Below are 144,179 nucleotides of genomic sequence, written 5' to 3' on the forward strand. Positions count from 1 at the left end.
TACTCAGTTGTGTTTTAGCTCCAGGCCCAGAAAAGGAGCAAAAGCAGACAAAGCAACACCACCGCTGGCATCAGGACCAGAAGTGATAACTGATGATCCAATACCCTAGCACCAATCAGTCAATAGAGACCACGAACCTGACCCAGTATGCTCATGCTGATGACCAGAATATTAAAGGGTGCCTAGAAACCTGATGAATATTCTTCTGAGATCCTCCCTGTGACGTCCCCTAAACTTCCTGCCTTTAAAAGCAGATAAAAATCCATAAGACAAAGGATCCAGTGTGCACGTGCACATTCTCTCTAGGGCCCACCCACGCCTTCTTTCTTTAGTTGTGTATCTTTGCTTTCTTATTCCTAAACTCGAAGGGTTCCCACAAGACTTACAACCAAGGGAGCAGTGGGCAGCAGCAACTCATCCCTGGCTAACCCTCTGAACCTGTCTCCAAGGGCCCTTTTTTGACTCTGTAACTTGTTTTCTGGGTCCACACAGCCCAGCTGACTCACTTCTTCTGCCTCTGTGACTTTATTTCTAAGAGGCCAAGGCAGCTTTCTTTGCAGCCTGCTTGGCTCTTCTCTTCGAGTGTACTTTCCTTTACATGCTAAATAAGCTTCCTCTTGTGCTAGAGCTCTTGGCTGTGAATTCTTTCTGCCAAACTCAGGAACTGAAAGACATTGCCAGTGACATCAGCATTTAGTTAAATACTGGAACTTGGCTGCTTCAAGAAGAAAGCACATGGTTTAAAATGTGTTAAACACAGATAATGTGTTTTTAATCGTGAATGTATTTATTGAAGGCAACAGAAGTATTAAATGTGTTCTCATGGGTAATTGCAAATTGAGGAAGGCTTTCCCTAATCCTTATTTTCATTCTGTTTTATTTCTTCTGTTTTTCTCTTGTCTCTTTCTGATTCCTTGATCTTTCCCTGTCCAGTTCTCTTTGCCTCTTGTCCCTAAAGCAAAGCCAGCAAATGAAAACTCTTAGGTAAATTTTCTCCACTGTTCCCACCCTGTCGATTTTTTCTGGTTCTGTCATCATTATGTAAAGTGGTCTGTAATCAATGCAGTTAAGGTCTCTAAAACATGCAAGCTGCAGGACCTCAAATCCTTGGGCCTTTGTTGCTTCTCAGTAGAGGAACTGATTACCATGTTTGTGGGTTTAAAGTGAGACAGGGGAATAAGCAGAGGAAGGCATACAAGATAAATCTCTTCATGGAGTGTTGCTCTTGAGCGGTGGTCAGGCCTTCGTAGCACGGAGTTCAACTGAAGTAAACGTATCTCTCATAAACATTGTCTTATTCTCCCTGTCTCTACTTCCACAGTATCCAATCTCTTCTCCACCTTTATTCCTACCATTCTACTTTCCTGTCACTATGACAAAAAAAATCTACAAGGCCTTGAAATGTAAAGGATACTTTTTAATTTTTAAATTTTGAATACTCTGCACCACTTGAAACTATCATTCCCTCTTTCTGGAAATAATCACCTTCAAATATTATACCTGTATGTTACTTTTTTTAAAATTCAAGTAATGCCTGGCCAGGTGGCTTAGTTGGTTAGAGCGTCATCCTGTAGGTCAAAAGTTTGTGAGTTCAATCCCCAGTCAAGGTTCATACAGGAGGCAACTGATGGATGTTTCTCTCTCACATCACTGTTTCTCTCTCTCTAAAAGTAATAAATATATCACTGGGTGAGGATTAAAAAAACAAAATAATAAGATTTAGAAAATAATTACAACTGCAAAATGGTTTAAAAAATAATGTAATAGACACCTATTCTGAATGTTAAAACATTAGAATTACTGTTCTTTCTGACTTCCTTTATGTTTTCTGATTGTAATCCTATCTCTTTCAATACCCATTTTTCAAAGCCTCAACTTGGCATATATGATCTCTATTTTTTTTCAAATTTGATCACAATTGTATGTACCCTTAAATAACTTATACTATTGATTTGCATTTATTTAAAATTTAAACAAACTAAGATAAGCTGTACAAAGTCTGTCCAGAAAGTGCCCAGTCATGTACCATAAAAAAATAGAGACATTTAATGAAGAAGATACAAGAAACATTCTACATAGGACAATTATGACTCATTCCCCTTCAAAATTATAATTTTCTTGAGGAAATCAGGTTCATTGGTAGCGATCTGAATGAAGTCATTGGCAACTGCAGCACGATGCTCCTTCTGCTCTGGTAGCAGAAGCTGCAGAATGAATTTTGCCACAACTTATTTCATGCCAAGATCCTATGTCACAATATCAGACACAGTAGTTTTTGGAATCCCCGGATCAGCTTCCAGTTCTCACACTGTCAGTCACCAAAGTTTGTTGACTGTGGCCTGTGCACGTTCAACATTCTCAGGTGCTCTGCTTGTTGCAGGCCTTCCAGAATGCGAATCACATTCGACAGATTCTTGTCTATCTTTGAAGCATTTGTGCCACACTTTTATTTGTGCTGCACTCATTGCACTGTCACTGAAAGCCTTCTGAGTGATCTGACTAGTTTCCACAGAGGAATATTCAACTTAATACAAAATTTGATGCAGATTTGTTGCTCTACTCATTCAGCCATTTTGAATGTGATGGCCACACAGCACACATACTCATTCAGTGGTGTCCACTGCCCACGCTGACTAGTACAGTGAGGTCATCGTCGTTCACGCATGCGCATCCCAGTCTACTCTCCTTGGCTGCCAGGTTACATTGATGTTGCATAAACTATCCTGCTTATATTAAGAATGACTGGGCCTTTTCTAGAGAGACCGCGTATTTCTCCATTAGCTTTATTATTAATTTTTAAAAGATTTTATTTATTTATCTTTAGAGGGGAAAGGAAGGAGACAGGGAGAGAAATATCGATGTGTGGTTGCCTCTCGTGCGTCCCCTGCTGGGAACTGGCCTGCAACCCAGGCATGTGCCCTGACTGGGAATTGAACCAGCAACCTTTGGTTCACAGGCCATTGCTCAGTCCACTGAGCTACACCAGCCAGGGTTTATTATTAATTTTTAAGTCAATAATATTTTTGTGAAATGTATTTATATTGGTATATATAGCTATAGGTTTTTTAGTTTAAATGTAGTATATTCATTGCTAAGAATTGTGTATAAATGGAAATGTCTGTACTTATCCTCAGAATAGCTAATAAAATCTCAATTATGAAAGAAAAGTAAATAAAAATAAAAATAATATACTTCAGTTGACTGACAAAAAGATCACCTTAATAACTTGCTAATCAAATACAGTTTATTAATATGTTGCAGTAAAAAAAAATAGAACACTTACATACATACATGTCAGGAGGTGGAAAGAGCGAAGGATATTTATGGAATTTTAGAAACTGAGTTGGATGATTTTAAGATGGGCCTACAAGGCAGGAAACAGTTTGGGATCTGACAAGATTTAGGACATGATGTCCTTGGAGTGAGAATCTTGAAGAGAATCTTGATGATCTGATAGTCTTGAGATGACAGAAGAATTATTAATTGTTAAACTAGGCTGCTTTAGGTGGTCCACAAGCTTACTTCCAAAAGGAAGTGGGTTTTTTGCAGCAAATTAAGTTATTTTGCTTGTCTTCAACACCGTTTAACATAGGGCTGTGATTAACAGCTCCATTTTATTTAACCTTCAGGCAGGAAAGTACCGTTTAGCAGAACAGGTTATTTTGTTAAAATTCTCCCAATTTTTTAATTTCTCTGTCAGTTGACTATTTCCAATGCTACTAAGAATAGTGTTGCCATACCAGTTTTAAAGGTTAAAAACCTAAAATTGTAATACATAGTTATCAGAAATAGATAGTTTAATTTAGTACACAAAGAAGATTGGCTGTAACTTAAATTCCCACTGGATCATTATGATAATTCTTTTTTTCCACATACTTTCCAGTACTTGCAACTTTTAGACTTTTAAATTTTTCCCAGAAGTTAAATGATACGTTATTGTAGTTTGGTTTGTTTTTTAGTTACTGCTTGGTTTGCTCTCTGTTAGTTGCTATTCACCTTTTTTGCCCATTTTTGTATTGAGTCTATTTTATTCTTTATTGATTTTAGATGCACTATGATTTTATGGAAACCAATTATTTTCTGATTATGTGCATTACAAATATCTTAATTTTTGCCTTGTCTTTTCTTCCTCTGTTTTATGTATTTAAAGTCCTATAGATTTTTCAATGTTGCAAAATTCAATATTTTCATTATATTTTATAGTCTTTGTCCCATTCAAGAAAGACTTCCCTATAAGAAATTTATAAAGATATCTGCCTGTGTTATATTTTTCTCCTGGTTTTACAGGCTGGCTTTAAACAGTTTTATCTTTAATTGACCAGGAATTGATTTGTGTGCTTGTTATAAGCCAGGGACTGATTTCATTTTTTACCATTTATGGATGACCAGTTTTCTCAGTATACCAGAGAATATCTCTTCCAACTTTCTATCATATATCACCTTCCCGTATATGTGTGGGTCCACTCCAGGCTCTAACCTTTCATGCTATTTCCTACCTGATACACGCAGAAGAGAAATAGAAAGGGGGATTATCATGGTCATGTTGGGTGAGACGTGGATATAGGAACCCTACTGGCCATCTTCCATCACCCTCCATTGCTGAGACTCAGTTTGGAGGGATAATAAATGGAAAAATAGCAGGTTGCCAGACTGCTGTCTACAGTGAGAGACCCAGGAACAAGTTGAATAGAATCACAGAGTAGCTGAGCTGGCAATACAAATCTGGTTCTGTAAGCCTGGAATTAGAAAACCACAGTACCAGTCTTTCAGCTCCTCGACATATCACCCCCTGCTTAGGATGTTATCATAGTAAGACAGATCCTATGGACTACTCTCTGAGATTTTGAGAGTGGGGCTTCTGCCAAACCCAGCTGCCTGGACGAGGAACCACTGCAGGGTAACGCAGTCTAGGAGACAGCTCCTCCGCAATGGAAGGGCTTGGTGGAGAAATACTGGATGAGTTTGTTTATATATCTACAAAGAAGTCAAGAATGGGGAATCACCTCTGCCTGTTGACAAAGCAGTTTTCTGTTTGAGGACCAATCTAACCTTGGTGCAGGATGTTCCAGAACAACCTCCAGGCAGGACAATAGAGAATCTCTTAAAATTTGTTGCTGTCTATGGTTGGTAAGCTGGAACATGGCAGCAGCTCCAGCTCCATGGCTGCTGTGAGGACTGTGCTTCCAGGATCTCCTTACTAAAGAGCTCAGTGACTCAGCATGTCCCAGGGCTGACAGCTAGGACCCCAGGTTGCCCCCTGATTGGGGTGATTTAGCTCATGGCACTCAGATTCTGCCTGAGGCTGCTGGGTGCCCCAGGGCTGTTTGTACTAACCCATTGTTAACACCAGTTTGAGTTTCAATAGGCTGTGTCCTCCTACTAGTTCCCTCTATGATTCCCCTTTGGTCTGGAAGCCTCCAGCATTTTACCCAGGAGCACAGAGGCTGGTCACCCATCTGCTCTTCCAGGGACTCAATCAAACTGCAGTGCACATTTAGAGAGGCTGCCAATGAGCTAGAAGATTGCCACATTTCTTTATGATCATTATTATTACATTAATATGAGAGAGAAGACCGGTGAGTGTGAGGAAGTTTGAACAATTTGCTGAAGATTGTTAAGTAGTAAACTTGTTAAGTGCAGAGGCAGGATTTGAATCCTGATCTCCTGGGCTTCAGATGCTGTATGCCTACCATTGTGCCTTTTCACCCACCGTGGTGTACACTGAGTTCCCCATGTCAATGTTCAATCTGCAAACTGGGTCTCCTCATTGTTTCTGATGCCTCAGTGCAAAGTAGGTGACTAAATTTTGACCAATCCCTCTCAGCCAGGTTCATCCTATGCCCCGTCCTGCCCTGTCCAGGCTGGGGTGGTGTCCTTCACCTTCCCCTCCTACTCTGCCTTCATGATAAACCCTTGAGAATTACAACTGATGGGAAGTCCACAGTTTTCTCTGTCACAACATTTCTTTCTTATTTTTAGTTCCTTCTCTTTCTAGTCTATAAAAGTGACTGATTCAGGGATCTCATCATTATTGTTTGAGAGAATACTCAGCTACAGAAAAAGCATAACTAAGTTATATTTTCTGTCAACTAGTTACATCATAAATTGTTTTCCTCTAGTTTTAATTTACAAAATGTGCCTTGAAAAGTCAGACAATGTTCAAAGAGCCCAGCGGATGCGCCCTGGAGTCAACATTCAGGGAAGGTTAGGCCTCCTCTGCTAAGAAGATTTGTAAGTCATTCAAAGACTTATTTTAAAGTTCAAAAGTGAAATTATTACTGCACAGAGCTATCGACGCAGTGCTTAGACAAAGAGCAGGAGAGGAAAGCAACGACTGATACTTTATATGAACAAATACCTTTCTCTGCTCTACTAACAATTCTGTGCTCGAACTAGTAGTTATTCACATTACCTTCTAAATGAAGCATTGTTCAGAAGCACTGGACTGTGGTATTATGTGTTATATTAGCTATAGAATAAAGTGATAAAGGAATTGAACTGGTTTTGAATGATAGTGGGAGAGATACTATGGAATCAATGAGTTTGTGGCACAAGAGAGATAGGGAGTGGGTAGAGAGAGCCCCCCCTTCTGACTGCTGCATGGGGCACACAAACAGGCTGATGCTTTCATTGGGTCCACATAATATGTCACAATACCAGAAATAAGGATGGAAGGGCTATGGTTTTCCTGGTCTCTCTGGGTATGGGCAGAGACACATTAGGATTCCTGGACCAGAGGACCCAGCTGGACCAAAAGAGAGAGGGTGCTGGTGTGAACAAATGGGAACCATAAGACCCTTGGAAACTGGTCAGGGTCCCAGGAGGCACCCCCACCCACTCAAGGCAGGCAGGGATGATGCACAGCACCATCACTGAGGCAAGCACATAGTAATATGGCTAGTGTGGGCAGTAGGAGTAGTAAGAAGGCAATCTTTTGAGGCACAGCGACACTCAGCATTATCAGGAAACAGGCCAGTTTACCAGGCTTACAGCTCTGTTTATGATTTAGGTCACATCTGCTTGGTGGGGAATGGGCTTCTTACATATGTTCACTCTTATTTCAGTAGCTGGCCAGACTAAGTCATTAAGTAACAGAGCCTATTTACTTGCCACAACCTTGTGCAGATTATGAATAATAAATTCAATACCTCCGTGTCCATGATGATTCTTCCTGTCCATCTCTTATTTACCAGTTTTATCTTATCCCCTTCGGTTCTACCCACAGTATGTAACTACATCCCTGCCTATTCTGACTTCTTAGTAAATGTATAGTAATGTTCTTCTTTTTAAACCGACCTGTAAGAAGGGAAAAATATTGTTTTAGTTGCTCATAACATCTTCTTAGAGAGAATAATTATTAGGTAAGTGTATTCTTACCTGATTATTAGGTATTATTAGGTAATTATTAGGTAAGATTTAGAGGAGGAAAGTAAGACTCCTTAGTCATGGACACAGTGAAAACATAAAATAAAATGAAGACCTGCAATGCTCAAACAAGTCCTAAGCCTTGGGTGCTGAGTTAGAGCCTGAGAGAATGGAAAGGGGGTGGAGGAAAGGTGGGGGATCCAGGAAGCAAAGGGGAGGTAAAATTGGCCAATGAGATTGTCCCAGGGTTGGGGCACATCAACAACTAGATATTTCATATTGGGTCCTGAGTTGCTTAGATTATTGGGAATCTTAATCTGACTCTATCCTCAGGGTTTGTGTTTGTGATATTTTGGGCACAGTGGAATTTGAGTGGTGCCCATAGTGAGACCATGCAGGAGAGGAAACCTACTCTTGGAACACCAGAGAACTAAGAAGGAGGAAAGGGAATCTCAGGTTAGACACTCGGTTCTCACTGTTCACTCCAGTAAGGTTCCTGGAGAGCCTGCAAGGGGGCTGCACCTCCCTTTGCTGGTGAGGAGACAGAACTCGATCTGTTTCATGTAAAAATAAAGGATTTAGTCACTTTACAAGTCGGCCCCCATTCAGGCTACAAGAGCAAAAAAAAAATTACCTACACAGCTTCTTCTCCTATTTTGTAATTAAGTATGGATCTGGAGTTAAATATATGTACATACAAAGATATCCAGATCTAAAAAAACTTCTCACTACTATAAAAATATACTTATAATCCTTCACAATGATGAACTGCTTAAATCAGCATTCTACTGCAGACTTTCATGTTATAAAAGTGTATCTTTAAGACTTCAGGGGTGGGGAGCAAGAATTTCATCCCCCAAGAGTTAATGTGGACCCCCCAAGAGTTAATGTTACAGAGTTTGTAACTCTATCTGTTGTCCTTATTACTAAAGCTTATAATGGAGCTCCCCTTAGGATTGTCTTTCGATGTTGACAGAACCCTCTTTCTAAATGACCTGTTATATAACGCCAACATACCTTCAATGGCTCTCACATTATTTCATTAATTTTACTGACAGACCTGTAAGTACGTTTATTATTCCCGTATACACAGATGGGAAAAGTGACGATGACCGGTTGACTTTTATAGAGTTAAACTCGTTTGTGGTAGATCCAGCACCAACCACAAGACCTGGGAACAGGAGTTACTGGTAAGTGAGGGAGGAGTTGGCCATGAGGTTCTGTGCCCCAAATTCTTCCCCTAAAAGTTTCCATGCAATGCTGTGCTTCTTATATACACCTACCAAGGTGCATCTTGCTTCAGCCTTTAAAGAACAGTATGCAAATCAAAGCAGAGTCTCTAGTAACTATGCTGGCACCTGGCAATGTTGTAACATGAATTACACAACAAAGCAAGGTAGTTATGCCAAAATGACTAATCAGCACGGCTAAGGAACTTATAATATTATCATATATTAAAAATTCACCCTGCACATATGTATAATTCCATACTCAAAATTATACTAAATCAGACTCATTTCTTGATTCTAAAGTAGAAGCGTTTCTTCTGCATCTCTCACCTTTTCTTCCTAGGTGGCAACAAGAACAATACGGCTAATGGAAACATTATTAGACTATGCATCTTACACAGACTTTCATATAAGGATCTAACCTACTGCAATGGTGACACTGTGAAGTAGAGAGCCTAGGTATAAGTACATTATTTTAAACATGAAAAATGTTAAGCATAGAAAGTGTCCCTGGCTTGCTTAATTTCATTAGTGGCATTGTGACACTTCAATCCAGACTTTGTGACCTGCTCAAAATTGCTGCAAAGGAAGAGGGAAGTGTCCCCTTCAGCTAAAACAGGCCCCTTATGCTGCTAAACAGATGCCTGGTATTGCACATCGCTAGTCCATCAAGCCTGCAGATAGGCGGCTTTTGTTCTAGCCACTGTCATCTTTAGATGTCTCTTCCCTTCCTGTGGCTGTACAGCAGCTCCCAGGTGTCTCCTATATCCAGTTAAAGGCTCCTAAATTGCAGGTTTGGGTCTTCCAGCAAAGTGTTGGTTTGTTTACAACTTTGTGTTCTACTCAGGTGGTTCAAGTTTTATTTATTTATTTTTTTTGTGGCACTGCTTTTAAAACTCTCCTCTGTGGCAAACCACATTCTTCTCCTTTAGGTCATAACCACTTCCCAAGAAGGGCTCGAGTGTATTTTTTCTTGTTTCTTGCTTCTCCGTAACTTTCCCCAGCTGGACTGGGATGTACTCTCTGTCAGGTGCTGGCTCACAACACAAGGAGCAAGTGGCTTGGATTAAGGCCCTGGCTCCAATTCGCTCAGACTAGCCAGCTTTACCCAACAGCTTTTAAATTAAACCCCAGACCTTTTTTAGAAGTGAGAGTGGATACCACTTTACACCAGTCAGGATGGCTATCATAAACAAAGCAACAAACAACAAATGTTGGAGGGGTTGTGGGGAAACGGGGTCCTTAGTTCACTGTTGGTGGGAGTGCAGACTGGTACAACCATTATGGAAAACAGTATGGATTTTTCTCAGAAAAATAAAAATCGACCTGCCTTTTGACCCAGCAATTCCACTGCTGGGATTATATCCTAAGAATCCTAAAACATCAATATCAAAGAACCTATGCACCACAATGTTCATAGCAGCACAATTTACAATAGCCAAGAGTTGGAAGCAACCTAGGTGCCCATCAGTAAATGAATGGATCCAAAAATTGTGGTACATATACACAATGGAATTCTATGCTGCAGAGAGAAAGAAGGAGCTACTACCCTTTGCAACAACATGGATGGAACTGGAAAGCATTATGCTGAGTGAAATAGGCCAGGTGCTGAAAGACAAATACCATATGATCTCACCTTTAACAGGAAGCTAAACAACAAAACAAACAAGTAAGCAGAAAAAAAAAAAAAACCCAAAAAACAAAGACACTGAAATAGAGAACAAGGGGATAGTGACCAGAGGGGAAAAGGAAGGGAAGTTAAGGGGAAAAAAGGGGGGAGGGATTTGGAGGAACAAATAGGAAGGACACAGGGACGCAGAACTAGGGGGGGGGGAGAAAAGGGGAGGGAGGTGGGGAGCAAGGGGCAGGGGAGGCTGGGATGGGAAAAATAGACAAAAAACTGTACTTGAAAAATAACTAAATAAAATTTAAAAAAAAGAAAATAACAAACAAACAAACAAACAAACAGAGTGGGGATAGGAGAAAATTGATGAGAAGAGAGAAACCTGCTCAGTAAAGGGAAGGAAGCTGTGGAAGCCTGGGGGAGAGTAGATTCTTCAGGGGCCATGTTCGCCAAAGCTTCTTGACCTGGGATTTCTGCTGTGGCGCCCTGTAGCATCGGCCTGTGGACGTTCCTCATTTTCCCCTTTTTCTTTTCTTTCTCTGAACGTCTATGGAGGCCTAGAGCTGGCCGTCTACACTGGACGAGCCAAGGACCCCCACAGCCTTGGAAATGTTCCCCTTACTGTTTTATATGCCTTTTCATTTCCGAGATAATGTCTTCGCTAAATTAGACTGAGCTGGTCACATGGCATTTCTCCCTGCCTAAAGATCTGAGTAAATTAAAAGTTCTAGATACACAATGAACTTTCTATTTTCATTTACAGAGCACTATCCCATTTTGAACCCTAATAAAGCTGTAATGGGTGGGGGTCTTCAAGTCACATCAAAATGACAACATCACAGCTGAGAAAGCAAAAGTAACCAACAGAATGCAAGGTTTGTATTAACAGGAACTGTGGGGGAAGCTAGTAAATATTATGGATCCTGGAAAACGAATGACTTTGGTTTGCACTTTATGTTTACCTCTGTTTCTTACAATCGCACTTAAGCCAGGTGAGCCACATATAATCATTCCTATCTTGTTTACTGGGATTTCAGGAGTAGAGGTAAAACAACTTCTCTAAAGAATATGCAGTAAGCCAGAGGCACAGCCAGGACCAAAACACGAGTCTTCCCCTGATTGCCTGCTACACCGACCACATCCTACAGATCTCTAATAAATACTAGCCCGTTTGTGAAATGACCCCGCTGTCCTATTCATGAAGAAGACACACAATAACAATAAATTACGTGTTTTATCTCTATAAGAAAATCATAATCTACTGAGAACATTATGCATTTGTGCTTTATCTTAATAAGCTATAAACTTTCTCAGTGTTAATGATTAGAAGATAATATTGTAATTCCCTTTTACAATGAGATTTTTTACATTCTGTTTTACAAAGAGAATGTAAATTCTCTTATACAATTCTCTTTTAAAATGAAAAACAGAACCAATGGTGTTCTAGCACAGGAAATGTTGCGTCTCCACGTAAACACAGTCAAGTTTGCAGGTGGAATCTTCTCCCACCTGTAATTTGAGTACACGGCCACTGGTGGGAAGTATTTGTACGATAAATCTGTTTTATTAAATTTATTGACTCCCTTACTACCTGTAATACAAAATACAACTCTGTTTTTAAGTCGGAAGTGAACTTTCGGATTTGAATTACTAAGATAGAAATATTTGTCTTCTACTACTACAGTCCCAAGAGCCATTTTTTTCCCAATTAATTTATCCCCTCATTTCTTTAACATAAGATGTTTTAAAATATCACAAACTGACCTACCTTTTAATTCAAAACTTTCAACATAGGATGAAGTGATAATTAGCAAATGTGGTATTCCTTGAACCTCTTTTCTTCTGTCTTTCCTTCTTTCTTTCTCTCTTCCTTCCTTCCTAATGTCTCTGCTTCCTTCCTCCTTCCGATCTCTCTTTTTTTCTCCCAGGTCATCCCTTTAACCCCTCTAATCACTCTGGCAGCTGACTCAAATGTACGATAATTGATTCTCTGAAAGTAAAAGCAGGCCTTGTCCTCCCTAATAAGACCTTGTTCATAATAGTAGCTGTGTTTTCACATTACTCTACCTTCAACCTTTAGAAGAGAACTATTTTATGAATTTCACAAAAGAAAATAAAAGAATAATTTATGTCATTAACATTACCAGTCCTTTTAGGCAAATCTTGTAAACATGAAGCATCAAAGACTTTTTTTTTTAAATAATTGAAATGTTCTACAGGTCTCATCGAACGTGCGGGTACTTGGCCCTGGGGAAGCTCTTGGAGGATGATTAACAAACGTATTTCAGTCTTTTTTTCCCCTCATAACCTAAAATTACTCTAGCTGGGAGTGCAATTCTCAAGTTTTTCATTCAGGGGACCCCAAAGAGTTTTAAGGGTCAGATTCAATTTTAGAGTTGTGAACAATAATATAGTAATTTCCCTTTTTAAAAAATCACTTGTGTACTTGACATTTTTGTAGGAAACCTACAGCATAAGGGTCTGATACTTAATGTAATGCTCTTAAACCCTGCATCCGTGTGTTTCACGCTCGGCATAGCACTGCCTCCAGATAGCACAGTTCAACTGCCAATATAATTAAAAATGATTTCATTTCTTTGTAAACTGGAAGATTCTAAATATCAAGCTCACTGCAATTCTTCAATGCCCTATATTCTCTTGTCCTGACTAAGCCTGCTGTCTCCAAGTCCAGAGCTACTTTCCCTTTGTACCTTTCAAGATATTTGACCTTGTGCAATTGTGTGTTTTAGTTGCTTAATCAGCAGTCCAAGAAAAGTTTGTTGTTTTTGTGCCTGGTGCTGGGTCATCTGAAATCCGCAGGGTGGCACGTTAGAAAGGAAGATGGACATGACCTGGGAGAGAGCAAGGACAGAACGGAACCCGTGAGGATTGGTGCTGGAACCTGCACTAATTTCTCACTGCTTCCAGCTTTGACGGTTCAGGTGGCCTCACGAGAAGGTGGTGAATTCATCATGGAGCTGAATATGCACCCAGCCAAGGAGTATGAGAAGCTGACAGGGGCTCCAGAAGGACCGTGGGGAGGTGCTGGCACTGCCTTCCTGCAGACCAGGCGAGTGGGAGGAGCAGGGGCAGCCTGTGTGGGCTGCACCAGTGCCCGGTTGCCCCTGCAGTGGCTTCCTGAGCACAAAGAGAGAGGCTCAACACTCGGCTGCCCAACCCCATGCAAAATGTCTTCTGTGGTCCGTGATAAATCAGACAACACGGGGAAGAAAATTTGGGAAACGTAGCTTTAGCATAGCTACACTGATGCCATATAAATACAGCACAGTAGCAGGAGGCAGGGAGGACTTCATGAAAGACCCCAAAGCACAGTTGACACTTCCTTCTGCATTTAAGACACTTGCATGCTGTGAGTTTAAATGGAGTACGTTGAGTAGATGTATTTGCATTTTAAACATGGTCTGTTAGAATTGTAACAATGTAATTATTCAACTTAAATTCAATGGGTAACAATCTAAGCTCCAGTTTGGAGATGACTTTTTTGATCCACCTATTATTCAGACACATATAGCAAGGGTGGGCCTGTGCTTTTTCTCATAAGTGCTGCTTCAACTCACTTTGTGATTCAGCAAAAACAAACAAAAACCTGTCAATACATGACCATGTAAAATAACTACGTTATTAACCGTGTTATTATAGACCATGTTAGTGGGTGAGCATGTAAACCTTCTGATAAAAATCTTACATAGCCAAAACTTATCATTTAGATTGTTATATTTATAACAGTTGAGTTATTGCTCATCAGAAATCTTGATGGCTGGATAAGATTCTTTTTAAAAAATATGTATGGATTGAAGATTTTGCAAACTTGAGAAATTTTCTCAACCTCACTATGCAGAAAGCAATTAAATTAAAATCAACTGGATTACAAAGAAGACAAAAATTACAATCTTATGGTGAAAATATAAATTGGAACCATTGATTGAAATTTGTGTTCATATTACTGATATTTGTAATCTAGAAGCCTTGAACTTCAGTATTTTCCATTCACTATATGTCATTATAAAATTCCATTTGACAAAGTAGATGTTAAAATGCTTCAAAAACAGACATGTAGTAAGTATGAAGGTCTTTGATATGTTTATCGAGTGATTTTCCAGTATTCCTTGTCCTTTGACAATATTCTTAATCTCTTAAATGTTCATTAAACTGATTTTAGTGGAGCAAAGTAATAAAAATCATCTTCAATGATTTCATAAATATGGATGAAACATGATACATTATACAGTACAAGTGACTCCAGCATCTTCCTTGTGGGTACAGGATCTCACACCCCACTGTCGGATTCTACACTCTTCAATAGATGACTCTCTCCCAAAACAATATACTTCATTCAGCCATATTGGGCCTGTGCCTGCAAAAATTAGATACGTTTGCATTAGTAAGTACAGTTGAGTGTTTATGTTAGAGTGAAACAAATCCATTTATTTACTCACTCATTTAACAAAATGTGTTCGCCATTATCTATATACAAGTACTGTGCTCTCTATTAAGATTCAAAAATTAATCCCCTGCCCAAGAAAACTTTATATTTTGTCAATGTGTAAAATACTAAAATCCAAAAGATAAGAGCTATCATAAAGGTACACAGTTCCATACAATTATGGATTTAAAAATGATTGGTTTCCTCTGAGTATTAAACAAATTATTTTCATTTTGAAAAATAAGGAAAGGAAGAAACTTTAATATAGTGGATATATGCAATGCCCTGATGGTCCAGGCTCATGAGTATGAGGTGTATCTGGAATGCGTGGCATCCTGAAGTTCTTAGTTTCCAATGCGTTTCAGTTTACATGAGCCTGGTTTACCAAGTACATGATCTATTTTTAATTAAGCAAAGACTAGTACCATGAGCAAAGGGCTTAGAAAGTCTCCTGTAAGAAGACGGTGGACTATGAATTGCAAGCACACGCAGACAAGAAAATGGCAGAGCTTTTCTGAACTCTCCCTTGGAGGCATCGGAAGCAAAAAACCATGGTGTCAGCAGCAGGCTGCCTCGTGGATATTCATCTAAATAAACGTAATTGCCACTTTTGAGATAAGGACTTTATTTTATCAATGACTAAGAAAACAACTGCTATTTCAAAAAAAGGAATTCATAGCAAGAAATTTAAAAAGCGAATGTTTGGAAATGTTTTCTGATATACCCTAAAAATATTCTAAGTGTTTCATATATTAAAGTGCTCCTTTCTTTTAGGCTTGAGACATTTAGAAACAGAACCTTTGAAAACTTCTGATGAATGATTTCATTGGGTTTTGTTCAACACACAATATTGCAAACCTCCTAATGAATTTTCAAAAACATTTCATGGCATCAAGAAACTAATGATTTAGCAGCTCAATTTCAACAAAAATCTCTGCAAAACTGAGGGAGGGTAAATAAATAAATATGCTAATAATGTAAGCATAATTGACAAATCATTTTTTAATTTGGATCAATATAATATTTAAAGGTTTTCTTTCAGTCATAGGAGTTATATAAAACATATTTAGAAATACTAAATTCAACTTAGAAACAGATCTTTGTGTAGCTATAAAACAGTGTTAAATAAAAGCCTTATTTTTCAAAAAGGCAACTGTAATAGCACCTGTAAGGACACTGCTCTTACTGATTGTTCAAATATTCTGTGAGCTCAATACATAAGTTAACAACATGTATATAATTAATAATGTATACAATGCACAATGGTATGTGTATATAATATAATAACTTAGCAGATATAGAGAATATTATAATCACAATGTGGATAAAACTGGACCCAACCTTAAAAAATGGATAGAGGTGTCCAAGTATAAAAAAGAAATCATTCCATGTAGTGAGAGGAGCGTGGAAATGCTTGAGGTATTAGTTATTAGAATCGTTAATAGTCTCCCAGCAACTAAACACAAGGTATATTTATTAATGAGGGAGAAAGAAAGCTGGATAGAAAGCTGGGACCATGCTATAACATTTTTTGAATTGTATATTGAGAGTCACAAAAAGAAATGACATCATCAGAACTACAATTTTAGAACTATGAGTCTGGCAGGAATGTGGACAGGAAATTGAGGAGGAATCTGTAAAATAATAGAATGTCAGTAAAGACATTTTCTGTGATCACTTATGTGTTTATTTACTTTTCAAATTAGGAAATTTTGATTTCCACATATAAAAAAAGATGGGTAAATTACTTAATTTTGAATAATTTGTGTCTTCACTAGAAAGATCCAGGTATAAGACAAAATTATATTTTGGTTTACATTATCAAGGTAACTAGGAACATTGTGTTCTTCTTTTAATACAATACTAATTAAATCGTTAGGATTCAAATAATATTTCTATTAAAAAATCAAAGGTTATCCTGGATAGATCAATTGTAAGAGTATGAGGTGTCCAGAAAGAGTCCAGCCATTCTTAATATAACAAGAATGGTTTCCACAACATTGATATAACCTGGCAGCCAAGGAGAGTGGACTGGCATCCACATGTGTGAACAATGAAAACTTCTCTCTTCTACTCAGCGAGGATGGTAGATGGCTGTTGAGTGAGCATATGTACTGTGTGGCTGTCACATTCAAAATTCCCTAGCAAGTAGAGCAACAAATCTGCATCAAATTTTGTGTTAAACTTGAACATTCCCCCAGGGAAACTATTCAGACGATTCAGAAGGCCACAGCTCTGGGCATCTGGTGAGTGGCAGCTTCATCACAACAATGTACCTGCTCATGCATCACATCCCCAGCAGAGTTTTTTTGGTGAAGCATCGAATCACCCAGGTGCCTCAGCCCCCCTACAGCCCAGGTTTGGCATCCCGTGACTTCCGGCTTTTCCCAAAACTAAAATCACCTTTGAAAGGGAAGAGATTTCAGACCATCGATGAGATTAAGGAAAATATGATGGGGGTCTGATGGCTATTGGCAGAACTGTGTGAGGTCCCAAGGTGCCTACTTTGAAAGGGACTGAGACATTCTATGTACATTGTTCTATGTACAATGTTTCTTATATCTTTTATTTTCTTCAATAAATGTCCGTTTTGCATATTACATGACTGGATACTTTCTGGATAGAATTTCATGTCTTTGGAATGTTTATACCAGCATGAGCTTTTTCAACTTGAAATTTTAAGGCTTTCATTTTATAGTCAAATTATATACCTAGCTCTTTCTCTCTAGAATAAATGTTATTTAAAATATTTTTTCCTTGTTTTAATTGTGAATTGTACATCTATGACATTAAACATCTACATTTTAAAAACAGATTAATGGTATATGATCTCAAAATCAGAAATCTTTCCAGGAATAGTTTTTGGTTCCTAAATTGCTCTTATAGGTACATATATTGGTCCTTTTCACATTTGTGAGTGTTTGTATGTGTATGTTTATGCATGTTTTTGAAAACAATGCTATGTATTAAATCTATACCAACTTTCTGGAAGTTCCCAAGGGCTACTCAAAAATATAGCCAATAATAACGATTGCACAAACAGTAAAACTACTCTTATATTAACATGGAAGGGAGTCAAAATAGTGGAACATTTATAAATCGCATTCACTGCATCTGTGGACATTTATAAACTGTGTAAATAGGAGTAAATGTTTTCATGAAAGCTGTGACTCCATCATGTCTGGGAACATGGGAATGGCACGGATCCGGGGCTTCCGAATCCAGGTACCGGGGCACCATCCCTTAGTCCACATTTCACAGATCTAGTCGTTGGGTTTGGATCTCAGCAGTGCCAAATTTTTACAATTCGAGAAAAGAGAATTACGAGTGACACTTCCCAATGGCAGTCACACCAGCAGGGCCACCCCGACAGGATCAGCACAACACAGAATATTTTGTCAGTCAATGTGCTGACACGCGGGCACAAGTGTTTAAAAACCACAGTAGAGGAAGTCATGAATGTTGGAATTCCCTTCTGTCATAACAATAATGAATATTTAAATCCACTCTTTGAAGGACTCACAATGTGGCCTGAAACATTCAAAGTACTTTTGATGTGTTATCTCATTGAATCCTCAAATCACCTTAAAAAGTTAAGTGCTTTTATAGTGCCATTTTACTGTAGAGGAAAGCAAAAATCAGAGACAGTACCTTTGCTCAAGGTCACGTAACTAATGCATGGTGAAGCATTTCCCCCGGGGCTGCCTAGAGCTGGGGCCTATAATCAATGATTTACTGCGATCTTTACATTATTAGATTCAGCCCTTCGACAGATGTTCTGAGAGCCTACAGGAGCGAACAAAATCAAAGTCCATTCTCTCTTAGACTGACCTCCTAAGGAGGACTTCTGTTTTAGGCAGACGGAGCAGCCGAGGTCACACAGGAGGTGTTTAGTGGCAGAGCTGACGCTGCATGCAGGCCTCCTAGCTCTTATTCCGCAGCTATGAAACACAGAGGGTGCCATTCCGGGACTCTGGGCTCTCCCGTGGGGAAAAGACTCACACGAGGTGAACACGCTTTCAGATACAGTGCACATACTGTATCTGTTTTCACATATGGTTTTTAAAATTTACTCTTCTAATAAGCTTGTAAAAGCATGGCAATCGTCTCCATTGCATGGGTAAATAAACTGAGACGCAGAAAGGATGAACAGCTTTCTCAGAAAGAACAGAGCCAAGCAGCAGAACAGAATAACCTTGAAACCATGGTGGTATTTCGTGACTACACAGAAGCCCAAATGGAGTTTTAAAAATAATTTTCAGATATGTCACTTTATTTTTATATTAATATATTCAGGGCTATTGAGCCTAAGGAAAAAATTTATTTAATATGCATTTCCCATAGCCTTCCAAATTGTTTTCTGTGTTAAAGTTAATGTTAAGGTAGTATAAAATTAATAAAATTTTATCTTCATGCAAACCTCAAAGATAAATAAAACAAACTTGTTTTTGTTTCTTTAGATAATGATTGTTACTCAAGGATTTTGTTGTCACACCTATCATTGCTATTTTTTGTGTCCAAACTATCCTTTCTACTTAGTGGAAACCTATACAAAGTTGATGTATATATTTTAGAAGTTTTTATTCCTAATTCTATCTATCTATCTATCAATCTATCTGCTCAGTTATACACCTTCAATCCCCTTTGACGTTTTAGGGCTGTGGGGATTCAAACTGACGGACTTGGTGCTTCTAAAAGCAGACAATGATAAACGTATTGTCCCTGTCCTCTGAGTTTTTATGAGCTTGGCTTGTGATGCTTGGGACTGTGCTTGACAGATGATACCATTTTCCCTTCATCTCTTTTTTGTTTTTTAAATGCAGATACCATTGTTCTTTGAGGGATTTGAGTTCATTTAACCTAATCTTCAGTAACCCACCACTTTATGAAAAAAAAGGAATCAGATATTTTACATTAGCTGGACCAAAGCTATGAGATCTGTGATTAGCTGCTGAATGGATATGTGGGAAATAAAAATCACAAGTGGTTAAAAATCTCTGCATGGATTTGCATTCAATCCAGTTATGGCCACGTGACAGGAATTAGTATCACTTTTAAGACTTCTCGTAAGGAAGTACTTTGTCAACAGCTCAAGAAAAATATTGGGGTTTTTTTTGGTTGTTTTGTTTTGTTTTGCAGGGATGTGGGATCAAAGTTGAAAACAGAATGGGAATCCGAATAGAGAATGGTTAAACCGACTAGAGCTCTGGATTCTAGTCTTGTGGTTCTAAAGAAGCTATGTCCTGGCTGGTGTAGCTCAGTGGATTAAGCGCGGGCCTGCGAACCAAAAGATGGTGGTTCAATTCCCAGTCAGGGCACATGCCTGGGTTGCAGGCCAGTTCCCAGCAGGGGAAGCATGAGAGGCAACCACACACTGATGTTTCTCTTCCTTTCCTTCCCTTCCCCTCTAAAGATAAACTTAAAAATCTTAAAAAATAAAGAGAAAAAGAAGCTATGTATTTTCCCTATATTATTATATATGCAAAATAAAGGAGTATGGCTAAGATAACTCTAAAATTTCATTTACCTTTAAAAATCTATGATTTTAAGATTTTGAATAATGATGTTCTTCAGACATGAAGTTCTTAAGGATAAAGAATATTATGTCTCTTAAAGACATAGGTTAAAACAATAAATCTAGACACGCCCAACCGCCATAACACCATAATAGCTGTGTGAACATCTATTTATCACAGGTGCCGTGTGCACTAAATGAGACCATGCAATCAGCACCTGCTATACAATATTATTCCTATTTTATATTGTCTTTGTTACCATAAGAACTCTATAGACTTTATATCAGGTTCCATAACATCCAACATGTAAACATCTTTTAAAACTCTCATCATGCATGGTGCACTATGTAAGATTTTGAGTTCTGACCCATTGAGATATTTTAATTATCTTTGAGATTATTTTTACTCCCACTTACTAAAGTGCAGTTCAGAGGTACAGTTATATTTTTTGATCTCTTTCCATTTATTCTCGTATTTATTTTATTTTTTAATTTTTTTTAAATTTTATTTTTTTAAATTGATTATGCCATTATAGTCGTTCTATTCCCCTTTTATTCCCCTCCACTGTACCCCCCGTCCCCACCATTACCCCCCCTTTATTTTATGACCATGTGTCTCAAGTTCTTTAGATTCTATATTTCCCATACTATTCTTGCCCCCCCCATCTATTTTCTATCTACCATCTATGCTACTTATTTTCTGTACCTTCTCCCCCTTCTCCTCCTCCCATGGCCAAACAGAAAGGAGTGAAGAAGCAAGAATTCAAAAAAATGAGGAGAGTCTTAGAAACCTCCAGGACATCTTTAAATGCTCCAACATCCGAAATATAGGGATACCAGAAGGGGGGAAGGAACAGCCACCAGTGGAAAACTTATTCTCATATTTATTTTAAATTCCACTTAGAAAATCAGTTATGGAATGAGAGAGAGGTAATGAATAAAAGATGACATTTACATTTAGAATCTTCTTTTGTTTCTGCTCTCAAGCTTGGTGCTTCAGCACAAACTGGTGTAAAGTGAGAAGAGGAGCTAGCGGCTCCAGGCCCTGCTCACACCTCCTGCATTTGCTTATGGGCTCTGACTGGCCTGGAACAAATTCCCAGGGTAGCACCGTTGTCTGATAAAGCTCATCCAACTTTGCTGCAGGGAGACCACTGGGAGGACAGATTGGAGGGCGGAGAGAGAGAGAAGTGACTCATCCCCTCTTCCCCTCCCTGTGCAAGGATGAGCAAAATGCCTCTCAGTGCTTCCTTATTTTAACCTTTATGTCTACTCAGGAAAAAAGGGAAAAATTAGAACATTCCACTTTAGCAAAAGGTACACCCAAATGAAGGAACCTATTTAAAGGAGCGTGTTGTAAGCTTCATTTCTATCTATATTTTTCTTGCAGCTGCAAAACTAATTCTTCTTAACACTAACAAGGATTATCTTTGGTTAGCCAGGTTTGCTATTTTAAACTGAGAGAGGGAGAGGAGAGAGAGAGAGAGCAAGAGAGAGAGAGAGAGAGAGAGAAAAGAAACTGCATCCAGAAAATTATATTCTTCCTTTAATGGGGTAATTATACAAAGAAGATAAATTCAAATTTTTTTTACTTCTTGTTTCAATTTTGGTAATTATATATATATATATACACACACACACACACACATATATATACATATATATATACATATATAGTATTAGTCTGATTCTTTTTACTTCTCTGAGATATGACAAATAATTAAAATTCTAATGCATCTTTTCTCTCCCCAACCCTTCCACTCATATTTCTCTGTCTCTATGCTGCATGCAAAATTGCTTTTTCTTTTCCCCCAGAGTGACACTGTAAATTTAAGGTGGAGGGGTGGAAAAATAAGGAGGAGTTTATGTAGCTTTACATAAAAAGGTTGTTTGCTGTGTCTAATCCAAAATCAGCTTACAATGTAAGCCTGTTTCTTAAAATGAAACGTACCATGAAGCAGATCATGAAATTTATTTTTCAGAAGAAATAACCTCAGTTTTATTAATTCTCCTGGCTCATCCTGCTTTATTATTTTGAAATGCTCATATTCATTCTTCACTCGCTTGGCACTGAACTCCACACAGTGGGCAGAGACCAGAGCTGGGTCTCCTTGGGCGGAGTGGGGGGGACGATCTGAGCATCTCTGCAGCACACGCCAGCCACAACTCTCTCCGTGCAGTAGGAAATCACATGCGTTTGGGCCTTGGAACATCACCGCTGTCACTGCACAATATACTAACACAGACCTGACTCTCCCTCCTTTCAAAGGGGATGAAAAATAAGCCTAAAATTATACCATTGGTTCTGGCAAGCAATGCTAGGAAGCAGGCCTTGTACTGGGCACTTTTTAGTATGCCAGCTCTTTTTAAATCCCAAATAAATCTTGCTATTATTATTATTCTCATTTTCCTAAAAAAAAAGAAATTGAAACTCTGGGACATGGATATTAGCGCTAAAGTTTCCACTCATATCTCCTTAGTTACCAAATTCACTTCAGCAGGCACTCAAAAATGTGAAAAAAAAAACCCACCAAAATTCTGACATGCCTTGTTGTTTTATTATACTAAAACTCTAGTGTATTTTCTAGAATCACCAACTACCGTAAATACAGTCTCAATAAAAAATAGACACTCGTCTTAGAGAAGTAGTCAGTTATCTGAAGAAAACTTAATAGAATTGCCTCCACAAAAGCAAAAACCAAAATTCGCATGAGACTAAACTCGATTGTTTTGTTACTTATTTACATAGGAAATGTTTCCCTGCTACAGTATTCTACAACACTTATTTTCTTCCTTTGTACCATTGCTCTAGACGGGAAATGCCTGGAGACATAAGTAGGAATGGACAAAAGCTGTGGGGGCCGAAGAACCTGTTACTTGTGAGACCAGGCCTTAAAGTCAACGCCGTCTTCAAACAGTGGAGTCCAGCTGTGACTGTTCCGACTCCGTTTGGAACTTCAGTGGAAACACAGCTTTGGAGCCTATGACAAGGCTTGGGATTGGGAGAGGAAAGGAAGCTGGGCCGCAACTGCTTCTTTGCTTGCCTACCACAGATTGTATTTTGCTAAACCTCATTCAGAGTTTCCCCTGAATTAACACACATATGTGACTGCGCTTTATCTAAATTTGGTTCTGCTTTGTAACCGATTAAAGGTTTCCTTTGAGATGGGAGAAATTAATAAATTGAACTACCAGGCTTGTCCCTTAAAGATACAAAGTTAAATGCAGAGTTGTCAACTCTCTGGGTAATGTAAGGTGTAAGTCATCTTGATGAAAGTGATTTTAGTGTTATTAGTCTCTTTGTACTGAGCTATTCAGTTAGTCCACATTGATTCAATTATATATAGACCATTGAGAAAGTAGATTTCATTTTGTCAGCAAAGGCACATCCCCAAAATTCAGATCATCACATGCTGTTATTTCTAAAACTGAAGAACTTTGGGTCGTCATCTCTCTGCGGAGTAAGTCATCCTGCTCTTTGAACAGTCTGATTTATAGATTCTAGCGGTCAAGTAGTTCATTCACCTATCCAGCTTTGCCACTCTATTTTCCTCTGTGTTAGTTAGTACCCTCCAACTAACCAATTGAATCTAAATAAAATTGAATTGCTAAAGGTTGTCTGAGAGCATATAGCCTTTGATTTTAATATCCCTTTCTTTTCATTTCTACTTTCTAGAAAGGCCATTTTAAAACATCCTACATAGAATTTTTCTGCCTATCCCATAAGTTTCTGTCTCTGCTTGCTTCTGCATATAAAAGAATGCCCATGCTTTATTTAAAGAAAAAAATTAAAGAAAATTACCTTGTCCAAAATGGGCTCCCTTATGCACTGTTAGAACACCGTGGTAACCCAAACTCCTGCAGACGACCTGTCCCCCATGTAACTCCCAGTGGTCATCACAGACTGTACCCCACTGGCCATCATGGAAAATCTCCACTCGGCCTTCGTGAGGGCCATTACCATCAACCAGGCGGGCTGTCCTAGACGGAGCTGCAATGGAAGCAAGCAGAGGTTAATTCTATATTGATACAGTTTTATAACGCTTGTCAAAAAATCATTTTAGCACTTTTTTTCAGAGAGGCCATTTATTGTAATAAATTTTAAATGTTCTAGCATCACATACGGCAAAGAGTTGAATTGGAAGCACCACATCAGTCAAAGCGGAAGAGTAGAATCTCTTCTCTCCATTTGAGCATTTGTGTAAGTTACATCAATGAGAACTCTTCGAAGATTATGTTCCCATCACTAGAAAATTCAACAGCTATGATGTTCTAAATATTATATAATTTTTCTTACTATTTAGAAAGTTTTATAACATGGTAAGTCATTATTTTCCTGACACCCTAACACATAAACTGGAAAATACAATCCAGTGACTTTCAATGATGTAGCAGGTGGAGGGGAAGCCATCTTATAATATCATAAACACACAGAATAAGATGACCAAACATCCTATCTTCTAGCAAGAGAAACAAGATAACTATAGTGACACTTATTTAAAAATATCAAGGATATTTCTTATGATGAGACCCCTGGATTTTGTCCCAACATACTTTTCTTTTCATTTTTTTGGAATGAGACACAAAGCCAAGAATTTTTTAAAGAAGAGAGAGAATAAGCACCCTGATCTCTTAAGGGTGCTGATTCTATCACGAAGACCATATCCTCATGACCCATAGAAATCTATCTCCCATCAAGACTCCACCTTCAAATATCATCACATTAGTGTTTATGGCTTCAACATACAAATCTGATGGGGGAAGGGGCGTGAATGAACACAATTTAATCTGTAGCAGTACGCCTTAGAGTCACAGATGGCTGCCCCACCCAGAGTTTCTGATCCGGTAGTCATGAGTGGGACCCAAGACTTTGTACCTTTGACAAGTTCCCAGGTGATGCCGATGCAGTTGGTCCTGGGAGGAGACCTGGAGAACCACTAACCTTGAAGATCATATTATATATTTAAAAGAGGAGGCATGTTTATCACACACACCTGCTGATAGTTTGATACAATCCTCTAGTCTCCTTTATTCCAAAGAGACTAAGTCCCTATTCCAAATCCCCTTGTGCAATTTTGAAGGGGAATAGATTCCTCTATTGAATTTTTTAGGACTTAATTGGGCATGCTTATGTCTATCTGTCATCTAAATATTTTTCAATTATAAATCAGATATAGAAGTGTGACCACACTCTGTGGATCCTTGCCCATCTCTGAACTGACACAGAGATGCGGCAGGCCAAGAGACTTTTTCAACTGCTCTGTTCTGGTGGTAGAGAAAAGCCCACTTTGTCATTTTGAGCAGCCTCAGTCAGCATTTTGTCTGGAATACAGCAGGTCAGAATTCCCTCTGAATTTAGCCAGCTCATTATACAAACCTAAGTAATGGCACAGCTACTTTGGTATCAAGCTAACCCATTTAGTCAGGTGGATTTTTTCCACTGGGGAATATTAGCTTTGTACCTAAAGATTTTAGAAAAGAGTAATTTGTATATATTTTCCCCCTGGGTAACTTTCTTAATTCCCCTCTTAACTTCATTAATGTAGACTTTCTCCAGACTCAAGTCAGATAAACACAGATAAACATTGACCGAGTGTCCACTTAATGACTCCGTATTAGTCATTACTTTGTAAAACTGGCTAAAAACAGAAACAAACCAAAATGGAAATGATCCAGTATGTCAGGAACCATAGGATCCCCTACGGAACCCAGGGATGAGATTATATTTAGGTACCTAGAACAGCTTAACCAACTCGAATCTGCTCAGTACTCTCTCCCCAAATTTTATTCCAAAGCTTCTCTGTAAATTGCTTCATTCTTCTCTTTTGTTGCAAGCTAGATATCTCTGTCCACATGATATCTCTGTCCCCAATCCACATGATAAAACGTATGTTAATAACTTCTAAGTTTCTTTTTTACAGTCTTAAGTGCTCAGGCTTAGTTTGAGCTAGATTGCCCATCTATGGCCTAAGTAGGTTGAGTCAAAGACGTTTCCCTTGCATTTACGTGGTATTTCTGGAGTGAAGATGAGATGCATTTCCTTTCTGAAGGGGAGTTCTGAGCAAACAAAGATAATACATTAATTCCATAAAAGACATTTTCATAATCTGTGTGTATTCATATGACATTAATTATGCTATATGTTTAGCCCTGTGATCCTTTTCATATCTGTGATCGTTGAGTATAAATGAAATTAAAAATCCAGCACTCAGATAATCTGGATTTTAGTTCTGCCTTGACATTGTTTATGCGACCTTATTAAAACATTTAACCTAAGACCCAATTTTTCATATGTTTTATAGAAAATATGATATTTGCTCTCTTAAATGTATCTTAACACAATTTCATCTGTACCAGGTATTTTCCTGGGTTCCTAGAATAATTTGAATAAAATATATATCCTGTCTTCAAGTTTCATGTATATTAAGGTTATTATGAAAGTTAGCAGAAATAATGTATTCTTTAAAATAGTATACAAATGTAAAGCATTTACTTTTACACATTTTACAAATTTTGAGGTTTTTATTTTCTGCTGAAAGCATTGGGATGAATAATTATCTGTATTATTAACTGCCTTATTCATTAAATAATTTTTTTTACTAATTCCCTGTTTAATGCTTATTCTCCTGAAAGAAGAGTTCTAACTGAAATAGGATAAAAGCTTCTGCAAATAGACAAAACCTACCCTGTGGTTTCAGATGTGAGTTTATTTGACCTCTGTTATTTCCAAACATGATTATCTGCTATTCTGCAGAAACTCTTTTGTAATAGTGATGAGTCAATTATGGGCCATGGGCAATGCCAGTCTGCTGTTGGTTATATAAATAAAACTTTATTGGAATGCAGCCACGTCCATTTGTTTATATATAGTTTAGGACTCTTTTCATGTGAAAGCAGCAGAGATCAATAGTTGTGACAGAGACCTTCTGGCATACTTGTTATCTGACCCTTTATAAAAAAAAGCTTGCCAACCCCCGTGACAGTTTTAAACACAATGGTCTAGGATTTCAGTAGGAATTCTCCTGCCAAGTGGCCCCTGGAATAAACAAAGTCCTGATCCATCACTGTTTTCTCCTCCTGTCCAACCCTCTGAGAATCTTTCAGCCCCTATTCTCTTACTCTTTTTTATTTTATAAATATTCACATTGCCCAAATAAGCCTTGCTCTCTTTCATTTCTGGGGCTGTGGTCCGGAATGCTCCGTTAATCCGACTCCCAACCTCCCCTGCACCTCCCCCTCCCACACTCCGTCTCCCATTTCTCCAGCCCCAGCCCCGCCCGCCAGGGTTTGGGTGGGTCCCTCGCTTCCAACACCCACAAGCACTGGCTGACCTTCCAAGGCACTGCAAACTGGCTTATTTCCTCTAGACTGAGATTTTTACAGTTCTTTTTTTTTAGCACCTGAAAAAAATGTAGATTTTCATTAGTAGTCACTTGGTAAAAAGCTATAATACTAATGAATGAATGAATGAATGAATGAATGGTGAGCTCTTCTTGATATACAACCTACTGAATGAATTAAATTGGTAAATGCTTAAAATACCAAACAATAGAACTAATAAAACTGAATGTTTTACAAGTCTCTAGAAGGAATTTAGTTTCTATATGTAGAAGCAATAAGGAAAGCCGTGAAGGAAAAGATTGATTTTATGGAATTAAATGAGTTCTATTATGGGAAAAATGACATGGCTGTCTACTGGAAGCCCCCCCAAGACAGGAAGGGTCTGATGGGGAGTCTGATCAAATGCCTTAATATATTCTGAAACCTGATTTTAGGTTTAGAGGATTTATCTCTTAGTGGCAGACTAATGCTAAACAGAATCTTGGGACTAAATGTCAATTCAATTTGCGAGGAGAAAGGTAATTGCCTCAAAAACTGGAATATTTGTATCTGCTTGACAAGGCCATCTTCTTCCCGTGGGCAATCTTTATAGGAAGTCGAATCACAATAAGTGAGTTATTCATTTAATTAATTTATTAATTTACAATGAGACATAGCAGTGAGATTTTGCCTCTGGGACTGCAAAGCAAGCTCTTTGGTTAACACATTTTTCTTTATATATGTTAATATATTCAATCGGGTTAGGTGATTTGACATTATCTCTGTTCTGATTCATTGTCATTTAACTTTTTAAAGGCAATATTACTATTCTTATTTCCTAGTTCTGGCGGGAAGAAGGTAATGTGATAATTTCTATATATATGAAAAAGTCCATATATAAATATTTATTATACTAACCATACATTCATATTCCTCTGACCTTACAATACCAAATAAAAATGTGTAACAGGGCAGATATTTTACAAGAGATTTTGCAATTTAATCTGAGGAAATAACACTAAATATAATAAAACTAACAAGTACAGAGGTTATTTTTATTTCATTTATTGCAGTCTTATTTTTAAAGAAGGTTATAAAACAAAAATATATTAAATATATCAGAATAGAGGGATGGTTATCCACTAGACAGATAGTGTTAAAGGCTTTAAACACAGCTGTCAACAGGATCATGTAGGAATGGGGGGAAAATGATAATATAATATTAAATGACTATCTCAATATTAACATTTTATTTTAATTATGCAAAACACTGATATATAAAAAGACTGGAAGGAAGTATCTAAGCATATTGATGATAATTCTGTATATGGAATAGAAATTGAATATATATTTTTAATTTTATATAATCACAATTTCTTAAAACTAAGATTAATTTAATAAAACAAGTAGTGGCTGGATATTCACTAATATCCTTACTGTTGTAACATGCCTGAGACTCCAAGCTGAAACTCATAAAATTGAGGAGAAAGAACAAGGTCAAAATGAGAGATAGTTCTATTTTTGTAAAAAAATACACAATACAATACCAACAATTATCTATATACATATGCATTTGTAGCAAATGTATAAATGGAAAAAAACACATAAACTCCAAGATCATGTTTTATCTTGGGAAAGCAGGGGAGGCAGACATAAATAGAGTTTCAACTGTATTCATTAAAATTATATATCTTTAAAAACAAACACCTGCAGTTTGTATGGTAAAATTTTAATATTTTAAAAATCCAGGTGGTTGATACATAACTACTTATTCACTACTTGTTATAATGGTCTTCCTTCTTTCCTTTACATGTGAAATATATTTTATTTAAAGAAGATAACACATTTACAGAGATGTTGATGGAGCCATGCATTAGCCTTATATAAATTATAAAAGTGCTTCATTTAAGTCTTTCCTTACAAATTAGAAAAAGATATTATGAATCTGCAAACCTGCAGCAAATACACAGCATTGCAATTTGGAAAAAGAAGTTGGGAAGTATGTGAACTCTGGGGCTTTTTTGCATGTGTCTATCGCTGCTGCTTGGGTGAAGAACTGAGGTTAAAAAAGATTTGAGGAGTATAATTCATTTTCAATTATGATATTATTAACCTCATGGTCAGTTTTTATACCATTTATTTAAATTTGGAATTAAATATATCACAATGGTAATTATTATATTTGAGTTCCAAATGCAACTAACAAATTTTTTTAAATTAGATTTAGGCTGACCTGGAAGTCCTTGCAATATGATCAAATTCCTCTAGGAAGGGAACTGATTTTTTTATTAAAGATAATTATCTCAATGAGCTACTTAGCTATGAAAGCTATAACCCAGATATCAGATGTTTGGGGAAACAAATTACATTTCTCTGAAAAAAAGGTAACTGATACTGAATCTGTCATCTGGATGCCAAGGGAGACACATACTCCAGAAATCCAAAGACAGAATAAAGAGGAGAAACTAGGGCCATAGTATTAAATGCTCACAATTGCGTGCCTTCAAATAACAGAAATACAATGTCTGTCTAGAAAAAGTCCAGCCATTTTTAATATAACAAGAATGGTTTGCACAACATTGGTGTAACCTGGCAGCCAAGGAGAGTGAACTGGAACATTCATGTGAGCAATGATGACTTCACTGTATAGTCAGTGGGGGCAGTAGACACTGTAGAGTGAGTGTACTGTGTGGCCATAGTCTCATTAAAAATGACTAAGCAAGTAGACCAAAAAATCCATATCAAATTTTGCGTTAAGCTTGAACATTCCTCCAGGGAAACTATTTATATGATTCAGAAGGCCATAGCTATGGGCAACTGGTGATTGGCAGCTTCATTACAACAATGCACCTGCTCATGCATCATGTCTCATGCAGAGTTTTTTTGTGAAACATCAAATCACCCAGGTGACTCAGTCCTGCTATAGCCCAGATTTGGTGCTCTGTGACTTCTGGCTTTTCCCAAAACTAAAATGACCTTTGAAAGGGAAGAGATTTAAGATTGACAGTGACATTCAGAAAAATATGACAGGGCTTCTGATGGCAATTGGGAGAATGGTGTGAGGTCCCAAGGTGTCTACTTTGAAGAGCACTGAGACATCATTCTCCCTTGTACAATGTTTTTTGTATCTTGTATCTTCTTCAGTAAATGCCTCTTTTTCATACTGCATGGCTGGATACCTTCTGGACAGACCTTGTATGTTCTCTCAAACTCTGGAGGTCAGCAGTCTGAAGTCAAGCCTTCAGCAGAGTGACGCACCTTTTGAGGAATCAGGTGAATTCCTCCCTTGCCTGTTCCTGGCTCCTAGTGGCTTGTTGGCTTGTAATTGTTTCATTCCAGTCTCTGTCTCTGTCTTCACATGATCTTCACTACCTCTGTGTGCCCTCCTCTTGTAAAGGTGTCAACCATTAGATTTAGGGCCCAGTTGAACCCAGTATGATTTCGTCTTAGTTTAGTTATACCTGTAAAGACCCTACTTCCAAATAAGATCACATTCTGAGGTTTGGGTAGACATAAATTTTTTAATCACTTTTTATTGTTACTGTATTCTATTACAGTTGTCCCAATTCTCCCCATTTGCCCTCCTCCACCCATTCCACCCTCACTCCCACAGTCAATTTCTATACTGTTGTTAACGTCTGTGGGTCATTCATACACGTTTCTTGACTGGTCCCTGCCCCTTCTTTCCACCATTATCACCTTCCCCCTTCTCCTCTGGTCACTGTCAATCTGTTCCATGTTTCCACACCTGCGGTTCTATTTTATTCATTAGTTTATTTTGTTTGTTAGATTCATCTTATAGGTGAGATTATATGGTATTTGTCTTTCACCAACTGGCTTATTTCACTCATCATAATAGTCCCCAGTTCCATCCATGCTGTTGCAAAAAGTAGGAGCTCCTTCTTTCTTTCTGCTGCATAGTATTCCATCGTATAAATGTACCAGAGTTTTTTGATTCACTCATTTACTGATGGGCACTCAGACTCTTTCCAGCACTTGACTATTGTATATAGTGCTGCTGTAAAAAGAGAATTTCCTCAAAAAAAGTAGAAATGGAACTGCCTTTTGAACCAGCAATTCCACAGATGGGAATATACCCCAAGAATCCTGAATCACCAATTCAAAAGAGCTTATGAACATGAATTTTTAAAAACACTATTAAACTCTGTATCACAGAGGTAGCAGGGATTTGAGTAAAGAGACATGGAGGAATATAATTTATATTTTTGTCAGACTGTTTTAGACAGCAATCGCTGGAATTGACTGAGAGCATGAGGTTGGTACTCAAACAATTTTAGTTCAATATAAAGAACAAACTGACCCTTGACATTTGAGAACTGCAGACTAGCTGGCTAGCAGATATTCTGGTAACACTGGGAATTAGTTAGAAAGGGCAACCACGATTATACTGAACACCCACAATCCAGCTGCTGAATAATTAAAATAAAGATTGAGAATTTGTTGCTCCAAATTAAACTGTACTGAATTCAGATGACACTGAGTAAATGTAACTTAATGATGAGTAAGAATATATTACTTCAATGTATGAAAGTTTAAAAATAGCAGAGGGCCATTATGTTCAATATTAATTTTGTCAGATTTTGAATTGGATCATCAGATGGGACTTTAAAATCTTGCTAAAAAGTGGTAAATACTTAAGATGAAAGAAGAACTTGGTATTTAAGGAGAATACCTCTCTAGTTGTGCAGACCCTCACAGGAATGTGATGCTTAAGAATAAGTTTATGTGTGAAAACCAAATAAGCTAAAAAATTGAGTGACACAAGAAAAGCGGAGTGTGGTTGTTGGTATAAGTTCTCTTCAGAGCATCACAGACTATAATGCTGCCTCCACCACTGGACTTTCAAAACTGCCAATTAAATAAGAAGGTCCAGCCCTGGCTGGTGTAGCTCAGTGGATTGAGCACCGGCCTGTGCAGCAAAGGGTCACATGTTCAATTCCCAGTCAGGGCACATGCCTGGGTTACAGGCCAGGTCCCCAGTAGGGGACACATGAGAGGCAACCACACGTGGATGTTTCTCTCCCACTCTTTCTCCTTCCCTTCCACTCTCTCTAAAAAGAAAACAAATAGAATATTTAAAAAAGTAAGAACGTCTGCATTTCAGAAAAGTGTACTGCTTTCTTCATGGGCCAGTGTTCATTTATTGCGATATTCATTATCATTTAGAGCAATCTTATTGTCATTTAATATTTCATTTTTAAGGGAGACTTAGTCTCAAAAGTTACTTAAGAGACTATTTAAAAATATATACAGGAAAGTTTTCTTTACTTATTTGTAGGGTATTCAAAATTTAGTTTTTCACTTAAAACCCTAGGACATAAAAAAAATCAAGTCATCCATTCATATATGAAACAAAGTTAATTTAGACAACTCACATTATAAAAAAAGCATCAATTGTGTTATTATTCTTTCTGATTTCTGAAAGTGTAGTCTTTGGCCAGACCCCACAGAAGTCTTCATGTCCCTCTTTATAAGCTGTTGGGATACTGATGAGTGATCTAGTCTCTATGCAGCTTCATTATGCATTTGTAAAATAAACATAACGAGGGGGTTCATTTTTAAGATGTGTTTTGTAATTTTCTTCAAGGACCTTTGTGCAAATTATTATAGTTTACAAATGTACTTTGATGAGGTTTGAGAGCAAAAGTCAGGTAAAGGTAAAATACAATGTTGTACCTAGTAATAGAATTTAAATGAGGAAAACCAAGACTCAAACTGCAGACTCACCACAAATATAATAGCTGTGTGACTTTGCACAGGTTATGCAACTGTCTAAATTCTCATGGGAAAAATGGCAAAGTGATAGTTTCCCATGAAGTTTAAGTGAGGAAGGTATCCTAAGTGCCTGGCATAGAGGGTCACTCTAGATACCATAGGATTTATGGTTATCATTAATATTATTATTTCTTAAAAAATTAGATTTCTGGTCTAATAATTGGGATGGGTGATGGCAGCACAAAATACTCATATATTTTTAAAAGTTTCTCAACTTTTTTGGGCTCCAGAATCCCAAGGAGAGCTTCTGGAATTTACATATATTTGACCACAGCCCAAACCTTTGCAATCAGAATTTCTGTATGTTCATTCCAGCCATCTGCATAGGATAAAAGTCTCGGACGTCATTTAGATGATCGTCAGGCCTGGGGGCAGCAGCTAGACCAATATAGAATACGGTATGGTTACTTAGGTCTCTGAATCTTTCACATTGTGGAAAAATTGACCTCATCCATTGCTATCCAATGGCAACTAGCAAGAGTATTACTAGATATTACTGGACAACGCAGTGAGGTTAATCCACTTTTTCAGGGCCCTTTTGCCTGCATGCTGAGATTCAGAAGGGGTGATCCTATCTGACCTATTGCTTGGTATTTACCTGATCTGGTAGAACAATGAGTGTGACCCACTCTAGGCACTGAAGTTGTCAGTCAAGGGAAAACTCAGGGTTCAAGCAGAGACAACATGAGTTCTTTTGGAGGAGAGAAGGAGGCATTATTCTCAGAGAAGGCCAGATTTGTAAACAACAAAGCATAGCAAGGGCTTGCTGGACAATGAATATAACACATATAAAGAGAAGGAAAGACAGAGACAGAAACCAAGTCTGCATGAGCTCCTGGATCCTGCCATGCCTGAAACAAAATCTAGCTGTAGAATTCTTAATTATGTAAACCAATAGATTCTGTTTCTTCAATAAGCTAATTATCATTGTTTTCTACTTTTAAAAATTCTTACAAATATGTACATTGGACTATTTGACAAAGAACATTAGGGGTGATTCTGTTTGCCATTAATCTCATTGTCATTAGTTACTTACTGTCTACTTAAACTACATTATTCTGGCAATTTTTATTTTATAAAACACCATAGTGCAAAAGAACATCCCTGAAATGTGAAAACACAACATTGGCAAGAAACAAATAAAATTGAATTTGTTCTTATAACTATAAAAACACCAGAATGTTTTTGATTCATTTCTGGTATAATCTGGGCTCTCTCTGAGAACAAAAGGATGGGACTCCAGGCAGAGACAACCGAGGCAGGATCTTTCACAGAACTTTGGAATAACTTTGGCCTTGGGCTGCTGAGGCTGAGACATGAGACTGCCCACCCACACTGAGATAAGTGTACTCCACAAATTCATGTTTTCAAATTCTACCCGCCAATATGACTACATTTATAGAGCCGCTAAAGAGATAATTAAAGTTAGATGAGGTTGTAAGGTGGAGTCCTAATCAGATAGGACTGGTGTCCTGACAACATTTTGATCCTGGACTTCCAGCCTCTGGAACTGTCAGAAAATAAATTTCTATAATTTAATCTACCCGGTCAGTGTTATTCTGCTTTGGCAACACTAGCAAACTAATATACTTCTCCTTTTTTCAGTTTGCTTTGATTATTTTCAAATGAAATGAGAACTAGAGTACCTCAACGGGTATCAACTTGAAAATGTAAGCTTTTCCTTGAACTTGTACATGAGAATTAACCAACCACACCTGCTTTGTTGTCATCTGAACATGTTAAAAACCTCTCTTTAACAAAAATAATCACTTTGTCACTGAAACACCTACTTTAAAGGGTTAGAAGACTCTTATTGTAAAATTGCAAAAGCATTTAAGGACCTATGAGATCCTTCCCAGTGGTTCTGGTGGGAACCGTGCTTTGAGAGTATCTGGGATGAGCGCTGACCAGGACGAGCGCTGGAGTCTCTGTTGCAATGTGCAAGATATCTCTGTCATGCACACACAATGAGGGAACATATCTATGGTGTTCGTGGGACACAGTGTGTTTTTAGCACACAACTACTGGGCTTCTCTAAAGCTTGAAACATGACCTAACCGTCCAGAATGAGCAGCAGTTCTCTGAGTCACCAGGAGCTGGCACCACTCAAGCACACTCTGCTGGCTGGCACTACTGAGAAAGTGAGGAGGTAAAAAAGAGACACAATACAGCGTATACATCCACGCAGCCGAACTGTTCTGAGAAACGTTCAACGTGAGCCAGTTACTGAAACAAAGCCAGCAGAGTAGCAGGTAGCTCCTTCCTTCCCCCGCACTTAAGTAGCTCTCATTACCGATAATGGAAACCTTGTGAGCATTACAGGGAGACTATACTTCTCAATAATATTCATCAGGGCAGAGACTGGAGGCAATAGACAGGGGGTATGTGAAGGCAGAAACACAAACAAAGAAAGGTGAACTGACAATGCTTTTTGGAATTGGACCTAATGGGAGTCTTGCTGAACAAATTTTTATCTCCTTTGGATCTTCAAATTTTTAGGCCCATCCTAGAAAACCAAATTGTTCATGAAAAATCTTTCTCTATTCCTTCCTCCTCTCTCCATATCCTTCCATACTGTGTATTTGTGTGTTTTACATAAAAATATGCAGGACCAATGTGGGACTGTTGAATGGAGTCATAGTTACAAAGAGAAACTTCGGGAAAGGAAACACCTGGCTTGGAGTTTCTGCTCTTCCACTTCTTAGCAGCAAAGCCGCAGTTCCTAATCTATAAAATGAGAACTTTAATAGAACTTACCTCAGAGACTCTTCTGAGGATTAAATGAGATAATGCATCGAAAGCCCCTGGCACACAGCAGATGTTCCCTAAATGTTCTTTATTATAATTATGTAGTGATGGCAGGAGAAGGCTTTGCGTTGGTCAATTGAATGATTTGAGAAAGATCAAAATTCATTGATTATTTAGCTGCATCCTCATTAGACATCAAGGGAATGACAAATTGATTGTTCATATCACTATATGAGTTTCGAGATAAGATACTGTAAAGGCACATCCTAGTTACAGTACCATGGGCTTGAGAAAAGTACAGCAAAACATACCAACAATCCACACATTAGTAACACATATGTTTGCAACATAGCTTCTTACAGTGTGTAATTGTGTGGCAGGAATTCTTTTGCTCTAGTGAAACACTTACCCTTCCAAGTTAGGCTGAGAACACAGAAGACAAACCATGCGACTGGCATTAGAGCTGGGCTCCGATTTGCTTTCTTTTCATTATACATGATTAATGTTGGTATAATTTGTGCATTTAAGCTTGGTGTTCAGCATCTATTTTTGTCTAAAAAGAGAAGCCCTTTTTCCCTAATTTGGAAAGTAAAGGTTAGCATTTCACATACTTAAGAATCCGTTTGTAGCCTGGGGTGGTCAGATAACTTGTGAATAGATCCCCCTGGAATTGTCTCCCAGGATCTCTGGGATGTGAGCCATTCTGTGGCCAATGTGGACCAAGGCCTGCTGGCCAGTGAGTGAAAGGAGGTCAGGCTTTGCCTGCGAGCTGGACAGGAAGTTGGGTAGGAAGTCACGCCCAATGAAACCATGAACAAAGAGATCCAGTGAGTCTCCAGACATTTCCATTAACTGGATAGTCAGCATTGCCAGTTTGCTAATATTTGGGAATACTGACAACTGGCTGATTCCTCCCCACACCTTCCTTTTTCTTCCTGGAAACCTGGGTGTCACACAGTCCCGCATGGACTCAGAGTCCCACTGACAATCTGAATTTATCTCAGTGCTGCTGCAGCTTTCTTATCAGCAGTGTCTTGGGGTCATGCTTTGTTTTTCAGCACCTGGACTCTTGTTTTATTAGCCTGACATTTTTTTTCTGACCTCTGTAGACAGCTTCTGGCCTCTGGTATGCACTCTCGTTAGTTGGTGTTCTTATTTATAATTTATGCTCTTCGGCTTGGCTCAAGCTCCTTGATTTGTGATCTGGACACACTTGCATTGTTCTATCAATGCAAAACCTTATTGTCTAGATTCAAGAATATCTGTTTTTGTCTATGACATTTATTTGGCTTCTTAAATTTACACTCTGCTTTCACTCCTTCCAGTTACAGGTTTGAAATGTCTGTGATCCAGCAATGAGGAAGAGCGGTTCCAGTTCAGAGAGAAAACTGTGAGCCATAACTTACATATTTAAAGCAGTTTATGATTTCACAGAGCATCTTTACACACAGCATCTTATGTGATCCTCACAACAACCCTGTGAGGTAGGTGTTAAATGTCCATCGCACAGGGAGGGGAATGGAAGTGGAGAGAGAAACAGGTGCACTACTTAGAATTCTACAAGACCCGGGCTCTGTGTTTAAACCTTGAAGGAAGGAGGAGCTGTGAAAATATGATCTGTTACTAGAGAATATTCAAAAAACACATTTCCTATTCTTTTTTTTGTTTTTTAGTCTGCTGCTTTCTTCACTCATAAAATATCTCCAGTTCTACTGAAATATTTATTTTTCTTCAGGATCTGTTCTGGGTTATTTGTAGAACAAAATACAAAAAGTTTTTCAGAATAAAAAATTATTGGTATTATTTTTTCATCATCAAAAATTCTTGCTTGAAATAGGTCAGGCAATTTTTAAAAAGTTTTGTTTTTGATTTCAATGTATTGAATGAACTATTCAAGTTCCAATTTACCTCACTATAAAACTTGAAAAAAAATGCTGTAATTTGGGGACTAAGAAAACACAAAGGTAAATTGATCAAATCAAATCAATTTAAACTTTTAATATTCAATGGAATTTAAAAATCTTGACCCCCTCTAAACATCTATAGAGCCCTATTCTTTTTCCAATATAGCTTTGCTGTTTTGTATAATACAATTGGCTCTCTAAAGCAAGACACAATGGCTATATTATTGGTTGTAAAGTCAAACTCCAGGGGTACAAGATGAATACATGTTGAATGAATGAATGAATGAACGGCTTTTATTTTATGTTATCCTGATCACTGGGTGAGAAGAGTATTTTTAAATGAAAAGAACCCACATCTAGTCAGTACCCACCAGATTTTTCGTAGAACCCAATGGGTTAAATAGGTGCAGCAAGCACCAGATGAGGGGGTGACAGAGGACTCTGGCTTGGCTCCAAGGGCTGGCTAAAACAACATGCCAGTCAGTGCAATGGGACCAGTCCCAGTCAGGGATATTGGGGGATGGTAGCAATGGTGGGAGACTGGAGTGGGGAGAGGTATGAGCATGAGAACAGAGGCCAAAACAGCACCCAGGCCTAGGAGAGGAAGCCACTGCAGAAGCCGGGTACCACACAGGAACCAAGGTCGTTTGGAGGAGCCACAAAGGGGTCATGGAGTCAGCTGTACTGATGACTTGTCCAGAGGTGAAGGGCCTTTTAATGAGATGGTAGCAGAGGGTGTCCCACCCAACCCACCTCATCTTAGAAGGGCCCTGCCCCGGCAGGATCAGGGAGTGGCACCGGTCCTGACACACATAAAAGAGGAAATCAACTGTTACTCGCATTACATTTAAATTAAGCCTGAAAACGTATATAAAAGAATGTCTATTAAAATGATTCCATACAAATGTGTGTATACCAGAATTAAAGATGTGGGGAGTCAGGCACTTTCATAGGGAATCAACTGATACAATTTTTTAGGAGCCATTTGCAAGTATCCTTCAAATTGTCAAATGCATGTTATTTTTGAATTATTGATTCTACTTCTAGAAAATTCTCTATCAAAAATAGTCCCACAAGATCATGTATAAGAATGTGCAATGTAGCATTGTTTATTAAAGCCAAATCAAAGCAAGCAAAAATTTTCTAATGCTCATGACTAGTGGGTTGAATGATATATTATGGTAATCACAGTATCACTGTGTAATGAAATAATGGATAGCCCCTGAGGAAAAAGATAGAGTCATGTATTGACACGGGCAGGTGACTGGCATGTTAAATAAGTAAGGCAAAACATACTGAACAGATGTTTGTGTATACAATTCTTTCTCTCTTTTTGAAACTCAGAGTTATGCATACTCCATGGAGTCCGGAGGCTATGTGTACGCGTACACAGAAATATCCCTCTCAGTGCTTTCTCAGAGAAAGAATGCACATAGACCTCAAATAGCCATGAAAATATCTGTAATTGAAAACATTTCTGAACACATCTGAAAAAAATGTTCAAAGCCTTTGATAACCTCAGGCGACAGAAGACTGTGTGTTCAGTTTACAGACTACAAAATAAAGAAGTCCTGTATTTGCCAAGATGAGACAGACTCAAAGTTCAGTAGCTCAGAAAAAGTCTCAGGAAAGAAAGAAGAGGCAATAAAGAAGAACCAAAGATAGAGTGATAAAGATGGAGAAAAACATGAAGCTAGGGGAGAGTTATACAAGGAACGCACTGAAAATAAATGGAGTAATGAGGAGAAGGGGAAGAAGTGGGGAAAAGTACACAGTAGACAAAGGTAATCAAAGGAGAAAGATATACTAATGTTTCTATTATCTTAATATAAGAACAACACGAATAATCACTGAGAAACACTAAAGCACCTTGAGGAGACACACAATACTCAGTGTTATTTAGTTCAAGGGCAAACATCAACAATGCAATGAATATGGGAAATGTCATGTGGTTAGACCATACTTGGATGCCTGGCGTTCTCGATGGTGACCCCTACATTGTCTAAAGGTGGTACTTATATACAGTATTAAGATAAAATAATTGCTTTTGTTAATGCAGAGAAATTAGTACTATATTTTAAAAATAATAACTATACTGGAAAACTGCTAGATTTTTGGTATATTAAAGGATTTGCCATAATCTATCTAAAACAGACCCTTCACGGGTAATCACACGTAGCTCCTATTGAGAATACAAGAGGGGAATACTTTAATCTGAGAAAGCAAGTAGGGAATCTTTATTCCTTCTCATGATCCTTTCATTTTATCTGTGTAGATTCAACCAAGACGCAATGATTGCCTTGTGGCATGGCATTCTGAAGACATCACATTTAGTATTCAGTTCTTAAGGCCTGATTTAAGGATTCTGCACATTGCAATGTGAGGTTAACTCTCCCCCGAGCAGAGAGCCCTTTTGTGAAATCTGTTCTGTTGCAGTTTTAAGAGACTTGGATATACAGTAGCACTCTTCAAGTTTTTAGGAAACTAAAACAAAGCACAAAACCCAGCCATCTCAGCATTAGCCTGGCAGCATTCTTAGATTGTCCGGATTCCTGTCCGGAACATTTTGGTGAGCTCCGTTAATAGGCAAGGAGGCGGTAATTGTTTCTATTCATAAGCTCAATTTTCCTTCAGATGGAAATTGGCTTGAAAATTGAACAATTTTTTTAAGTGGAGTTTTTAGAAAATTGTGCTCATCACAAAAACAAGATACAAATGAGTAATGAGAATCAGAGTTGTATAATTTTGATCTATTTGTTTTACTCCAATTGACATACTTGCAGAAAACTAGGGCTGACTTCCACAGAATCTATATGGATCAGTGCTCAAGTTCTTTCTCAACATCTGCCTCAGGCCCGGACACCACTGTCTGAGCTCGTTTATTGCCAAGGTGCACACACACAGAAAACAAGAAACTATATACTTACATGACATGCTTCTACTCCCCTTTTCCCCCTTCTGGCCTTTCTGTCCAGGATTTCCTTGGGGGGAAATAAGCAAAAAAAAGGAAACATTTTTAAATAGGGCAATTCACAATGCTTGCTTTAAATGGAAACAGAACAGCACAAAGTAATCTAGAATATCAGTTGATAACAACCTACAGAAACTCAAAATAATAATAATGTTGATAATCATTATTATGATGTTAAATGTTATTACTATATCATGTTGGAAACGCCATTACAAACCTGTCACTGTTCTGGGTAGATCCTTTACAAACGTTATTTTAAATTAAGTACAAGGGCATTAAATGTCCCATTTTCCTAAAAGCAGACAAAACGAAGATGCAGTTAACTTGGTTTGGGTTTACTCATTCTTTTCTTTCCCTCTTCCTCTCTACCCCAAAAATCCTTGCGTCTGCCATCTCAATCTGAACTGTGTTTTTCTATCCCCATTACAATTTATCTACCTTGCTTTCCACTGCCTTAGAGGGGTGCGTCCCAAGCCTGGGCTGTCAAAGAATTTCTGAGCATGCAATCCCTGACCTATTGAATCCAAAACACTGGGTGTCAAGCCCAGTAAGCTGTAGGTGATTTTGGTGCTGGCAAGTAGTTAGAGAACCATAGACCTAAAGAAATTCTCTGCATCTCTTAGGCTAGTACTGACACTATAACACATCTTGCTAGACAGAATGAATCACTCTCTGCTCTCTACTCTCATAGCATCTGGTCCTGCTTCCTAAATGCTTATTACGTACCACATGACATTAGAGCTAAGTGCTTCTGCATTTTTCTGTCATCTGATCTTGAGGGCAGCGGCTGAGCTATATTTATCTCTAGCACACAGTGAACTCTCATGAAACTGTGTTGACTGGGTGAATGAATGAAGGAAGACATGCCCTCCCAAGTATTCAGGCTATTGGGCATTTGTGGAACTCTAGGAGTTTGAGAGTAGAAAATTGTCTAAAACTTGTATAAGCTCTAGCTAATACCTAACATGGATAGACATTTTGCTTTGTGATAAAAAAAGGAATAAATCAGCAAAATAAATTAAAAAACAAGCTGTTAATCCAAAATACAAAAAAATAAAACTCAAACTGTTTGAAGCACTGAAGATATCTATTGATTACTGATAGTCCATCATGATATTCATTTAGAAAGGTAATCATTATGATTTAATGTAAGTAGGAAGTTACAAATAAATTGTTCCAGAAGTAGTCCCAAACAAAATCTTATCAGATTTGATTTTTATGGAAATTCTAAAAAAATGGGTTCCCTTATTAGCATTGTTTTATAGATAAGAAAACTAAGGCACAGAGCGGCTAACTATGTCGTGAGGGAGAATTCAGAGATAGGATTCAAATTCGTACCGTGCTGTCTCTGATAAATGCAAATAACTGTACACTATCCCTGTATTTCCTAAGAGGGCAAAGAGAATATTACACATGAAAGAACTGTGTGCCCCCATTAAATTCAAGGTCAAGCCACTTTGTTTAATGCCCCAAAATGACAAGCCTAAAATTAAGATCCTTCACATAAACTTTACAGACTCATCTCTCTGATTGAACTTTAGAAGAGAGATCGTTGTGAGGAATTGCCTTGAAGAGAACCCCCCGGGTGGGGGGGCCGCTTGTCTTGCATCCTCATTGCGAGCCCCGAGTGCGAGGCCACGCAGGCCTGCAGTACATGAGGGTAAGCTGCTGCTCGTTAATCGGACGGGTTGTGTACGATGATGTGGCTCATGTGAGGTTTATTTCTAACTTCTCCCTTCACCCCTTAGAGAGAAAAGTTGTTGAAAAGTTGTGTAAAATAGGCCGTTGGGAGATAGCTAGGCCTTCTTAACATTCCTAAAGTTCTGCCTCATTCCCCCTTTTTGTTTAGACTTTCTAGAAAGACAAATGAAGACGACCGTACTTGAACAACAATAAAAAAATGAAAAAGACAAATTAGTAACTCTGATTTACTTATAGTTCACAGTGTTATTCATTTGTAGAGTTAATCATTCTGATTTAATGTAAATAGGAAGTTACAAATAAACTACACCAGAAAGAACCCCAAACAAAATCTTACCATGAGTTGCCAGAGACAGTAAATGAGTAGCTATTTGACATAGATTGTAGACTTTAAACTTAGAATAGGGATAAAATACATGTTTTCCCATTTTGCAGAATTATTTTTATCTTAGAATCTATAAGTAGCTTTGCAATTTTGTCAAATTCAAGGTTTTCAACTATATTTATTGATTGAACACAAATTGCCCAAATAGGAAATTCCATAATTCCTGAGTGATGCAGATAATTTCCAAAAAATTAATTAAATGGATAAACATTTCTTCCCATGCTGTGAAAAAGGCCTGTTGAATGCTGGACGGTTTTGGAGATGGCTGGTGCATCCAGCCATCTCCAAAAAGCATTCAGTTCTGGTGATCAGGTATCTGATGGAGACTGAGTGTACGTTGGTCATTTCTGGCTAGCTGATTTTTCTCTAAGCCTAATTGCCATTGACACAGTCCGTAAACACTGATACTGTCAAAAAAAAACTTTGACATATCTATTAGAATTGCTAAAATCCAAAACAGTAACACAGTCAAATGCCAGAGGATGCGGAGTAATAGGAGTTCTCATTCATTTTTGGCGGGAAGGCAAAATGGTATAGCCAGTTCGAAGGCAGTTTGACAGCTTATCTTATAAAGCTGCCACAGGTCTACCAGGCAATCCAACCATCATATTTCTAGGTACATGCATGTCCACACAAAGATATGCAGATGAATGCCTAAAGCAGCTTTATTCATGATTGCCAAAACTTGGAAGTGACTAAGATGCCGCACAACAGGTAAATGGATAAATGAACTATAGTACATGCACCTAACAGAATATACTGAGCATTAAAAAGAAATGAGCTATTAGGCCATAAAAAGATATGCAGAACCTTAAATTGCATTCACTTAAATTGCTCAGTGAAATAAGCCACTCTGACAAGATTATACATAGTATGACTCCAGTTATATGAGATTCTGGAAAAGACAAAAGTATAAAGACAGCACAAAGATCAGTGGTTGATGGAGTCAGCAGGGGAGGGGCAGGGGTGACGATGAGCAAGTGGAACAGACCACAGGGGACGTTTGGGGGCAGAAGAACTACACTGTATGATACATATTATAAGGGTGGATACATGGCATTACACATTTGTCAAAACCCATAGAATAAACATCACCAACAGACCTTAATGTAAACTGTTGACTTTAATGAGTAATAATGTACCAGTGTTGGTTTGGCAATTGCAGCAAATGCATCATACTAATGCAAGGTGTCAATCATAGTGGTAATTGTTTGTGGACAGATGCTATATGGGAAACCTATATTTTCTGTGCAATTTTTCTATGAACCTAAATGATAAATTATGACTATTACCATGGTCATAATTTATTTTGAAATTAGGAAAAAAGCCCTACTCAATTCTAAAATTTCTGTGCAAAGTTCACAATTCAAGTTTAGGCTCCTGTCTGGCATGAGGAATCATCACGCATATAAAGTTTACAGGGCATGAAAAATGTTGATTACAAGTAGTAACATATAACAGCAGGTAGTCTTTCTTGCATAGAAAAGGATTTCAGGTCTACCTGTTTTGCCAACTCTAACCAAAACTGGCCCATTTTGGCTAAAGCATTATTTATACTTTGCTTATTCAGTTTTCTTTGCCAGTCTTTCCACTGTCTTTGTTCTATAACAGATGCCATTTTTCATGGTGATTTATGGTTGATGAAGCTCATAAATTCTGTCTTCTTTCAAAACTATTTTCCTCTGGGACACAGAAACTTTCCTTAGGAGGACAATAATCAGTTTCAAAATGTCTCAGACTACAACACAGACTGCATATAAGTGCTACTATTCAGACTGTGATGATCATTGTTTTTGTCATCTAAGAAGTATGAACTGGTGTTCATATATTCTATAAAGAAAATATACATGATCATAATACCTGGCCTCCCGGACTTCCCTGCTGGTCCTGAGAATCCTCGACTTCCAGGAAAGCCAATCGCTCCCCGATCACCTTTAAGCCCTGGGGGACCTGCATAGTTAGTGAACAGAAACACAGTGGTAATGATTCACTTTTCGTACAGACTTCAGAGTATAATGAAACAATTTGGGTCCACTAATGAATATGATATAGGGGAATCTCCAAATAGAGTAATAATATCTCTCCTAATATTTCATGTGTGCATTGACAGCTGATATAAACTGTAAGTAGAAACACTAGTGTATTTATTACACTGTAGGTTTCCAATAAATGACATTGTTATTACAAATAAAAACATATCAGGGAAAAAGTCCTAGCATTTTAACCAGAAGGCTTATGTCGTCTAGTACCAGAGTATTTACTTTTAAAAATTGGGCCCCTAGATCTGGAATGTGTTGTTCAGTTCTCATGGACTTGTTTTTACATATTCCATTGTAATCCCAAACAACATAGTAACTACACATACACACATACATTTTTGTGCATATATTATATACATATACAAAACCATGGTTCTCAATACTTAAAATAAAAACAGCTTGTTTTTTATACCATAAACTGCTGTAGTGGTTGTGAAAACTGCAAGTAAAAGCAAATTATATTTTCCTGTGGAATAAAATATTCTATTCTGAAGTCCAGTAGTTTGAAATAAATTATTGTAAAAATGTCATTTTAGGTGTCATTATTAGTTCCCAGAAATCCAATTTTCAGTTAACCCCTTGGGAAACACATTATGAAAAACTGATTATACATCTTTTGCCAATGCCAGTCTTTTAATATGTTACCATTAGGTTGAAGTTCCAGAAGGTAGGCTTTATGGCTTAGATATATTTAAGTCATTAACAGTATTTTCTTAAGGTTCATTCATACAAACACCTAAATTTGAGCTAACTCTTCTCTAAGAGATATTCAATTTAAGAAGTACATTATTCTAAAGAGTTAAGAAATTAAGAATATCTTTGGATCCAATCTTTGGATTCTAGCAGATAGTAAACAGATATCCAAAGCAATGAATTGATAAATTATGTTTAGAAATACTAGTAAAGTCAGGACATCTCCATTTAGCTACTTGATATATGCTATTTTGTATAGGTATAGATATGTATAAATGTATATATGTATGTACATATGCATGTATATATAGTTGTACATACTTTGTAGTATATATTAGCTGAACTTCACAGCATACAGCCAAATAATGACCTAACATTTGTCAGCCTGGTTCTCACAACAGGCTGACAGGTTAATATTTACACCTTTCTTCATTATCCAAGCAAGGCAGGTAGACCTTTGTCCTGGCAATTCTTATTTACAAATAAAAAACACTGAGTCTGAACTTGCTTATTTCTTTATCTTAGAACATTCTCCACTTATAGGTGCCACTTATTTTTACCATTTTCTCCATTAATGCAAGAAAGATATATTGAGCAAGCATATTGTTTCAGCCCGTGCACAGTCCTGGAGTTACAAGGGTACTTATCCAAATATGTCTTCCAGTGTGGAGACAGATGGTAAGAAAGTTAACGAATAAATGTAGAAGGTAATTATGGTGATTAAAACTTTAGAAGAACAAAGAAATGTAACAGAATACCTCGGGGGATCAGAAAGAGGCTCTTCAATGGTGGATCAATGAGTACATTCAGAATACGGCTGTCTGACCATGGCTTATATCACATTTTTAATAGGTGAATAAAGAGTCTACAAATGAAGTACTGTGATACTAGAAATTAATCAACTATTAGACCATTCTTATGGCAGATGTTTAAGCAGACTCTATGTAATACGTAGAGTTATGTGAATAGTTTGTTTAGCACTGTTTGGAAACATGGCCCCTAAATATAAGCACCACCCTTGAATTATATTCCATGAGACCAGATTCTCTGAGCCTTTCAGATGACAATTAGCTGATTTTCTGCAATGACCTGTGTCTGGGGAACGGTCTGGTCCCTGATTCTGATCCACAGGAAACACAAACACATTGCACACAGAATCTCAGGTGTGAAGCCTCTTAGGGCTTCAAGGGGTCTTATGCATCATCCAATTCAAATTTGTCATTTTATAGAGGCAGGAACAGAAGATGAGCTGTCCAGCCACCTCGGAAAGGCTGGTCTGATCATTATTGACATGTCCTGGATGCCCAGCTCTGCATGCAGGCTTCTTTCTGGGGTCTGGCAGACTGAGTACGAACAGGGACTCTGCAGTCCTGTCCCTCTGGGTTCAAATTCTGACACTGCCACTTACCAGCTGCGGCTTGATCTTGGCCAAGCCACTTAACCTCCCTGCGCATCTGTAAAATGGTGTGTTATTTGTCCCTGTCCCATAAGTTTGATGTGATAAGTAAAAGAGCTAATTAATGTAAAACACTTAGAAAAAAGGTGCCTCCCATATGACAAATGCTTTGTGTTGGTTCTCCTCCTCCACCTCTCCTCCTCCTCCTGTATAGAATATAATCGTTATTTCCACCTGCTCTTGGCGAGAGGCACTACATTAGGTTCATTTAACAATATGTACATAGTTAACGGTGACGTTTTAGGATTTGCTGGCACGGCACCCCTCACTCAGATGTGTGTTTTAGCAAGCCCTGCCACGGAGGAAGCCAGAGGAGCGGTCTCTCTAGGTCAGCCTGGGAGTGGGGGTGGGATGGGATGAAGACATGCGTGAATGTGAGGACTACTAAAATACAGTTCCCGCACTCCACTATCCACGGTTATGATAGAGTTTAGTTCTTCTCCGGAGACCTGATTCCTATGGTGGAAAACTCAAGCTAAGTAAGAAAAGTTAACAGCACCAGTGGATGGTGAAAATTTTGCAATCAAAGGGGTCTTTGGTTCACTCTCAGGGAAACTTATGAAGGTGGTACCTTCTGTGTGTACAGGTCAGGCTACCCTGTGATGCCACAGTGGGCAAAACCGTCCACGAAGGCCTACAGGCAACAAAAGTACAACAGGAACTAAGAGGGTATTCTTCAGAGCATTTCCGTTATGGTGGAACAACCCTAAAAGGGGTCCCCAAAGGATCTCAGATGAGATCAAGAGTCCTCGATGATGACATTCACCCCCCCTTATAAAATTACTTATTGTACTGTAAGCTCTGTGAAGGCAGAAATTCTGCATTTCTGTGCATGGAATCCACAGAGCCGTGTAGAGCTCCAGGCACAGGGAAAGTGCTCAGTTAACATTCTTTCAAGTAAAAGGCAATAGGTCATTTTCCCTGGCATAATTCCAAGGAAATGACACTCTGAAATAAATTTCTGATATATTACTTTGAGGTAAAGCATACTTTAGCATAATATGTACCTTGTACATGAGTAACAATTGTGATGGCATTGATTATTTAAGACCACTAGGATAACCACTTAAGTTTCTCAGATTTTCATATTATCATCATGATTCTAAATGACTTTGACTTTACCACACTGAGCTTAGAGGGTTTAATTAGATGTATAGGTGGGGTTTTAGTGAATTTGCTCAAATCAGGAAGTAAAAGTATCATGACAGTCCACCAAATACCCATGACTTCCTTATTCCAGTTCTAAGGATGGGGCATTTGGGCAATTCGGCAGGGAGTGGAATGGAATGCAGCCATTAAGTAGGAAGAATCCACTGGGATTCCTGAAAACTTGAATAATTTTGCTGCAGTGCACCAAACCAAAGGGTGACCTGTTCATCTAAAAGAGTCAACTTATCACTCCCACAAATAAAATCTTCCTTTTACCAGGGCCTTTTATGAGGGCCTGCTTGTGTAAATGAGTGGTGCCCACAGCAACGGACTAAACCCTCACTACAAGAATCAAAGCAGCTTTACAATGGCACCTATATGGTATTAACTATAAAGCTAAAGCTTTTAAACCCCTCTTTATATGTCATACATCCATAGTTCAGAAACAGCTGCCAAAGATGCTCCCAGGTGAAGCTTTGCGTGGTGGGTTGAAGCCCAGTCTGGACTTTCATGGCTGAATTATGAAGCGTTGACCATGCACTTGGTAATGGAGGAGCTGATGACCTGTGACAATAGCAGGCCTGGCAGCTGACATAATACTGGTTACTTCAGCTGCTGATGACATTAGCGCACCATTATTAACATCTGCTGAATGCTCGTCAATTAGAAAGACTTTTCTCAATCAAGATTCTTACCTGGCAGTGCTTTCAAAGACCCACAAAATGTATATATAAATATACATATACTCATTTTTTCTTTATAATAATTTTTTCAACTTTTAAATGTAAACTTGATGTATTGGTTTTTAAAACACAATTATACAAAGGTCAGGCAGTTGTAAAATTCATGCTTTTCATTTCTAAAAATTATTTTTCTGATGTAATCTGGGCTAGTCAATACATTGATCAGAAAGAAGAACATTTTATGTAATCAAAAGACAAAAACCTAAGATAAAGTACTTGGTGTTTAGACAATTTTGTCAGCAACAACCATTCCAGTTGTAATTAGACCATGCAATATTCTCCCTGCTTGCAAAAAAGCATGTGGGGTATTTGATTCCTAGCCAAAAAGAACACGGCAATCATGTCATTGTTGTCTTCTTAATTTTTACAAGAGCAAAGAAAGTTTTTGCTCTTTCTCTTTTTCTGCCTTCTATTATCTTCTTTCAAAATATTGCTTTCAAGATTACACCACAAACAGGGAAAATAATTGGAAACGATTTTGCTCTAAGTAAAAATACAATGTCTGACAACGAAGGTGAAAGTCAACTGCATTCTAATCAGCCTTCACATTTGGATTTTGTAGGTTTAGGAAAATTCCACTTAAGGACTATAGAAGGAATCTAATCCAGTTTGCCTTTGACTTATATTAACACATAATTTTTGCTTCTTAAAAACCAGATTCCTTGCAAACATATTCAACGTGAAGACGGTTGTCATAGTCTCCTCCATGTGTGATGTAAAGCTAGATGGTGCCTTATACTGACTGCTGTCCGTGATGTGGACAGCACTCCTCCCTAGATTTATGTGCTTTGTGAACAGCCCCATGCGGTTGCTCTGGCTAAAGCCTGCAATTTCCTCCAGGGTCAGCACTTCTGTTCAGTACGTTAGAGTGATTAGTCTGCTGGGATGGGTAATACGTCCCTTGATGCACACACACTTCCCACAGGGAAATAAATGGCTCTTGCCCCTGCACGCATACACAGATGGGTCTTACTCATGCCCTGTAGTGCATGAGTAAGTTTGAGTCACCAGTTCTCAGTACCATACCCATTGGGCCTGGACTGCCTCGTGGGCCAGCTTCTCCGGGGATACCTCGATCTCCTTTTTCACCTGGGGGTCCAGGGGGACCTTTAAAAAATAAATTACAATTACTGATCATAGTTTGAAAGCACAGGTAGAATGGATCTGTAGACAACAGTATAACTAAAGTCAAAGCCTTTTCTTTGTTACATAATAATGCAGAATAAGTAAGACTGACCTTTCCCAACAGAGGTATACCCTGCTATGGAGCAGTGCAATGCCGTATACTCACAAGGGTTACACAGCCCTAAAGTAGACAACCTAATTGTGTACACATATATATGTGTGCCTAGCACTTTTCTGGGTTCTCAGAACCAGGGGACAGAGACGAGACACTGAGTCAAAATCGGCACAAACCCATGTCAGCATTGTGCACGCACTGGACAGATTTTACTATATTGAGTCCATGCTGTGTGCAAAATGTAAAAGTAAAAACACACAACTCGTGAGTGATGCCCTCAAGGGAAACTAAGCCACACATAGCAGATGACCAAAACACTAGAGCTGAAAGTGACAAACTCAAACATTTGTTAGGTTCAAATCAGCATGAGTTGCAATGTGAAAAGACTTCATTGAGGGAGTGGGATTTGAAGGGCACTTCAAATATTGAAGAGAATGAGATGAAAGAGAATTCTGGGTAAGTGGGAGAAATGCAGGGAATAGAAAACAGGTGAAAATAAGTAAAGGAATCCTATTTCAAGTAAAATATTAAGTAGGATTCCTACTTAATATTTTACAGATATAGATATTCTAAAATAAGTTGGAAGGGTTACAGGGAAAATTTTGACTACTTGGCCTCACAGTTTCCCAGGTGTCTCTTAGTACTGAGTTAGATCAACACTGACTCAGTCATTTGAATTTTATGTGCCCAGCAAAACAGATACGTGATCTGTGATCACTTCTTTAGAATGATGGTACTGAGCATGTCTTTAGAACCTCAAGGCGTCCTACTAGAATTCTCTCTTCTACACAGAGTACACAGAGCAGGCATTATTCTCTACATTTACAGCAAACAATTTTCTTTTCAGCTCCAAAAGGAAGAAACAAACTCGAATGTATCATAGAATCATTGAATAGCGATGTTTTAAAAGAGACATTTTCAATTGCTATGGCTCAGCTGCCTACACAGCCCAAGGACAACACACAACTATATTTAGTGTCGCTGGTTAGAGCTATTTGTTCACAAACTTTAACTACATTGGGAGATACAACAACTGAAGAATTCTAACAGGTAACCACATAAATAGGTAAAGATTGTCTCGTGAGTAAGTAAAATCAATCCATTTTCTGATTCTTTGGAAGTCTTTGTCCTTCCTTCTCTCTATTCTTCTGACCTGTTCCATTTTTTTAAGGTCTGACTTGGGTTTTTAGAACATTCCTTGCATGGTTACTCAGTGTCTAAGATATCATTGTTCTTCTCAATGGCACATTGTCTGTTTATCTGCAAATGCAACATTGGACAGCAGTGCTTGGTTGTGTTTTCATTGCAAAAACAACTCTACTTATTATAGGAAATATAAAAGCCTAGAAAAGATGTGAGAAAGATATAGTTAATAATGCTATCATCTTAAGAGAACCACATACATTTTCCTGGGTTTGTGTTTGTTATTTGCTATTGCACAATTTTTCACATAACCATCATGTAAACTATATATTCCTGGGTATTAAGTAATTAACTAGCAAATTCTCCTAAGCTATAGCTTAATGTTAGAAACACTCATTGAGGTGGTGCACAAGAAATGTGGTTCTACATCAGTGGGAATCTGTGTGCATCTCCTGTTCTATGTAGAAGGCTCTTCCCAACAAAGGGAGTTTAACTTCCACACCATGAACACAGCAGTTGACTCTGCAGAGATGAAGGAGGCAGCAGGCAAGGCAGAAAGGCTCAATTTGCAGCCTGAGTTTTGCTGAGCAAATTGAAGGGAAGCAAATTCACAGTATCCAAGGATGGTGGGGTTTTGTTTTTTTGTTTGTTTGTTTGTTTGTTTGTTTAAGTAGACAGTCAAAAACTTTGATTTAGTCATTCAAGCTCTAAAGCAAGACACAGGCATTCCACGAAAAACTAGAATGTGTGAGAAGACCCAGAAACCTACAGACTAGATCTAGGTTCTTAGCCTCTAGATTAAGAGTTTTCACCATTTCTTTAGTAAGGAAGAAATAAAACTCATAATCACTAATCATCCTTTCAGTTACTTTGCATGCAACTATATATAGTAACTGTATACAGCTCTGATGTTGGAGCATCAGTTCAATCATAATAAATAAGTGTTATTTTATAAGATCCTGAGTTAAAAATCCCCCTCTGTTTATTTTTGTATAAAAATACTGACCCCAACTGGCAGTTACAAAACAGTCACAAAAATGTAAAATACGGCATAAAGAATATAGTCAACAGCACTGTAATACCTGGGTATAGTTGTCAGGTGGGCACTAAGCTTATTGGACAAGCACTTTATAAGTTACAGAAATGTCTAACGACTATACTGTATTCCTGAAACTAATATAACATTTGATGTCAACTACAACTGAAAAATAAATAAAATTATTTGAAGAATAAGTCAAAAAGAACAAGAACAAAACCCTACCACCAGGTAGGTATCTGACCACCAGAGGAAGGGACCCAGGAAAATGTTTTCTTTAAAGATTCTAATTAGGTGCATTAGACGTTAATTTTTTATTGTTATTTTGTTCTTCATGTAACATTAATCTCAGTTACTATATTCTGTTTCACTTTTAGCCATTGTTATTTATATCTCTTCTACTGCTAAGACCAAAATGTGGGAAGTATCTCAATAAGTGTTTTTAGCATCTTAGATAGTTTGAGCAGATAGAAGTACAGACATAAACCCCTTTTCTGTAGCTTCTCACATAGAACTTTTGAGAACATTGTCAACCTCATACTTTCATGCTACCTCCCAAAACAGCTCTCCTTGCTACCCCTGCTATGGTTACCACGCTTGTCACCCTGCAGCTGGACTATTATAGAATTTCTCCTTAATCTTCTCTGAAAGTATTTTGTCTGTTTCACCCTCTGATTTCCTTCAGTCAGCTTTTTAAAAATCTGTATCTACATCTATCTGATTGATTTGTTGATCTATGTATTACATATCTCCACCTGAACCATAAAGAAATGTAGGAATCTTTCTGCCATGTTGTAGAAACGAGAATCAAAAACTCTAACTTAGGAGACTTAGAGTCCATTGTAGTCACCTTCTTTGTTTTGAATTACTAGTTAGCCGCTCAAAATTCTGTTTCATGATCATATCACTAACCACCTCTGAGCACGAAATGAAAAATGCTACCTGCCGGCTCCATTGCTAACGTATGTCAAAGGAAACTAGATTAACAATGGTTAAAATGTACAATTTGCTCTAGTTCAAGAGGCCATAATAATTCACACTATTTTTTCTTCATCTTTAATACCTCCTAACTGTGAAGCTACCAGAATAATTCATAAATGCTATAGCAATAATTTTTCATGAACAAATCCCTCTATAAAACACACACAAAATCCACTATTTAGCTCCTTTCCTACGGTAATTTTTAAAAAAGGAAATAAGATTTCTACATAGCCCCATGATCTATACTGATTTAGAATACTCAGTAATCATAAATATCATAGACTAACATTATGCAGTTTAGTACAAAGTAAACCCAGGCATGTTTTTATTTTAAATACTCAGATGACAACAGAGCACTAATAACATCTGCCTACATTTCCAGAGCTAGGCTTCATGTCCTACTCATTATGATCATAATTTTTTTATTTCATTCTCAATCTCACCTCGTATTTAGATCATAAAAATCTGCAAAATCTTCTAGGGTCTTACTGCTTAAACCTGCCCCTATTTTGTATTCTTCCAGTTTTCATGTGTACCGACTTAAATATATTTAATGTGGAAGAAGCCTTAGAAACTTTACTCAAACATATTTATAGAGGGTCAGAGACAGGGAATTGTCCAAGATCTTAAAGCTAATTGGGTAAAACCTGAACTAGAACTCTTATTTTCTGATATTCTATGTGATACTATTCCAAACTTAATTGACTTCATTTTTGACATCTGTTCTTCCATCATTCCTGAAATTATATGATTACATTTTTATTTATAGTAGCTAAAGACACAATCTCCTTTTAATTCCAATAATTAATTTCACACAAATCTCTAAATTTAAGTACCATCAATTACTTATTCTTCTTCTTTACTATTATATATATAATATAAATATATTATTAGATACTAGAAAAATAAACATTTTCCAAATGAACATGATGTTCTTTTCCACCACTGAGACATGTCATAGTTTATTTCTCTTAATGTTTTTCCTCAATGTTCACCAACTTTGTTTCTTTAAATCACGTTGCACCCATTCCTTACCAAACTCTGCTTTACTGTTTCAACAATTTAGTCCTTCAGACTATACTAAAATTACCTGAGAAATGTATTAAAATATCTTTCTCTCTTTAATCTGTACTGTTATTCAGAAACTGTTAATGTAAAGAGGAGGAATAGAAAGTGATGATGCGGCCTGGCTGGTGTAGCTCAGTGGATTGAGCGCAGGCCTGTGAACCACGTGATCACGGTTCGATTCCCAGTCAGGGCACACGCCTGGGTTGCAGGCCAGTTCCCAGCAGGGGACTCAGAGAGGCAACCCATATATTGATGTTTCTCTCCTTCTCTCCTTCCCTTCCCCTCTAAAGATAAATAAATAAAATCTTAAAAAAAAAGAAAGTAATGATGCAGATCCTACAACCCACAAGTGACAAAGAACTCAATGTATAAAATATGTTTCTCCTGGTTATAGTTTAATAAATATTGATTAAAAGTTTGTTTTATGGCTAGATGCTGTTATAATACAAAAATAATCCCTCATTTTAAGGAACTTAAAGTTTCCAAAAAGATGTAACATTTCACTAGAAGGTAGTATGAGATACTTTTAGGTATGACAACCATAATAAGAATTCTCCTGTGGAAAAATATACTTAATGTCCAATATGAAGGAAGATATATATCTTCCTTCCGTAAATATATATCATATTTCCTTCCGTAAAAAATAAGTATCTATCTAGGTACCCCCAGGTATCATTCATCTACTTTCTATTCAGAGATAAACATTAATATAAATTTTATGTACCTCATTTTCTTGCATTTTAAAAACAACCATTCTTATTATAATGTATACATCTGTAAATATACATTATTTAATTTTAGTAAATTGTAGGCACTGTAAACAAAATGTACTATATATTGCCTTCTGAAACTTGTTCTTTACAAGAGACAAACCTAAACAAAAGGATACCAAAAGGTTGAAAGTAAATATGTAAAATGCTAAAAATATAAGGAATTAGAAGCTAGTATGAAATATATATGGTATATGTATTAACTTGAAAATCAGTAATATTCAATTCAACTTGTTTCACAATACAAAAGCATTTGACAAATTTATTTTTTAGGAGAGCTCAAAATCTTTTCAAATTAGTAATAAAATAGTGTAAAACATAAGAAAGAATCTGGAAGTTTTGGAAAAGAGAATGAACAAACTTGATTTTTTTAATGTTAGAGAACTTTGTGACTTATAGAAAACCTCTTTTGGTCTTTAGTAATGTGGGATACCTGGATTAATGCCTTATTAGACAATAAGAGAGATTTCATTTTTTAAAATCCCTTTCTGTTTAAAGAACACCATGACACTGTTATCATAGCATATCTTAATATGATCTGAGGATTTCTTTCTCTACAGAATTGTAGTAAATATATCCTCAAAACTATTGCAAGACATAGGATCTAGAAGATCAAATCTCAGTGTGTCTCAGCATATATTTTAATATGCCATTTTCTGGAAGAATGAAAAGATATTTTACCTTGAATTAAAGTGATATTTTTCAGTGTCTGAGAATGTTCCCAGTCCTTCAGTCTGAGGTCATTAGTGATGTTATTCAGTAGTTTCACTTCCCCTTTTATTTCCTGTTCCAAGTACACGTGTTTTTCTTTCATAGACAGAATTTCTGCTGACGCATTGTGCACACGCTCTTCTAAGTTACTCATCTCCTGTGAAATGTAGGCAAGCATCCGCAATTTTTGTTACACAATTATTTATGAAATATGTAACTTCAAGAAACCCTGAAATCCATGTTAAAAAAATCCACATAATATTACACAAATATTATGGAATAAGAATACAAGAATTAGAGAATGGTTTAAGATAGTAACTCTTTGGTTTTAAAGCATTTTGTCTCTGACTAAATGGCTGAAATTTTATATCCTCTGTGGTGCCCCCATCAGCTAATTGAGCGTATCTAAGGTATTCTTCTAGTCCCAAATATAAAGATGTCAAAATGCTAGTAAATTTTTAAAAACCTGTATGGTTTCTAGTTCATCTGATGTAAAACTTTTTATATTGTACTAATAGTAGAAACATACTGTGCCAATTCTGTGAATTTGGTAGATCTAAATATTAAACTGTTTTACAGCAATAAAAATGTTGAATGCCATATTTCCCAGTGGCAATTGACATTCAGAATAGCTTTTCATATTAAATACAATCTCGACTAGCATATTAACAATATCTTTTAATTTTTATTGCCTCTATTTGAGGTTCCATTGTTTTCAATTATAATTATATGTATTTTGTGTACATTTTTATACCTGTGAGTATAAAATAGAGAGACTGTGAACAAGAGATATCCTACTTGTTTAATCTGGGACATGCTTTTCATTTTTACTCTATAATATATTAAGAATACATAATACTTGATATCAAACTATTAATACAAGGCCATTGTAATCAAAACAGCATGGTTCCAGCATAAGAACAGGCATATAGACCAATGGAACAGAACAGAGAACCCAGAAAGAAACCTACAATTTTATGGTCAATTAATATTTGACAAAGGATATGAGGGAATATAATGGAGTAAAGACAGTCTCTTCAATAAATAATGTCAGGAAAAATTAGACAGGTACATGCAAAAAAATGAAAACTAGACCTCCAATTTATACCTTACAGAAGAATAAACTCAGAGTGAATAAAAGACTTAAAATTTAAGTCACAAAACCACAAAAAAAGAAAACATAGGCAGTAAAATATCAGACATCTCTTGTAGTAGTATTTTTGTTGATATATCTCCTAGGGCAAGGGAAACAAAGGGGAAAAATAAACAAATGAGACTACATTAAACTGAAAAGATTCCACACAGCAAAAGGAAGCATCAACAAAATGGAAAGGGAATCCACTATGTGAGAGAACATACTCACCTATGATACATCTGATAAGGGGTTAATTCCCAGCGCGTAAAGAATACATACCCTCAACATCAGAAGACAAACAATCCAATTAAAAAATGGGCAAAGGACCTGAAGAGACACTTCTCCAAAGAAGACATAAAGATGGCCATAGACACATGAAAAAATGCTCAGCATCACTAGCCATCAAAAAGATGGAAATTAAAACCACAATGAGATATCATTAATAAGTCTACAAACATGGGCTTGTAAGAATGTGGAGAAAAGGGAACCCTAATGCACTGTTGGCAGGAATGCCGACTGGTGCAGCCACTCTGAAAAACAGTATGGAGTTTCCTCACAAAATTAAAAACAGAACTACCTTTTCACCAGTGAATCCACTTCTAGGAATATGTCCAAATAACCCTGAAACACTCATTTGAAAGAATACAGGCACCTCTATGTTCATAGCGGCATGGTTTACCATGGCCAAGATCTGGAAACAGCCCAAGTGCCCAGCAGTAAATGAGTGGGGAAAAAGGCTGTGGAACATTTACACAATGGACTACGAGTAGGCCCTAAAAAAATAAGAAAATCTTACCTTTTGCAACAGCGTGAATTGCCCTGGACACTATTATGGGGAGTTAAGTAAGTCAGTCACAGGAAGACAAATAGCATATTATCTCATTTATATGGGGAGTATAATGAACAAAATAAACTGACAGACAAAACAGAAATATTGGTATGAATACATGGAACAGACTGACAGCTGTCAGAAGGGGGAGGGGGGACTGGATGAAAGGGAGCAAAATAATTAGCTATAAAATGTGTATACACAGCACACAGACACAGACAATAGTCTGGTGATAGCCGGAGAGAAAGAAGGATGACGGGATGGATGTGGGCAAAGGGTCGGGGGAGACACTTTGCTGGGGGGTGATGGGCACATGATGCCAGGTGCCAATGATGCTTTAATGAGTTGTTGTATACTTGAAACCTGTATGGTTTTGCAAACCAATGTTATGCCACCAGTAAATTCAATTACAAAACATGAAATAGAAAAGAAATATTGTAGTGATATGCCAGGCAAATAATTAAAATATAATGTAATATTTCTCCATTTTATAATGTTTATGATATTTTTCAATTTTTAAAAGTTAAAAATGTATGCTTCTTTCCTTATTCTAAGTATTTACTTTTGTGCCCAATTTTGTATTTATAATTTTGCATTATTTTTTCCTAAGGATTGTCCCTCAAAACCTGGATCTACTCCTGGGTACATGTGCCCAGCAGGGACAAGCCTATGGAATAATGTGGGTCATTTATAGTTCTTTGGCCCCTCCCAAATGCCACAGGTATTTATTTAAATATTAAATAAATTCATTTTAAGCATAAAAAATAATATATGTACCTATTAAAACACTTAGAGGCTGCTTTATTTTTAATAGTGCATGTATACTGTGTATGTTTTATAATTTAATTCCTATTGATAGTTTCGAACTGCAAGTATTTTACAACTTTAAATAATGCTATAATGAGCACCATTTTATACATATGGTTACATAGTGCTTCTGTAGGACACCTTCCTGGAAGTGAATCTGACCAAGGGACTAAACATTAAGATTTTTGTTCAGTACTCTCACACTGCCTTCCAAATACATGGTGCCATTCTAAACTCCTACTAATTGTACATTAGTGCCTATTTTTTGAACCCAAACACTAGGTACCATCAATATACTGAAGTTTGCAGAGTAAGAGTAGACACATAATACTTGTTACTTCACTTGGTTTTCAAACTATAATAAGGTTAATTACCAAGTCAAACTTTTCGATGATATTTTTCTTGGCTATTTTGTCTTTCAGGTTTTTTGCTTGGTTTTGCTTTGGGTGTTGGCCTTTCCCTTTTTGATGTACCAAACCTTTTCATCTATTCCGGCATGTTTTCTATTTCTTTGTGCTACATTTTAGTGCTAGTTTTGTTTTCATGGTATGATTTATGCTTTTCTAAGTACTTCTATGTTTCGCAGTTGATAGAGTCTCATTTCCCATTTGTACATAGAAATGAACCAGTAGTATATGTATTGCTTAATCTGGGTATAAAGTAAAAATTACACTTCCCCTGAATGGACAGGACAAGACGAGGTGAGAGGGTCAAGGCAGCGAGGGTGTAAAACCTTTGACAAGAAGTGCACGTCTACTCAGATCGGCCCCTTCGAGGGCACTTACTCAAGCCCAGAGGCTTTTTGGTATTCACTGCTCCACCTGCGCCTTCCCTCACCCAAAGCCTTATTCTAGATTAGGAGGTCTCTGCCCTCTCTCTCCTCCTGCCCTGAGTACCTGGCATGTTTCCATACAGTATGATCAACATGAACTGTGCACATAAATGTTTGTAGAACACATCTCTCTGTTCCAAAAACCAAGTGCAATCTATCCAAACTCACACAGTTCACTGATCACCAGATTTTGATTATTTCCATTCATTAACACGTTTCCAATTTGGTTTCAACTGTTCATTTCTATGGGTTCATAAATATTCAATAGACTCTGCTGGATTTGGGCCAAAATCAAACTTGTCCTTGTTGTTCTATATTGTGTATATTTTCTCTCTCTTCACTTGTCTCACTGCTTCGCTAACCCTGTTTTTACCTAAAGTAATATTTCTCTCTCTCTTTCCCTGCAACTTAGTCACTTTTACTCCAAACACAGACATTTTCTTTTCCTCTGTCTCCTGTGTTCTTCAATCCCATGACGGTTTCTTCTTTGTGCATTGTCTGGAACTGCTCCGTGGCCCAGACCCTTGATATCCCAACACTATGTGGTAGGCTCAGGTACTCATTAACGATGTAGGAAACAACAACAGTCAGATTTTGGAAAATATGATGTGGAAGAAAACCAGAAGTTTAAGGTTGGCTTTGGAATGAGATCCCCAGAGTCCCCATATTTAGATAGCAATGTCATTGTCTTCCGACACCTTAAAACAAGGACCAAGTAAAAATTCAAAAGTTCTGAGTAATTGCAGCTTACAAATAATAAGCTTGTAGGATATTCTTTATTAACCTGTTTAGTCTATTGTCTAGTTAATAATTTAGTTGGTTTCTTCATCTGACGTTGTAACTTTAGAGGCTTCCCTTTGCTTTATAATTAATTAATCTTTGCTTTGCTCATTAAGAATTGGTCTATCAAGTAAAACCTACTACAAAGATGCCTGACTTTTAAGGTAATGATGGGAATTTGATAGGCTTCACATTACTTATAATCTTAGGTCTTACATATTTTATAATATAAGGATTATTTTTCAAAAGTAGTAAAGTTTTAGTCATATGTTTGTTTTTCATAGGAAATACCTGAAGAGAGACTATAACCAATTGGCAGGAGGATAAAAATATTTTTTTTCTGGGAATCCAGAAAAGGAACTAGGTAAATCTGCTTGAGACTTTCTGGTAAGATTAGCAAAAGAATCAGGGTAAGTAGGATGATGTTCAAACACGATTTGCAATGTTCATTTTCCTGCTTATCAGAGGAGATAGGATCTAAATGAATTCATTGTCAACCTATGACCTCCCAATACAAAAGCTCTTACCTCTTGTTGTTTAATTTTACTCTCTTGGACTTTGCCATTCAGTGTTTCAATACTGAGTTGCAAAGCAAGCAACGTGGTGTTCAGACTTATTAACGACTTGGAGATTTCATCTATTTCATTTCCATGTTCCTGGACTGAGGAAACCGCACTGCTCAGCTGGACAAGAACATCATTGAACTTTTGATCGGTCATCACACTGAAGTTTTGGAAATGTTCTGAATCTATGAGATTGGCTTGTGTATCTGAAATACCCTCGATTCTCTTCTCCATTTTGTTCATGTTTTCTGTGACGACCTCTCGAAATTTTATTTCTTCACTGTCATTTCCTTTTCCATTGAGATGCTGAGGAGTACCATTGGTATTAATTGAATCAGCCATGCAATTCTTCCACTCCCACTTGAGGAGCTGAGCTGCAGATTTAAGCAAAAACAAGCTGAGTCACGATCTGTCTGCTTAAACGCTTGTACCTGTCTTCTCACATGCATTCTGTGTCATTCCATTCTGAATCATGCCTTTCCATTCCATTCAAACATTCTGGATGCTAACCTAAATCAGATATTTATTTTAAATAGACAATGTATGAGCCACAGTAGGCACATTGCTGCAAGGGTGACAGTCTCCTCTTCACACTTTACATTAGAGGTTATTCCAGGATTAAACCATTCTTCCTCAAGTCCTGCTTATAAGAATCCTTTGAGCCCTGGCTGGTGTGGCTCAGTGGATTGAGTCAAAAGGTAGCCAGTTCAATTCCTACTATGGGTTGCAGGCCAGATTCCTAGTAGGGAGCACCTGAGAGGCAACCACACATTGATGTTTCTCTCCCTCTCTTTCTCCTTCTCATCCTCCATCTCTTAAAATAAATAAGCAAAATCTTTACCAAAAAAAAAAAAAGAGAGAGAGAGAGAATCTTTTGGACCATTGCATTTGATTTTCCCAGTAAGAGAGATTCTGCAGACTATAAAGTGCACTGTGGCAGGTTCCATCATTAGGATAAAGTGAGATAATGTTTAACAGAGTATCAGAGGTCAGCGTGTTGAGTACATTAGTCATTATTGGGACAAATGGAGATAAAATAAGCAGTAAAAGCAGAAGTCTGAGTGTTATCTGCTGTACAAGTAACGTGTGTTTCCCCTTCTGTGCCCGACCCCTAAGCTGGCAGAAACTGTCAAGCCCAGTTTTCACAGGTCCAATTTATAGCTGAGGGAGCAAAAAAAATCGGCAAATAATATTCTTACTTCAGAAAATATCATTTTTATAAGATTCCTCTTTGCCTACTATGAAATATGTGTTCATGGTAGACAACTTAGAAAAGATGAATAGTAAGGGAACATAATTTACCATTAAAACCTTCACCCCAAGTTAAATGCTCACTTTGGAGTACGCATACCAGCTCTGGCTCTCTGCTCTCACTACCTCAGTATTATTGTAAAAGCAAGCTTACATCTTATGTGCAAGCTGGAGAGTACTCTAAATTAATACCATATTATAAAGACTTTTGTGTATTATTTAGAATTGTTTTATAAAAAGAATTTTAAGAACTGCATTGTATTCTATATATGAATCTACCCAACTTATTTAACAAACCCCTCATATTACTTTGTTTCTGTTCTTACTAATATATTTGATATTTTGGTAAACAATCTTGTGAGTGATTATTTCCTGAAGAAAAAACTCTATTAAGTGATATGGGACACACAAAGCCGCTGATATATATTTCCAAAGAGACATATATTCTCTAAACAAGCTAATTATCCTTCTGAAATGATCTAGAATATATTTATAGTTTAAAAAATAAAAGGAATAAACATTAACTTTGCAGATAAAAATAATACATAATTATACATCATAAAGAAAACATTAACACTACTTTATTCTAACCAGTGACGGTTAAGATTTTGTTATCTTTTCATGTCTCTACCTCCATTATTTATAACTTTTATCTATATATATATCAGTCTCTTATTCATATTTGTTTAAATATATAAATTTTTATACTTCACCATTATTAAGCAATAATAAGAATAACTTTATATAACTTGTGTTTGAAAAATACATGTACATAATCAGCTTTTTCTGACCTGTCAGTTTTCTGAGTAAAAATGATATGGCAATAGTGCCAGCTTTATAGGATTTTAAGAATTAATGAGATAACATATGAAAAAAGAAACATTTAGTTTCTACCCTTAGCTCAGGGTGCCTGTCACATACATGAGACCTTGTTGTTTGCACAGGGCCAAGCTACCTGACTCTGGAATCCAGCTCTGCTCCTCACTATGGGCTGGGGTACCCAGGCAAATTATTTATCTTCTCTTTCTTAGGTTCCCTAAGAGATCTGTGAGTAGTAACTATCTCAACAGCGGTGCTGAGGATGAGTGAGATAAGGCATGTGAATCTCACAGCACACAGGTGACACATACAAAACTTCTATTCAAATTTCAATGCCTTAACCATGGAAGGGGTTATCTTACTTACAATGGAAACATTTACCACCTTTACTGAAAGAAGCCATTGATAGCGGTTGCTATTGTAGATGTTACTATACTAAGTATTAAACTATATATGCAATTAAATCCCAATTTTAAAAAACACATTTTACTATGGGCCCTACTTACATTCTCCTTAAAATGAGCTTATTTGCATTAATAAACAGGTGTGACTATATTTTGATATGATCCATAACAGAGACCATTTTAAGTGTTAATTATTTTATATTTCTTAATGTAGCAACAAATTGGACAAAAATTATATTTCTTAGTAGGATCTTATCACATTTATTAATTTAAGTGTGGGAGCAATTTTGGGTTGACAGCCACATTGATGCATTCATCAATTATGTGATTTATTTATTTAGCACCTACTAAATATAAAACACTGTCCAAGTAACTCTCAGAAGAAAACTGACTGAAATTCAAAGTTGTCCCTTAAATGTTTTCTTTTTATGATGCTTATTCCTTTTTTTAGTTAAGAATCCATGTTCTGCCTTGATTGGTGTGGCTCAGCTGGTTGGGAACCATACCACAAAAAGAAAGTTCGCTGGTTGGTCAGGGCACATGCCTGGGCTGTGGGTTCAATCCCAAGTTGGGGAGTTGGGGACACATACAAGAGGCAACTGACAGATGTTCCACTCTCACATTGATGTTTCTCTCCCTTTCTTTCTCCCTCCCTTCCCCTCTCTCTAAAAAGAAATAAATAAAATCTTTAAAAAAAGAATACAAGTTCTGGATTAGAACTACCTGGGCTAGCAATTCTTGCTCTTTCCTTTATAAATTGTGTCTTGGCCAAGTTAATCTGTCAATGCTTCTATTTCACTTCTGTATAAATGGCATAATAATAGTATTTAAATAATTAAATGAGCTGATATATGTAAAGTACTTAGAATAATTCCTGGCACATAATAAGCATTTGATAAGTTTCAGCTTTTTTGATTTTTTTAAATATTTTGGATTTACTATCTGTGACTTACATATTCATTTTTACAACATTGATAACTAGGGGCAATTAATATTATGTAATATAAAAACTGAGGGGAGGTTTAGTATTGCAATGAGTACAGTAATCTCTGTGCTCAATTTTCCTTTACCAGGAAAATTGATCTGATTGTTCAACCATATAATTTTACTTATACTAGAATCAATTTCTACTTTAATGGGCAAAGCAGCCTCTTTTCACAGTATAAAAGAGAGATTTGATCTAACAAAAGGTCCATATGACCAAGGGTTTTTATTTGACATCAATTTCAATGTGAATTGACAATAAAGGTAACATTTTATTTATAGATTTAAAAACACAAGAGTGCTTATTTTCCCAAATTGTGAATGAAAACCAATTTGATCCTTACTTCCATTAAAAATGTTTAACTCTGTATCATAAACCTAGGTAAAGAATACCAGAGTTTCCATCTTCAAATGTTTATTTCTTCCACCATCATTGGACAGATGGCATTTTTTGACTTTGTCCCATTTGAAAGGAAACAAGTTTTATGGGTTGAGCAAAGACCTAGGGAGAGAGTTATATTTGATCCTACAGATCACAATTACTTTTTCGTGTTGGTAGTATCTTCTCCTACCAAAAATCTGTATTATTTTGAGCTGAAGAATCTTCAGTATTTCAGTAACAATTCATATAAATTAATACTAAATTATATTTTATTGTCCAGAGTCATAGTCATGTTGTTATACTACACCCATGATCTAGTAGCTTCTTTAGGAAAAGGCAGCATATGGAATAGATTTATAATTCAGAAACATCATTCTATGAATATGACATTGAGGTTTAAGTAGCCTTTTTATGTACAACATTTTACTTTACCCACCAGTTCACATTTGCTAAAACAAACTGATTACTATCCTTTTAGGGTTATATTTTTTTCTATAATTGCAACTTTTTGATAGCAAGTAGTGATTATGCATTGAAAATATTCAATGCTTTTTCTGGAAAACTATTCTGATCTACAACCTAATTGAAGTTGTAAATGGACTGTCCGTTGTTTATTATTCAAGTGTGATAGACACAGTAAGATCTATTTCAACTTGGGATGAATTTGGGTGCTAACATGAACTCACTCAATTCGAACATTTTTAACTTCTCATCTGTCTTCATGGATACCTGCTATAGCGTAGTAAATGAAACCACTTCAGATCAATCACTGTCAACCCTAAAACAAATGTGTTGACATGATAGTATTTTCTAATAGGTCAGAGATGTTGAACTTGGTTAGAACACCAAATTCTTTACAGATATTCTACAGAGCTTATGAGAAAGAAGTTGCATTCCTGGGCAGGCTCTGCAGACCATGGTTTATATAAAGGTGATGAAATTCACCCAAAGTATAACTGCCTTATAGTTAATAATCACAAACAATAAAATCTTTCAGTTACACCTTTCAAACTACAGATAAACATGTACATAAACAATGCAGAGATAACCTCAGTGCATCAGGAAGTTAATTTCATGACAGATTTATTAGCTTTTTTTACTTAGATGGCTGTGTTTGGTTTGATTGGCTCATTGGTTTAGTTTGTTGTGGTTGGGTTTTCTTTTGTTTTTAATAGTCAAAATAGGAGCCAATCTTTACCTGTGGAACATATTTTCCTGGTTAAAATTATGGCAATGCTGTTTTTTTTTCATTGTTCAAGTATATTTTGTGCTAAAAACCCAATTACACTGGGGGATAGCAGACCATCCAGGTTAGGAGTCGAGTGGCATGGATGGGAAACTCCAGCTCCACTACTCAGTGGATAATGAAGCTCAGTTTCCTCCTGTGGATAATGAGCAGGGGCACGTGTGTGCCCAGGGGTGACCTGAAAGGTGTATTTAGATGACCTTTGAAAAACAGAGAGCCTAATGTCTGAACATAGTAAGTGCTCAAAATGATAGCTACTGTTACGTTTATTGTTTTATCATCATTCCTTTTTTAGCAGAATTTCTGCTTTGTTTTGGAATATTCCTTTAGATTGTCTCTTAGCAAAAGAGATTTGGCTTTGTTTTTAGGAGCAATTTCTTTTTAAGCTGATTAATATGCACATAAGAAAATGTCCTACTCCCAGCCTATCTCTTATTAGAGCATATGCCTGTTTTGCCAGTCATACAGAAAGGAGAGCTACAAGGCATATAAACTCAAATACCAATCAAGTACATCAAAAATGCTTCTGAAGAGACTAACTCTTATGGATCTGACTGAGTTATATGCAAGCTGCCCCTGGGAAAGCCCTCAAATCGATCCCCAGTTCTAGTCAGACTCTCCAAAGAAACACATATACCTGGAAAACATCATATTGAGCCCAAGTATAGTGGTCTGATATTTTCATTTGAGAGGATACTATTAAGTTATTTTTAGAGATTTTTTTTAAAATGGCTTTATGAAACAGGTAACCATATAAACTTTAAAGATATTAATGAAGGATAGACCATTAATTTCTTTTAAAATACTTACAAGTATATTCCTTTTTGCCCTCAATACCAGCAGTAGAGGAATTTACCTGGCTTGTTTTTATATTTTAGGCATTGTTAATGTAAATAACCATGTTCATAATTTAACACTGGCAACAAGGATACTTATGAAATTAGTGACCCACCACAAGATGTAGATAGGATTTCAGATGATAATATATTTTTGATAATGTCAATTCTTTCTATAGCTATATTTTTATCATAATCTTTCATTTTCCTATTCTACTTCATTTTTCTATTTCTTCACTTAACAGCTTCAAAGACTCTGTTTTTCATTTAATAAATCTGAGTAACACTTTGTCATACAAAGTTCACCTGATGCCTCTTCCATACACAAAAGACTGGATGCTTCTTCTTGCTTCTAGAGTAACTAATACACAGGATGAGCTGCCAGGTTTCAGAACTCTGGAATACTGTACCTGCCACTATCCCAATGATGGGCATGAGAACTATAAACACCAGCAGATAAAGGGCAATCAACGCAGCTTTGAAGGACTTCAGTCTCTCTTGAAAGGTAGGGCCATTTTTAGGATCTAAAAAACAAAAGCCCAACCTCAATTAGAAAACTTAATCTTCTTATTCCATTAAAATTTTTGTAATCTGTAGTTTAATGGTTAGTATGAAACCAATTGAAATAAAAAGAAGAAAAATCGGTCCTTGTTTATTCAGTAGGAAGCAGAAGGAACAATCACAGACTAGACCAATACACCCCTCACTATGGACAGTGGATTTACTCACCCATTCATTAAGCATCCACAGGAAACAGCCTATTCTCTACATGCTGTGCTCATCTCATTTTGGAGCATCAGTTGGTAAATTTTAATATTAACACCAGCATATGTGAACACATGTATTCTTCCGTTTCACAGGGGAATATATTCTGGGTGAAAATAAAATCCCTCAAGTATACCCCAAAACTAAAAACAAGAATTCAAACACTGTTTAGTAATATTCTATCAGGAAATGAAGGGAAAGAGGGAAAGAAAAGAAAAGAGAAGAAAAGAAAAAAAAGAAAAGAAAAGAAAAGAGAAAAAATAAAGATTTAAGGAAAAAGAAAAAGCATAACCCGCAATACTAGTGAGATGGGCTATTCCATCTGCCAGACTGACCAAGCCTGAAACCCTGAGTCCTCCTCCCCTTTATCTCCAATTTACCATCACAGCTTCTCTGCATGCTGCTTTTTAAAAGCTCTCAAAAGTTGTGTGTTTGTGTTTCACTTTTTTTTCTATTCACAATGACTCTGTTCTCCTTCCTCAATCTCAAGACATCTCCACCTTTAAAAGCTCTATTATTATCTTGTTCTACCTTTTCTCCTTGTCTCACTGGTGCCACAGCCTCCCATCTATTGCTAACACAGCATGCAAGAGCCGCCATGCCTTGGAGTTGTGGTCTGTATTTCAGGATTTTCTATGTAAGAATTTATATAAGATCCAATAACTGCATTTTCTGCCTCCTCTGACTGAAACATCCCTATGACTTCTTCTCTACCCACCCCATCCCCTGGTAAAATATACTTAAGGGCTTAAGCAGAATTAAAGCACCTTTGTCTTTGACACCTTAAAGGAACCTGCCCAGATAAAACCAAATACTATATTCTGAGGTCTTGTGGTAAGTGTACAAACAGCTGTTTCAGCACTGTTATGTATTGAATTGTGTTTCTCAAAAAGATATTGTTGAAAACAGTGGGTATCTGTGAATGCGAACTTATCTGCAAAGAGGGTCTTTGTAGAGATAATCAAGTAAAAAATGAGGTCATACTGGATTAGGATGGGCCCTGATCCACTGACTGATGTCCTACGAGAAGAGGACATGAAGACACCAGGGGAGAAGACCATGTGAAGACAGAGTCACAAACAAGGTGCAATGCTAAGGATTACCAGGAGCCACTAGAAGCTATAAAGGGGCAAGAAAGAATTCTTAACTGAGAGCCTTCAAAAGGAATTTGGCCTCGCTGACCCGTGACCTCAGTCTTCTGGCCTTCAGAAGTGTGAGAGAATAAATGGCTGTCGTTTTAAGCCATTCATTTGTGATCATTGGTCACAGCAACACTAGGAAACTAAGACAAGCACCTACCACCCATGATTTTCAAAGATTAATTCATGGTGCCAGGTTCATAGTCATCTCTAGGACATAGTTCAGTGGCTGGGAAATCAGAAAATCAACATTGTGGACTAATTTAATCTATTATAATGTTTCCTTACTTCAATGTAAACTTATGTTGCATTCTGTCTCAAGACAGAGAAAGGCCTACTTATCCAGTAAGTATTAGTTTAATGTTCATACACCTGTCAGATAAGTCTCAAGACTGCAGTTTTACATAAGGTCAGTAACTCCAAGGGTAACCGGCCTGGGCATTCCCACCCTTCTCCTACTCACTCGAAAGTAGCAAAGTTTTCATTGATCGAGCATCAAACTTGACAGATTCTGAAAAACTATCATTGTCATCCAGTTCATCAGCAGTGGTATTCCACTGGGCCATATTTCTGTCAAACACAAGTAAAAATTGATCAATTACACATAAAATGGCTAGGACCCTTCAATCCGATGTGTCCAAATGAATTTTATAATTAAATTTTAATTTGACCAAGGAACATAATTAACTAAATTTATATATCTACTATCTATATTAACATGTTACATTCATACCTACCCATAAGTTTTTATTGTAACAGGAAAAGACAGACTTATATGAAAACGACGCATCTCTTTCTCCATGTACAAATGTGTATCTGTTTGTATGTGTGTGTTTTTTTGAGAGTGAGAGATAGCTTTTCATTTTTAGCTGTGAAAACTATTTTTCCAAGTGGCAAAAAATAACTGTTTAGCTTAAGTGAAAAAATAATTTTCCTTAGAACAGAGAGTTGTGCAAAAATTGAAGCAAATATTTCCTGTGGTTTTTTATCAGATCTTCATGAGCCAGTTTCTATCTTGCCAAATCATCTGTTTATCACTTGGGGGAGATAAAATCTAGTCACCAAATTAGGAATCAAGGGAAAAACTTAGTTTTCTTTTCCCTTTCTTACTTCTATGGTTTATTTATTTCTCAAGACTCCTCATTATACATTGGCAGCATCAGAAATATGTCCTTGTAGCTTTTTAGGCACAGTCTATATTTTATGACAAAATCTATGCCTGTATCTCTTTCAGATGCTTCAGAATCACTTGAGAGCCTTGATTAAAAAATAGATTGATGGGCTTTAATCATCAGGATTTTCAATCTTTGCAGTGGGAGAACCAATAGTTTGCAATTCCACCAAGTTCTCTAGAAATGCTGCAGTTTCCAATGTGAGCACTCACGGCTGAGGAACATATTCCAGGAAAAAAGTGATATGATGTTATCTTGGAAACAATTCAGTTCATTTGATTGATAAACTCAGAATAACACCAACATCTTCTCATCATTTCTTATTCTCTTAAATGCTGAGTTATGGATTCAACACGGCCGGCCAGCCACGTTGAGGCGAGAGTACTGGAAGCTCTAGAGCACCTAATTCATAGCTTGTCCAGGAAATGAAGACCATCATTCACATGCAAACATTCATCCGGCTTTGGGCAGGGGTATTTGCAAGTACCTGGCCACCAGCCGACATATGTTTTTATAAAAATATATTACCAAGGAGATTCTTTGTATTGCAATTTGCAGAGACAATCTTTGTTCATGCATCCTTCTGCGAATTGGTCTTAGTTTCCTTATATCCTGTTGATCTGACCAGAGTGCGTTCTTAAATGACTTGGCATTGGTGGAAGAAGGAAGTGGAGGAGGAAGGTATAAAATCTGCATACTCTTCTCTTAGGTAGAGGTAAAGTATAATAAATTACCTTGGAAAATTGATCATTCTAGGAAACCAACTTAGATAATTCCGACCCAGAATCCCCTAGCACGTGACCCTTTTTCATTCACTCTGTTATTTGAATTGGATGACAGTTTCACTTGCCAAGCAAAACAAATGAAAAAAAAAAAACACTTTAAAAACTGAGATCGCAATTAAGCTTAGCTAAATCAACTTTCAAAACTATGGGTCAAAGCAATGAGGACTATGTGGCAAAGTTCTTTAACTTTGAACTTAGTTTATAGAAAAGGGGCTCACAAAGTATGAGTTCAGATACATCTACTATGTAACAAGAAATCTCTTCTTTCCAGCTGCTGACTGGCGCTTCTCATTGTGTTTGACTATGACTTTGGTCTTCATATTTGAGTTTTGTGACTCCATTTTCATTTAAATACAAAGTAAACATCTGTTATATTACTCAATCTTCTAGATGGGATTATTTTTGTAAAAAAGATGAAACCTTTTGAGTCTGATAAATCTCTCCAGACCCTGAGGTCCATAAAGGAGGGACCATATTTTGTTTGTTAAATATTTATCACCACAGCATAAAGCAACCTGGAATATAAAATATACTTAAAAATATTGGTAAATGGACCAATCTGTGTTTTATAAGGTATTAGTCTCATAGATTATTTTGGTTTTGGTTTTGTTTTTTTAAAGAAAATGGATATGTTGAGACAGGGGGACCAAAAAGATGTGCTTTCTGATAGGGAATTTCTTGTTAAATAAATTTTGTCCTTAATTCAGACTTTTCCCCCCTATTCTACACTCATTCTTTTCATAGCTTCCTTGAACATGAACCAAAGGTTGGGGCTGGTGCCCACGTGAGACTGTTGAGACACTGCCACTCACTGTAGCTTGTTCCAAATCAGCATTCATTTTCCTTTTGTCAGGTCACCTGGCAATGAGCAGGGGACATGCCCCAGTGGAGTTCTCAGGAGAACATTACTCGAATTTTGGTTGGGACCATCCTTTTGGGCAAAGGACTGTCTTCGTTGTACAGCACGTTTATCACCCCTCACCCCCTGCTGCCACCCACTAAATATCAATAATGTCTCTTAACCATTACACCATTGCATCCTGCCTGCATAAAGTCCCAAAACATCATACCTACACATTTCCAAATGCCCATTCCTTTTTTGAGAACCACTCTTCAAAACATCTCCAATGTGGATGGAGAGTTAGGAACTCTCTCTGCAATATTTGCCTCAAGCAACTAGACTGTTAGTTAACATGGAAAAATGGGGATTTTCCATGTGCTTCAGCAGTACGGATTCCTCAGATTGTTTGGGGGGATATTTCTCAAATCACTTCCTGTACATTTAGCCCTTTAAATATAGATACACTACTTTTGTTAAAGCTTATATAGATATGTCTTACAGAAAACTTAAACAATTTATTATTTTAGAGAAAACTTAAACAATTTATTATTATTTTATTATTATTTTGGTCTAACTTTGGCCTCAATACATTAAAGTGAATGTTATTTTTATTCATATACTCTGTCAGATGCTCCACATGTATTTTTCAATAAATTTGCAATTTAGAACTTACAGGGCCTTCTTAACTTAAAGGACTTTTCTTGGGAGAAACAAAGAATTCTACTCTTTTTTCCTCCCTCCCTCCCTCCCTCCCTTCCTTCCTTCCTTCCTTCCTTCCTTTTTACATGGCTCTAGAATGCCAGAGGCTACATCATTAAATAGAAAGGTAAGTATTAGGATATTTTTCAGTCAATAAACTTTAAGATGCAAATGCCCGTCTCTTCATGTAGGCCAGTTCGACAAATTCCTATTATGTACCATTATATCAAGCATTGTGCCAGTCATGACAATGCCAAGATCAATGAATATAGAATAGAACCACAAAAGATCTTATGCTCTAATGTGGGAGACAAAAATCTATAAATTATCACCAATGATATATATATTTCCAGCTCACATGCCATTTCTGATGCAGCTCAAATTGTTTTCTTAATAATACAACTAGCTACAATGGTACATTTTCCAAATCAACCTAATTTTTCTTTTTTTACATTTTTGGGCATTGGCATATAATCTATGTCACCTGTTTATTATAATCATTTATTTCTACTCTTTGGCCAGTGAGACACATATGGTACAGCTGGGTACAAAGGTAATGTAGAGATACGAGCAAAGCATGGTGGCCTCAGCCAGAGGTCAGGGCTTTATTCTAGTTCACCCTCACCCACGAGACCCATAACCGATTACACGGCCACTTTTTACTTCCTCAGAGTCATTCCTTCCACTCTATTCCAATCTTTTGACTTTAGCTCATTTTTCTCTACCTCAGCTAGGCATCATGGGTAGTAGCAATGGAGAGTTGGCAATTACATGGGGGAATTCCAGAGGCATTAAGAAAGAAAAGGAAAGTAAAAGAATTGATGAACAAGCACCAAAATATAGCACTTTGACAAAGAAGAGGAGAAAAACATCCAACAAAATATTTTTCAGGAGAATAATATGGAAGACATTAATTTGAAAACAACCAGATTTAATGGGCAAGTAAAATAAGAAGAGTCAGTGTTAAAAGTAGAGGAGAGCCTCTGACATACTGTAGAAAGACCCGTCAGAACCCTGGAAGACAAAAAGGATGTTCAAGGCATGCAAGGACACCTATAACCTGCTACATGGAGTTTGAGCTGTTTTGCCTCATGGTAGAGACAGAAGTAGGTTCTTGAGAGATCAAGAAACAGCAAATGTGCCCTGGCTGGTGTGGCTCAGTGAATAGAGTGCCAGCCTGTGAACCAAAGTGTCACCTGTTCAATTCCCAATCAGGACGCATGCCTGGGTTTCAGGCCAGGTCCCCAGTCGGGGAGTGCATGAAAGGCAATCACACACTGATGGTTCTCTCCCTCTCTTTCTTCCTCCCTTCCCCTCTCCCTAAAAATAAATGAATAAAATATTTTTTAAAAAGGAAAAAAAAAGAAACAGTAAATGTATAAAAAGGATAGGCCTTGAGTGTATAGCAAAAATTTGGTTGTGTGTCATGCCTTTCTATTGAGATCAGATACTCAATAGAAGATTGCCCTAGACAGTCCATTCAGAGAATTTTAATTTTTTTCTGCTTATTTCTCCTCATCTTCCAACTTATGAACATCGGATTGTTCCAGGTCTCAGTTTTTGCCCTCTTTCTATTTTTATTCATTCACATTGGTGTTCTCACCAGTATCTTCACTTTAAATACAAACTATAAAGCTGGCTGAAGACTCCTACATCAGTCTGTCGTCCAGTCCTCTCCTCTTAACGCCAGATCCCTACATGTAATTATATCACTACTTGGAGTTTTTAGTGGCCCAAAACTTCACTGATCTCCCAACTTCACTCCTACTCTTTCTATTTTATCTAATTATTTATTCTCCAAGTGCCTCTAGGGTGTTCCTCTCATCAAGCAAGTCAAATTATACCACTTCACTGCCCAGAACACATGGACACCTTCCCATCTCGCTCTGGTCCTGATGAAAACCTCACTCTCTCACGTGGACATTTCCTGAGCCTCAGATGTAAAATTACGACATAGCTCTTTCACTTCCTCAAGTCTTTCCTGGCTTAAGTTTTCTTCTCAAAAAACATATCACTATCCAACTTGAAATTCTTGTTTTTTAATTCATCATGTCCATTGTCTGTCTACTTTTACCCAAGTTAGAGCCATGATTCAAGAGTTTTATCTCTCTTGTCCAGTGACCAGAAAGTTCTTGGCACTTGATAGGTACCCATTAAATATATAAATAAATTATAAGAAATTTCACAAATAAATAAAAGACATAATTTTTTGCAAGATGACTAGGTTTCATAGATGGAATTATGCCTCATATAGAAAGTCTGTATTTGACTAATGTGGAAATTATAAAAGTTCTTTTATAGAATGAAAAATAAAAAAGTTTTCTCTGAATTGTGTGGAAATAGGAAAGTAAAACAAAAATTTCACCCCCAAATTTCCCACTTTGCCTCAAAGGCATTCATTAGACTTACTAGATTATTTTAGTTCTCTACTTGCATTATTATTGCAATTTTAAAATAATTTTAAAGAACATACACATATAAAGTTTTGTTAGCAGCTAGTGAACCATTTATACAATCCAAATGTGTGTTTAAATATCTTTTCCATAGTTAGAGAAAAGGTAACTTCCCATAAAGTTACAATTTCAACCTAATGTCAATGCACTAACAAAGAACTATGAAATCTTCTGTGTTTGTGTAATCTATCAAAAGGACGTTCTCATGAGAAGTGAAACAAATCTCTGCAATATCAGCTTTTAATAAAGTGGGTGAAAAGTTTTCAGAAGCTTCAATAGGAAAATCATATGAAAGAATTCCAATGTTATCTTGTTTGGAAACATAACTGACACGTTTTTCCTGTTTTTTTTAATTATAAGAACATTATAACAATATTAGAGATAAACCGGGGCAAAGTTTCTATCATCCTTTGCTCTAATGTAAGAAAAAACACTTTCATTTATATGAAATTTGAGTCTTTGTGCCTACCTAGACTTTGTTACTTTGTTGATTCACAGTGACGTTATCATTTGGTTTTATATAGTTCAAGATCTTGTTCATATTTTTATACTTCAAATTATTTTTTTAATTTTAAATTATGGGCTACATGATAACTCATCAAATACAGGAATGTTATTCATGTAGCCATTTTTCTATAATGTAATTCTGCTTTTTAAAAATTTCCCCTATTCTTTGGAGGACAATATTTACTAATACAGATAATTTAATATTTTCATAATTTCTCTGTCTTTTTTTGAAGTGTTATTTTAGGATAACTCACCATGCATTGACTATAATCAAATTATCAAAGTATTAGTTAACAGAAAAACTATTTTGAACTTCTTGGCATCTATTGCCTAACTGCTCTTTATAAAGATCATAAAAAATTTACAATGATTCTCATAGAAAGTGAGTGTGGCAGTTTTAAAGCAAATTCACCACTATTTAGTAATGATGTTTATTTTAGAATCATTTCTATTTTGATAAAAATTAATATCCCAAGGTGGCTTTTATTTGCCTTTTCTGTTATTAGTCTTGAGGACATACTTCCATGTAATTATGTATTTTTCTTCTTGGGTTTTTCTTTTATTCATATCAATTGCTCATACATACCCAGGGGATCTTTACATAAATAAACCCTTTTTATATACTATATATAATTTAGGCACAGTCTTTCTTCTAAGACTATTCCCCATTCAGATTTGTCAACAAACTCTTAAGGTTAACTTTATCTTTAACATCTGGGGGAAATAATAACTTTGTAATAAAAAAATTAATTTTGAATGAATAGTTTAAAATGTTACAAAATAAAAATAATTATATATTTTTGGAAAAATAGCTCTCCACTTAAGAAATGTGTCCATAAAAGGGATTAAGGTATGAAGTGGAAACAGCTACACTGTGCCTCGCATGACCCATGTTCCTCCTGTAGTGAAAAAGAAAGAGCACCAATTTGAATCTGAAGTCTAGGTTTCAATATTGGTTGTGCCATTTCCGAACTATTTGACCTTTGACAAACATTTTAACCTATTTGACTGCAGTTTCTATGTATGTGTAAAACATGATTACAATTTCAATTATTATGAGGATTTAAAATAATTTTCATAAATTGGTACATAGATATCCATCAATAAGTGAATCATCTTTATTTTAACATACCAATTTCTTTTTTAAAGATTTTATTTATTTTTAGAGAGAGGGGAAAGGAAGGAGAAAGAGGGAGAGAAATATTAATGTGCAGTTGCCTCTCAGATTCCCCCTACTGGGGACCTGGCCCACAACCCAGTCATGTGCCTTGACTGGGGATCAAACCAGTGACTTTGGTTCAAAGGTTGGCATTCAGTCCACTGAGCCACACCAGCCAGGGATAACACATCAATTTTTTTTATCTAAATTTTTCCAATTGTATCCTCACAGTAACTCCCTGAAGTATACAGCAGTATTGCTGCTATTTTATAAGGCAAGGAAATGGAGAACTAAAAGGTTTAAATAACTAGTTAAAGTTATACAACTAGGGAGCGGAGAGGCTTGGATTTGTATGTAGGCAGAATATACTTACAGAATATCAGCTACTAACTACTGCATAAAACATTCAGAATCTCAGGTCTGCAACTTTTCTAACACTATTCTCACGTGGCCAGTGACAACTCTAATCCCCATTTATACTGTGTAAATCTTACCCATTCTTCGAGATGAAGCTAAATTCTAACAAACCCATGAATGTTTTTTAATGGTCCTCTCCCTCTTTTGGCCTGTCTTACATTCCCATAGTAGTTATCTGCACACTTTTGTACTAGTTAAGGTACTCAGAGTATATGTTAATATTATATCCTATTAAGGTGCTCAAGTTATATATCTGTCTTAAATCATGAACTTCCTGAAGACAGTATCTTGACTGCCTATTTCCCTACAAGTAGTCCAGTGAATGCATAGATTGATACACAAATAATAGTTTCTATATGAGCATGTAAAGGTAATAAAATGTATTAAGTTAAAGCCAAAAATGTAACATGAAGATTAAGGAAATGTGACTAATTAAATGCTTAACTATATTTTGAATAAAGCCAATAATTTTCAACAAAGTATACACAGTTATATACTAAAAGTTTCTTACCAGTTTAACCTACAAAGTATTTAGTAGGTTATATATTTCATATATAACCTAGTAGGTATATAGTTAGTAGGTATATAGTTAGTAGTTAGTATACTACTAACTATAGTTATATAGTTAGTAGTAGTTAGTAGGTATATATTTCATATATATTTATGTATACACATACATTTTTATTCATGGAAAACCTAAGAAAACTTTCTGTCTTTTTACCAATGAAACCATGAAACCAAATTATTAGTGATAGGATAAAAATTCTACCATAAACTATTGATGTTGTGTATATACACCTATATATATGTTTCTCTCTCTCTCTCACACACACACACACACACACAGATTAGGTACATATACTTAACAGAAGCAATTTTGGAAAAACATTAAAATAAATTACTTTACCGTTTGTCCTAAAGACAGCTGAACTGGTTTATCCACTTCCCACTCTTCACAATTGAAATGTAAAATCTTTATCACATAGTATTTCAGTATTTGATTCATGAAAAAAGGAAATGACACACTGAGTGCTGAAAATCTTCCTTAACATTGTATTTCAATAGTACTTTCACCAAAGCACAAGTTTGCAAAATCTAAATTTGTCATATAACTCATTCCTCTTCCTATCTCGGACATTACAAAAGAAAAAGAGAAGTAGAAAAAGAAACAAGGGTTACTATAATAGGCAGATTAATTCTCCCTTCTTATGATATCTATACCTTCCATCAACTCATACCATTATCTTCCACTAAACTCATTATCTTATATTGATTCTCATTATATCCTCTTTCATTCTATGTAAGTTTGAGGGATAATTTCACGTGTAAGTAATTTTTCTCTTTATCACTTATCTCGTTTCAAATGCAAAACATACAAGAAAAGGACACAGATACTCACTAGGAAAAAGTAATAATCTCATAATACTCACTTCAGCTCTCTCTACACTAATGCTTATATTATCTACAGCTGTTTTGTGAGCCCCCAACCCATTGTTTATTTCCTCAGAAGAAGAGTGGGGGAGAGGCGTCTCAGGCAGGGAGTCAGAGGAAAGAGATGTCTTTCACCTTCCACCATCCTGTTAGGGTTTAACCTGTTCATCTCCTTTGTTTGGTCACGTTCAGTAAGTTCCAGTACAACAAGCATAAAAGGTATACATTGCATTGATAAGCTAATTTTTAGATCTAATTTTTCTGGAGGAAAGGGGTTAGTTTATATTCCATGGGTGCTCTGAACAGAGAGAGATCATATTTTCTTCCATAAATGGCCAAAAGAACCTTGCCACACCCTTGAGCTCCAAAGAACACTCTCAGAAGACAGCATGCCAGGGAGAAAGAAGGCAGCACAGTGTGCTGTGCTGGAGGGAGAAAGGAACGGTATCATGCAGCCACTCTTTTCTTTGTGGGGGACGGAGGATAGATATTTCAATTGCTCTTTTTTAATTGATATTGGTTTGCAACACCACTCAGGTTTTAAGTGTGCAACTCAATAAAACATCATCTGCACACTTATCCTGCACCCATCGCTCCAGGCAAAGTCTCTTTCTGTCATCATTTCACACACCACCCCCACCCCGTTTTGCCCAGCTCCACCTGGTCCCCACCCTCCCTTCCCCTCTGGCCACCACCACACTGTGGTCAGTGTCTATGGGTTCTGCATGTATGGTTTTTGCCTGATCCCTTCACTTTTTTTCATCCAGTCCCTAAGCTCCCCCCGCCCCCCCCCGACAGCTGTCAGTCTGTTCCACGTATCCGCGCCTCTGTTTCCATTTTTTTCCAAATCCACATGACATTTTAATGGTAGATTCTTTAAAAAAAAAAAAAAGCCCTCGCTGGTGTAGCTCAGTGGATTGAGCACAGGCCTGTGAAGCAAAGGGTCCCTGGTTTGATTCCCAGTCAGGGCACATGCCTGGGTTGCAGGCCAAGTCCCCAGTAGGGGACACATGAGAGGCAACCACAGATTGATGTTTCTCTCCTACTCTTTCTCCTCCCCTTGCCCTCTCTCTAAAAATAAATAAATAAAATATTTTTAAAAATACTTGCTGAATTCCCATGACACACAAGGTAAGTTTACCTGTAGTCTCTCATTTATTCTTATGATAATTTTGAGACAGGAACTATTAGTGCCCTTCCTTCACTAATGAGGAAACTGAGAGTCAGAGATTAAGTGATTTGCCCTGGCAGATTGTTGGGCCAGGATTCAAATCCAAACACGACTTCAAGTCCCATACACTTCCGTCTTCTTCCTTTGTAAAAGAATTAAATGTATTGGGGTAACATTGCCTAATGAAACTCTATCGGTTTCATTAGTGATAGTAACAGGGACACAGAAGCAAGCGGTGAGAGTTCTAGCCAGGTCGTTTTAGGCCAGAAGCGGGCTCACTGGGGTGGGGTCGGAGCCAGGCAGGTGCTGGAAGGCTACTGGGCTGCCCCTTTGCCACACTAAGTGTATAAGCACGTTCTCAGTGACGAGGAACTTAGACTAACACCAGAACCTGCTCTATTCTCTTTATAACTGTTTGTACATTGGTACATCTAATTTTACATATATGTCTTATAAAATAGGGTCTTTTGTGGGTATTGAAAAAATGCAGAATTTTTTTAAAAACTCGAAAGTCGAATACCCCTGTCAACACTATGTGATGAGAAAAGCAAGACTGGGAATAATAAGCCAAGACAACCACATTCTAAAATTCCAGCCTATTGAGGTTTATTTTTGTCAGAGTAGGCTATATTTCTAGTATGTCTCTGTAACATCATTCTGTATACATCTTTACTTTCACAATGCTAACCACTTCTCTCTTTGATTACTTCCACATTCTTCAAAAATCCACTTATGCATTAAGAAAGCCCTCTGTCTTTGTGTATGTATAAATAATATATAATGTATTATATAATATTGCCTATTAGGTCTTACTATATGTAAATACCTTACCAGGGAACCAGGTAGAAAATATACTCAAGTCAGGCGAATGATTAATTGAAAGAACAGAAGGGATGTCCAAGGAGTTGGGAATTTATATTCACTATTTCATTTAATTTCACAATAACTCTGCCAGGTCATTTTCCTGATTAAGAAATTGAGGCTTAGAGTTATTAGGCAAACTGGCCAAGAATAGAGTTATAAGTCATCAGAGACTGATGACTTATACCCCGTATAAGTAGATTTCAAACCCCATAATGTCAGATTTCACATCCTGCCAAAATATGCATTCTTCTCAATCTAAGGTCAGTATGTGTCATATTACCAGGGGTCTCTATCGGAAATGCTCTATTGAAAACATTCTGCAAACACCGGCACATTCCAGGTCACCTGGATGGTGGCTTTTCTATCAGTCACAGCCATGGGGTTCCCACCACTTCGTTTCTGCTGCCCATGGACTTGTGCGTTTAGAGTGGAGGCTGCATAATGTCGTTCCCAGTGTTCCAATTAAGTTCTACAGTCAGAGAGAAATGGGTCAGAAGAAGTGACTTGAGTGTCTTCGGGCTCACTGTGGTGAAAGCAGACATGCTGACCCCAAAGGAAGACATATCTGACACTTGTTAAGAGATCCTTTTGTATCTGCAATTGCAACAGGCCATTAGTTATAAGGTATGTGATACCACACTTTTATGTGAAAAACTGGCCAAGATGATACTCTTTATATCCTGAACTCAAAGCAATAATTAGAAAGTGACTTAAATATATTTTAATAATGTTGCAATAGATACATCTCTATGTGAATATAATGCATTTATATAACTATCAAATCATACTTGATCAAAATTGATATTAAAAAATTACACCTTAGGAAAGTTTTTGTTTGATGATTATAAACAGAAAAAGAAAACATCTTGATGTTATCAGTAACATTCTATATAACCATAAGGGAATAGAAGTTTCCTACACAAGTATTACTTAAGTTAAAATACAGAAACACACTAAGTACAGTATCAGAACTTAGCCGTGTCTTCCTTCTACTAAGTCTATCAAAAATGTTTCGGTTTACCCACAAAATCTTAAACTGATGTTGTTGATTCAGGTTTTATTATTTTTACAGGATTTAAAAATATACTTTACATATGCATTACACCTCAATAGTTGGTTAAAAACTATAGGCTTATGGAATTTGGATTTAAATTTATGTTTCTACGTCAATATAAAATTATAATAAAGTAATATATAGAAACTCAGTGAAGTGGAAGGACCAATATCCATCTTTTTCTTTGAGAATCAATGCACCTATCAGATTATCAACTTTTAAAGGAAAGTGCACAGAAGACTTCTAGTCCCAGTCCCAGCATCTAAAGAGCTTGGAAGTCACCACTGATATGCCTACAACAGAAAAAATTAGCTGAACACACTGAAAATTAATGACTTTTCTTGGAGTCATTAGAGACCGAGGTTGCAAGGCAAAGAGCCACCCCAACTGCAGAGAGGTGACCACAGAGACCACAGCTGAGGTCAACTTACCAGGAGCAGAAGGCCTGGACAGGAGCATAAATGCATGAAAATACTTAAATGGCCTTTTCACTGAGTGACCAGAGACTGAGTGAGGACTAGTGTGAGAAGTCAGAGACTCGGGGGGCTCCCAAACTTTCTTAGGGAGTTTCTTAGAGAAGAAACTCTCTTAAGAAGTATCTTAGGGAGACCCCCAAACTTTCCTGGGCACTATCTCCAGAAATCTCACCAGGCACTGACAATGAAGAGCCAAAATATATATCATTGGGTGCCTCTGGTACAGGGAGGGGGAAAGTAACCATTTTTAGTTTATTAGGGCTACATTGGTTAATAAAATTATATAGACTTCAGGTGTACAATTCTACAATTATCATCTGTATATTGTACTGTGTGTTCACCACCAAAAGTCTAGTCTCCTTCCATCACTATTTAACCCCCCTTTACCCTCTTCTACCTCCCCAAAGCCCCCTTTCCCTCTGGTAATCACCATATTTTGTCTGTGTCTGTAAGGTTGTGTTTCTGTTTTGGTTTTAGAGTTTGTTTGTTTGTTTGGTTTTTTTGCTTAATCCCTTCACCTGTTTTAGATAGTGCCCCCTCCCCTCTGACAGCTGTCAGTCTGTTCTCTGTATCAGTGAGTCTGTTTCTATTTTGTTTATTTTATTTATTAGATTCCACATATGAGTGAAATCAGATAGTATGTGTCTTTCTGGGACTGGCTAATTTCACTTAGCGTAATACCCCCTAGGTCCATCCATGATGTCACAAAAGGTAAAATTTCCTTCTGTGGTATGGCTGAGTAATATTCCATTATATAAATTTACCCCAGCTTTCTTATCCACTTGTGTACTGGTGGGCACTTGGGCTACTTGCAAATCTTGGGTATTATAAATAACACAGCAGTGAACATAGAGGTGCATGTATCTTTTGAATCAGTGTTTTAGGTTTCTTTGAATATATTCCCAGACATGGAATCACTAGGTCATGAGGTAGTTCTATTTTTAATTTTCCAAGGTCACTCCATACCACTTTCCACAGTGGCTGCACCAACCTGCATTCCCACCAACTGTACATGAGTGTTTCCTGTTCTCCACACCCTTGCCAGCACTTGTCCTTTATGGATTTTATGATAATAGCCATCTGACAGGTGTGAGATGATATCCCATTGTGGTTTTAATTTGCATTTCTGTGATCATTAGTGACATTGAGCATCCTTTCATGTGTCTATTGGCCAGCTGTATGTCCTTTGGAGAAATGGTAATTCAAGTCCTTTGCCCATTTCTAAATTCGATTTTTTTTGTATTGAGTTGTTTGAGTTCTTTATAAATTTTACATATTGATCCCTTATCAGATATATCATTGGAGAACATGTTCTCCCTTTTGGTTTTCTTTTCATTTGTTGATGATTTCCTTTGCAGTGTGAAACCTTTTTAGTTTGATGTAGTCCTATTTGTTTAGTTTTTCTTTTGTTTTCATTCCTGAGGAGATATACCTACAAAATATTACTACAAGAAATATCCAAGATTTTACTGCTTATATTTTCTTCTATGACTTTTTTGGTTTTAAGTTCTACATTTAAGTCTTTAAGCCATTTTGAGTTTAATCCTCTGTATAATGTACACTATTTTGGAATAAAAACTCTCAGCAAAGTGGGAATAGAGGGAACATACCTCAACATAATAAAGGCCATATACAACAAACCCACAGCCAACATCATACTCAATGGACAAAAACTAAAATTGTTTCCCTTAACATCAGAAACAAGACAGTGATATCCACTTTCACCATTCTTGTTTAATATACTACTGGAAGTCCTAGCCACAGCAATCAGACAAGAAAAAGAAATAGAAAGCTTTCAAATTGGAATGGGAGAAGTAAAACTGTAGTATACACAGATTGCATTATAATGTATATAGAAAATCCTAAACACTCCACAAAAAAACCTGCTAGAACTGATAAATGAATTTTATACAGTGGCACAATACAAAATTAATATTCAGAAATAGGTAGCATTTTTACACATCAATAACGAACCATCAGAGAAACTAAGAAAATAATCCCATTTACAATTGCATCAAAAAAGGTATGTAGTTAAAAGACCTGTACTCATAAAATTATAAGATACTGAAGAAATAAATTGAGGAAGATACAAATAGAAGGAAACATATACCATGTTTATGGATAGGAAGAATTTACATAATTAAAATGTCCACACTACCCAAAATAATCTACAGAGTTAATACAATTGCTATCAAAAGAGAAATGGCTTATTTCACAGAACTAGAACAAATACTCCAAAAGTTTATATGGAACTACAAAAGACCCCAATAGCCCCAGCAAGCCTGAGAAAAGAAAACAAAGTCAGAGGCATCATGCTACCTGATATAAACTATACTACAAGGTCATAGTAATCAAAACAGCATGGAACTGGAATAAAAACAAACATGTACACCAATAGAACAGAATAGCAAGAAATAAACCTACATCTTCATGTTCAATTAACATTTGACAAGGGTGGCAAGAGTATACAATAGGAAAATGATAGTCTCATCAATATGTGTTTAGAAAACTGTTCAGATACACACAAAAAAGAAAAAAGAAAGAAGAGTAACCAGAGCATTCTCCACATCAAAGGCTTCCCCTCCAGTGAATAGATCCATCTCATGGAGGAAGCTGGAGAGCAATTACCCAACTCCAGCTTCATGCTGTATTCCTTAGTGGGGGTGGGGGGAGGCAGGGCTAGGAAACACCCGTGAAAGTCACAGTCCAGGGACTCAGGCTCACTAAAAAACTAGGATTTAATCCTAAAATTATAGAATTTTAATTGGCTGAGGAGGTATGCCTTGTTCTTTTCACCTCACTGCACAGCACCACCCTCCTATTTCTACTCTCTTTTCCGTGCCCTCCAGGGGATGCTAGGAACTACATTGCTCAGACCTCTTTCACTATGTGGTTCCTGCTTAGAGTTCCTCAGTGAGTGGTGCTTCTCAAAAAATGTAGAAGGTGCCATGGCTGCTGTGGCTTCCTGGGTTGGGCACAGTCCCACAAAGTGAAAGGTCACTGGTTCGATTCCTGGTCAGGGGCCATGCCTGGGTTGCAGGCCAGGCCCCTGGTGGAGGGCCTGTGAGAGGCAGCCGATTGAGTTTCCCTTCCCCATAACTTACGACCCCATCAACAGGACTGCTGTAAGATAACAGCAGAGCTGACAGAGTTCCAAGGTCCTTTGTTAAAGGAAATGTGTAGGGAAACCCAAATGATAACAGACAAGACAAAAACAAGGACGCTAGAAAAAAATTCAGCCTCTGAGAGCTGCAAGAAACATGAAATACAACCCAACTTCTAACCAGGTTTTCAAAAACTTCACCCTAATGCCCATTTATCTCAGTTCCTCTTACCTGATACATCATTTCTGTCTTTCAACACGAAATTACAAGTTTTGCAAAAAGGCAGGAAAAGGAATCCCAGGCCCTAAAAGTCGTGCTCCTTGGCCAGTGGGGAAGTGCGGGGTAGAGTGCAGCCAAAATACTAGTGACCGATTTCCTTACCAGCTCAGCTGACTCCCCAAAGCAACATGAACAATTTACTCTTTCTTCGCAATTCATGTCATAATAAAAAGACACAAAAATGCCAGTTAAGAAAAGGAACGTGAGCTCATTTCTAAGTGATATTTTAAAAACATGAATGCACATTGCCCTGCATTTGGGAAGGGAGGCTGCAGAATTAAAGTGACAGACCCATGTAGTTTAAATAAGCTTAAAAGTGCTAGAAGTATTCATTTAAGTCTGAGCAAAATTCATTAAGTAAGTTCTTACCCAGAAGTTTTCTGGAATCATTATGGGATGTCAGCCTAGGGGGTCAGGAAGAGAACAGGACTCATGGCCAAGGAAATTTTAGCAAAGTGGGTAGCATTTACTTAATAGCTATTCCACATGCTCCCTATGCTTTTCTTCTCACAACAAATGCTCTTCATCTTACAATGAGAGAACTTAAAGGCCCTTTGAAAATTATTTAGGGTCAGCTGGCCAGTGACAGAGCATGAACTAAATCTGCTTTCTCTCCACTACGCAACGTGGATTCTTTGATTCTGTGAACAATGTGATTATTTATCTATACCTCTCCATTTTCCCTCTTAAAATTTTCAGACGCCACTGCTCGTAATTACCAGGAATGCTTCCGAAGCTCAAATGTGTCTTTTGTTGTTTGATCTTCCTGCAATGGCTTTCAGAGAATAAAAGGCCCTTTTTCTTTTGCCTCCTACATTTCTTTCTTCTTTTTTTAAGATTTCATTTATTTATTTTTTAGAGAGAGGGAAAGGGAGGGAGAGAGAGAGAGAAACATTGATGTGAGATAGAAACTCAATCGGCTGCCTCTCACAGGCCCTCCACCAGGAGCCTGGCCTGCAACCCAGGCATGGCCCCTGACCAGGAATCGAACCAGTGACCTTTCACTTTGTGGGACTGTGCCCAACCTACGAAGCCACAGCAGCCATGGCACCTTCTACATTTTTTTGAGAGCACCACTCCCTGAGGAACTCTAAGCAGGAACCACATAGTGAAAGAGGTCTGAGCAATGTAGTTCCTAGCATCCCCTGGAGGGCACGGAAAAGAGAGTAGAAATAGGAGGGTGGTGCTGTGCAGTGAGGTGAAAAGAACAAGGCATACCTCCTCAGCCAGGAACTCAGAAAAGGACACGCGACCACCTGAAGGAGTGGAAGCTGAGTTGCTGAAAAGGAAAATTCTGGATGGAGGACACGGGGCATCCAAATGCCTGAAGAAGACAAGAACATGAAGAACATTGAAGCCCAAAGGAAGACCAGGCTGGGAAAAAACAAACAAACACCCCACAAAGTGGCAAGTAGGGTTCCAGAGGAGTCAGAAAATTAGGGAGGAGGCTAATGGATTAAGAAGGTTGTTTTTTTTTTGTCTTAAGAGCAATAGCAAGACATTAATGATTTTGAAGTGGGATTAAGGAGATCCAGTTGGATTTTAAAAGATGATCGTTTGCAATGCAATATGGGAATAAAGTGGAGGTGGGAGGTTAGACTGAGGGCACGTGGACTAGTTGGGAAGCAAATGTGCCAGTGCGGTGGGAAGCTGGCAGCAGCGTGGCTTTGGGTGGTGTCGGTGGTAATGGGGAGAAGCAGACAGAGACACTAAAAGGCAGGTTTAATGCGATTTGACAATGGATTCAAAAGGGGCAGGTGGTAGGCTTGTAAGTGAGACAATGTACTACACTAGGTCCTCTCTTTACCTCTTCTCACCCTTCTTTTTTTCCCAACAGGCTAACATTTTCAGACTGGAACCAATGGCTTCCTTGATCTCTGGCTTCCCATTAGGTTTAGCAAATGGGAAGCCCAGCAGGCGGATTGTGAAAGAAAGGGGAGTTAGTTCTTAATGTCAATTGTCTAGAAATAAAATGAATATTTGTTATCTGGGAAGGTATAGAAGCTACCTGACCTATAGAAGCAGGAAATTTTTCGGTCTGGTAGGTAGAAACCTTAATTCTATTTATTACGAGAATTTTAATATCTTACCCAGCTCTAGAACTACAGTAGTTTTTAAAAATTCCACTACTTTTTGAGTGATGGGGCCCACGAAGAACCCACAAGTGATAGAACTTGTGGAAAGCAGAATAATGCTCTACCCTAGGAAGGTATCGACATCCCAACTCCCGGAACAATGCAATGTTACAGGGCAAAGAAGAATTAAAGTCGCTCATGGAATTCAGGTTGCTAAATTAAAACAAATCAAGACACCTGAAATTAAAATAGGAAGATTATTCTGGGATATCTGAGTGAGTCCAATATAATAACCAGGATCCTTAAAAGTAGGAGAGGAAAGCAAAAGAGAGTCAGAAAAAGGGATGTGATGATGGAAGAGTGGCCAGAGAAGTACAAGGTTGCTGGCCTTGGCAATGAAGGAAAAAGGCCGCTAAAGACTGTGGTGCCCTCCTGCAGCTGGAAAGGCAAGGACAGGTCCCACCCTAGGGCATCCAGAAAGGCGTGCAGCTCTGCCAACACCTGATTTCAGCCCAGTGAGATCCATTCTGGACAACCTAACCTATAAACCTATAAGAAAATAAGTCTGTGTTATTTTAAGCCTCTAAGTGTGTGTTCATTTGTTTTGGTAGCAGTAGAAAAAACTGACACGAGATTGTATTTGTTTTCTAGGGCTGTCACTCAAAATGCTACACTGGGCTGTGTCAACAATAGATACTTATTTCCCACTGTTCTGAAGATTGAATTCCAGGACCAAGGTGCTAGCAGGTCTGACTTCTGTTGAGGCCTCTCCTTGACGTGCAGATGACTGTCGTGTGCTTCTTCTTCACATGGTTGTCCCTTGGTGCTCACAGTCTCATTGTCTCATTCTTTATTCAAATTTCCTCTTCTTTATAAGGACACCAGTCAGGCTGGATTAAGGCCTGGATTTACTTTAATCACCTATTTCGAGGCCTTATCTCCAAATCTGGTCACATTCTCAGGTACTAAAGCTTAAGAGTTTATCATGAATTCAAGGGGACTACAATTTAGGGGACAACAAGAACTATCTCCTAAACCTCCTTTGACTCCATCTCCAGAGGGTCCCGAGGCAATACACCCAGGGGACGGACTGGGCCCTGGGAATTGGATGCTCAGAACTCATGCCATTTTGGATGCTTGTGGAATGTCTTGGCCCAAGTTCATTCTTTGAGAAAAGCCAGTCAGTCTCTTCCACCAGCTGCCATGTGTACCAGGTGATCTTGCAACAGAGATGAAAGTGACACTTCAGTTCCACAAGCGTGGCCTGGATATTGTTGCTGATGAGTGTTCAGTATGTCAACAGCAGAGGTAAGCACTGTAATCTTCTCTTTGTGACTCAAACAATCATCTGGTGATAAACTGATTATACTTGGCTTGACGCTAACCATTTTTCTGAGAAAACAAAGGCTCAGAGTACCAACTTTTTAGCCAGGATAATGAGGATGGTAAATGTGAAGTCTGAATTAGAACCCAACTTGTTTGTTAACTGATCATTCTTTGCCACATTGCACTACCGTGGCTATGACAGTGATGGTTGATGTAAGCCATTGTCTTCTGACTAACGGCATTAGAGACTCTTTCTGTTTCTGGTCATTTCCCCTCCGTGAGTATCTTTTTTGGGAGGCAAGGACCATGAGGCTCTAGGCTCCAACATCTCTGTCTTCCGGCCCCTTGATAACTGAAGCTCAGGCTACCAGTTAAGCCAGACCAGTGACTTAAGCCTGCCAGGGTTTTGAGTCTCAAGAAAATAAGATAAAGATGTTAGGGTAGGGAAGAGATGACTTGTAGCAATGGTAGGGATGAGAGGCCAGAGGAAGATTTACTATCGAGGATCCTGTGTTGGTGATGCTGTCTGTGAGCATCATCCTTAAATGAAAGAGGCTTTGGGTCTGTGCGCTCAGCCTTTGTCACTTCTTGCCCTTTCCTCAGTCTGGGTTCTCCACCCTTCCTACTGACTCTGTGAGGGATCAGAGGGTCTTCCAGGAAATTCCTTTGCTGCTTACAATAGCCATAGTTCTTCCTACTACAATGGTGATGACATTTGATGTAATGAACAAAAAGCTAAGGTAGAAAAACCAGATGGTCTCAAGAATACTGAATAAATACTCTTCTCTGGCTAATCACCATCATCTAGGACTTTATATTTCTTTATTTTCCAATTCAGTTTTTAAGATGTCAAAATTCAATAGTTTATCCTGTTTCAACAATAACTTTGTAAATGGTATGCTCTCTCTACAGAATCAAGGGCAGTATGAATAAATGAATTCTTACATGAAAATTGGTCACATTCGATCTCTTTTTATTCAGCATGTAATAGGAATATGAGATACGCTTTGTGACTGTTAGTAATGTTCCATTTGTAAAAATTCACTTTATCTCAAATGACTTAGAGGTAGCCACCTTACTTTACCAAATCTACAATAAAAACGAAGAGTTAAAACTTCATTAATTAGGCTCAGATGACTGATCAGATCGGATGGACTTCCACAGTGCCCTGCAGCTCCATGCAGGACAGGGTGTCATCCAAACCCAATCACCTAAGGAGAGCAGTGAATGTGAAGATAAAGATGAAACGGAACGGCCACTTTTCATCCAAAGCCAACATGAAGGATAGTCCACAAAGGACAAAAACCAACACCGTCTTTTGAATAATAGTTCAAAGACGAAGATGACTCAGAAAGATGAAGAAACGGAACTAATGGAAAGTGCTCAAGATTGCAGTTTTCTTTATAATGTAAGTCACAATTGCCATGCTTAATCTTGAGCCTTTTATTATTTAGATATGAATAAAAATTATCTTCAAGATTCCTTTGCAAGCAGAAGTTCTTTGAAATTTAAATGAGTTCTCCCCATCTGTCACAATGCTTAAAACTAATTTGCACAGCCTCCCTTGGCACAGACTGGCAGGGACCAGTCTTCCTCGCTGTTTTTACCTCACAGGGACGAGATTCTGTTTGTTTATTTGTTCAATTTATTTTGTTTTACTACCGTAGACAGCAGCATCCCAAATATTCTAGCCTGCCTCTAAAACCCACACCCCAAACACTCTGTTTCTTACATTTTAAAGTATTCACTAGCTAAATCAGATTAAGGAGAATTGTTAGAAAATTGGTTACTGACATTATTATGCTTACATTCCACAACGAACTCCTTGCACCCAAATCATTTGCTATAGTCATTGCAATATTAGGAGACAATGAGCAAGGTGAGACCTCTAATGATATAGACTGTAAACTAGCTAGTGAAAACCTATTCAGAAAAGAAACATGGTGTTATTCATTCAAGAACCACATTATAAAATTCTCAGTGGTTTCTCTGGAACTAAACATTTTTATTTTCGTATGGTAATTTACTCATTGTTATACATAAGATTCTTATTTAAATACCATAGAATATAAAGTATGGATGCTAACTCATGCTGTTGAAACTGCATCCTGCCTCTGGAACTTACTGTGACATCAGGCAAATTATTTTACCTCAGTTTTTATCAACAAAATGAGAATTGAGAAAAGAAACTATTAGAATTGAATAAATTCATATTTGTAAAACACATTTAACACTGCTTGGCATCCAGTAGCTCTCTATAAATGTATTGTTAACAGCAAATAGATAGAGATGTTTAGAGATAGATAGAGATTGTTAACAGCAAATAGATAGAAATTTAGAAATGTAAGCTCAACCTTGAATCTTCTCCATTAATATTACAACTTGTTTTCCTAAAAGAACAATCTGTTAAGAAATATTATCTGATTAGCAATATTGTTTATTTTTTACTAGCTGGCTTTTAATATTGGCAAACTCTTTTACCCAGTAACCAAATTGTGGGATTTGTTTGGATATAAACTAGATGGGTTGTTATATTTTCTATTCTCTTATGTATTTCTTTCCTGACAGAATTTTTCATTCTTGATAAATTCAACAATTTAAATTAATAATTTAAATTTTATAGAGTGGAAAGATTCTTTTTATATACGTCATCATGATTGATTTGCTGATGGAGTCTAGTATTATAACATCATCAGGGGAAAAAATCACAGTCTAGAACCAAACTGCTCCACATGGTTTCAGGAATTTGTAACTATACCCCATGGATAAGGCTGAGTGAGCGACCTCTGGAGACACAAGGAGACAAAGCTTGTCTCTATAGCGAACGATGCCTCAGTTTCCTCTCACTGCCCCCAGAGCATGCTCAGCTAGTCAGAGATGGTTAAGACTCCTCACAGAGAGGGGTAACCCAAGCCAGACATGATCACTTGGGAGGCCATCATGGAAGGACTGGGGGGCTGCGACAAAGAGGGAGTGATGGACCCTTGCCCCCTGCTCTTCTGACATAGCCCGAGTCCCCATTTCTGTCTGGGAGAGGTGCTTCCTGGCTCTAATCCACATAAGCCTGAAAACCTGTGATGGGGAAGGCAGTGCAGCCCTTTGCCAGCTAGAGCTGGATCTGGGGTAAATTATGCATAAGAAAGAATTCCTAAAAGTCCTGTGAAGCCTGCTTTGCTAAGAGTGTTTTCATTCATATGTTAAGGGTCCGAGCAGGAAATGAGTATGTCTCCCAAAGTCTCTGCAACCCCCTCTCCTGACAGACACTGACTCAGACTAAGCCCCCAGATTTCTTTGAAATGTTATCTACTATTCGATCCTTGCCGCCCTGTATTCCTGTGTATTACAACCCAATAAAAGCCTCTGAAGAAAGGGGCCCCTGGCCTTTTTCCTCTGAGAAACTGGCCACCTCTCCTCCCCAAGCAGATCATGTCTTGGTAGTGTTTACTTTTATCCATGGCAGACCGGGAGACTTGAGGGCAAAGTCACCCCCACACCGAACTAACTGGCTTCAAATTCCAGATCTATTCTTTTTTAAATTTCTTTTACCATTAAACCTGCTTTATTATTTTTTATTGTTATTCAAGTACAGTTAACAAGTAAGCAAACTATAACCAGAGACATTAAAATAAAGAACAAACTGAGAGTTACCAGAGGAGCGAAGAATGGGGGATAATGGGAGAAAGAAGGGGAAAGGTCATCAAGGAACATGTACAAATTCTAGATTTCTTATTAGCTCTGTGACTTTGGGCAACTTATTTAACCTCATTGTGCCTCAATTTTGCTCATCTCTGAAACAAGCATAAAAGAGAGTTATCTCATGGGTTTGTTGTGAAAGTTAAATGAGTGTATAGCTGTTTCTCCCTGAGTGCTCATGATCATTACTGGTATTATTATAATAATTCTTGTTGTGACATCATTATATTTTAATTTTTGGTATCCATTTCTGGGCCTTTGAAATGTGTATTTGCTATGATTTTCGGTAGCTGCCTACTCTTTGACATTGCCCATCTTTCAAAAATATGTTTATGGAGAATCTGTTATGAGTTAGCCACTTTGATAGACATGTGGGCAAAATAAATATACAATAAAACACTCCGTGTGTTTAGGTTTATAATCTAGAAGGGGCACAGAGAAGTCATCGCTAGTACTCCTCAACGGCAGATTGTTCTTTCCCTCCCAGGCATTTATGAGATCACATTTTTCAAGCCACTTGTGGGTCTGTGTGACTACTATGGCTGATAAAATATGAAATAAGTAATATGGGTCACTTTGGGGCTAAGGCAATGGAAAGTACAAACTCAAACAGGAAAAGCGTGCTTAAATCTTAGAATTGTAAAGATCATTCAACACTGGATTACACATTGCAAAGACAATGGCATGACATCAAAAATAGCATACTATAACATGCAAAAAACATAATACACTTAAATTAGTATTTAAAATACCATTTCCTAGAGCAGTAATTGACTCTTTTCAAATACGATAAGACACTTTAAAGTTTTAGAGAATTTCACAGAATGTAAATAAGAATAGTTTATGCCCTGGCTGGTGTAGCTCAGTGGATTGAGCATGGGCCTGGGAACCAAGCAACCATGGTTCAATTCCCAGTCAGGGCACATGCCTGGGTTGCAGGCCAGTTCCCAGCAGGGGACACACAAGAGGCAACCATACATTGATGTTTCTCTCCCTCTCTCCTTTCCTTCCCCTCTAAAGATAAATAAATAAAATCTTTAAAAAAAGAATAGTTTATAAAATTACAAATAAAGTGTTTTATAGGACTCTTGCAAATGTTTTGAAACATCTTTAGAACGGAATCAATATTCACAGCTTCAGTCAAAAAGAATGTCAGCTTGTTCATGAATCATAGGAACTCATATTTTTCTGTTTATTTTTCTGTTTTCATGTTTTCTGTTATTTACTAAAGCAAAAGGAAATTTGTTGAAATGTATGTGCACCTATATTGAATCATAGGATTTAATAAAATAAGCTAATTTTATTTAAAAAATACAATCAAGTTTCTCAAAATATTTGAATTAAATGTTTACTAAAACCTGAACATCTTATCTTTATAGTATTGGTCAGTAAACTATGGCCAACTGCCTGTTTTTATAAATAAAGTTTTATTGGAATACAACCATGACCATTTATTTACATATTGCCCATGGCTGCTTTGGCTGCAACTTTAGAATTAGGTATTTGAGACAGAGAGTATACTATGCCATAAAGCCTGAGTTATTTACTACTTTTTTTTTTAGAAAAGATTGCTAACCTCTGCTAATGGATTTACAAATTTCCATTAACTTAACAATTTTTAAATATTTTGAATTTAGAGCTTAATCCACCAAACCAGAAATCCACTTAGAGAATAAAGTGTGAAAAACAATATAAATGGAACCACTTTAAAATGGAGTTGGAACAGACCTCCCAGAGTAACCGTTTCGCATGTCTTCCTCCTCAAACCTTTGGAATGTTAAAACTGGGCACAGAGACTTTGGTCTATTTTTCTGTACCCCAACTTTACAACTGTTTTCAAAGGTAACAAGAAAGCAGACCTTGTGACTACCAGACTGAATGACGTGCCTTAGAATGACTGTATCAGTTATCCGCATCCATTGAAATGCTTTTCTCCTTTTCACATGGTTGTTCCCCTTCCCGTTCTCATAAATACCACTTACCTTGTCCTTCTAATCAGAACACTATGTAAGTCCCTGCCTGAATCAATGCTTTCCAAAGAGCTATTCTTTTGGATCTCAAAGAAATGCTTGTTGCCTTTCACTTTGCTCTTTAATTTTTAGTTAACCAAGGCATCCACAAAATTGTCAGAAATGCTAAAGGGGGCCAGATTTAGTTTGGGGCTATCGAAATATCTGCCAGACATTGAGAAGAAAAAAATGTTCAGGTTAACCTGAGACTAATCACATGTTCTTTCACATGTACAGGCTATCTAATCTTTGGTCTTTGAATTTTTTTCCTATTTTTTTAGTCTTTATTGCCTTTATCATTCCTGACCATCCAGAAGAAAGTGTTTAACCACTGGAACTACTTTGTCAGTAACACTTTCAACAAACTTTCCTTTATCTTTTAAGTGGCTGTCCAAATCTCCAAATTTTAATCAAACTGAGGACCCAACTTCTTAGCTCCCACTTCAGGACTAGTGAAGGGTAGGTAAGACATAGAGAGCTGTAATACAAATTCATCATTTCCAGCTGGATTAAACCCTCATAACCTGCCAGGCTTTTTTACTGGTCTTTATTTTTCCTTTTCAGCATCTCACCCAAGCTTTTGATAGTCTTTTCAGCTCCTATCAAGCCTCCTTTCCCCTTTACACTCAACGAAATGTCAATATCTAATTGCACACTTCCTTCAGAAAAATGTGACATCACTAACACGCACACTTTTCTCTCAGTGTCTTCATCGGGCTTGCCCTTAGTATCAGAAAACAGCTTTGTCCCTATAATCCCTGCTGTTCGAAAATTATATTTTCATATCTGCCTTTGAATTAAATATCTAATTGCCTGCTGGATGGCTTCAACTTGCATGATTAAGAGTATTAAAAAATGTTTTATCCTCAACTGAGGGCATTTTTTTTATTGCTTTTAGAGAGAAAAGAAAGGAGAGATGGAACTATGAAGCAATAGGGAGGAGGGAGAAAGAGAGAGAAAGAGATGTCAGTGTGAGAGAGAAACATTGATTGGTTGCCTCCTTGTATGCTCCCAGACCAAGGATGGAACCTGCAACCTTTCAGTGCATGGGGCACGATGCCAGTCAGAGCTGATTAATAGCATGTTTAATATAACAGTTCTCATATATGTTATGTCCCTCCCCCCCACCAAATTCTTATTCTTATTCTTACTCATTTTCTTTCCTCAGGAAATGCTATCATGCTTCACCCAGTTGCTCTAGCCAAACACTGAAATCATCATTGCATCTGGAGGCAAAGAGAGAAAAACATCGATTTTTAAAAAATAACTTGCCATTTGTGTAAGATTGCTAAGTCAAACTCATATTTCGCCACTGGAAACAAATTTTAGATGAGTCAAAAATGTAAAGTGAACATAGAACAAATCAATAAAGTACTGGGAATAGGTGTTTTAGTCTTGATCAGGGAAGGTTTTCTTAGGACTTAAAACCCAGAAACTACAAAAGAGAACAAGGCGCTGGGTTACATTAAAGTTTTTAGCATCAAATAGCACATTGTCAAAAAGCACCTGAAACGTGCATTGAAAATACATATTTAAGATACAGGCAGTTTTCATATGTTCATTGCCTTACAAATACGGTCAAGTACTTGCCATACCCAAGTACATGTATTAAATTGAAAACATCTGATCTATATATGACAGCCAAGAGATTTTAGGTACTCTTCATTAAGAACAAGCAACCCAAGTGCTGTGAAGAGATAAGAAAAAATACCTGGAGCAGAAATTCTTAAAATGGTGATGCGTTTTCTTTGCTTCAGGTTGGTGTAGTTGAGATCCATGTCCAGTCCCACAGTGTCACTGGTGTATTATATGTGCTCATAACCCTTTGATTATGTCAATGAGCACATTTGAGTATTTAATACACATCTGACACACTAAAGAAACTGATTTAATACTTGTTACAGTTTTGAGAATGATGCTGTTATTACTCCCACTTATAAATTAGTGAAGGGATCCAGAGAGAGGTTGATGAAACTTGTCCAAGGTCATTCAGTTGTCGGGTGTCAGAGCTGGGATTCAGGCCTCAGGTTCAGGGACTCAGTTCCAGAGGCTGGGTCATTAAGACAATACCATAGTGTCTCTTAGTGATTTTCATGCACGTTTAGATAGAGAAATAAATGAAAAAATGATGAATATAGGAGCATATTACTCTTAATTACAATGGAGAACATAACAAAAGTATGCTGTTTAATTTCCAAATATTTGGGAATTTTAGTGATATTCCCTTTTGGTTCTTAATTTAATTTTATTGTTATCAGAAGACATATTTTTAAGGTTTCAAATTCACTGAAACTTGTTTTATGTTTTCTAGTGTTCTCTATCTCCTCACATGATCTGTGTGCATTTTAAAAGATGAAAGTGAAACAGGAAACAAAAAGTAGTGATGCTAGAAGTGCACTTCAAATCAGATCTAAGTGGAGTTAGAGGAGAAGCAGCCAGCTGCGGGGATGTCAAAACTACCACTACTCAGGAGATTCTACACATGCGGCTGGAGAAACACAGTAAAGGCAAACATTAATAAAATTAGAAAGCAGTTGTGACCGAAAAAATTAAGAGGTTTTAAAGGAATTGATACTGGCAAAAAATCACAATAAAGGAACTCTCAGAGACACTGCAAGACTTGGAAGCAAAAGGACAAATTCTCGAAAGCGGATTCGATCACAGTAAAGAGTATGAAGAGAGTTTTTTGCCAGGGCAAAACAAAGATGCCTCCTCTGCATGGTGTTCCACACTAGAAAGCAAGCACTATTCAAACTACTGCTGATGTATTTGACAAAGAAGTAAAAACATTTAAATCTCAATGTTTCTAATGCTTTAAATTATAGCATATTAAAGAAATGTTTTCCTCTTTTTCATTTTCCTATACATTTATAACTTATAGGAAAAAAGGTTTCATAATGTTTGGACAAAAGTTAATTTTGCATTTAATGAAGCTGCTAATTTTTTTTTCTTTTCCCGAACATGCTCCTTGTATTTTTAATTGGCGCAGTTGTTTTCGTGCTCCCACAACACCTGTTTAAGTGAGAACTGCCCACATTTGAAGTAGCTGGTTTTATAAGACAGTAAAATACAGCCCTGGTTGGTGTGGCTCAGTGGATTGAGCGTGGGCCTCTGAACCAAACAACCGTGGTTCGATTCCCAGTCAGGGCACATGCCTGGGCTGGAGGCCAATTCCCAGCGGGGGACACATGAGAGACAACCATACATTGATATTTCTCTCCTTCTCTCCTTCCCTTCCCCTCTAAAGATAAATAAATCAAATCTTTTTAAAAAGACAGTAAAATGCAGTTTGACTCATTTGATAGTGTATACATATTGTGAAGTCATCATAGCAATTAAGATGGTAATGAACATTTACATGATGAAAAATACTTGTAGACAATCTCCTTCTGAAAGGAAGTGAGGGTGGAAAGTGGTGGTGGGAAAATGGAGACAACTGTATTTGAAAAACAATGAAAAAATTAACTCAAGCTTTTAAAAAAATAAAATATTAGAATGATAGAAAAAACTCTATTTAAGCCCACTGCTCTGTTTGATTAAACTGTGAATAAGTTGGCAGCATTTTCTAAGTTGTGATATGAAATAGCACAATCAAGAAACTAAACAATACACACATCTTCTTTCAATCAAACCATTTACAATTAAATTAAAATGATACAAATCCAATGATACACTTAAAGGCCTGGTGAGAAGAGCTATTCACATGGTATAGTCCTCAAAAATGATTTGATTAGAATTCTCTGACATAGTTAAGTAGGTTTGCTTGGTCTGTTTTCATGTTGTAGGTTCCCTTTATCTATAAGCGATATCAATATTGACAGTTTCCCATGGTACCACTACAGCATTTACTCAACATTTAACCGCCATGTACACACAGATTAAAAGACAGAAGTCCGAGTTTAATTCCCTAGCTTCTGAGATTGCTTTGCCCCGGCTTGCTGTATGTCATGGGACTGGTAAGCTCTGATTTTTGCTCAGGTATTAATGTTTTTCCAGGGGGTCTCCTTTCTGCTGAAGGCTTCTTACACATGTGCCTTCTCTTTTATAAAATTAATTCCCTTGTCATATAAATATTTAAAGTAGACTTTGGAGGTTCAAAAACATCAACTATATAAAATTTATTTTATTTCACTGCTGGCTTTAAAAACTCAAATAGTATTTAAAAATGCAGCTAGAAGAATGTATACTGCTCCTCCTGTTAACCTGAACCAGGAGTTTCAAAGTGGTAGGAAGAGTTTGGTCTAATCCCACAATGGGATTAGTGCCTTGGAAAAGGAGAAGCCCCAGAGGTCTTTCTAGGTCACGAGAGCAAACACCCAGAAGGTGGCCAGCTGCAAGGCAAAAGTGGGTTGTCCCCAAGATGCCACCTCACTGCACCTTGAGCTCAGACTTCCAGCATCCAGAACTGTGAGAAATAAATTTGCTGTTTAAGTCACCCAGTATCTTGCTGTTAGAGGAACCCAAGATACAAGACAACTAGTTTACAGTCTCTTTTTGCTTTTGTTACCTGGAGAGCTTTTTTACCATTCTCTCTTTTTGCTCGATGTTTCGCAGGCAATGATATGAAATGTATCTGGGTGTGATTTTTTCTAATATTTACTATTTGGTATGTTCTTACAAAACTCATGTCATTCTTTCTTTCCAAAAAATCTCTAACTTAGCCCTTCAAATTCTGCTTTTCTGTTTCTGAAACTATTGACACTCCTAAGACTTTCATATAATTTTAATGCTTTATTTTTTTCCTATTTATTTATGTCCTTAAATAATGTGGGATAAATAAGTAAACAAGTAGATATGGACTTTGGGGGGATAATATTTTCTTATTTATTTTTATGAATATTGTTCTTCCTTTTATTCCTCTGAAGATTTTCAACATTTCCTGGGTAGATAGTTCACTGACATAGCACAACTCAATGAAAAGGCATTTCCTTTCCGATAGCAATGTAATGTCACCTCTGTCATAAGTCAAATGCCCCGCTGTGCATGGTGTGGGTATGGCTCTGGCTCGTGCTGTTTTATTGGTGTTTTTGTCATATTCCTTAAGTGTATTGTTAATCATGAGTCTTTTTCCACTGTATTATTAACTAATATCTTATAGAATCTTTTTATAATGTAATTTATTTTTTACAATAATTAATGCAATTTTGTTTTTCAGATTACTCAATAATTTAATTTTTAAAAAAACTCATCTTTGATTATGTTGTCACAGTTTTTGCTTCATAATTCAGCTGATGAAGAATTCATACTTAGACATGACAACTAATCAATTTCCTCATCATTCTCTTGTTCTTAATTATTTTGAAAAAGGTTTGTCCTGATAGATTTTTTTAGAACACTTGACCATTCATTGTAGTTAAAGTTAGATGGTAGAAACTCCATATATGTTTAATTAGAAATACTGCATTAATTTCAATACCCTGAGAAGAAAACAATGCCACCCCCTGCATTAAGAAACTTAGACTTTTATCTCAGGATAACTCCCAACACAGTAATTGATACACCAAATGAAACTACCAGTTCGATATGAATATAAAATGTTACAGTAAATTTTAATTTTGTCTTGTTTTTTTTTTATTTTTTAAGGTGAAAAAATATGATAAATAGAACTAGTCATGATAGAGTTAACAGGAAGAGAGGAACTAGATTTCCTCGCCTGCCCAGAATAATAACAAAACTCGATAAAATACATGAAAACAGCTTCAGACTTCAGACACAAGCTAGCACAAGACAATGGCTCCTGAGAGCGGGGAACTGAAAGATGAGCCCTGCAACCACCTTAGCTTAGTGTCTGGATGGAGCACAGGGAGAAGAGTGGGCCCTTGAACCCAAGGCAGAGCCTACTGAGGAACCTATAAATTCACCAGAGACGGCAGCATGCTGAGTTGGGGTGGGGCGGGTGGGAAGTTCATGCTGCTTATTCATTACCCTGTATTCAAACACAGTGAAGGCCTGTTCTTTAACCCCCCCATCCTTGGCCCAGTAATAATTCTATTTTGAAATTTTCCTTACCTGGAATTGTACAATCCTGCCTCTGACTTTTTCTGAATGGTGCCCTTCCCTTTTTTGTGTATCTGCTTTAACATTTTTGTGAAAGTTTGTATGAAGAAAAACATAGAAACACCTTTTAAAGCTTTCATAAAAGCCTGTTATTTAGACCAAAATATGTCTTCAGATAGTTTCTGGGCTAGAGTGTCTATTAACTATTTGATTGCTCCTGTTTGATGGTCTAAATATAAAAAAGCAAATAATAGTGAATCATAATGTAATTTTATTTCATGTTCACCAAAAATGACAATCTTGGATAGGATTACACATTTATATGTTCCCTTCCTGTTATCATCAAGAAAAAGCAATTGGTGATCAAGAGAACTGATTTATGAAAAACAAACGGATCCAAAGAAATAGAAGAATCTGGATTTGCACCTTCATACTTTTATTAAAATGGACATTTGCAGTATAATTTTATTTTCTATTATTTCATCAATTGAGTATCCATATTTTTAGCTTTAAGAAAATAGTTTATGATAAGAATAAATGAGGAAATCTAAGTAAATAGATCTATTTCTCACATTAAATGATGAAAGATTTTCTGTTTATAGAATGATATAGTCAATGTAACATTAAATCAAAATCAGGAAATATTTTAGATTATATGAATGAGAAGAAATGGGAAAATAAGCTTCATTGAATTCTATAGAAGATATGGCCGCATTTGAGATGAAGTCTACCATTCAAGGATAATTTAAAAACTTAATTTGTTATTTTAGTAATTCTCACTGAGAACTTTGACCTGAGTGCCCTGACAGGGTAGGAGAAAAGCCCAGGTTTCCACCAGTATATGGGAGTTCATGTTGTGATGTGAGCCAGACTATGGAACAGACAAGTGAAATTGAACGAAAGATCAAGGTGAGAGTAGGGAAGTCTGGTTGTCCCAATCAATGGATTTGTCCCTGTGGAACTCGTAGATAAGTAAAGTAGAATCATAGTTTTGTTCCTTACTCAGTGGCACTTCCTGGTGGGCACCACAGCCATATCTAACAGAGGCCATGATTGTCATGGTCAAAATCTCCCTGAATTTGGGCAGATGATTCTCCTTACTGATGGGTATGGACAGGGAGAAGGAAATATGGCCATTCCAAAGTTATCTCTAACTTATTAAGATCTAGAATTCTGACTGAAGCAACAGAATAAGCGGCACTAATGTTCACTAAGATTCTTATTTTACCTTTCTTAAAGAAGAGATCATTGACAATATTCTTTAGAAAATTTAAAGTGTATGTTCTTGGCATGAGCTAAAAGATATGCATCTGAGAGTTTGGAACAGAAAAGGAAGCTCAGCATTGCCTCCAAAGAAGGACTTGTGGAATCTGTTTTTCTCTTAAAATTACAATTTTAACATATACTAAATACCAATTTATGTCCTGCTGTGTTTTGGCTTAACCTTTTAGAAAAAAATATTTTTATATGTTATTGCATACTGGCATTTGTTTCAACAAAAATGTGAAGGGATTGTTGATGGTTCAGTGGTTGGCACCTCCATAAAAGAGAGACAGATTAAAACAGTGCTATGATTTGACTGTCAGTCTGGGAAAGTAAATGACCAAATAATAAAGGTAAACAGCAAAACTACGGTAGTCAAAAGGACAGAATTATTTTCACAAACATATACCTGGACATCTTTATTGAACTACTATGTCTTAGAAACTGTGTTGGGCTCTGCAGATGGAAAAAGGGAGGCATAATCCTGATTTTAGGAGCTTACATTTTGGGGGTTAAAATACACATTAGAAAATATATATCCCCATCAGGAAAAAAAGATTAAAATCTATCATGAAACATTCTAAAGCATAGAAGTGCAGAGTTTGTCACTGGGAGATGTCACAGGGACACTGAGCTCACACTCTATGGGAAGAGGAGAGTCCTAATTAGCAAGCAGAACTGAATTAAAGACAATTATGGGATAGAAAAGGGTTTTCTGTGTGGGTGGAAAGACAAAATCAAAATATGATAGTGACAGAAACTATAAAATGTTTAAGAAATTGCAAGTAACAGTATGGAAGAAATGAGGATGACAGGAGAAAATAGGTACACAAATATTTTTTTACAATTTGGCGTTAAGAAAAACTTTCCAATTCTGATATCAGAATAGCATATTAGGCAGCAAAAATGGATGGGAAGTACATAGATGTTTGGGCCCAACTGCACTGGTTCATATCTTAACTAACAGGAGCGACCTGAGAGAAATAACTCTCCAGGCCAATATCACTTCAGTTTCCTCATGTGAAAATTGGGAATACAAAATCTTATTTTCACCTTTAAGCAATGCTGTTTTGCATGTCAAAAGAATATCTTTTAAAGCATCTGTTGTAAAAAAGGGACGATACATAATAAGCATCCAATAAATATGAGCTATTACTGATATTAACAAAATCAGAAAACAGATGTTGACAGTGTAATTGTATATAGTACAAAAACATATCTTGTAGAGACAGTTGTGCTGAAGTGTGTCGATTACTGGGTGGAGAATTGAAAAGGACTCACAGACTTCTCAGTGTGAGCTGAGACATGTAAGGCTCTTAACAAAGGCAAAGGGTAGATTAAGGAGGAGAAACAGAGTGAAGGCAGCACCAGTATGTGAGGGATTTTCAGGTGTGGCCCTTTCTGGGGCACACAGGATGCGATTCATCATCAAATTATGAAACACCGGACACGCCTCAGGAATCTTAGCCTCAGGAGAGCCTGGACAAAAAAAAAATCCCCCTGGTCACACAGCCGGGCCAGGCTGCAAAACTGGTAAAACCAGGCATAAGTCATTATTTCATATATCTTAACACGGTGCCAAAAGGCTAGTCCCTGGTGTCTCAAGGGTTGTGGTGAATAGCACATCATCAAGTTGAAACAGCACATCATCAATCACCAGTTAGAGCATCTCGTCCTAACCTTGCCCTGGGGGTCATACCAGGACTATAGGTGTCTCTAAAAATGAGCACCGTAGCTGTCCCAATACAGCAATAGGACAACGTATCCATCCCCCACTTCTGATCATGTTCAAACTTTTAAAATTATAAACTCTTCATTAGCATACTTTATATATGTTTCTCACCTTTCCCAAAATAGAAAAGGCAAAGAACAAGCAAAACACTAATTATCTGTATTATTCAATGAAGTGTGGTGTTGCTTCAGAGACATTTCCATCTCCAATATTTCAACCCAAACGTTTCCGTAACCTTGCAAAATTTGGCAATGTTTTACCTCCTTTCACCATCAAAATTTGAACTTTGGCAATGGTATCAACAGATTAAATAAGTAATAATTATTTAAGTATTCACTAAACCTACTTGCTCCTCTAGTGAACTAGCTTCCAACAGAACATTCTGTAGAGGTTTTATTTCAATTTCCTATTACATCTTATCACTGATATCAATATTATCTATCTAATTTAATTGTACCGACTACATCAGTATTATGGTAAAGAAGCAGTTGCATTATGATTGAGAGTAATACTATCAGAAAATTAGTTTTAAACATAATATCATTTAATCAGCCTTTCCAACAAAAGCAGCCCTTGTGCATATTAGAAATGTCACGGATTAGGATATAAATCAAAAAAGGAAATTTCAGCTAATTTTGAATTCCAAATCCCTGTACGGACATAACCATATATCTTTTTTCCATGCTATAAAGTTGCTAATATAGGTTCCAAATGAGGCTTAACTTTAAGTAATGCCCATTTTTCTTCACTGGTAAAATCCTAGACAAGTCTGATAGATTTCCAGTTCCAATGAGTTGCACTATTGACTATAAATGTATAATAACTGGACCTCGGCAGTTAGAGAGCACCTATGCAAATCACATTGTCCAGTGATGAATTCTTACAGGTTAGAGGACCATACATCTCTCATAAAATTATTCTGTGTGTGCTTGCTGCTATAACCTCAGGCCATTGACCTTGGGGGGATGAGGCAACATTAGAATTCCTTCGAGTGTTCCTTCACGAGGTGTTGTTGAGTGTTACTGGCACATGGAGATAGATGACTCCAGGCCGAATGACTCTTAAATCATCTGGACCCCACACTGGATCTTCAGTCCAGAACAAATCAGGTGGTTTTGTAAGCAATTAGCTTCATCTCAGTGGGCATCAGGAAGTAAAGCTAAGAGATCGTATCATTCTCTATTTTTCAGCCTCTCTCAAGACACCAAGTTAATGTAGATATCCCCTTTTTGAATGATCATGTATTGGTTTCCTTTCTAAGTGCAGTCACTTTCTGCTTATTATTACTTTTTACCCTGAGGAATACAGGGAAGAAATAAAATTAGCAACTACAATCAAGCTGCTAATTTACTAAAATCGAGCAGTTTGAGGAATGAGAAAGCTATTGTGTTCTTGTTTTAACTCTTACAACTTTCAACTTAAACCTTTCAACTTTCCAGTCCTGTGTTAGTGCCTAGATGTATGTCAAACCTCGGGATAACCTCCTGATTACCCCGTGAAGGGCCAGGAAGCAAATGTTTACTTATCCAGCTCCTCTGACCTCTATTGTTTAGACTACAATAAAGTCTAAACAATAGACTGGAGGATGACCATCATCCTGGAGGATGACCATCATGGACCAACCCAGAGGCTAAAAATGCAGGACTGAGTGTTCTCAGGAACGTACTTTTTACTATGAGAGCTCTTAGCTTTTCTTTCTTCTTTGGAACACTCTGGGTATTGCCTACTGTTTTTGATTTGCACTCCGTAAGTCCCATGAATAATTCTTTACTATTTATTTTTAACCAAACCTCCTGGCTCTTTTTTAGGGTGTTTGACAACCCAGAGCCTCTGAGGAAGGCCATCAAGTTCCATCAAAGGGCTGACTCACATTGGCAGCAATGTGAGGCTGGTTAACCTGGACCAAGTACAGATTTATAGGACTATCCCATCTGCAGAGGACAGAGGCAGGAAGCAGTGATCTTCATTCCATCCAAGTTTGGGCAATCATAAATAATAAGTTATTAAGCATATTAAATAATTTATTACTATTACTTAAACTCTAGTCACTAGACACATTATTACATATTTGTTATATATTTTATAAGTTATCCATAAGTATGGGTGTGTATAGGTATTTGGCAATTGTTAAAGTAAAAATAAATATACATATCTATATGTGTGTGTATATATGTATCTATATGTTTGTATGTGTATATACATTTATCAACATGCAACCTCTTTATGCCATAGTATTAGGGAAAAAAGCCTAGTTATAAAAGTATATTCTCAGCCATCATGATTTTGTAGCTATATAGCTAGACAGAGAGAGAGAGGGTAGTTAGATAAGTAGATGTTATCTAGAATTATGTTCATCTCAATGTTACTAGTATTTGCTTCTGGGTGGTAGATTTAGAATGATTTTTAACTTTCTTCTTTTATTTGTGGCATGAACTTTGAGCATTAATATTACCCTTTACATTTTGAAATAAAATATGCCACCTTTATTTTAAATATTAAAACATAAAGAAAGAAAGCAGGGATGATTCTTAAGTGGACAGAAAATAAAGACCAAAATAATATCCTTAAACTATAAATTGATTGTGAAGTGTTGACAGAGAGGGAAATTTATGTTTCCCTAGAAAACATAAATTGTATATATAATATATAATAATATATAAAAATAATAGAAACTCTAATATGAAGTGAAATTTCTCGCATTAGGTCTTTCTGTGAAAGCGTGAAAATCTGAAGGAGATTCGAGATGACTTGAGATGAATCCCAACTACCAAATTCAAAGCTGCTTGCTCTGCCGTCCACTAAATTGAACATTTTCAATACATGATTAAAAAACAAAACCAAACTCTGTAAATCAATTTTAATGGAATCTGATGCCAAATCTTCATGCACCTACTTTGTCACTGATAAGAGAAGTTTGACAAATTTTAGTTAGCAAATGAATCTTCATAATTCATGTAAATGAGGAAGACATTATGTTAAAACAGACATAACCACAAGACCAGATGGAGGGTGATGGAGTGAAATAATGTGAGCAGGAGAAGCTGAACTTCTCACTGAGTAACCTGTTCACATCACAATTCTATTTCAGCAAAGGTTCTTTCCATATGGAACCATTGAGAAGTCACTGGGTTAGCAGGAATTTGTTTCTATTTTTATATTGAGGAAATAAAATGGAAAGGAATGTGTAATGTATGTGAAAACAGCAAATCTATTACTAATTTAAAAAAATCAGTTGATGTTAAAATTAGAACTTTGTCAAAAGCTAAAGTTATGGGTGGAGTTGTGCACTCCCCCCAATCCACACAACTCTTGACTCCCAGTAGTAACCCAGCATGTGGCCTGACTTAGCAGCAGGATACTTACAGAGGTTAATCAGGTTAGAATATCACTAGGGTGGGCTCCGATCAGATATCCCTGGTGATCACACTAACAGGGAAATTGGGGGATAGAAATGGAAAGACAGTGTGACAAGACACAGGGACAAGCCATGGACCTGAAACAGATTCCCCCTCTCAGCTCTCAGACAGAACCAACCCTGTGGATGCTCCGACTGCAGACTTCTGACCTCTAGCACTTGAGACAATAAATTCTGTTGTTTGAGCGACCCAGTCTGTGGTCCATTGTCACTGCAAGCCTGGTAAACTAAAACAGCCAATATAAACCTCCCCTGAAGGTTTTACATGATACATTGTTTTTATTAAGGAACTTTTCACCAGTTTTCAGACATAAACACTTTTCAAAATGAAGCAGCCAAATATTTTAATACCTTTGAAATAGATTATTTTACTTTTTATGTCTTTAAAATATAAGGCCAGTATTCAAAAACACATTTGGAAACATGGTTAGACAGGAGAGATACAGAGCACTCTTGACTAATTGCTTATAAATACATAAGTAAGCAAAGCATTTTGAAGAAAAAAAATACCATAGCATTTCATAAGGTAAATATTACAAACAGAGAGAAAAAAAAACATAACCAAGGGCAACTAAATTCAAAATGTAACATTCTCCTGAGGAAACCAGTCACACTATTTTCATTTTATAATCTTAGCACATTATGTGCTACTGGGTATTTCGGCCACCCTCGCTCAGAATGTAGCTCTTCAATCAACCAACACAGATAAGGGTAGAGGTGTACTAGTGATCTCTGGCAGGCTGCTTTGCATTTTGAAAGTTAGGGAATGATATTTCAAATATACCTGAGTTGTAGCCTAAATGTTTTTAAAAATATTTATGTAAATTTATATATAAATAATACTACCTCAAGTGATATCTAAAAAAGCATTTAACACCTGAAGACAAAGACCAAACAAAACAAAAGAAAGTACAAGGGAAAGAAAAAAACAGATCCCCGTATTCAGAATACCATGAGAAAAGCAAAGCTGAAATCATTTCACTGAACAAAATGTCATTACCTGAAACTGTGCAAGAGTCGTCACGGCATCCATTTGTCAAAGGCATCCTTCATCTTGCCTCACTGTGGCAACTTCAGTGCTACCTGTATTTATTCAGCAAGCGCAATGGCAGATTCCATAGCACAGGTTCTTTTCCCTGAAATTAGAAAAAGGTAGGAGTAGAAGAAACCACAATGAATTTACATACAATTGTTGCAAATAAGTAATATACTGATATGTATGTATAATCACTATGTAGAACATAGGACACGCTACTGACAGAGCAAGGGTGCTCAGGTGTGGCTGCAGAGCAACCTTTGAAAGATGGGTTTCGTATTGTGTCTCTGAGCAGGTGGCTTTATGGCTGAGACCTGGGGCTGTGTGACAGTTGGGAAGAAGAGCCCTCAGGTCAGGAAACCTCACGTGCAGCAGTCCTGGGGGAAGAACAGGCTTGATACAGTAACCGGGCAGAAGACCAGGGTGTCTGGGGAAAGGTGAAAAAATGATAACACGTGCAGCAGAGATTGAAAAAAACCAGAAATCAGGAAGGACCTAGATAACATTGGCCAAGAGCCAGGATTAGCACAGTAGAAGACCAGTGCGGGGCCTAACTACAGGAACGGCTTTTCCTGATTTATGTTTTATTTAAGATTTCATTTATCTATTTTAGAGAGAGGGAGGGAAAAAGAGAGGGACAGAGACATTGATGTGAGAGAGAAACATGGATCAATTGCCTTTTTTTTTTAAATAATGGCAGTATAGCTATGTGCCCAACGCTCTTTTTTTTAATTTGATTTATTTATCTTTAGAGGGGAAGGGAAGGAGAGAGGGAGAGAAATATCAATGTGTGGTTGCCTCTTCTGAGTCCCCTGATGGGAACTGGCCTGCAACTCAGGAATGTGCCCTGACTGGGAATTGAACCGTGGTTGCTTGGTTCCCAGGCCCGCGCTCAATCCACTGAGCTACACCAGCCAGGTTCAATTGCCTTTTTCATGTACCCCCAACAGGGACTGAACCCATAACCCTGGCACGTGTCCTTACCAAGAATCAAACCAGTGACCTTTCGGTTTGCGGGACAATGACCAACCAACTGAGCCACACAGGTCAGGGCCCTGATTTATGTTTTTAAAATCTCATCTTGGCTGTTCTGAAAGAATGGATTGTAAGGAGGAAGAATGTGAGGATAGAAATCACTAGAAAACTGCCTAACTTACTGCTGTTCTCAGTGTTTCTCCAGCACATGATAGGTGCTCAGTGTTTGTTAAATGAAGACATGAGTAAATTCCTAGTTTACAAAGGACAGGCAACAGGAGTCTGTGGAATCATGTTTCAAAATGCACAGTTTTTAAAGGTATGTACCTTTAAAATATACAGCATCAAGTATCTCTGTGGGTTGCATGAGTTGTGAACATTTTTGGAAATGTGAAATTGTGATTTGAGCAACCTCACTTAACTCATATTGATCAAATACCCAAAAGGAAAGAAGCAGGAAAAAAAGTGCGAAAATGACCCAACTATACCATTAATTTGCAAGTCGTGTGAATCAGCAGTAGCAGCGCATGAATTTTTAATTGACTATTACACTTCTCTGAAATTATACATCTGGTACGGATGTGTCCCTGAGGATAAGGCAGCTTCTCCATTAATGATGATTAAAATAGAAAACATATTTTACCTCATTAAAATTCACTTAACAAACAATCGTTCAGCCCCTAATTTTTCCAGGGACTGGGAAAAGCTGAATCAAGCCCAGTCCTTGCGCTGCGCATCTAAGAGCAGTGCCCCCGGCAGGCATCTCTTGAATACGCCCACCCTGGACCTCTCACTGTAGGGCCGCATCTTTCACACTGAAACCCAGGACATTCTTTCTACTTGATTTGGCCTTATGAGAAAGTGACATGAGAGTTCAGCAACCTTTTGTGCCAGGAGAAAATGCAGAGAGCAAAAGTGCACTGCCCCGCCCCTCCCCCCCCAAGAGGATGGAGCAGGGAGTGCAGGGAAATGAGGATGTACGATACCTGGTGGGGGGTGGGGGGTGTTGAGCTTGGCCCAGAAAAAGGCTGTTGTTACAGATGGCCCCCCAAAACCACCCAAAGCAATGTCCAAGTAGACCAGATCAGTTCTACAAATTACCATGCTCCTTCGTCCTCTCCGCCCAAGTGGAAGCATTTAGCATTGCCTGGAAGAATGCTAACTTGTTCAAAAAGGGGGGTTTTAGGGAGGGAAAATGACCCACCATCCCCTGGTCCACCATGCCGGTCAGGCAGATCCGGTCCTGGGCCAGCAGGTGGTGGTAACCCCGGGCTCACAGGTGGCAGGGCTGCTGGGAGGGGTGGAGCTCAGCTCCTTGAGCTTTAGTCTGGGCGTGAGGAGGGTGATGCTGGCTAAGCTGAGTGCAGGGCCCTGAGCTGAAACCGAGGCTGGACACTGGGGATCGTTTAGAACTTTAAACAAATATGCAGGCCTCTTTGCCCTCACAAATGTTAAGTGAGCCTGCTGAGGGGAGCAGAAGGAGAAGCGCAATGAAACGGGAGAGGGGAGAACTGCATGATGGAGGCAGTAGGGAGGGTGGTGTCAGTCCCGGCTGGTGGGGAGCACGGCTCCTTCTCCACAGAACTCCCTTCGGGAAGTAAGCTCTCCTCGTCCGGTGAGTCTGGATGACTTGAACTGTGAGATGGCAGATGCCATCTTCTCCACGCAGTGTGGGCTGAGCATCAGTGCCACCACGAAGCTGGCGCCACCCCCCCAGGCCTGGTGCTCCGGGCAGATGACACTATTTCCCTGGGTTTGGGTGCTGGAGAAACGGGAGGGAGAGATTCTCCATGTCCCGGGGGCTCACAGATTTGGAAGGCATCGAAGATGGGGGCATTTCATATGGTCTGAACGATACAGCCTCATAAGAGAAATGAAATGAGCTGAAGTGTGATGTATGCAAAGTATAAGTGAGTGAATTTAGAGCTGACTGTGGGAATAGCGGTGGAGGGCAGACAACTATTCTGAGAAATGACATTTTTACGATATATAATGTATTGAATATTAAGTGGTTTCCCCTAGTAGTAACTGGATAGTATTAATTTGTTTAAATGTTAGCAATGACCTGATCGGAAAAATGTTTTAGAAAGATAATTCCCACTTCAGGTGACTGCTCCTAAAATAGTCACTTACAGTCAGTCATTTCTTACTGGGGAAGCCGTCACGGAACAGTCCTGAAAAGGTGTGTTCCTGGGAGCAAAGGGAAGATGCTAACAGTCCCGAGTGGGACTAGAACAGTGATTTCCAAGTAAAATCCAAGGGCGTCCGTAGGGTGTGGAGGCTGAGTGTGATGTTCACGGTTTCTCTTTTGTTGACAGTGATGTTCACAATGTATTTCCACACAACTGTGCTGTAGCCTCTACATCAGTGTTTACAACAATACACATAAAGTATTAAAAACACAGAAAAGTTCTGTTACCCTGCCTGCCGTAGATACGGAAATAGCAGAACATCTGAAATTGCCGAAAGCACGTAGGTGGCGTGGTTCCTAGAAAATTTCAGTTGGATTGGATTTCTGAGGTTTTTAAACGCTCTCGGTTTGAATGCCTAGAGTTTTGTTCTCTTTCATTGCTCTGGTGGAAGCAAGCTGCTAAATGCTCTATTTGCTTTTCCGTCTTTGATTCCATTTTAAATGGTTACCGCCCTGGTGATTAGGAGTGAAGGGAAGCAGGAGGAGTGCAGCAGAGAAGAGAGAATACTTCGTACTTCAGTGCTTCGATGTTTACAACCCAACGGTTTTAAGTTGTTGTCTACAAAACAGACCCCCCTCGTCTGTGTCTGAGCACTGGCTGTCAAACAGCAAATATGAATAACAAATTTCTAGTCAATTTTATCACAACTTTATTGCCTTGTGTGGCACTTTTCTGGGCATCTTATTGCTTTTTCACTTTTTTCCTGAGCTAATAAAAGAGTCTGATATCTCTTTCCTATCTAAACAATTCAGCGGCAACTGTGAGGGTAATAAAAAGATGATTTATAATCCATCTGAATAATTTCTTGAAGCAGGTTTAGAACTGTCTCATAAGTCTCAACCTCATGTGAAGTAATATAATTCAAAAAATCCTAACCCTGGAGAAGCCCGGAGAAGGAGACCTCATACAAGGTATTGCGTTACGTCCAGGTGAGGTGATGCCTAAATTCACCTTATCAAAAGTATTCTCTGTCTTCTGCAAAACAGAATGAAATGAAAATACATTGGCGTTGCAATGTTCTAATAAAGATTTCAGAAAGTCGCCCTGGCTGGTGTAGCTCAGTGGATTGAGCGCGGGCCTGCGAACCAGACAATCGCAGTTCGATTCCCAGTCAGGGCACATGCCTGGGTTGCAGATCAATTCCCTACAGGCCAGTTCCCAGCAGGGGATGCACGAAAGCCAACCATACATTGATGTTTCTCTCCCTCTCTCCTTCCCTTCCCCTCTAAAGATAAATAAATAAAATATAAAAAAAAAAAAAAGATTTCAGAAAGTCTTGCCAATATGGAAACTGATCAAAGAAAGGCCAGAGAATTTATTATGCAACGTGAGAAGTCTGAATAATTTTCCTGGAACACCATGGATAAAAGCAGGACGATCCCTAACAAACCAGGATTTATTGTCACCATGGTAACTCTTTCCCAGAGACGTGACTATAGTACTCTCTTCCTCTTCTGTGCCTTTAGATTCCCTTCTGCACATGTCCTCTCCCTCTTTAACATTCTTCAACAGTATCTCACAGCAATGAGGACACATTCCTAATTTTTTGCCAGGTCTATACAACCTACAAATCCATTCTGTCTGTGCCCCTCTGACCTTGATTGTCATCATTAAGACTGCTCTGGCCAGGCGGCCTTTTACCAGTCTTTGAACCGGTTCAGCTAGTTCTGGCCACATCTCTTTATATTCCTTCCATCTCACTGGTTGTTCTCACCTATCTTTGCTTCACTGGTTGCTTTTCCTCACTCAAGTGCACCTTGAGTGGGGAATCTTCGACAACCCAGCCAGAACAGGCCTCCTCTCTTTTGTTTAAAATGCTACATAACATTTTACTTTACATTTCCCCAGTCACTACTCTTCCCAAATAGTACAGTGACATCCAAGTCACTGAAGCCAGTATCATTTTGCTGTCTCCGTGGCATTTAACACAACATTTGATGTAACTGATCTTTCTACCCTTTTTGACACAATCCCCATGTAGGGTATCATATCACCCGGATATTCTCCTACCTTTTTGGTTATTCCTCTTCAGACCCCTTTGCTACCTGCTTCCCATGTGTTAACCTCGCAACTCAGTGTAACCCTGGTGGTCTCAGGTACTGACCATTCTTTCCCTATCTAAGCTCTACAGATGATCTCATCCACTCTCACTGCTTCAGGCATCACACAGAACCTGATCACACCTCCATGTATATCTCCAACTATTATGCCTTCCCTGAGCTCCAGGCCAATCTATCCAATAATAGTCTCATGGATGTCTCATGGATGTCCAAGGAGCGCCTTCCATTTAACAGAGTTTCCTCTCCCGATATATCCTATTCATTTCCAGACTGCTCTTCTCTCACCCACCCACATCTTACTTAATGGCCACAATTCTTTACATTTCTGAAGCTAAAAAAACCTTTTGTTTACCTCGACTTCCCCCACCCTCAAATGCCTCCCAGTTTCATCGGCAAACCCTGTCAGCTGTACCTTAAAAATAAATAGAGAATTTCATCCTTTCTTCCTAACCAGCAGGCACTGCTCTGCCCCAAGCACCATGTTCTCTCCTCAGTTATTGAAACAGGCTCCTGGCTGATCTCCCCACTGCTGTGCTTGCCTCTGGAGACTGTTCACAACACCACGGTCACGGTGACCCTGTTAAAATGTAAGGCTTGGCGAGTCACTCCTCCAGTGTCTTCCTGTTTTGTAGTTAAAGGCCCCGTGACTCACTTGAATGCTGAAATGTGCATATTCTGTGTCTTACTGTCTCTTTAATCTTCCCTTTTCTCCTCCCGTCAGCCTCCTTTCTGTGGCTGGAACCCATCAGACACTCTCCCTCCCTAGTGACTTTGTACTTGAATTTTCTTCTGACTGTGGTGCTCTTCTCCTACATTCACAGGCAGCCAGCTAGCTCCCCTGTTTCCTCCAGGTCTTCGCTCCAAAGCCACATTCTCAGTGAGGCATTTCTCCATCTCAGCTGTCATTTCACTTTGCCCTTGTCTGGTCTCTCCTTCCTTTTTCTCATTAGTACCTATCACTGGGTAACACATTACATATTTCACTCAATTATCTAGTTTATTGTCTATCTCCTACCACCTGAATAGAAGTTCCATAAGAAGACAGGCTTTCTCTGTCTTATATTCCCATTACCTAGAAAGGGAACTGAAATGCAGAAGACAGCTAATTAATATTTGTTGACTATATTGATGAAATGAAAAGCTCTTCTTAACTCAGTATTTTTTGTTGTCACACTCCTATTTTTGTGCCTCCACTGAGATCCAAATCCCTTGGCGAGTTGTATATACAGGCACATTTTCTACTCTCCTACCTTCATTTCACTCTGCAGCCAGCTCCTGTCTGGCATTCACCCTCCTCATTCACCGAAATATCCCCTAATGTCTACATGGCCCATGCCCAGCCACTCTCTCTCTAGTCAAACATTCCAGTCATGACTCTGTAATTTTAGAATATTTCACACACTTTACCACTTCTAACCCTTTTGTTGACGTCTGTGACCCTATATTCTCCATGGTTTCATCAGCAATTTTGCCACAATTTTACCAGTCTCCTTTGTCAATTCATCCCTTACGTACTGTCTCATTATCAAGTTCCCCTATGCATGTGATTTATCACCTATTTTCACAGCACTAAGTTCCATCCATGCGATAAAGTGTGCACTTACATCTGCAGGTGATGAGCTCCTCAGGGGTGGAAGGGTAAAGTGTACTTTGGCCTTCCCAGCACCATACTTGTTTCAGTCTCCCCGGGCCATTACCACTATTCTGTAACAAACAAGCAATTGGCAGAAATGTGAACTTGGTGGCAGGTACCACCTTTTCCAAGGAAAGAAATTAACCTGTATTATATGCCCAGCTGTCTTTAAACTGTCTATACAGTTTATATACTGGAAAACTTTTTGAGACAGGAATGTATATACCCTTCCCGTGTTGAAGATGTTGTTTTAAAAGAACACACATTTATTCAAAGCTGGTTCTTTACTTTTCATTAATTCAACACTACATTATGAATTGCTACAAAAATGCATATTTTTTATTTCCTTCATATTCTGAGAGGTATTTCATTATTTATTTTATCCTTAGATAGATTTAATGAATGTCCCATTCATTACCATTTCTCAGAGAAATATGACATGTATCTATTTATTTTACCAAGGTGTGATGCATGTTGCAAAACTAGTGTCTTCGGAACTTTGAAAAATTAAAAAGGAGAAGGAGGATTCTGAAGATCTCTACAGAGGGTTATAAATAATTGCTTTTTCTCTTAGATAATTGTCAGTGAGGCGGATTTTTTTCATATTATTAGCTGTCTTTTTTTCTGCCACGGGGTCACAAATAAATGGAAAAATAGAAAAAATAACAAGTGTGTATATAATTGAACATAAAATAAATATGACATTCTAATTAAATGTAACTTCAATTTTCTCAACTAGGTACAGGAGAAATCTAGAGACATCCCTTGATCCTTGCCTTAATGTGCTGTTCCTTCTGCCCTGATTGGATCAGAGCATAATCCAAAGATTCCAGCGTTTCTCCACTCCGACAATAAATAGATAGCTCGTACTTTCTTGGGAAAGTAAAGTACTTTGTGTGAACGATCAGGTGATATTGTGATATTATGCCAATGTCAGCATATCCAGATTCTACCACAGCCCTTTTGGAAACTTAATTCCAAGGTGGACTAGTGGAATTGTGCCAAATAGAAATATTGATTTAACATGATTATTGCAAGAACTGGTCTCTACTAATCTACAATCTGTTCTCATGACTTACACAGTCTCCACTACAGGAAACATAGGTGGATGGAGCAAAGAGAGAGAAGGAACCAGGACAGAAAAGGCATGAAGAAGTGGGCCCCGCCTTTTCAATGACTGCACTTTGGGTCAGTGTCCAGTGGCTCAGAGGGAACGTGGAGATCTAAGTCCAATGGGTGTGTTATTACAGAAGTTTGCTATCAAGTGGAGAACCAAATTGGTAAGAAAAATCCCCAAAGACCTTTTCTGAAGATAAACAAAATAAGAAACAAACTGTGCACCCAAATTGGATTGCTAGTGGAACTCAGATTGCTCGATGACGAGTGTTACTGACAGTGCTCCACCCCAAACACTGAGCCTTGTGCAGTAGCTAGAAGTGGGAACTTGGTCTAAAAGTCCACGTATGCAGAAGTGCTTGAAGAAAATAAGGTGCCACCCTTATCCTCCTTAAAAACTCAGACTTGAAGCACCCAATTTCTAGAGAAAGTTGGACATAAAATTTCTCTGGAAGAGAGTATTTCCAATGCAGCTACTTTTCTCATTCATTACTCACACAGACTGAGTACAAGCAAATAAGAGTTCACAAGTATCACCAAGAACACAGGGAGGCAAGTCACCAAGAGCCACCATCGGCACAGACATTAAACAACTAATTAGGCCCACAAAGGAATTTTGAGAATGAAAGTATCAGAGAATACGGAATGGCTAAGGAGAAAATGACTAAAGAGATGTGAGGTGACATATATGAAAAGAATCAGATGAAACTTCTAGAAATAAAAAACTGTAATTGTTGGAATTAAAAATGAAGCCTCAGTAGATGAGTTAACCAGAAAATAATACACAGTTGAACAACAAATTATTGAACAGAAAGACTTATCTGAATAATTTAAGGAGAATTCAGTATAGGGATGGATCGGAAAGGTGGTGAAAATTACCCACAGTTACTGAGACTAGAACATCTAACATCCATTTTACTGGAGTTCAGAAGAAAGAGACGACATTGAAAAGAAAATGGTTGAGAGTTTTCCCTTAAGTTTCCCCAAAATTACTCTTAATCATATTGTTTGAACTAATTTCATTTCAAAATCTGAAACATAAATCTATTGAATCAAAGACATGAAAAAATTTTTTAAAATTATTTATCAATCTAAGCATGGCACTATTCTTGTTATCTCAATTATTTAACCAAAGTATGAAGATTAATATATAGTTCAATAAATAAATGATGGTAGCAAGGAAGATTAATGTGAGTGTTTTAAGTAATATTTGCATAGTAATCTTAACACACATGATTCTGTAGAAATTAATATCTAGCATTTCATTTTTATTATAATGAATAAAAGGTGTGTATTACAGTAAGATTGTTGGAATGATTTTTTTGTCCACAAGAAAGCATTTCTCTTTACTCATTAAAAATATTCTCTATATTTTATAACTTCTGTGTTGTTGTACCCTTTGCTTCCACATCACTCTCCATATTTGATTCTATATGAATGACCAAAGTCTTTGATACAGTCGGCAGAGCTGGGATTTGTAAACAAATTTGGAAGCTCCACAATATTCTGATATATTGTAACGCTACCCTCCATTCAAATTCATTCACATCTGGTACATTCTTTGCTTCCGACAAAATAAATCAGAATGATGTAAGCTTAGAATATTTTTATTCATGTGCTTTGTCAAAACAACGATACTTTAGTTGCTAAGTAATTTGATTTAAAGCCTGCTGATGACTCTGATGATCACACACATTTTCAACAATCCTTAAACTTCTTCTAAAGATGATAATTGTTGCTGATATGATCAGTGTAACATTTATTTAAAGAGGCATTATCAAGATTACATGCCACTTTATAGCTATAGCTGAGCAGGTGACAGTGAAAATATATCTGACCATAAAGATATGCAGGGAGCTAATACACTCTTAAGAAAAATCTGTATCTAAACTTTAATTCATCATGGCACTCAAAAATGTCTACTGAATAAATGCACAGATGAAAAGTAATTAATTAAACTTAAAATGTATTACTTAGAGAAAAAGTCATGGTTATTTGTGTTCTCCTTTAGATATCTGAAAGATAACTACATCATTATAAAATGCCAAACCATTAAAATAGCTATTTATTCCATGTGCCAGAAATGTCATAAGCATATTAAACATATTAACTCATTTGAATCTTAAATCTCAGAAGAAAATATGACATGCATTTTAAAGAAGAGGAAACTTAGGTATAGAAAAATTAAACATGTGGTTCCATTAATAATTTTATTTGTATTTTTAACAACACAAAGGGGACTTAGCACTCTGCACATAGGTCAGTACCACATGCTTACCAATTTTTATGACTCCTGGGAGGGTGCTTACATGTTCTAATCATGAATTTTTTTCATCATTCATCTCGCACCTTTTCATTTTCTTTTAAGAAAACAGAAAATTTCATGAGGTGATTTTGGTAAAGCCCTCAGTGTCCTTAGCTCAGTGTCTGCCAAAACCAAAAAGTGACTGCTCTATTATGTCTACAGTGTTGCTCTTGATACAGAATTAGGATAATACAGAAGTCTTCTGTAAGGTCTAAGCAAAGTCCTCATAATTTTTAAGTTTCGGGTAGGTTCCTTCCAAATATATTCCTGGAATACAGCCTTTCTATTAGCAGTAAAGTCACTTTTTATTCCTTTGAAATATAGAACTGCACTAATGTGTGGAGGATGGATGACCAATGGATGCACAAGCAGCTGCTCTCCTGCAGGTAAAATGAAATTACTTTAGACGGGGTGGGCACGAGTAGCCCCAGAAGGCTGTAAGGCAAGATACAGTGTCAGCTTTCATAAGAAGCCACGTTTAATGGATGCAAAGAAGCTGGGGCACAATAGTAGCAGACAGAGAAGCACATAACTCTCAGAGAACTTGGCAGCTCACAATGGGTAAATCTTGGAGAGGAAGAAAACAAAAGGAAACTCTAAGTACTTGTTTGATAACCAAACAAAATCAGTCTTCATTTGTATGCCACCACAAACAACTGCAAGGTCATCCTTGGCAGGGCTTGTTAACCAGACCTGCACAAATCAATAGCGATGTTTTCTATAGCATGCTACCTATTAACAAAGGATGATGCTAAACAGGTATTAATCCTTCTACCTTTAGCCCATTGCTTTGGACTTTTTCCCAAAAGAATTTTTAAATTGAAAAATATTCTTCAGGTGCCCAAGAGACAAGTGAAGTCACTACAGCTTTCTTGACCCTGGAAAGATACATACTCCTGGTGATTATATGAGAACAGAGTTCAATGGTAGACCAGACACTCACTGTTTAAGGCATAGATGAATTATATTTGGATGGGGGCTATGTTCATCCCATAATATAACATGCTGTCTCAATTTACTCAAAGTTTTTGTTGTCCTTGTAAACAACTGTTAAAATCAACTCACTCCTATGCAAATGCAAAAATCACATCCTGACAGAGACGGTTTCTCCTTGAACTTGGAAACAATATTCCTGCTAAACCCCTGTAAGTAAGGAGAGGAGACTAAATAATGCAAATGACTATGACTCAGGGGAGGTGATAGAATCTACTTCAACGTTTTAAGCATCAAAGGAAAAGACACACCTTGCTATAGAAGAGTCTCTAAATCATGCTGAACGTCAAGTTACTGGCAGGCTGCACATCCATCCAACCTCATCTACTTGCTTTGTGATAAATTTTATAAGGGAGGAGAAAACAAAATTAAATGATCTGGGTAATACGACAATTAAACATATTTGTTTTCTGACTTTTTTTTTCTCTTCAATGAGAAATGTCTTCATTTATATGATAGAGTAGGTCTCCTCTTTATTCTGCCTGGAGGGCTTGGCCAATTCTCTCCTCAAGTGCTTGTAACTCCTGATTAATTGGCAATTGGGTAAAATTATATTGTCAATTGAACTTGAGGCTCTATATATTCAATTTAGGATGAATTGCCTTCGAAACAAATAAAACATTAGTTGAAAGTAACAAAAAAGTGCTGTATGTGATCTAAAAGGTCTCTTTCTCGGTAAATGTAACAATCACATTAACAATAAAATGGAAACACAAAAGCACGAACAATTTGTCTTGTGAAGGTCTGTTGAAAATACTGTGGAGAAGCCAGAGGAAAAAGCTGTCTCTGGCGTGAGATCCTGGGAGGCAGTGGCGTGTTTATGACACTTGCTGGCAGCTCCTGGGCTGTGCTGAGCAGCGATGGTGTCCCAGCCAAACAAATTTGTTGCCTTTTCCGGCTTTTTGGTTCTCTTCCCTCTGGTCATGCATCTCTCTTTTCCTAAAATTGATGTAAGTAGTAATTCTTCACATTTTTGTAACAGCCTCAGACTAACAAAAACTAAAAATAAGTACCTTAAGATTTTTCTTGATTATCAATGATTGCTTTAAATATTATTAAACAAAATATAGAGCAGTAAATTTTTTAATATATTTTATTAATTATGCCATTACAGTTGCTCTATTCCCCCCCTTCATTCCCCTCCACCCTGCACACCCGTCCCCCACCATTCCCCCCTTTTAGTTTATGACCACATCTCAAGTTCTTAAGATTCTATATTTCCCCTACTATTCTTGCCCTCCCCCCATCTATTATTATATGAAATGTTAAAGGGACTTATCTAAGAAAAAGAAGATAAAAAAGATGAACGGTGAAAGGATAGCAAACTCACAGTTATTAACAACCACACCTAAAACAAAAGCAAACTAAGAGGACAGCTAGATCAGGAGCGAACCATAGAAATGAAGATCACATGGAGGGTTAGCTATAGGAGTAAATGTTTATGATCTACTGGTAGTGGGCAGTGACCTGTATGTGACTATGGGCCAAAGACTTTCTAGGATTTAATTCTTTACAGGTAGAACTGGAGGGAAGCATTATGATAATATAGCTAAATATACCCCTTTCTATAAAATAGAGTCCTGCACTATTGTTCTCTTAATTTTTTTATGATAAAGCCAAATATATTTTCCATAGGGATAAGTTAGAAATGTTGAAGCAAATGATTCCATTCACAATAGCAATGAGAATAAAATAGTGTATTTAAAACTGATAAAATTGCAAGAAGTATTCTAGAAAAAATTTTGAAAACTCACAAAACTTATTGAAAGAGGTATGGAATTATTAGACAAGTATTCCACACACTCAGATGAAAAAATTAAATAGCGCAAGGTATTTCTATTCAAAATATACCAGCCACATAGAGACCATCTATCTTATAAACTTGTTTTTTTATTATGTTTTGATTTTTTGCAAAACTTTTTATATTCTATGGTCTTCATTTAGACTATGTTTTCAAATATGTCATGGAATTAATTTCTCAATATTTTAGTATTTTCAGAAAAAAGTTTATAGTGAGATGAGGTAAATGTGCTTCAGAGATTTTGTTTAGTTACTGTTTTGCTTTGTTTGATCATATATCATAGATTGTGTTCCCTCCACGTGATATTTGGTTTGAATTAATTCATACCTGTTTATTTAGGTTCAAGCAGCCCTGGTTGATATCTGTATTTTATCACAGAAATGAAATTTTCAGTTTTATATATATACACACACACTACTAATTTTCTACAAAGCCTTCTTAAAAACCAGTCTAGTCTAATCCCAACCACGCAAACTAAATCCTGCCAAGTTTACCTTTAAATTTAGGTGAGGGTCCTAGCATGTATTACCAAGTTGCCTTGCAAGGTTCCAATTCCATTTCGAGTCTCAGTTTTGATAATGGAGATGCTTAAATATCTTCCTATTTTAGTCGTTGAAAATTTCTCTCCACTTTTTATATGGGGATTTTGGTTTGATTTTGCAAATTTGAGTCTACCCCATAGACTCCACTCCTTTTCTTTCCGCTACCAACTAAAATTTGTCTTGCCCTGGATTTCCTACTTGCCACAGATGTATTCCCACTGAGCTCTTGGGGGAGTACTAGATTCCTGTTAGGGTACCCATCGTTCATTCTGAACCTGCTCCCTCAAACTTTTCCTCGTGCCTGGTAGCATGCACCTTTGGCCAGCAGGTACACTTTTAGCATTCTTGTCAAAAATGAGAATGAGGATTTCAGACTGAATCATTTTCAGAGATTTCACTAGTTATGAACACCTCTCATAGGTTGGTTATCAACTCATGTGCCTATGGCGTCATGTCCTAAATATCACAGTAACTTTTTCCCCCAAGACTAATACTGCATCCAGTTCCACTCAGTACCTGTGCATCTCTAATGGACCATCTGAATTTGGGTTATACCTTCTCCTACTCTCACCTGTCCTGTTGCATTTAAAAACATCAGGACTGATAACCTCAACCATGACAGCAAAAGTACAAATACAAGTAAATCTGTTACTTTAATAAGAATATGTGTCCTACAATTTAAAATGCAAAGCCATTTTACATCAAATTCTGCCATTAAGATACAGTAGTTATGGTTGGTTAAAAGATTAAGAACAAAAAATAAATACTGCATCTCAATCTTCAGAAGTATACCTACATGAGCACCAAAAACAAACACTGGGAACACCTTTCCTACAGGAGATGATATCTTCGCAGTAAGAATCTGCGTATTTCTGAGCAGAACTGCAAGACTGTCTCCAGTATAGCAATGAATGTGGATATAATCCCCTTCAACTGTATCCTGGCCTGTTGGAAATATCATTTCCACTGTTAAACGGGGGATCTGATTACTTCAGATAGCATTCATCATTTGATCCATCTAACTTGTTTTATTCTACATCTGTGCTCCTCAAGGGATTTATATAACCTACTGGTACAGATCAAATGTGCTGATCACGCCGACTCAATCATTTTAATCTCTGTAACAATTGCATTTTTCATTACGAATTAGTGAAGTGTTTTTATTGTTAAATAAATAAAACTGTCAGCCTAAATATTGCAAATTGTGTCAATACTCTGAGTCTAATTTTTATCTTCCCTTAAAACCAATGACTAATAATGTGTTTGCACAAACATTTGAAAGATTTAATGAAATCATTTGCTGTCAATAAGGTTTCAAAACATTTTGCATTCCAAAGCAGAAAAAAGATAAATAAGTACTTAAATAAGATAAATGAGTAATGCTTAAGCCCTCTGGGCATAGGATTCTTGGCTGCAATAGTTAGGTACAATTCACCATGTACATTGGTGGATAATAGTACAGAATAGTAATATTTCAAGCTTTGTAATGCTAATAATAAGAGAATCAAGACTAATGAATATGCAGGTTTGCTACATAGCACAATGATATAGTCTGCAGTAATGGCAGTTGTATTTCTTCCTTTTCTATCTTTATATTACATTTTTCCTTGCTTCACTGCACTTCTGAAGATTTCTGATGCAATAAAGAATAGAAGCAGTGAGAACCCGCAGCATTATAGTTTCCTTCACGGTCTCAGAGGTGAGCTTTCGGTATTTCACCATTAAAGGTGGCATTTGTTGCGGGGGTTTCATTCATACTACTTACTGTTTTAATAATGTCCCATTTTTATTTCTATTTTGCTAAGAGGGATTCTTAAAAGCATTGTTATGAATGGATGTTAAATTTTATCAAATGTTTTTTCTGCATTTCAGAGATGACCATACGGGTTTTCTCCTTCACTTTTTAATATGGTGAATTATACTGATTGGCTTTCAAATGTTATACCGACCTTATAATCCTGTGATAAACCAAAGTTGGTCTTGGCATGTTACTATTTTTAATAAATTGTTGGATTGAATAAGTCAATACTTTGCAAAGAGATTTTGCATCTGCATTCATGGATAAGACCAGCTTCCAATTTTCTCGTGGTAGCTTTGTCGTTTTTAGTTTCAAATTTCTGCTTGCTTCACAAATGAGTAGTGGAATAGTGGCCACTTTCTCTTCTTTGAAAGAGTTTGTGTGTGTTATGTATCTCTAATGTGAGCTAGAATTCATAAGCGAATTATTTAGAACTGAAGTGTTTTTCATGTGTATGAGAAGATTTTAAGCTCAGATTCATTCTTTAATAACTATGAAATTATTCACTTACTCAATTTTGGTTTTTGTCAGCCTTAAGAACTTATGTTTTGTAATAATTTCTCTCTTTTATTCAGCTTTTCTTAATGATACATCAATACACATGTGAAAAGTGATGTGAAACAATATAATTTTTTATATACTCAGAGGGCCAGTTTGGATTGGTACAAGCACTTTGGAAAACAGTTTAATATTTTCCATTACAATTGAACAAGTTTATGACCTTTGGCCCAGTAACTTCACTTCCTGGATTACATCTAGCAGCAATGCATGGATATGTGAACCAAGAGAGATGCACCCAAATGTTCACAGCAGCATCATTTATAATAGTTCCCAGACTGGACACAACCCACATCTGCATTAGCATTGGCACAAAGGAAAAGGAACAAGTGATATAACCACAGGACAAAACCATATAACATATAACAAAACCATATAACAACAAAAAAGAATGGCCCACACCTGGGCAAGGACATGAATAAATCTCAGAAATTTAATTCACAAGCTCCTAAGAACATCTGCAATTATTGTTAGTTCTTTCGGTTAATCGTAGTTTTATTACCTGTGTCACTAATGATGACAGGAGTCTCAACTCCGTACCTGTAGAGAAGAAAATGTTCTATTGTCTATCAGTTGCTACTCTCAACTGGGCAATGCTGATTCTCCCTTTACAGCTGGCTACTTGGTCTCTTAGCAGTATATTGTTTCAAACCTAGAATTATGCCAGCATTTTAAATGTCTCATCTTCACTTTTAGAAATGTCATATCATCTTTGGAGCTCCCAGCGCAGAGCTGGTCTGGAGCAGAAAGAGGGCTGTAGTCTCATCAGGCACTCCTCTACCTCCGCTGCTCTGAGGGACTTGGTCTGCAGAAAGCCAGTGAGAGGGAACATGCCTCTAGCCAAAACACACTTGCCCTCACCAGAAAGTTAGACTTGGCTGCAGCTGGAGTGGCCAGCAGGCAGCGGTTTTCACCTGCACTTTTTGGGCCGAGCACATAATCAGCCAGAAGGAACAATACGCCGTTACCAGTAGGTGGTTAATTTAGAGACTCAGAGGTGGCATACTTGTGACTTGGTCTTTTTATCCCTTTTTCATCTGGAAAAAAAAGTTTTGTCTGTTCTCATTTATATTGCATTTATTTTGTCTTTATCATATCTTACCAGCCACTAAATGACTTCTTATACATAACATCTACCATGAATCTTGTCTATGTTCACATGCTAGGCCTTTACTTACCTAATTAGGATTCAGTTACTATTTTTAACATTTTATATCTATCTCGGCTTGTTTTCAAGTTTTTTTCTAAGAGAATTGCAACTGCTTAAATAACACAAAAACTCACACCGGTCTATGAGACAAAAAAAAAAAAAAGAAAAGCATTGATCCAATTTATAATTCAATATTATTGTGTCCAATTACATTATTAGACACAGTACATTTGGAAGCTCAATTCTTTCCTCCCAGGAAGGCAGAAGGGAGATAGGGTTTTTCTACTGTAATGAAGTACAATGTTCAGAGAAGGCAGTTCATTCATTCAATGTCAGGTGGCTGTCACATATGGAGCCTGGATATGATCAAAATCTCTCTGGCATCAAAATCCATACAAGCCTGCCCGAAGTACTAGTCATTAAGTGGAGATTTTTGTTTTCATTTATTTATTTACTTATTTTTGCCTAGAATAAAATACGATGTTGCTTCAAGTGCTGCATAGGACATTGAAATATTTATAATTGTTGTATTACATTTCATGGTCTTTTATAAAGTTATGTATATTTTAGCTCTTGGTTTCTGGTCCATACCATTTTGGAAATATTGATCTCTAATAACTTTTGCTATCTTCTGAGAAATTCTCACATGAAATATATTTTGAAATTGAATTATCTTAATTAGTTGCAAACAGTAAGCTGATTCAAGGGGTAAACACTTCATTTGCTTCTGAATATTATGTTCTATTATATACCCTGAGCTTATTACTATACATTTAAAATAGGGTACAATTTAACACAAATCTTTTGAGTTAAGGCAATATTTGGTAAAATGTTTTGCCAATCAATGTAATTACCATCATCAAAATATAATGGCAGTAGATAACTATATCTTTGGAAATACAACTTTAGCTATAATTTACTGTGGTGCCCCTTTACAAAGAAAACAGAAATGAAATTCTTTTACACACTGTTTTCACGATTGTATCAGGCATTATATAAATTCTGAACAAAACAGATATTCATATACACTTCAATTACAAAGACTGATCAAATTTATAAGAATTATAAAATTTGATTTTATTACACTAGAAATGGCAGTGAGTTAGTAAATATTTTTACTTATTTATAAAAAAAGCAACTTCTGATTTACTGGTAGATTTCCTCCTAGTTTTCTTTCAATATAGCCATGCTGGGAAAAGAGGAAACTAAATGGCCCATCAATGGCTCTGGCAATTCGTAACTGAGTCTTTGGGGTACAGCATGATCCAGATTTTTCCCGAGGCATAAGCTATAACTTGGGAGTAAATGAATCAGTTCTGGAAGCTGTTTTAACTCTTTCAAAAGGCCAGAGCATCATGAGTGCGCTGGTGCAGAGTTTATGAACTGACAATTATATGCTTGAAAAATCAAGCTCAGTGACTAATTTGGAAAACATTCTGAAGCAATTTTCTAGGCCTGTACCTATCACTCAGGGAAAACTATTTCTGTAACTTCCAAATAGTTCCTATCTTTTCTTTAAGACAGATGCTAACCTATCTGTAGTAAATTAACTTATGAAATCTTACATAATATAAAAATGAATGCTCACACTTCATTTTCATGTACTATTTCTAATACAGTACAGATCAGAACACCCTAAGTACACTTTTTACTTGGAAAACTACTGGTAGAATTAAATGTGTTTTCTAGCATAATGGTTTAAAGTAAAATGAGAACAGCACTTAATTAAATTGAACATCAACCTAACAGTGAAGGGCATGTATAATTTCATAACATTGAGAACTCTTCACATAGTTCATGAGGACTAGAAATTTTATCCTGTAAAATAATTTACATATCTACTTAATAGTAGGTTGCCCCACTTCACAGTTGATAGAGACAAAGCAAGAAATCTGAAGGGATATGTAATCACTTACATTCAAGGTTCCAATTTCATAGAAAATCTCTAGCTTCTAGGAAATCACAAAGCAGAAATCACTGAAAATTATTTTGTACAATCTCATATGTTCCATTTTCCCAAATCTGATTTATAATATGCTCAAATAAATTATAGTTAAATCATTTTCAAATAGTTATGTGATTTTTTTAAGTAAAACCAAACATTTGTGCTTTTGACAAATAAAGGAAAGAGATTCCAATTACATAGAATGATTGCTTTGGTGGATTTAACCAAGAACTATGATTTGTCAAACTGGGTTTAAACACATTTCAATTGTATGGCATGTAAATATAACCATTTAATAGTCTCATAGTAAACAGATGGAACTGGCTTTTCTAAATAAATTTGGTTTTATTATAAATTCACCCAGAAGACAAGACACCCAATACGTCTTCTCTCTGTTTTCTTTCTCTACTTTTCACAGTTTTCAAACATGTTTTTTTTTTTATGTTACTATCAAGCACGGGAACACTTTCTAGTAAATGTGCAACTGTTGGTGGTTAGAATTTAATTCCTACTCTTCCTTCCACATTTATACCCTCTTGTCAATGTAATGATTGTGATATATGTGCTATTTCTTGGTTTCTCTGTGGCTTAAGCTTTTGTGACTTAATGTAGTATTCTTGGAAGTTAAAGTCCTGTAATTTTAAGATTATTCCTTTGCTCTGAATTTCAAGAATCTGTTTTGGTACTCAAAGACAAGAACAATATTATTTATCATCAGACTGTTTTGATTTCAAGGTATATTTCAGTGGAAGGGGCAGGAGCACAAAAATGAAAAATCAGAGATTACAATCAATCCACTAATATATCAATGTTATAATATTAAAAATTTACTGAGAAAAGTTGAAGTACTTATATATGGGGTAAGAAAAACATGAAAAACTAAAAGCAAAATTGTTATTGGGGAAATATATCTGTACTCTTTCTGTGAGTTTCAACTACTTGACTGTTCTGACTAACTAATCAATTAAAAGACAATTTTTAAAAATTGCCATTGGCGTTGCCTCATAGATTTATAAAGTAAATAGACTCACCTATAACTTATTTTATGAACTATCACTGTTGATGAGGAAAAATATAAATTCTCCAGTCTATGAAGGAAACTTATTCAAGTTTCATCATTTTTTTTTTGTCAGTGTAAGAAGCATTTAAACCTGGAAGAATTTTTATGAGTTTATCTGAACCAAGCTTACAACAATTGGCGGAAAGCAAAGCCCTGAAGAGTTGAGAAAATGCTCTGGAGAATCGCAGTTCTGCACCTTATTTTACACATTACAATCAAAAGAGGAGGTGTAAGGGGGTTACATGAAATCTGTTGGTGACAGATTAGGGAGGTGGGAGAAAGCAAGTGGGGGGAACCCCTGGGGTTGAATAAAAAAGTAAAATGATAGACGATTTTACACAGGTTGGTTGAGGATCATTAACTGCCAACAATTAACATGATAAGAATAACAATATCAATGAGGAGAACTGTGGTCCCCCCCTGGTGCACAGCCTTGGCTTTCAGGGGTCCTGAAAAAGGAAATCTGGCATTCCAAAGGCACATTATCTTAGATGGGAAAAGACCACAGACAGTTCAGTAAAGGGAAAGATTGGCCTTTGTTAGCAAGAAATACTGGCCTAGGACATGACTACCAGCCACAACCTGCTCTTAGTTAGAAAGTTCTAATTTCGGCCCTGGCTGGTGTGGCTCAGTGGACTGAGTGCCAGCCTGCAAACTAAAGGGTCGCCAGTTCAATTCCCAGTCAGGGCACATGCCTGGGTTGTGGACCAGGTCCCTAGGATGGAGCATGGGAAAGGTAACCACACACTGCTGTTTCTCTTCCTCTCTCTCTCCTTCCCTTTTCCTCTCTCTAAAAATAAATCAATGAAATCTTTAAAAAATGAAAGAAAGAGTGCTAGATTCAGCAGCACATACACTAAAATTGGAACGATACAGAGAAGATTAGCATGGACTCTGAGCAAGGATGGCATGCAAATCGTGAAGCGTCCATATTAAAAGGAAGGAAGGAAGGAAGGAAGGAAGGAAGGAAGGAAGGAAGGAAGGAAGGAAGGAAGGAAGGAAGGAAGGAAGGAAGGAAGGAAAGAAAGAAAGAAAGAAAGAAAGAAAGAAAGAAAGAAAGAAAGAAAGAAAGAAAGAAAGAAAGAAAGAAAGAAAGAAAGAAAGAAAGAAACTTCTTAATTTCAGACCATCCTAGGTGGTTAGTTTAGGTCTCTTGAGCTTGTAAAGCCAACACACAGGTCTCCCCTGAGCTTGTCAGATTTAGTATGGGGTCCCTTTTCTTCCACACGTGTACATCTGTTATTGTAAATAATTTGCCCTGTAAGTTTTCCAAATGATATTAAACTGAGAGAAAATTCTTTTGATGAATCAAAGAAATAGCCTGACCTTCCCTGAGATACTGCTTTTGTCTGCCTTTTTTTTTTTCATTTTAGATTAACACTGTTGAGGCACCTGAGTTACCATCTGGAGTTCATATTTCTCAGATGTATCTTTGATTAGCCATTTACTTACTCTTAAACTTCTTAAGTGGAAATAACTTCATGCAAGGAATCTCTTTACCAATTTTTTTCTGTTTTCAAAAAAATCAACTTTCAAAAGCTCTATTTCTAGTTTTTTCTTTTTGTTAAAACCAAGAAAATTAGAGACATGCTTTAATAAAAGTTTAAAGTTGACTACTGAATTGCTGCCAGAGAATTCATAATACATGTCTTTCCAGTGTCTCAATAATCCATCTTCTGAAATGGAAAGAGGTGAGCAATAAGGGGGTACGAGTATCTATTCCATGTTCATATATGGTTGGGAGGAAGTATGAGAAAGATTATTTGATAAGCTGACTGGAAGAAAGGTGTGGAGGAGCACATTGCTTTCAGAACATAGGGGGAGATGGTGGAGCTTGGGTAGACTGTTTATGACATTGATATTTCAGTGAACATTAGTAAGGCACCTGTTTAAAAATAAAAAAGTAAACAGTCACAGATACTTCCTACATATTGAAACATTCATAAATGTTTGCATATTTTATTACAAAAGGGAAATTACACAAATATAAAAGGCCATATAGGGAAATATCTATATCTATATGTACATATAGATAACCATACCTCTATATCTCTCTCTCTCTCTCTCTCTATATATATATATATATATATATAAATCTCTCTATATATATTTTTTAAACATGATCCCACTCTCCTTCAGAAATAATGTTAGAAAAATGGATTCCACCACACACAAAAACACCATAATGTTTAAAATGTTTTAATCACTATAAAAGCATTTAATATATTATACATAGAATTTGACAAATGAATGTAGAAAAGTGTCTGGCAATTTATGAACTAAAACATTAAAAACATTAAAAACATTAAAAGTTATTTTCAGGGCAGGGGCATTACTCATGATTTTTTTATGTATCTAATGATTCTGTAATGAAAGAACATTCAAATAGACTACCTACAAGACTGAGGGGCTGAAAGATGATCTGTGTTTTAAAGGACAAAGAGGTTGTCGTTAGATGTCCACAAAGAAGTGAGTCTGGCCATGGAAATAAATAATGCAACTAGACCAAACAAGAAAAAACTAATTAAAAAATATGAATGAGACCTGGCTGGTGTGGCTCAGTGGACTGAGTGCTGGCCTTGCAAAACAAAGGATCGTTGCTTCGATTCCCAGTCAGGGCACATGCCTGAGTTGTGGGCCAGGTCCCCAGTAGGGGATGCACAAGAGATAACTGCATATTGATGTTTCTCTCCCTCTCTTTCTCCCTCCCTTCCCCTCTGTCTAAAAATAAATAAATAAAATCTTAAATAAACATCCACAGTTATACCACATAGGAGTAAGACAAAAAACAGATCTTGGATAATCACAATATTTCTGCATTTATGAAATGTCATATTTTTCATAAAAATGTGAAACTATTGTATACCCTGACTATTTAAGAAAACACTTCCAGTGAGAACTTTTAATTAGTTGTGAGAGCAAATGGTTTGTTCCTTGGTTTTAAAAAAATGGCTTGCTGATCTTCCTTTTACTCTCAAATCCTGCACGTAATATCTTGCTGTTGTTCGTGATTCATTAATTCTATTGTTCTCCTTGTTGTTCATGCTCATCACTTTGCTCATTTGAAATTAGAACAGGTTAGAAAGGTTGAAAACTTTTTTTTTTAATGTGTGTCCTGAAAACAAACAGCCGCGGAGATAAAGCTGAACACCTGAGCATTTGATGTATTACATCTCAGTGGTACCTGACAACCCTTCCTCCCTGGAGATGCAATTTTTTTCTAATAATTTAGTCTCAGTATATTAAAAGACAATTACAGATAATGCACACAGGCAAGTGGTGAGAATGCCCAGAACAGCTTTTGTAGAGAGGTTATCAAAACACAATTCACCAAAAGGATTTTGCACTGATTTAAAAAACAGTTATGCAGATTTTTAAAGGACTAAATATAACAAAAAAGATGCAAAAGGTTTCCTTTTACTATTTCATATGCTTTTAAAGCCATAAGATAAACATTTTAATAGCTATTCACTGCCTTGTTTATTATCACTGAATACTTATTTTTATTGTTGGATGCAGTTTTGAAAAATGACTACACGGGTGTGATTTGACACCTGTCCTGCCAACCCCTCATTTGGAGTGGTTCCAGCTTGGCCGCAGAAGGAGGGGGCGCTGTTGGCCACAGCAGGAATCGCTTCCAGTGTTTTGGACTGCTGTCACAACATTCTACAACAAGACAAGCCTCTTGGGACATTCTGAGTATATTTAGTTGAAACTATTGTATTCATTCAGCAACCTACTTTTCAGCCAACTAAAAGACTTCAAATATACTAGTATTCATGATAAACAGCAGTGATCATATAGAATATATGAGAAATACACTCATTCTTGAAATCTCGTTTGGTATCTACTTTGTACATGAGGTGTAGGTGCTCTCTTTGCTATATTGACTGGAAAGCTGTAGTACATGGAATCACCACACACAAAGTCTGTCCAGAAGGTCTCCAGGCATGTAATGTGAAAAATAGAGACACTTACTGAAGAGGATACAAGATACAAGAAGCACTGTACATAGGACAATGATGCCTCAGTTCCCTCCAAAGTAGGCACCTTGCAACATCACACAGTTCCCCCAGTAGCCATCAGCTGCCCCATCGTATTTTCCTAAATCTCATCTACAGTCTGAAATCTTTTCACTTTCAAAGGTGATTCTAGTTTAAGGAAAACCCAGAAGTCGCAGGGCATCAATTCTGGGTTATAGGGGGGCTGAGTCATCTGAGCGATTAAATATTTCACCAAAAATCTCTGCACAAAATGTGATATATTAGCAGGCATTGCCTTGATGAAGCTGCCAGTTACTAGTTGCTCATAGCTGTGACCTTCTGAACCATCTGAACAGTTTCTGTGGAAGAATGTTCCAACAACACAAAATTGGATGCAGATGCATTGCTCTACTCACTCAGTCATTTTGAATGTGATGACCACACAGTCCACATGCTCACTCAATGACGGCTACCGCCCCCACTGACTAGTACAGCGAAGTTGTCACTGTTCACACATGCGCATTCCGGTCCACTCTCCCTGACTGCCAGGTAACACTGATGTCATGCAAACCATCCTTGTTATTTTAACAATGGCTGGACCTTTTCTGGACAGATCTCGTATAACATGCCCAGATTTATATAAAAATAGATTTACCTCTAATTACCTCACAACCTGCACTCCCCCAAAGGGACTGCTTACCTTGTAATGTTCTTCCAAGTTGACTATTTCTAGAATGATTTCAGAAAAACCATAAGCCCCTTTTCCTGGCTTACTGTAGATTGAATTTATATCACAGCCCTATTAAAGCACACTTACTGGAGTAGCTGGGGTACGTGGTATTTTAAGGACACTGTCTATGTGATAAGAAGAGCATGTGATACTATTGCAGCAGAACTTGATGGGATTCAGACGACCTAGCCTCCTGCCTCCCCTGCCAGCCATGTGTAGATCTCTCTAAAACCTTTTTTGTCCCCTTTTTACAATGAAGAGGACAGAGCGAGGGTCTCTAAGAGACACTGTCTACACTCAAAACAAGACAGCCATCAAACAACCATCCTGTTTGTAAGTACAACAATAGGAAGAATAACATCAACTACATCTTTAGTCTGGGCAATGGCATAAATTCTGTGCATCTCAGTCTGCTTATCTGTGAACTAAAGGGATGGAACAAAAACAGTAATTTTCAAATGGTTTTTAGCAAAAGCCTTTTTGCCCACCAGAAAATCATATACAGAAACCTGGGATGTCAACTCTAACAGGGAAGCCATTTGGGAGGAAGGCGGACTGGCACTGGCAGAGCTGCACCTGTGTGCCTGCCTCCCGCTCGTTCCCGACTCAAACCCGAGAATGTGTGTGGAAAAGCACGTGTTCAAACACTCTTCATAAAATTTCAAGATGGTCAAATAGTTTGCAGCATTTTCAGACTTATTTGGGCGAGTGCAAAGAGTTAAAGAAGGGAAGTGTAACTTGCATTCGATGAGGACAGTGTCAGAGTCATAGGTCAGCTTCTTCAACTCATCTAGTGGTGCAGGGCTGTAGGAACACTTTCAGGTCCACGTGAATAAAACATGAATATGTAAATTTGGAATGACATAAAAGGGCCCTTTCATTCCCCTCCCCACTATGCTGTAGTAAGTCTGGCCTGCTCCTGCCATGCCCATTCCTTTTCTTATATCACAGATTGTACAGCCTAATACTCTGGCCATTCTTCCAAATGAGGGAAAGACTGTCCTTGCAGACTTTATAATAAAATGGGATTTGTAGCTCCATGAAATATTTTACACAGATTATAACCAGGGGTCCACTTGAATATAGTAGCGTCAACCAAAATTTCAAATGGCGTTGTAGAAATTCAAAGTAATGCGGTTGGGAGTATAATAGATTTCTGAAATCCTCATTTGAAGTTCATTTAATCTATAATTATCCTAAATAGAGGGCCATATAATATCAACACAAAGCAGAGACTATCTCCCTTGAGCAACTTGATAAAATTGAATAATTAGTTCTTTTAACTCGCCTTAGCCTGAAGTGTCCCAACATATTCCTTATCGTTTTACTGCAATAAAATGTTACTTATATTAGATTTATGTGTCAGAGTACTCATGTTGACAAACCTCAAATATAATAATCTAGGGATATAGTTTAGCAAAGGGCTCCATCTCAAGAGGGAATTCATCTATCATCACCAACCGGAGGGCGTGGGTCGAGCGCTGCCTCATAGGCTTGCATGCCCAGGCCTGCTGATGCTTCTCCAGGCAAAGTCCACTTGCCCTCTTTTTCCTTTGCAGAAATAAGAGCATGCCTTGAATACTCTCACATAACCTTTTCTTAAAAACAAAAAACAACTTAGGTTTTAGATCTTTCTACATCTGAGCTTACATGTCTATTAAATGGATTTTATGGCTGCAATGTAGGGGAGTGATTTTTTAAAATAAATGATGCTAAAATGAGCCGTATTAGTAAATATTTCTGGTACACACTTAAAATAATTGTCTAAGTTAACCTCTTTGAATTGGAGTGTTAGCCTGAAAGATATGCTCAGCTTTGTTTTAACCAGGCTGCCCTTGACCGAGGGGTCTCCAACTCGGAGTCTTCCCAACTAGATTAGCATCTCCAATTAGCTGCTCTGACAAGCAAAATGTACATCATTGCAGTTCTAATTTGTATTTCCCTGAGTCAAAGTGAAGGTAATAACTTTTTAATATGTTTAATGAGCATTTTTTCTCATTTGCTGAATTTCCTATTGGATCATTTGCTCTTTTATTTTTCTTATTGCCTTGTTAGAGCCTTTGTGTTCATTCAATGTTCTGCAAATATACTCTTCCTATGTTACTCATTGATTAACTTCATGGTGCTTTTTACCATTAAGAAAGTCTTCTTTAAAAAATTTAGCCCTGCTGTGTACTCAATCACCAAGAAAGAACCATAATATTTTCTCCCCCCCCCCCTCTAAAAAAAAAAAAAAAAAAAATAAAATATATTTTAGCTAGTCGAATGTATCAATCTTTTTTTTCATGGCATCAAAATTTGTTGGTTGTCTTAAGAACACTTCCCCACACTTAAATTTATTTAAAAAGTTATTTCCAATAACCTCTAAGACTTTAACATTATTTGGGGGGAACGCTTATCCCCTACTGTAGACTTCTCCTTTCGAGTAGAGGGCTCTCATTCAGCACAACACACCTGCCACCCTCTGCCCCTCACTCTCTCAATACCAGGGAGGAAAGGGAATTATCTTCCCAGTGAGTTTGGGAGAAACACTGAACCTGTGTAGAGTCCCACAGCAAACCTGAACTCTGATCTTCTCCTCCCGACTCTAAGTTCCCCAGCAACTGCCTCTGACCAGCCCGGGATAGGTTCACTTTAATCGAATACTTTTATCTAGAGCTTGGGGCCAAGTGCTTTGAGAAACAGATAGGAAAGAGCTTTTTAAAATGCAAAATTTTTGAGGCAGGTGTAAGTTGAAAAGGGCATTTTATTTTTATATTTTTAATAGAGGTATTTCAGGCATTGGTGGGAAGAGTAGTATTTGTTAGTTTCAAGCTGCAGTTAAACTTTAATGGCCAATGGCAGACCGAGGTAAGCAGAACTACATTGGATAGTGGAGAACCCAGTCTGCATTCTACAGGGGAGAACTGTGGCGGAGATGACGGAATTTATTTAACTTTTCAAAAGCTCAAGAATTGGAAATAGAAATAACCTCAAGAACCTTTTGGTTACTTTCAGGACGCTGTAGTTATTTACAGGCACTTAAGAAAAATAATTCATGGAATCAGGACTCTAAAGGAAGATGGGTCAATAGAAAGCATGTTCAAGAAGAGTCAGGAATCACACAGCATATTTACTTAAGATCTGATTTCAGTGGCAGTCTGGTGGGAAGATATTCCTGGGGGTAGGATTATGACTCGAGAAGATAAAGAAAAAATAAGACTTATTTGAATGGTATTTAATGCTTTGGGAGACTCAAAACTAATAAACTTGGAGAAAATGATAAGTTGGGAGAAAATATAAAGAGTGTCTACAACAGAGAGCAAAGCAGAAGCAAAAAGAGAGAAAGTAAAACAGAGCCAGTACATTCTCTTTATCCAGAGGGAGGGTCAGCGGACTGATAAGATAATGGCTTTTGTTGAAAGATGGTGAACTCCACCGCAACAAAAAAATATGTCCTTTTTACCATTCTTAATGGACACCAGGATTCCAGAAATATTGGGCTTAATAAGGACAATTAAATTAAGTGGTTTACATTATTTGAGTAGGAAAGAATTTTACCTCAAATATGACCAGTGGAAGAGAGCTGTCACCAATGAAAATTTAAAATTGGGTAATGGGGCAGCAATGTTTCAAATGCCACTCTATGCAAAAGATGACATTTTACATAGGAGGATTTTTATCTCATAAATATTATAAAACTGTACTATAATTAAATTTTGTAAATTTTTTAAATCTATTTTTAGAGAGGGGAAGAAAGGAAGAAAAGGAGAGAAGCATCAGTGTGTTGCTGCCTCTCACACGCCCCCTGCTGGGGACCTGGCCTGCAGCCCAGGCATGTGCCCTGACTAGGAACTGAATCAGCTACCCTTTGATTCCATGGCCAGCGCTCAATCCACTAAGTCAACACCAGCCAAAGCTAAAATTAAATTTTTGAAGGAGTACTTTTCCAAATTAGTTACATAAATGTGAGTATTGGACAGTTGGTATAATTGAACAGCACCCATGCAAGTCTACAAACAGGCACATTTTAGCTGCTGATTTAGAAATTACTAAGTCTCAGCTATGCTGCTTGGAAACAATATTTTTATTAGGTTAAGTACTGAATTGTGGGAACAAACACTTTCCTGCAATAACTCATCGAGGTCCTAGATTTTGATGAGTGCATTAGTCAGCTATCACCACAATAAAGCAGAATAACTAACAATATCCTAATCTCAGTGGCACAAAGCCACAGACATTTGTTTTTCCTTCCCAGGTTTATGGGTCAGCTACAGACTCAGCTACAGATTCATCTTGGCTCAGCTCAGATTCAGGCTCCAGTCGGCTGCCACTTGGGTTCAAGTCTGCTCTAAGACTCTCATGGCTCAGGACCCAGCCTAATGGAGCAAGAGCTACCTGGGGAATGTTCTTTGTAAGGCAAGTGGGTGAAAGTCCCAAGAAGGGCAACCAAAAGCTTGTAATGCATTCTAAAGTCTTTTTATCCTGGTACATTGCTGCTTCCACTAGCTTTGCTCGGAATAAAGCAATTCATTTGGTGAACCCAGAGTCAATGGAATTGGGAGATATAATCTCCACAAGGACCTGCCAGGGGCAGAGAGAGATAGAATAGTCCATAATAATCTATCATCCTAGATGGGTGTCAGCACTGTGATAACTTTGTGTTTCCCATATTTTTCAATTCTTTAAAAGATAAGGAAATCAGAGCCCTAACATTGAACTAATAAAACTTTTGTGCCCATTCTAATGAGGGACAGTCCAACGGAAGCTACAGCAACAACAACAAAATAACACAGAAGCAAAACCCAAAACCTAAACTAAATCTATCCAGATATTGTGAACTCTACCTTAGAATAAGCCAAATAATGAATTGGAGAAAATAAAATCTTAAACTTAAGTTTCTTAGAGGTTTAATTTATTAGGGCTAACAGAATTAAATTTCAGCATAGTATTCAATATATTTTCATTTTAATTTTTTAAAATTTTAAATGTTGGAAGAATGCAGATCTTTTGCCAGAAATTTCTGATGCATGTATTTTTTTATTTCATATTGTTTCTATTAAATATATCATATTGAATCTAGGTGTTTAAAAGCAACGTGAGAGTTTATAATGGAACAGTGTTATTTCAATATCCATATAATCATAGGTGATTATATCAGATTTGCTACAACAATATATGAGTTACCAATATCATTGGAGCTAACCTTTCCTTTGTGTTAGTCTTTGTAAAATTATCCTTGCATTATTGATTTTCTTTTTTTTAATCTTTTTTTAATCCTCTGGTGACTTGATAATTCATTATTTTTGCTCATTCTGAAACCAGACAATTGATGCTCATGCTCCTGTCACTACCAGAACTAATAAGCAGAGACAAGGATTGAATCTTTATGGACACTTTATTCAGATACTAGGAATCTGAGAAGATGGTGGGTTATGTACTACCCCAAAAACCATCTGAATATCTTATTTTCAGCCAACCTTTTTATAAAGAGAAGAAAATGGTTAATAAGGAGTTTGGAAAAAAAGTCAATCAGGTAAGAGTTGCAATCTGGCAGTGATTTTACTAGTATTTCTTTATCTCCTGATCAACAATTCTTTATCTGCATCAAGGACTCCTTCCTAGAAACTCAAGGGCTCAGATACCATCTGGACCCTGGCTGACCCTCTGGGGCACAAAGGTTGGGTTGCTTGTCCACCTCCTGGAGGCACCTAGTCCTGTATTCCAGTTCCTGTGATCAATGCAGCTTTCCACAGGCATTAATCACTGAAGCCTATCAACAGTAACTAAAGCTAAAATCTTTAACTCTCGAGTTTACCTATCAATTCTACAATGTTGGTTTGGCAGGAGATAAGATGCCATACTTTTTAAAAAATATTTTATTCATTTATTTTTAGAGAGAAGAGAAGGGAGAAAGAGAGGAAGAGAAACATCAATATGTGGCTGCCTCTCATGCACCCCCAACCGAGGACCCAGCCTGCAACCCAGGCATGTGCCCTGACTGGGAACTGAACCCGTGACCCTTTGCTTTGCAGCCCAGCACTCAATCCGCTGAGCCACACCAACTAGGGCAGATGCTATAACTTTTTAATATTTTCTTTCCCAACCTTAAAAGCATTGCTTCAGGCTTAGTGATCTCCATGTATGGGCTAAAAAAGGGGGCTGTGTGGAAAGTAACCCCACAGTGTGATCTGATCATGAAGTCCTAATTGGGGGAGGTCATGGTGGGTCATCATGCCCCGGGGAATATAACTCCTTTAGTACACGGCTTATCTTAACCAAGCCCTGTCCATTGCTTCTGTTTGTCTAGGCTCATAAACCTTTAAAATGCCTCTCAGACCCCTCCTTCTAAAGCATGACACCCTTAAGAGAACACATCATTTTGTTAGCTATCCTGGATCCAATTCCCACCTCGCTTTCTCCCACCTACATGTAATCTTCTTAATATTCCCTCCTTAATTCCTAACACATAAAGGAAGCTACAACCTGCTATTCTGGGAAGCATTATTTTTCTCATTCTGTTATATACTCAGCAGAATATACATATTCTCAGATGAATCCTTTGGACAAAATACAATTTTATAAAAATTCTTTATAGGTTTGGAGCCTCTTGCATTCATACACTGAGGTGCTCAATTCTTTTTCTTTTTACTTAGCAAAGAGCTCATTTGTACATGTTGGTTTGGGGCCTGAAAGTTTTTAGGGTTGTATTATCTTTAACCAGCAACTTTTCCCTTTGTGAGATGACACCAAGTCAACTGAGCCACACCGGTCAGGGCTCTTTAGAAACCTTAAATTTCACTGTAATTCATCTGGTGTAGACCATTTTCCTTCTAGCCATTTCAGTCCTAAGCCTGCCCTCACAATCTGGAGGCTTGGTTTCTTTTTAGATATCTGTTCATACTGTTGTTTATTGTTTTTTACCCATGGGTATGTGTTTTAGATAAATATCTTCACTAAATTGTCCAGTTCAAGAAGCTCCCGTTCAACCAACTAACTGTGTTTATTTGCTTGAATAAGTGTAAGCAGGTCTTTCTCTGGCACTTATGTTGTTTAAATGTTAAAAGCATAAGCGTTTGATGAGCTCATTTTCATGCTTGAGAAACTTTATGTTTCTGATGGAGAATGAAATTTCTGCTCCCAGTGAAGGTGTGCAATGGACTAGCTGTCAAACCAGCCATGGCAGTCCCTGGTCTCTTCCACTAGAACCTCCCTATTCCCTTTCCTTAAGGAAATCTCCACTTGAGAAGAAGATAGATAATGAGGTTCTACCTTTCTGGCCTGGGGGTCTAGAGTCACTGAATTAACTATGGGGAAATACATCACCACTCTCAACTGCCTAATGTAAAATGTGGCAAGAAATAAGCAGGCCACCCAGAAGCCGTGAGGCAGCTCCAGATTGCTCAGAGCAGCCAGCCCCCCTTGCTTTGTGGCTGCTGATTCTAAACCTGGGGTGCCTCCAGAATGGGTCCCTCCTTCAGCCCACACTTGTTTGTATTTTGCATGGATTTTTTACTCCACCTCTTATAAACAGTCTGTTTTCCTTTTTTTCCAGGAATTTCAAATTCATGATTCGATCATGGGACTCATTTTATGTAGCAGTGTGTACATAAAAAATATCTTTGCTATTATTTCAAAATCTTTAAGAGTGGGAAAGAAGGCCGATGTAGTTTTTCTGGAGCAGGATTGGGACTTGGATGGACTTTGTGACTCATTTCTTATTCACCACAGAGCGCTTCCTTCCACATCTGTCCACATGGTACACAAACAGTTGCCTAATCATCAGCACACACCTGCATTTTTCCCACCTATGAGCTTTGGTGCGTTTGTGTGGGGTCAACACCCACTTCCACACTGAAATAGTCAGGCGTCAAAAGGGAGGACGATTTGTGCAAACACTTCTAGCTTGTTGCATCTACAATCACTTCTTTTCTAAATTATTTTTTCCTTTATTGAATTTTATAAATAATATCTGATAAGCACAAAATAACATGTCTAACATGTGAGTTATTGAACATAATATAATTCACATCTGAGAAAACAATACTTCACCCAATAACTGAAACTTCACAAATTCCCTATCCCACTGTCCTGTCTCCTCCTATAAGTGTGTGAACTTTGTGTTTATCAATTTCTTTGGTCTATACTTTAATTTATTCAATTATGTTTATAAATTTAAACACCAACATTTTTAGTTATTCTTGTTTGGAACTTAAAAATGCTATACCATAAGCTGGGTCTGACTTTTATCACATAAAACAGTTTGTATCAGATGTAGCTAAGGTACCCCATACAATTCAAATTTCTTTTTGTTCTAGATGTATCATATCTTATTTAATAATATACCACTGGTTATTTATTTCCCTGTAGAGGACACTGCGTTGTCACTAGATTTTTGCTCTGTGCACTGCACTACCCTGAATATTCTTGTACACCTGGCCTGGTACACATGTGCCATTGACTCTCGATGGTGAGAGATTGTTAGATACTAGAGAAAATTATTACAAGCTAAATCACTATAACAAATAGGTACAAAATATAACAGCTCAAAATATCATAGAGTTTTTTATGAGAAATTGAGAACATGAATTCAGTAGCCAAGTGCATTTGCTCTGTCTTCCTTCTGTCACATAGTTCCTCCAACTTCTGATGTCTTGTCATCAACATGCACTTTACAGATGTAATAAATGATCCTGCCTTAAAAGCCGTAACTCGGATTAACGCACACCAGCTATAATCACATTCCACTGCTTAGAGCTGAAATGTGTTGCCAAAATTAAGTGCAAGGGAAGCTGGGGAAAGTAGCCTATCTTTGAGCTCAGGAAAGGAAGGGTACATTTGGTTGCCAGCCACCAGTCCTCGCCGCCACGTGCTCCCTGGCCTCCCAGTGCGCACCTGCCATCTTCCCACCCGTGGAACACACTCTCCCCTAGAGAGAGCCACCCCAGAGCCCAGTGAAGACATCGCACTCTGCTCAGTGTCCAAGATCTCTGGGTGATGTTCAGTTCTCTCCACCGGGTCTGGAAGTGGATTTCATTATGGCTCATCAATCTAGTAAATTAAAGTAAAACTATTTGCTGCTGTATAAGACCAGCAAAGAACAATGTCATTCATAGCAATATAAACTTTCAGTTAGAAAAGGGAAAATGTGAAATAAACAGGAGCAATTGAATCATACAGAAATAGAATACTGCTGGCCAGGTATGGGGAAGACATTCTTCCCCATCAATAGAAAAAGTACCTCAAACAATAAAAAGATATCATTTATCACTCTTCTTGGCTCTGAGTGCACCTTCTGAGATGTCCTTCACTTATCCGTAACCTTCTCATACCATGACATAATGGACACAGGAGAACATGCCCTTCGGGGAAAATAAAAATCTTTTATAGCCTACTTTCAAATAGTGTAGGTTTGGGATCCAAAGAATTATATTGTGTCAATTAAGCATAGACATTTTAGTCCAAGATTGAAGTTTCACCAGTAATGTGATTCTCTGAAAAATAGAATAGTTTTCGGAAGAAATTTGATCATAGTGAGATTTATGTGCCAGCAATCACATCAAAATCTTTTCTGGACATCGTACTTATTCCTGGTGTATTTATGCACTTCTCTCTCTCTCTCTCTCTCTCTCTCTCTCTCACACACACACACACACGTATATCATCAGGCTACTTGAAACACTAGTCAGGAGGAAGTACAATTGCATTTAGCTTTCCAGTTCTCAAGGCCTTGAAATTATGAACTCTTTCCATTGCTTGCTTGTGACGCATCCAATTATTCCCAAACTCATCTGTATCTTTATAATGCCTTGCTAGAGTCTTCAAGGAACCACTGATACAGCCTGACATTCTGATAATATACAAATGTTCCTTCTAGAACTGCAAACGTATCCAAGTTATCAGAGCTGACGGTTTCAGAAAACATTGTCTGTGACATAGACGGGTAGGTGGCCATCCAGCCTGCAACGCCTGTGCACTTGTTATAAGCTGCCACTGTGATGCATTTTGAGTTACATACCACACTGTTTCCAGTAACGCTTTTTGTGTTAGTTAAAAACAGACCAAACCTCTATAAAATCTACACACTGACTCAAACTGGAGTAACAGGGACTGGATTTATGTTCTCATGTGAAACAAGCAATAAAAAAAAAGCAAAAAATTAAGCATTGGCAATGAAAACATTGATCACTGGGCCAGAAAAAGAAAGGGGACTCATGAGGGACAGAAGTTAAAGGAGGTGGCACCTATGAAAGCCCATCTTTCTTCCAGAAGACTGTTCAGATCATGCACAGGGAGGATTAGGGTGGGGAAGCTGACAAACCCAAGCTGCCATTGAAGAAAGCACTGCACAGCAAGGAAGCTCCTGATAGGTGCAGAGTCTCCTGGGTTGAGCGCTGAGGAATCAGCATAGACAGGAGGAAACTGTTTGAACTGGGGGTGGGGTGAGGGGAAGTGCCTGAAGATTGTAGAAAACAGGACTCAGATCACACAGATTCAGGGATAATGCAGCCTCCCAAGGCAAAGTAGGGAATTTTACTACTTAAGAACCTAATATTGTATCTAATATTGTAACAGCATTTAATAATAATATGTGAGTGTTAAAAAGAGATCTTCCCTCGACAAGGGGTAAAATTTATCCCTAGAATAAATACTTCTCTGATGTGGCCTCACCAATTTAAAAGCACAGCTTGAAAGAATCCAACTGAATCCATGTGATTTAATTGCATCCTACAGTGAAGCTCAAAATATCCTTAAGAAAACAAAAATATTCTGTACCATTGGGCATCTAATCAAAAATTAGCAGGTATAATATAAAGCAGAAAGATACAATCCATAATGAGGCCAAAAATAAATAATTAGAAACTGGCCTAGAAATGACATGTAATAGAATTAATAGTTAATAGCATTAAAACAGGTATTATTAGTGCAACATAGTTGAAGAAACTAAAGAAAAAAATTTGAGCAAATTATATATAGGCATGGAAGATAGAAAAGAAAAAAGCCAAATCTAACTTTTACAGGTGAAAACCACAATGTCCAAGATTTTAAAAAAAGATACTGGGCATGTTTAACATCAAACTAGATAATTCAGAAGAAAGAATTAGTGAACTTTAGCACATTGAAATAGAAAATATCCCAAACAAAGCGCAGGAGGGAAAGTACATGAAAAAACTAACGGCAATAAAAACAGACCATCAGTGAGCTGAGTGGCAACTTGAAGTCGTTAATTATACGTGTAATTAGAATCCCCAAAGGAGAGGAGACAGGGGAATGAATGAAAAATATATGAACAATGATGTCTAAAAATTTAAATATCCAAGTGTCTTAGTACTGCATACTGACAGTTCCTCTCATCCCTTACTGATTAGCAATGTTATCTATTTCCTGTATCTCTGTTGCTGCATTAAAAAGTGTGCCCTGTGATATGCTCTACCGGTCATTCCTATCCCTGTCCACCAGCTTGATATTCTAATCAAAATCTATTAATTAGATTAAAATCTACACTAACTACTGATGTTTCAATGGGAAAGTCCCCCTATGGTCTGCCTTATAAATTTCATAATGGTAAGTCCTTCCTATTTGCACTACATAGAATGA

General features: G+C 37.4%; 1 protein-coding gene and 1 non-coding gene across 3 annotated transcripts; one reads left to right on the top strand and one right to left on the bottom strand.

Moving 5' to 3' along the window:
• Positions 1–11,425: 11,425 nt before the first annotated feature.
• MSR1 (macrophage scavenger receptor 1) lies at positions 11,426–77,900 on the bottom strand. Of its 2 annotated transcripts, XM_037128766.2 has the most exons (10): positions 77,744–77,900; positions 69,267–69,373; positions 67,310–67,423; positions 60,942–61,351; positions 56,002–56,188; positions 50,109–50,189; positions 44,863–44,952; positions 40,873–40,926; positions 23,980–24,168; positions 11,426–14,593 (listed from the first exon to the last, which is right to left on the bottom strand). In XM_037128766.2, the coding sequence occupies exons 2-10, from the start codon at positions 69,367–69,369 to the stop codon at positions 14,460–14,462; spliced, it is 1,362 nt and encodes a 453-aa protein (XP_036984661.2). In that variant the 5' UTR covers positions 69,370–69,373; positions 77,744–77,900; the 3' UTR covers positions 11,426–14,459. The 2 variants fall into 2 exon arrangements, with proteins under 2 accessions (XP_036984661.2, XP_036984662.2); XM_037128767.2 differs by lacking the exons at positions 11,426–14,593; positions 23,980–24,168 and adding an exon at positions 37,444–38,748 and having other exon boundaries at positions 77,744–77,895.
• A 50,821-nt stretch (positions 77,901–128,721) lies between these two features.
• Positions 128,722–128,827, top strand: LOC119036936 (U6 spliceosomal RNA). The gene has a single exon (XR_005080109.2). It is a non-coding gene; the product is annotated as a U6 spliceosomal RNA (small nuclear RNA).
• The last annotated feature ends 15,352 nt before the right edge of the window (positions 128,828–144,179 follow it).

The sequence above is a fragment of the Artibeus jamaicensis genome, unplaced genomic scaffold (genome assembly GCF_021234435.1).
Source record: "Artibeus jamaicensis isolate MK-2021 breed Jamaican fruit bat unplaced genomic scaffold, CSHL_Jam_final scaffold_833, whole genome shotgun sequence".
Taxonomy (NCBI): Eukaryota; Metazoa; Chordata; class Mammalia; order Chiroptera; family Phyllostomidae; genus Artibeus; species Artibeus jamaicensis.

What these genes read in the sequence shown, in the direction of transcription:
- MSR1 (XM_037128766.2), bottom strand. Translation starts at nt 69,369, where the DNA reads ATGGCCCAGTGGAATACCACTGCTGATGAACTGGATGACAATGATAGT. An exon ending in AGGCAGTCCAGGCCCAATGG is followed by an intron (nt 44,953 to 50,108) that starts GTATGGTACTGA and finishes CTAACTATGCAG; the next exon opens with GTCCCCCAGGGCTTAAAGGT. An exon ending in GGGGAGTAGAAGCATGTCAT is followed by an intron (nt 24,169 to 40,872) that starts GTAAGTATATAG and finishes CTTCCATTGCAG; the next exon opens with CTCCGTCTAGGACAGCCCGC.